Source organism: Ostrinia nubilalis, chromosome 3 (genome assembly GCF_963855985.1).
Source record: "Ostrinia nubilalis chromosome 3, ilOstNubi1.1, whole genome shotgun sequence".
Classification (NCBI taxonomy): Eukaryota; Metazoa; Arthropoda; class Insecta; order Lepidoptera; family Crambidae; genus Ostrinia; species Ostrinia nubilalis.
The window spans coordinates 8,981,335-9,125,513 of record NC_087090.1 but is presented as its reverse complement, the minus strand read 5'-3'; the positions used below and the strand labels follow the sequence as shown (position 1 = coordinate 9,125,513).

Here is a 144,179-nt window from a genome sequence, read left to right as displayed (position 1 = left end):
ATTTTCATAAGTCCACAATAAACTAACAAGGTGACAAGAAAATTAAAGTAACATTAACCTTGAACTTCGGTAAAAACGTGGCACCGAATGAATGAATTCAGTACCTACCCACTTTTATATTTCGAGAAATCGGCTCTTTTAGGTTCAATTTTATTCATACTTTAAAAGTAGAGCGATAAAAAAGTTGAACAAATTTTTCCCGAGTTATTGAGTTCTAAAATGTTAGTTGGTTCAGTCATTTCAGTTGTTATGAATTAAGATTAAAATCGTGACATTCAAGGAAAAATTTTAGTCGGTATTTAAACAATATCAATTAATACTAATTTTAAATCCCGACTAATCCAAGCACAATTTCTCATAATTGAGGAGGGAAATAAATAGATATTTCGATGTCACATTTGATTTTATTATCATCTAATAGAAGTTTTAAGACAACAAACTTGCAGAAGTGCGCGTATAAACCAGCTTTTTCCTCATTGTGCTAAGTGCTAAGCCCGCGTGTGACCGTTCGCGCGGGAAATAAGAGAAAGGACACAGCCATAATCGGACTCCTTGCAAATGCACTCCATGTAATCTATTTCTATGTCATTTCACTTATCAGGGATTAGTATCCTTGACTTAAAATTTAATGTTTCTTTCAAATTAATTCCAATTCTAATGACTAAAATGAGTTAGCTAAAGATGCTAAAAGTACGCGTAATTAGTTAATGGAGTAACTTAGCGTGAAGTGAAGAAAATTAGGACTTGACGTGTCTACAAAGTATCTTTGATTTGTAAATTTTCACTCAGTTTACTTAGAGTAAAACACGATGAAAATGAAAAAGATAAAAAAGTAGCGAAATATTTCGTTTGCAAGTCCAATTCGCATTTGTACGTTTGTACGTTTGCACAAGTTTTGTAGGTGTTAATTTGCTATCGTGGGAAGCTAGATCGAATTAATAGTCTCAACAGAAATAATCTCTGCATATTATTATTGCGTTAGTCTGGTTATTTTAGTGTAGACTCAGTAGAAATTCGAGGTTGTGGAAAGATACACAACTTTTTCCTATGTATGAACAGAGGAAATTCTGCAATCAAGTCGATGTTTTTATTGTGTTGTTGTTTCATTTACAAAAAATTGTTATTCTTACATATTTTTGTGTTTTCTCGCACAGCGCTTGACAGCTGGCAATCGACTATGCTGAATGATGTTTTTCTCATCTTATCGGTTGTCCTAGAAAAATCTCTCCGAGCGATATGACCGTTTAATTCTTATTTGCTCTTTTGTTATTTACTTACAAAGCTCTCTGCTTTGTTTTGTAAATGTAATGGTGAAACTTTTTATATCTCCTTTTACTTTCGTTCGATTCGATTTTCATGGCCATAGCTGCATGTAATTTTTCATGACAAACTAATTTAATCTGAAAAAAACTATCCTATCCTATAATTCACAAAAGACGTTACCTATCCAGATACTTTCTGGATGAGGCTAAAATCACTTAGATCCATAGTAATTGAACGATCGGCTTTTACAATTTGTATGGGTGGTTTTATGAGATTTCTTTGTTAGTTCCTTTTCATTTTATTATCTGATGGAGCTGGAGGGTGAATAAGAGGATGTCCCTTTTTGTATTGGACAGGTTATTTATTGTAAATCAATTCCCGGAAAATATTAAGGAAAGTTACGAGGTGTTTATGAGTTCTAAATCATTTATCACTAATAGCTTTCTTGACTACCCGTCGTATGGCCGAAAACTGACAGCAGCGGGGTTTTGGTAACAGAAACAATAGCCCAAGTTATAACTTATGGAAATATTTGTTACTACTGTCGCCCGCGGCTCCTGCCACGTGGACTAAGGTACAATCCAATAACTCTATAGTATATTTAAAGGAACATTAGTTTTATGATAATATAACTTACATTTGGCTCATATTTAAACCCTAACCCCTTAATTTTTTTTTGAGACAAACACAAGTAAGTCTTCATATTGGTACCTTAGGTATATCGGTAGGTAATACGTATACGTTCAATGTCAAGCTCCATCTGTGATTTTTGATTAATATTCTGCAAGCCCCATGTCGTAACTCAAATTAACATTACTTCAGCAAGGAACACGTTTACATGTATCTTCCAATAACGTTCTTCTTTCTGTCATTGCATTTATTTCAGTATAAGCGGGTATATTGGAAGTTCCAATAAGCTGCTCTGCAGGGCAATAAGCAATAATAAACGGTATTGGCACGTACGTGAAGCAATATGTATTCTTACGCGAGGGCCCTGTAAATTTTTTTATTGGACCAGCGCTCTTGCTCATTTCGTTTCATGGGCTAACGAAGGTCATGAAGGTCATGTTTATAACGGCACACTTAGGATTGCTCGTTGTCCTCTATATTCGCCAATGTCACGCCGCTACTTATTTATTTTGTTTGTCACATAAACTTTTTTGGACAGGTGGGATCTTGTTGTTACAGTCCGTTGTTACACTCGAACTCGAGTCCTGAAAAACGGTTATGTAGGTAACTATTGTTGAGCACAAACCTATTTTTTTTGTAACTATTGAATAAGTAGGAGTTAACTTTTTCAATTTGAAATAATTTGCTGAATTATTATTTTGATGATTTTGGGTAAATTAGCATTTATCTTGGTGAATCATAACTAAAAAAAACCTTTGTAGGTTTGCTCTTTGCCTAATCTCATCTTTAAATATTAAATCCACAACTGCAGAAATGACAAATCGATCTACACGAAATCATTTCGCCTACGTAAACTATTTTTCAATACTTTTTATTCTAGTATTTATGCGTGGATAGTCCAAATATTTACGTCTGCTGCGAACACACTACTTTGTTCCAACATTGTAAAGAAGCTAGTTTATGATTTCGGCTCAGCTCCAATTGGAGTGAAGCACCCACTTTGAGTGGCCTTTTGTTTAACCAACAGTAATGGGACTCCCATTATGTGGCAATCTTCTTTGTATTCCATATTTCATACGTCAGAATTCCGCTGGTAAAAAGCTCTGGGTGAATTTTTAGAGACAAATATCTATTGTTAATGACAACATTATTACATTATTTCACATTAAATATGTCTGCTCGTTAATATAGGGATTAGTAGATTAGATTAGATTAATTATTACTTACTAAAACCGCTGGACATACCTAGACTTTTTTCTTCTTATCAACAAAGTAATCTTTGGAATTTGAAATGACTTTCAAACTTCTTCAAATTCATTAGTACATTCTTCTTTAGGCTATATCTCTTAGGTGATCCGTCTGCTCGTTTGCCTCCTGTCACATAAAAAAAGGTATTTGAAATTTAATGAAAAAGTTAGTATTTTATTAGAGTACTTATAATTTTTTATTTTATTTGGCTTACAAAGCTGGGTACACCAAATATCATGCAAAAGTAAGTAATGAATGTAAAATCAATTCACACTGATTTACCCTACTTGACGTAAGCACAGCATGCATATAAAAAGAATTAGTTTAACCACCTTAAATTAAGAATATTACACAGTTAGATAAACCAAATCTTACATTTACACAAAACTAAACAAAATTGAGACTAATTTTAGACTATTTTAAATCGAAATTTAAAAAATAATCTAAAACGATATTTTTAGATAGTCTAGTTAGCGTCAGTCAAACTCTACGGAACTAAAGACAGGATAAGCCTAGGCGCAGACCACCGACTTTTAGTTGGCGGATAGTTGAGTCGGGCTGTTAATCAGTATGGATATGTATGAAAGTGCGCACATTACACCGATTTGGTATCGGCCGATTCTTCATACAAATTAAAATCGGGCCCAACTATCGGCCAACTAAAAGTCGGTGGTCTGCGCCTAGGCTTATACTTACTTTCGAGTTACTGTGCGTGACCCGACACATTATATGGTATCGTGATGAATCCGTCAATTCGTAATGGTAGCCCATAAAATATTTGCTTGCCCAAGCGGCTTTTTCATTTTAACATCATAGAGGTTTGACCTTTATGATTTGCTACGAATTATTCAAGAGCTTAGCAAATTGCTTATGCCATGGACAAATTACACTTGAGGGCCTAGTGTGAGTTTACATCAAACGCGCTCACTAGTGAGCGTGTAAAAAAATGACATTAAAATGTATGACGGATACGGATTGTAGGTACAGCTCCTAGCGGAAACGTTCAAGAACTATAATTTTCATACATTTTTTTTAACGCGCTCACTAGTGAGGACTTTTGATGAAAACTCATACTCAGCCCACTGTATTGTAATACAGAGGGTATTACAATATTTCTGTTGGACTTTCTATGCCACAACCTATACCTAATGCTGGCAGAGTGACTTTTATCTTTTCAACGATGATAAAAAGTCACCTGTAATAATATCAGTGGCTTCTTATGCCGTTGTAATACAAGCTTTGTTTTTTGCAACAAAAATATGTATATAGATTGAAGTGCTGTCGAATGTACTTTGTAGCAAAATGCTAGCTTATTTACATACGTGACCATAGCAATTTATCACTGTCTCTCAGGTCCAATAAATCTAGTCTGGCTCGCATCCTTTGAATTCTTAAATTGATTTTAAACTATTCCCTCGTATTTGAATAATATTTTACATATTTGTCTGCTGCACACTACCTACTCGTATAGTGGGTACTTTTAGTACTTTTACTGGTTGATGTAGTGTCTCTCGTTTTTGGGACTCTAGAGTTCGTTAAACGACTTCCAGCAGTCATTTTCTTCGATTTGTATTGATAATGAAATATTTTATAAAATATCAGTTCACTGGCTTTTATTAATAGCTAAGAATGATAAAACTAACATACCAAAAAACTTGATAACAACTTCAGGTTCAAATGTTTTAAATTTTCTCTTTTTCAATTTGATTTTTACATTAATCATACTGTTCTAAAACGACAGCTGATAATAAATTCAGGGGTTTTTCATACGTTCACTTTTTAATGATTTGGCTGTTTCATTTATCTACCTACAGCGATGCTTTATTTTTAGAAGTAATAGCATTTTATTCAAAAGCATTAATAATTCTTGTGCATGGTTTAGGCCAGCGTAAAATAAAATGAAACCTCTGTTTACATTTATTTCAATTTATCGGAGTTTTGGTTATATGTATACTTACTTTGAGTAGCTACTTTAATAACTTTCAGCATTTAGTTTTATGGCTTCATCTCATTCGTTTAATCGCATTTGGAAAATACAGTTAGCATTTAAGCTTCAAAGGTTAGAAGATGGTCCCGAACTCGGAACAGCTGTTACAGGGTCCAAAGTTTAAGAAAACCTACGACGCGCTGACACCCACACTAATATTAAATTATAAATTATCATATTTATAACACAATGAAAATTTGTATTATGTATATCAGTATCTCACGGAGCCTCGTGTCGTATTGGGGGTTTCGTTTGTTTGCTGACGGTACCCCAAAACTACAGAAAAAGCAGATCTAATACAAAAACACACAAAGGTCTATAGTTTGTTTAGGTGAGGTAGCTGTTAAAACTGTGTAGTCCCTGTGCCATTAAAATTATCGTTATTGACTATAAGGCCGTTTGTGGACATTCGTTTTTTCTCCGGACGACTGATCGTCAAAAAAACCGGCCAAGTGCGTGTCGGACTCACGCACAAAGGGTTCCGTACCATTGATTAATGAAATTTAAATTATTTTTTTGTTTTAGTTTCTAAGTATGGGGAGTCCCCAATATTTTTTTTGCATCAAAATTTTAATGCGGTTCACAGAATTCATCTACCTACCAAGTTTCAACAGTATAGATCTTATAGTTTCGGATAAAAATGACTGTGACATACGGACGGACAGACGGACAGACAGACATGACGAATCTATAAGGGTTCCGTTTTTTTCCATTTGGCTACGGAACCCTAAAAACGTATTATCCTTTGTTTGCTGGTAATTTTCTCACCGGACCTAGTATTTCCGATGCATATGTACGTCATTATAAACCATACACCGTGCCATACACCACCGCTAAATCAGGCGAAAAAATCGGGCCGTAGTCCGGTCTAGAAATGGATGTTTAGAAGCGGCCTCATACACCGAAATGACAAATAACATTAATTATTATCAAGAGAGGAATCGTGTGAATGTGACGTGTTCAAAAGTTTTGTTTGTGAAATTTTCATCCAGAGGGTGTTAAAACTTGTAAACAATTAAATAATTATGCAACATGTTCCATTCCATACATGCAACTCTGTCCGATTTTGTTGTACTTATCATTCTATTTTATTTTTTTGTTTTTTGAGAAAAGTCGGAAAGGAAAGGGAAACACGACAACGATTGTTGGGTTTCGCTTAGCAGCTTTAGATTAGGTAGTTCTTTCAGGAGTAGGAGTTTTTTCTCAAACTTTTTCTATACTTTGTTCTATCTTCGCGAATAATTATTATCCTTGAAAGTCTGAAAGTCAAACATTTTCATTTATAACTTTACAGAGATGAAATTTAAAGAATGATTCTAACTTTTTAAAATGAGAGTTGTTTTTCCAACTTTAGACCGAACCCTAGATAAGAAAGAGTTAATTTTTAAAGTAAAAGCGTCATTCCACTTCAGATTCCCAATGTTTCACAAAAGGATACATCCTTTCCACCGATTATGTTACGTTCTTACCTACTTTCTCTTTACACTGCAGTTAAATTGCATGGCTCTTCCAGGCTAGGTACGTACATAACCGATATGCAATCCGCTTGAAAGAATTTGACTCCACCAGCGGCGAATGACAAAAAAATCGAGAATGTCGTCCAACTGCGCCGAAAACATTTCGCGTTAATGGTTCGTCCGCCCATAAAGCGCCGGTTATTTTCGCTCACAATTAAAACCGTTCTAACGCTCAGCGGCGTACGAAGGTCAGTAGATCAAACTGCAGCGTTACCAGAATTCAGAGGTTATGACGTAATTTTCAGATAAGGAAAAAGGTCAAAATACAGCGGAAAAATTCCTCATTTTGTGATTGACCTGCGATAAGACTAGTAGGTACTCCTAAGAAAAATGTGGTCAAAATACAGTGGAAAAATTCCTCGTTTTGTAATTGACCTGCGATAAGACTAGTAATCCTAAGAAAAATGTTATTTAATTAATCAATAAGGAGCTTTCAAATAACAGGTGGTGTATGGTTTGTAGGGCCATACATTTATCTAAGTAGAGTTGAAGTTAGTTGAAGTAGAGTTGAAGAGCACGTCGAGAAGAAAAGATCTCCAATGTGTAAAGTTTATATTGTAGTGAAATACTGACAGAGTTATCGTGGCAAATCTTTTCTTGAGTAGTAGTGTTACGTGGGATGGTTGTTGACGTACTGAGTTATAATAATGAAAAATACTTAGGGTGGAGTTGCTCAAATTGTACCGGTTCGTAAATTGTACCACTTCAAAATCTACCAAACCGTAATGTTTAGTTTTAAATTGACAACACTAAAATCTAAGGCTACCAATATGACGCAATCGCTGCCAATTTGGATTCGATGTCACAACAGAGTGAAGTGTAGTAAATAAAAATAATTATTACGGCGACCTGATCTTATTTTATGGTTGTTTACCTAAGGATTTCTTGTGGCAACGATAAGTACATTTCAACTGTTATATATGTTTTTGGAAAGTAGTCATATTAGTGTACTTTTCAGAGAATATAGTTTTGATATTTAGCATTTTGAAGTTATGGCACCTGCTCACATAAAAATAAAACTTAGGGTTGCCTTATTTGTACCAGGTAGGGTACGCCTAATATGTACCGGTACAATTTAGGTGTATAGTGGTTCTTCAACTCGATTGTTAACTATATTGAAATGTTTTCAGATGTCTGGAAGGGATAAAAAATATTATAAATGGACGCAAGATGACTTAGAAAAAGCCTTAGATTGTTTCGAAAAGAAATCCATGGCAATTAACGAGTGTTCACGTATTTTCAACGTACCGAAACCCACCTCAATGAGACATTTATAGAATTCAAACAAATATGCAAAAAACCTAACCATTTCCAAGGGCAGGCCAACTGTTAAGATTTTATTAAGACTGATTAAGATTCAAGTAGAATAAGAGAACACTTTAATAGTTTTATATAAAAGTTCTATTACATTGTGTTTTGTTGTTGATTAGATTATTTTAATTAGTTACATTATTAATATTTAACCCGTTAAAAATAATTATTTACAAAGATATATTAGTAAGACTGATTTCAGTGTATAAAGGGCACTTGAACCTCATTTCGGTCATGAAGTACAATTTAGGATACCTATGGTACAATTAAGGAAACCGGTTTCCTAAATTGTACTTTTTCAGACTTTTTAAAAAACTTTAATTATCGTTTTTAATATTACGTTTTCTCATTTTCTTGTAATAAAAAATGAACACCAATAGAACAACCTTTTGATTTCTAGTTAATGCTCTTATGTTACATAGTTTTTGTGACAGCTTGTAAAGTTCGTTAACTGCTACAATATAGGCAACTTTACTTTACCCTAAAATAGTAACTAACGCGCGTCCAAAAAGTGGGACGCAATCGTAAGCGTAAAAGTAAGTGCAATGTACGATGGCTTGCCCGTACAGGTAGCGTGTAGAGCGATCAAGCTTTAAAGAACTTTTAGAACTTTTTTTTTTGATATGGGTTTTTTTAATTAAATATATGTAATAATTAAAAATATATTATTTTATTACGCACACACATCTTTAAAAAATCTTAACTGCAAATACATTGTTATCATGGCAATCCTCATAGGTTCCATGAATTATCATTAGGTGTAGTAAGTTGGATGTGTACTACACACACAACTGACACAACCTCCTAATTAGAAAGTTTTAAATTGTTGAACAAAACCGAGGGTAGAGTTGAAGGCCTACGTGTACGCATAGTAAATGAAAGTACGAGTTATGTTATGTATATGTTACAGGAAATGTATGAAATCCATCATTGTATACAATTCCTAGGAATTGTGTATAATTCCTAAAATCACCCGGAAATGTGTGATGTAAATTATATTAGACACATTTCCTAGGAAATTTACACATTTCCTAAACAGCAATCGGAAATGTAATATAGGATTTCAATTAATACACGTGGACATGCGGTGCGAAGGGAGGGTATTGCATCATCCGATTACGCGGGGTCTCTATCGAATCGCCAAATTTTTGTACGCCTAATGGTCTATGGCACACAAATTTTAAGCCTAACATTTTTTTACACAAAATTAATTTTATTACGCCACTTTTTTTTCACCGAAACTTAAATAGCGCTCGGCGGCCGCTACCGCGGCAGCTGTGTATGTGTGTAAGGTCGCAAGTCTAACCAAACCTAACCGAGACTTTGTTATCCAGCTAGTACAGGAGTGCTAAAACCTTCATGCCAATAATAGTTTAATAAAAGAAATGTTAAAATTAGGGGTTTCCAATACTTCAGCGTAATATGCGTGATGCCGAAAGAAAGGTATGCCAATAAATTTTAAGCAAATAATTTTAGAACTTTTTTTTTTGATATGGGTTTAAGAACTTTTAGAACTTTTTTTTTTGATATGGGTTTAAGAACTTTTAGAACTTTTTTTTTTGATATGGGTTTTTTTAATTAAATATATGTAATAATTAAAAATATATTATTTTATTACGCACACACATCTTTAAAAAATCTTAACTGCAAATACATTGTTATCATGGCAATCCTCATAGGTTCCATGAATTATCATTAGGTGTAGTAAGTTGGATGTGTACTACACACACAACTGACACAACCTCCTAATTAGAAAGTTTTAAATTGTTGAACAAAACCGAGGGTAGAGTTGAAGGCCTACGTGTACGCATAGTAAATGAAAGTACGAGTTATGTTATGTATATGTTACAGGAAATGTATGAAATCCATCATTGTATACAATTCCTAGGAATTGTGTATAATTCCTAAAATCACCCGGAAATGTGTGATGTAAATTATATTAGACACATTTCCTAGGAAATTTACACATTTCCTAAACAGCAATCGGAAATGTAATATAGGATTTCAATTAATACACGTGGACATGCGGTGCGAAGGGAGGGTATTGCATCATCCGATTACGCGGGGTCTCTATCGAATCGCCAAATTTTTGTACGCCTAATGGTCTATGGCACACAAATTTTAAGCCTAACATTTTTTTACACAAAATTAATTTTATTACGCCACTTTTTTTTCACCGAAACTTAAATAGCGCTCGGCGGCCGCTACCGCGGCAGCTGTGTATGTGTGTAAGGTCGCAAGTCTAACCAAACCTAACCGAGACTTTGTTATCCAGCTAGTACAGGAGTGCTAAAACCTTCATGCCAATAATAGTTTAATAAAAGAAATGTTAAAATTAGGGGTTTCCAATACTTCAGCGTAATATGCGTGATGCCGAAAGAAAGGTATGCCAATAAATTTTAAGCAAATAATTTTTTCGGCCAAAGTATAATAGTGCGAAAACAACTGTCAGGCTAAACAATAATAATAATTGTGAGTTAAAAGTAGGTACCTACCTATCGGCCAATTTGGTTTGGCTAAATGAAATTTTAGGCGTACTTACCGAGGGGCACCCGATCACGCGACTGCGCCTGTGCCGCCTAATTTTAAACATTTCCTAATACAATATTGGTATTCTATATAATATGTGCGTACTAAAAAATCTTTGAAGCAATATATACATTTCCTAAATAGCTTCGGAATTGTATACATTTCCTAGGAATAGTATACAATTCCTAGAATTCATACATTTCCTGTAACATATATAAATTAATTAACCACCTGCAAATGGGTTTGAAAATCACTCGTAATGTGATTTAAATCGATCGAATCGATTGCTCTATTTGTAACAGCATAGATTTTTTGAGGTCGCAGTTCCGCCCGTTTGGATTTATGGAAGCAAAAACTGAAATAGCTACAAAAATATAAAGGACTTTTTTCGATGTCATGTTTTAGTGTTGGATTAAAATCGACAGCAAAATAAACTACATTTTTTGCAAAATTGTTCCTTAAATATGTATACTAACCATTGTTTTTAGATTGATGTACCGTGTACATCGATGTGATGATTGTTAGAGACATGTATAAAGGCTTTCTGTCTTTTAACACGCATCCAGCGAACCGTAGTAGGTATATCGATATTAACAGTATTGAGCTTCAGCTTTGATAGGATTAACTTTAGAAAGTATTATGCCTGTTTACACACCATCAGTCCCTAATTTTTAAGTGACCCCTATTACCTATGCAGCTATGGTAATACAGGTAACACATAACAGGAATTTTGTTTTCATAGGGGTCACTTTAAAAACGGGCATTAGACTCGTAGGTACCTAATGTCCTATTTAAAAGCTCACTTTCGTAAACAAGCCTCTCTATATTTCTTTCGTATTTGTTGTACTTTTTTATGTCATCACACCGCCAAAAGAGGCTTTGTCTTCAATAAAAAATAACAGGGCACTGTATGTTTACACCTTTGCCAATTTAATTTACTGAATAACTCTCTTTGAAATTATGTTTGTTTATGGATAGTAGATATTTCATGCTCTTTTCCCCGGTCTCCAGAGGTTAACTGAATATGTTTTCCCTTCCGCATCACAAGCGTTTGAGGTTTGAAAGCATCTTTCAGAATGTTATTAGAAAACAAACAAAAAAGTTGTTTAAGTAATTTCTGACTGCAAATCCTACTAATATTATAAATGCGAAAGTTTATTATGGATGTTTTAGATGTCTGGATGTTAACATGTTTGTAACTCTTTCACAAAAAACTATTGAATGAATTTTGATGAAACTTAACAGCTATTCAGAAGTCACCGTGTAAAACATGAACAACATCACGATATGTTGAGTTATAAATAATAATTAATGAAACCCACATAGTTCAGGATAATTGTAAATTTTAGCCGTCAATCATACAACGGAAGCTTGGCTAAATGCTATAAATAAAATGAATGGGTTTTTGATTTATAATGGTATGCGAACTTCACCTACAGTAACCTCCGGATATTATTAATCATTTCACTCTGAAGAATTTAATCTATGTAATAACTATATGCCCACGCATAGAACAAACTGTAAACTATCCCACGCGTAGGTAGGGGAGACCTAGGAGAGTTGTGACAATTTTTACTTTAAGGGCCATATCTCGCTCAAAAAACATTCCACAGCTATAAATCATACAAATTAATGTAGCGCCGTTCCTTCTGTTTTCAAAACAATCACCAAAGTCAACTAAAGTATTAGGGTTTCTAAGAAAATAGCCAAAATATTAGACCACTCCCTCTGTCACAACTCTCCTAGCACCGAGGTGAGTTGTGACAGGTACCGAGGTGAGTTGTGACAGCATTGTATTTCATGTATTAGATATAAAAATACCATAAAACTCAATCAAATATGATTTTTAGCAAAAAAGTACTTTAATCATCCTTTAGTACCTACCAGTTAAAACAAATAGTTATAGGATGTCGTTACACAGATTGAGCCACATTTCTCCAGCTTTCATTTTTCTCCCATGACCCTGGATTTTTTTTATTATATTTTTTAGCTAATATTATAGTCACTTAATACTCATAGTATTTTCTTTCCCTTCTATAAAAATAAAATAGTCGCGGTGGTATAATCCATAGACGGAGCTTCGCCTTCTGGGTTTACTTGATAAGCCTCTTTCTTCTTAATATATCTTGACAAGTTTAGATTGTAAGAGGTCGCAGCATATCTTGAACTTTAACCCTTTAACCTAATCACTTCATAAGCTAGGTCGTAGATTTTGACTTTAGCAAGCAGTTCCTCTATATGGCTTTCATGTATAGTTATTAGGCATTCTGAATCAAAAAAGTAACAGCATGCAATTAGACAAATTATGAACCTACTAATACACAAAAAAACATCTAAAAACATCGTGGAAAAGGCCCATCAGAAAAATTAAGTAAGTTAGGAGAGTTGTGACAGGCTGTCACAACTCTCCTAGGTGTTTATGCGATAAACACGATGCGCACACAAAAGATCAGTGCTACATTTTGAGACCTGAATAACCATACAACTTGAGAAAAAATAACACAACAGTGCACATATACTAAAACATGATTTAAATTGAAATAAAATTTTGAAGAAAAACTTACTTTTCGCATTTTTTTGTACACAGACGTCATATTTACGTAACCGTGTCTCATGCGCCGCCCGCAGGTACTTAGTCAAGAAGAGCGTCTTAAAAGCGACAAACAAGTGTTTTTACCAGCTTCCTAACTATATTAAGTAAGGAGATATCGCCCTTGTCACAACTCTCCTAGGTCTCCCCTACGATACCTTCCCTTTGGTACGTTTCAATTGTTAAATAATCTTTTCATCGATACATTACATTAAACATACCTGTACAACTTAAATAGAACAGACACTATCGATGATTCCCTCTTTTAGGTTGAATATCGATAAACGGAGCCATTTTCGTCGCCTTCCGACCGCTGCAACCCCTTTGTAGCCAGGATTTAGCACGACCGCCAATAAAACCCCAAACTGTGAAGGCCAAGTTTGTTCCAGGCTAAAGTTGAACTGTAATTGGATCCGCAACGAAATTAATCAGAAGAAAATTGGGAAAGGTCGATGAAAAGGATCGACTTCTTTCCAGAGTAAAGTGGATGACAGATGATAAACAAAGGCATAAATAGCCTTCAAGGAAAAGGTATGCCACAACACGTCACGTTCGTATTTGTTTGGCTAAGGGGATCTGTCACGTACGTTAACAATATTTTCTTTGTCTCGACAAATCGGTACCTACTGCTATAGTCAAAGTAATTATATTTACACCAGTAACTGTAGCCAGTCAATAGCCTTGGTAACAAGTTGCCTATTAAATTAATTTCAGTAATAGCAATAAGTACTTACAAATAATTTCAAAGTGAAAATTCGCGAGCTCGTTAATGCCAAACAAAATAAGCACAAGTTTCTTACACAAGTAACTTTCTGACTTTTATAACGAAACGAAACCGTAACACAAACGATGAAAACTATTATGAAAAGCTAACGAATTACTTAAAATACTTCAACTGTTTATTATTAGTAGGTACTATAGGTACTCTTAAAACTTACTACAAGGTTATTGGAATTTTTAGATTTGTCATTTTTGTAAACGGTCTTTGAATTTAACGAAAACTTATTTCTTAATACACTAAGGCTGAGTTGCACCATCTTACTTTAACTTTGCAAATTCACCGCTATTACAAATAAGAAGATCCCATAGATTTTATACTCTGCGAGATTAATAATATTAATCGAAACCATTGTGATAATGCTTTTCATACCTTCATTCAAATCAGATAATAGAATATGGTAGGAAGGTTTAGTTAGGGATATTTTAAAATATGACAGAAATGACAACTTTTGTTTAATAAACAAATGAAAAAAGAAACATTGCCTTTATTAAACAAAAGTTAATAAAGTAAGAATTAAGTATTTTCGACTCTTTAAATGTTTGTAGTATCTGGATCCGCAGTTATTATTACCATTAGAGCTTTTTTCCACGTGTAAATTAGTGACGAGCATCATGCTGTTTTTCAAAGCATTTTATGGCACATGAAGGTCTTAAAACTTTAAACAACTCCGTCAGGCGCGACGGACTTCGCATAGGACATGAGAATTTTATAAAAGTCTGCTGAGAAACAATCTCAATGAAAACTTAACGACTTCGGGGTTGATTAAAAATAACTCACCTTTATATACCTACTTATAGCAATAACGAGAGACATCGAGACTCAAGAGAGCAAAAATATCTTAACATTTCGTATAACTTTTCTTACATAATCCATTTCCCGTTTCTCAACCCCGTTTCTATTTTCGAGGATTTCAGCTGGTCGGGAAGACTTCGTGGGTCCTGCCTTACATAAATTCCACGTCAGCGTATAAATAAGGTATTACAATAAGGCAGATTTTACATAAATTCTTGAGGGATCATCATTCTTTAGGGATATATATTAACTGGAATGAATAACGTGTCTATAGTCAATTAGTCATAGTCAACAATACTTTAAAAACAAAGTTTACTTTAATAAATAGGTAGGGTCTTACTTTTGCTTACCTACTTAAACAAGTTCCGTGACAGCTTGATTGGTTAGCATGATCGCCAGAATCTATTTATTGGTGCGAACTTCATAGCTCTCGGGACCTAACTTCGACTTTAATAAGTTCTCCCAAGAAGGTTCTAAAGTTTCCTTGTATTAGGTATATTTGCGTCAAAATAGTTCTTTAATCTCTCTCATGTGAAATATTATTCTGTTAAATCACGCGAGATGGTAATTTTATCTATTGTATTGTAGTTTAGAATCCAATTTTTGCCTTGTATTGACAGTTCAGCCGACTTCTTGTATAATTGTCCTATTCTGCCAGATGTGCCCGAACCACCTTGAACAAATTATTTGATATTTTTAGTTTCAAGTATTGATTATTAACTTACGGATCTTTTGGTTGCACATTATGTCTTCAAGCTCTACTAAATATCTCAAAATTAAAAAACGTTTTAGGATAAATTAAATATTTAATACAACACAGGAAGTTTGGTTAAAACTTTTCTGTAAACATTGTCTTGGTTCACGTTCACATAATTAAGATATTTTTTCTGCATGTTTGTGCAATAATATTATTCGCAAGAAACAGACGTTGTATAAATAGCAGAAGTCGAACTTTTATTAGCAGAGTTACCGCTTTTGTAAGAAGCCACAACACAGACGATTTAATTAAATTGCTTCTTTTCAAAACAAACTTGTATTAATAGCAATTTCGTGGTTTAACTTGAAGCTAAGGTACAATTTGTTGTACGTAACTTTTGAATTCATTTACTATTTTGGCAAAGAAGGTACGTAGGAAAACGGCTGTAGAGTTATTTCATTACGTTATACTTAAAGTCAACGTACTTGCTTATTGTAGGTCTCCACGCAGAAATTTACTTTTAGTGCGTCAAAAAGTTATCGGCGGGAGACCGCTACTTTGTTGGGCTCAGATGGGAATCGTCCTCAAGAAAAATAGCCTACGATTGCGGTAGAAGAGCAGTATCAATGATTAATTTCCGACGGTTACTCTGACAGATAGAAATGTACAGGCAATCTAGTCAATGTAGGGCCAAGTATTTTTGGTAATATTTATCTAAAAGGTAAATCTAACATACTAGATGTGATTCTTTTTTCTCGTTACTTCATTTATCATGGGGAGATTTATATTAGTATAATCAAACAAAAATGCGACACGACAAAAGAACGTAAATACGGAATATTTTTTTCGAACTTGCAGCAACATTTTAAATGGGACTTAATTTCATTAACATACTATTTTTAACTTTGACCATGACAATAATTTAAATTAATTAAGTATTATGAAATTACAATGGATGTTTAAAGTAATTAAGTTCATAGAATTAAGATTAAATTAATTCTAAGATAAAAGTAACGAGTTTTTGAAACTAAGTACAACTACACTCGACATCAAATAAATCGCACCTCCCGCGACAAGCATTTTCAAACGTATGCTTCCCCACTTCCCACCAATATTGGTACCATTTGAAAGCCTAGTTCTAACCTTCATTTCATTAAAGGAAAGGTTTTTACCCCAAAAATGTGTCTTTAGAAGGATCCAGAGTCACTTCTTCAAAAAATAGGTAGTTACGCTAGAGCCAAATTTTATGGCTATAAAACTGTTAAGTTGGGATTAATCGCTATCCATCTGTTAAAGAGGACACGTGAGATCATTATTTGGTTTTATAACCAGAAAAAATGGTCTAATTGATCCCATAGGTGGGCCCAAAGTGAGGTATTTTTTCAAGTCACATTTATGGTATATGTTAATCATTTATTAAGAAATTATATGTGTTTTTCTTTAAGGATATTTATTGGGCTTTCAAATAACACCAATATTGTTGGGGCACCATGATTGTGTCAGAAGAAAATCGTTAAAGTTCGCGTCGCAGAAGGTGCGGTTTATTTGATGTTGAGTATAGATCACACCGCGTTTGAAACTTCATAGAATTGGTATAACATTAATCATTCTTATTTGAAAGGAGATTTAATAATTTATTCCAAAATATAATTTATCAAAAAGATAGTCAATCTAGACATTTTGAAAGTTGTAATAACTGACTAGTTTCATAGTAAAGTTATTTCGAGAATTTATTCATGTCTAACTTCCAATCTCAATATTGAGATTGAAAGTTTATCTACTATGAGTTTAAAATTGACGTGTGGCATGCAGACACGATTGCTTCAAAAGTTTTCAGACTGTTGAAGCATGATTAAAAACAACTACCTACAAGTGTTTGCAAACATATTGTGTGAGATGAAAACCGGTGAGGTGTTGCTAACGAGATCCGTCTGAAGCGGGATTACTATACTGATTAATGGCTATAATGTATAACATAAATATGAAAGACTCGAAGATGATGGATTTTATCCATTTATCCTTTGAAGAAGGCGACTCGCCTCGCGATAAATTTGTACTAATACCTACTGGCTGAAGTGGTAGAAGCAGAAGTCGTCAGCCTTATAATTAAGCTAAGTTTCGCCCTAATTTTCTACGTCTGTTACGGGTTAGTGATTGTCGAGACGTTAAAGTTCTCAAGTCTCTCGTGATCGCGAATAGCAGGAAAAAGAAGACGCTCTTCTTCTTTTTGAATTCAGTCTGTAACCACTTGGACACCATAACCTCGACGTCGCGCCGTTATGTTTCAAGAACTGGTGGGCGTAAGTATTAGCTCACACATAACCATACATAACGGAAATAAGAGATTAAAAAATAAGTAGACTAGGTAGCTAGGTATATTACGAGCTAAAGTCAGTAAGTAACATATAAACATCACGCCACTGATTTTCATCGATGGAACATGAGGCAAGCACTGACTAATTTTATTGACAGTAGCACCCACGCTTCTGGATCATCATCATCAAATCATTTATTCTTCACTTCAAGAGCGCGACCCTCTCATGCAGAATTTACCTAAATTCTGGGTAGACGTCCCTGGATAATCCTAGTTTCTGTCATTTTTCTTTGTTCAATTCTTCCTATCTGAATTCCACGCCTTTAGCTCCCGGTATTTGAGTAAAGGGACAGAAATAACGGCTATTATTAAATATTGGGAGGTATTGTGAACATCAATGATTGATTGACAGCAGTCTAAACAACTGATCATGTGAGCTAAAATTAAAATGAAATCGTCGTTATCTAATCGTTGATATCACGCCTACGAGTATACACATTCTATTTACTTAGCTTTGAGATAAATATTCATTGAGATAATTAATGTTTGATTGTATTATTTGTTGTTAAAATGATATACTCGTAGTATAAGATCCCGCTATACAACGACCTTCACCGAGATGCTTATTTGATGAAACATATTTTATATTCAATTTAACATGTCAATAATTATATTGCTTAAGGGTTGCCTAATAAATTTCAGTCCAGGATATGATTAATTAATCATTAAAAAAAGATTTTTTTTAAATATTTCATCGGTTTGACTATTAAACAAACTCCATACCAATCGAAAGTATGAAGCCCATAGAATATGCAAACGTTAGGTTGCCTATTCTTTTCCAGTCATAACTCTCGGGTTGCCAGGTATAAACAGGTAAATTGATAGAGCATTTTGCACCGGTCTGATAATTTAATCAAATTTAAATGAAAATAAAGATTATTTCATTATGAACACGGTGGTATAGGGTTGCCTGCGAAAAATCAGTCCTGAATGACGGTTGTCGAATTTTGTAAAGTGAAATTAAAACTGAAAGGTGACATTTTTCGAGTAGTTGGCAACATTTGGGAAAGACGAGTTGTATGAGGCGTTTGTGTGTCTTGTCAAGAGGTGTCGCTTGGGTGAATAAATTTCTCCAATGTTGCCATGCTTTGGGAGATTTGGTCCAAAAATGTCGAAAGTGGAAATAACGACTTCCTTCCTCCCTAACTTTCACTGGAAAATGTTGTTTTTCCAAACGATACTCCTCAGCAAACTACGTAATCGCTCTATATAACTCGACTTTCCCAAATGTTGCCAACTGCCCAAAAAATGCATTTGAAAAATCAGAAATCTGAAACTTTTTACAAAATGACCACTCACTCGGTCGCCATCTTGATTTTCTGGATTTTCGGATTTTTCCCATAATCTGGGTCGTATAACCGACCAAACCCCATTTTAGATTTTTTCTGCCATATCTCCTTCTGTCCATCCTTAACTTTAAAGACACCCATGTCGAAAGAAAAAACTTTTCCCCGTAGCTGCCAGTGTTGCCAGGTGATCGAGATGAAAATGGTCAAATGTCATTTGTACGACCCTTTTGCAGGAGGCATCATCCAAATTTTTGACCGGAAGTCGTTATTTCCACTTTCGACATTTTTGGACCAAATCTCCCAAAGCATGGCAACATTGGAGAAATTTCTTCACCCAAGCGACACCTCTTGACAAGACACACGAACGCCTCATACAACTCGTCTTTCCCAAATGTTGCCAACTACTCGAAAAATGTCACCTTTCAGTTTTAATTTCACTTTACAAAATTCGACAACCGTCATTCAGGACTGATTTTTCGCAGGCAACCCTATACCACCGTGTTCATAATGAAATAATCTTTATTTTCATTTAAATTTGATTAAATTATCAGACCGGTGCAAAATGCTCTATCAATTTACCTGTTTATACCTGGCAACCCGAGAGTTATGACTGGAAAAGAATAGGCAACCTAACGTTTGCATATTCTATGGGCTTCATACTTTCGATTGGTATGGAGTTTGTTTAATAGTCAAACCGATGAAATATTAAAAAAAAAATCTTTTTTTAATGATTAATTAATCATATCCTGGACTGAAATTTATTAGGCAACCCTTAAGCAATATAATTATTGATATGTTAAATTGAATATAAAATATGTTTCATCAAATAAGCATCTCGGTGAAGGTCGTTGTATAGCGGGATCTTAGACTAATAGTCTCTTATATAATAGGTCCTGCTACAGCTTAGATCATTTTCTAATTTGCAATTTTATTATAATTGTAATTTGCATAAAATACAACAAAGATTTTCAATTTCAATAACATGGAACGGTGCTTGAACAATAGAAAGATATTTTAAACTGTAAATGACATCTCTATCAAATTAGGACTGATAAAATGTACATCTAAAATTGTATCTAAGATATTAAGTAAGATTATTTGAGAAACTGAGCGAATATTGAACTAAGGGTCTATTAAGTTACTCGAGGACTTTATCACTTAAAAGATCTGCATAAGCACTATCAGAGGCTAGGAGGGCATTCGAACGTCGCGGTTGCTTAAATCCTTCGAGAGCCGCCTCAGTACTCTCAATAGCACTTAATGCCTCCCGCACTATTTGTCCACCCATAAATCTGCTCTTTGTGAACTGAATTCCTAGTTTCCAGCACTTTGAAGATTGATAACCAAAAGGTCAAGCAGGGTTTACCAACAGGCCAACAGGGCCAACAGGGCAATTGCAATCAGTATCAAATTTCTTTTAATAAGCTCTATAGAACAATTTAACAATACAACTTTATTTTAATTATTTTTAATCGTGGTATTTTTCGCGAAAAAAATTATTGAAAATCTAATTCGCGAGTGTCCATATCTTATTTTTTAAAGGTGAAGGCTTATTTTCACGCACCATTACGTCTATTATGCTTTGCAGTTAACTGTGTGTACGTATTTTTCTAGGAATGAAGCAAATTATCCACGTGTGCCAATTTTGAAACCGCGCGCTGCGGATAAAAATAATTAAATATGAAAAAAAATCTTTGTCGCTTTGTTACTGATTCTGAGTCGCTCCTAAAAATATGAACACAGATTACAAAATCACCCTGTATAGATTAGGTAGGTACCTACTGTGTACCGTGAGGGCGATTAATAAACAAATAGAGTTTGAGAGCAGTCTATTTGAGTGCATGATCCTCTTTGGATGCAACGCCCGTATAGATTGGACATCGTTTGATTGGCTTTATTTGCATAAAACTCTTATACAGCGATTTTTGAAGCGTAATTTTACAGTTCAGTACGGACAGCATGTCAAGCACGGCAAATTGAACATGGTGGAGTCTTATCTCCTTTTAGTACAGACTATTTTGCAAAAATAATAAGGATAATTCTGTCGACTGAAGATGACTGAATGCGGGCAGCGCAGGACCATAAGGAAAGCTGCGGGGGAGGCCTTTGTCCAGCAGTTGACGTCATTTCGCTGAAAGCTGAAGGTACATAAAAAAATTCATTTTCATTTGCCTGCTGAACATCAAGTTTCAAATTTATATCTTGCCTTAGGTTGATATCTCCCCAATATCACGTTTTATGTGTAAGTATTTTCGGTAGCTTGATTCCCTCATCCAACCTACACTGCGAATGGTACTCGATCGAATCGAACTTAGGTATCTGTATTCCTACATTTCAGAAGAAAAAATAAAACACACGAATGTCTATCTAAAAACATACCTATAGATTTACATACTGTGATGAGTGGATTTAGATCTGAGCCGCAGTCTATCTGGTGTTGAACTATCTCAAAAAATAAATCGAATCTTCGGTAAGCTTTTTGTGAAGGAGATAAGCTTATCCCCAAAGCTTATCCCACTCGATTGTCTGTGATCGTGTTCGTGAACATTCGGGTTAATTGTTTCGCTAGTGGTCTCGCATCTTTATTAACCCCCGGGTCGCGGGATCTGAAGTGAAACAAATGATAGGTAATATCTAGGTATTTGTATAGGGTATCTGTCGCCTATAGTTGTCAGAGAATTAATGAAAAATTACATAAAAGGATTTCCAATTAAATACCTTTCCTCGACAAATAGCAAGGACCTGTTCAATGGGCTGACAACCCTAAAAAAGCTGACAGCGGCTGGATGAAAAAACCTCATTTGTCATGCTCGGAGTGGACTGCAATGATAAGTATTCGTAGCTAAATATTAAAAATGGCTGCTTATTCTCATTTATTTTCTATTATGATGAACCATGTTTTACTGTACAGTCAGCGTTTTACTTAGTTCGTGACATTTTATTTAATACTTTAGGTGGTTCCTCTATTCACACTCCGTATTATTGGGTCCATTATTGTCAGTCATTTCCAGCCTCAATTTGAAAGAGAGCGATGATTAGATCCAAAAATAAAGCAACAGAGTTCATCTTTATCATTAGTACTTTCAGTAAACCTTCTCATTTAAAGTGAACATTGACAGATAATTGGTAATTGGAAACCTACCGCGTACAGAATACGCACTCGTGTTTGGCACATTAATTAGTTCAGAGCATTTTCAATTATCATCATCGAGCCGGATTCGATTTTGAATCCACATGGACAGTCTGTATCCGAGACCGAAAATGCTTCAATGCTGTCGCGAGTCGTGATTATTTTTGTTGCAGTGATACAAAATGTTACTTTGTTTTTTTCTCTCTTGATGCGCTGCTGCAGGATAAAGATCAAGTAACGAGACGATACCCCTTTGATGAACTTTGTGCTCGCAATTTAAGTATTGTCATTGGTTAATATTAAGTATTGGGAGTGGCTGATAGGTGATATTGTATTGTACGGCACTGGCACTTCAGTAAGCTTATCTTTGAAGCTTTAACCATAACTTTTGTTTTTCTTGGATTTTTTTGATTCCATCCTAAAAATATCGTCTCCTAATATACACTAGAGGCAGATGTTACGATATCTCTCTGAGATAAGTAGGTAGATACTTATTTTTGTTGTTATTTCAGTCACATCAAAAGCTTTTAACGGAATGAAAACGAAAAGTACCAATTTATAGTACGTAAGTAGGTACTTATTCGTATTATCATTAGGGGATGGTATTCAAACTGCCGTATTTTATAGTTTGCATTAGAAAATAAAGTACAGCAATTTATCACAGTAAGTTCTTGCGATCATTTTGTTGTTGGATTTCAAGCGTTTTTTACCCTTCATTCCCCATCTCAAGAAAATATCTTTCGTCCATTTGCGATGACAGTGTGACATCTCGAACTTTCTCGAACTATAAATATCTATTAATACTTAGTTCGAGATAAAATAAAACATTGTCGATATTAAACCGCTTTGTGAATAATAATGTGGGAGCTTTAAATAGAGAGTAGGTAGCTCTTTTCAAACTGTTGTATTTATTAGAATTCAACTAATTAACGTGCTTGTTTGCCAACAGATGCGAACAATTTCCTTTCTCTTGTCCAAAATGAAACACATGTTTACACACCATTGAATTTATTAACCTTCTCTGAATAAATACTCCCATGTTTGTATTTAATTCCTTCTGCTGCTTATTAGGCAAGTCGGAGTTAATGCACGAGTTATTTCAAGCAGTAACTTCTGCATTTGTTTGAGTTCATCTAAATTGTAAATATCTTAATTAATGGAGTGAGTAATGGACCATTTCAAGTGATTTACTTTCAGAAGTCAAGAACCCCGATGGACTCGAAAACCCTTGATACAATTACATTGATATTCTTAGAAGAAGGTACAATAACATGTTTGTGTCTGCATAAATTTATTTAAATACTGCCACAGAATACGAGTAGAATAATAGTAGCAAATATGTTAAAAAATAATAGCGATGATTTTTTTTTTAAAGTCAGACTCAAATTTTTAATAATATTAAGTAAGTACTAGCTGTGCCCGCGACTTCGTCCGCGTGGAATAATGACTTTGGGTAGGCACTTTTAATAATTTAGTCTAATTATTTTACAAATAGCTTTTGCCCGCGACTTCGTCCGCGGAGAAGTCGAAAACGTTCTCATACGATTTTTAAATGTTTTTAACGTTATTATCTAAATGTTTGAATACTTATAAAATATAAAAATCTTAAAGGTTAAATAAACATGAAAATAAAATTTTCTTATATTTTATGAATATGCAGCTCGGCCTTTGATCGGTGGTATTATCTTTTTACAACGAAATCGAAAACTACACCTACCGCAGTATTATTGGTAAACTTTTTTTTTATTTTCCTACGGGTGCTAGAATCACCAAGCTTCTAGCATGCCACTGGCCGTGTGAGAAGGAGCTCTTCCTCAAGACTACTCCCACTACCTCAAGGGCCTCCGCCAAAACTCTCGCGCGAAAATGAGTTATGTACACAGCGCAAGCAGGTGCCCGCGGCATGAATTGACCGTCATGCATTACTATGCATTGTTAGGCGAGCGCACGCAGCGGGCACCCACTCCGAGGTTAAGCCCCTAGAGTATGATAGTCTTTAACATGACATGATTGTAAAAAAAATGCACTAATGAGTAATTAATATCAACTTTGAAGCAAATCACCACTAAAATAACTTTCTACCCCTTTTTAACATAGTTAGGGGGTGCATTTCACTAAAATACGAAACACATCTTCCATTAATTCTGTTATAGAATGCTTATGAATTGAACGAAGGAATCTCGTTATCCCATACAAACTTTGCCCCCCCTTTTTACCTCCTTAGGGGTAGAATTTTGGAAAATCCTTTCTTATCAGATGCTTACGTCTTACAAAGAACACACCGTCCAAGTTTCAGGTCTCTACGATCAGCGGTTTAGGCTGTGCATTGATCCATCAGTGGCGCGCGCAGTACTTGATCATTATTTTGCTGCGATGATATTTTAAAACTGCGATATCTCCTGAGTTATTTATTGAAATCGAATGGTGTAAAGGGCAAGTATGTTTAAAATTAAATACTTGTGATGAATAACTAATTTATTTGGATAAGGATTAATATCATGTTTATGAAAAAACCTCCGCAAATAATGCATTAATATAAAACAGATTTCTTTTTGCATAAAAAGGGTTACTATGAGCCAACCTTAAAAGATAGACATATACTATCGCGGACTTTTTTTTAGAACTTTTAAAGGGGAACAATCCTGTCATACATGATTTTAGCGAAACTTTTACCGTTTACGCATCAGCTCTCAAAAGGAAAAAAATCACTGATTTGAAACATTATTCATTGGTGCTCCGCTCCTATTGGTCTTAGCGTGATGATATATAGCCTAAAGCCTTCAGGAACTAACGGGCTATCCAACACAAAAAGAATTTTTCAAATCGGTCCAGTAGTTCCTGAGATTAGCGCGTTCAACCAAACAAACAAACAAACAAACAAACAAACAAACAAACTCTTCAGCTTTATAATATTAGTTTAAATAGTTTAAATTAACTTGGTAAATAGTAACTACAGCCTGCTAAAATATTTACGACGATACATGAAACTGTTGTTGTTTTCCTAATAGAATAATTATTGCAAAATCAGTCGATTTTTTATCTGAAAATTCAGAACTACTCTGCTTATTTAAAAAAAACTATGATAATATGCTGATTTATGGCTGCGTTCGTTACGGGCTTTTACGAGTAATATTTTATATTGAGTATCACACATGGTTTAATGGATGTCATCAGTCTGCTAAGGGTCGCGTTTCAGATTGTCCTCATATAAATACAGTCGTCAGCAGCTGAATAATAAATATACTAAGATAATAATACTATGGTTTTGTTGCAAAATTACATCTATTAAATAACAGATAAGTGTTAACATAATGTGCAGTCATTCGTAAACATATACTCCACTATCATTTTGGACGAAAATAGTATCGCATTAGCGAACCCGAGTTTTATAGACTATTTTCTTTTACTGCTTGCCCGTAGTTATAGTTTTATGACATTCCATCCCTAGATTCCTTCCTTATGTCATTGTTATGTCACAAAATATTCTGAAACTAGACCAAACAAATCATGCTTTTCGTGATTGATATAAACATCTTCATGAGAGAGAGAGAAAGAGAGTATTGAAGAATTGTATACCTACAAACATGAAACTTTTAACTATATCATTGCTTCGTCTAATACTTAATCATGTTTATAGTCACCTCCTTGATAAGATACACAATATTCCACCAAACTTGATAAACACAAAAGATATACGTAGATTCCGTAAAGTTAGTTACATAGGTAGTTCTCGATTAGGTTATGTAAGGAGTCCACCTCCTTACATAGTTTGTGTGTATAGCAATACCTAAATAATTATGTACACTGAATCTTCACTCAACAAAATTAAATGTGTATTCTATCTTAGGGTATCTTTACACTTTATTTGATAGTTCCCGGCTTTATTCCCGGGTTTCATTACGGTTTAATGATGTCGCGTATTTCGCAGCTTCTCTTTTTTGCATAGCAAGTTGTTAACTCGACTTCGACATGAAAGAGATATCACTTTACTACGGAACTGGGGCCGTACGTTGAATATTTTAAAATTGTGCTTATTTACACAATTTATTTTCAAAGTGCAGCAGTCAAAATTATTACTGACATTTAATACGCGTCTAGTTTTTGTAAACTTACACTCAAGACAATAAAACCAGTGATACTATTAGCAGTTCGTTGCACGTGTAACTTTGGGAATCATTTTATTTTCTAGATCTTAATCAACACCTCATGGTCTTTTAAAATTATTTTATATTAGATACTTAGTTTATGATTGATACTTTGCCTTATTTTTCAACAGTTCTCTAAGTATGACTAATGGTTCTCATTAATATTAAAAAATCTATCGAAAATTGTTGTCTAAAAATATTGTACTTGCATAAATAGACATATTACTAACTGTGTACCGATCTGTGTACTTAGAATAAATATGCTACATAAATAAGATTTGCATTGAACTTGATTTACTTTCTTTTAAGTAAGCTTATCGTGAGCTAAGTCAAATCTCATTGTAGTCATACTCTGTAACTCTACCTAATCTGTGATAGGGCACGGAGTGGTTTGCCTAAAAATCTGCAAAAATTATCTTCTATCGCGTGACCTATAACAACTGAGATCATGAACCTCGATATCAGACTTTGAGTTGCTACAGGCGAAATTAATTTGTGATCATGATATTACTATGTTTGAGTTTTTTTCGAAAGTTTGTTGGAAAAGGACGTAGCAGACTAGTGCTTTGAACTGTGGTTACGGATTCGAACAGAACCTACAAACATTTGTGTGCATATGAAAATAGTCTGGGAGTTTTCTATGGTAATGAAAATAACAAGTAGTTTTAAGTCCATAATCCAAGCATTAATTTCTTAGTTCGGGACTAAATGAAAGTGATAGGTAAATTAACAGTGAATTGATTAGTTATAAAATGTCTGTAATCTAACTATCTCCTAGTTAGGTACTTAGCTACAACAAATTCTGTTTAGTTTGGAGATAGGTTTAACCAATTTATTGTTATTGAATGGATTATTTACTAAAATTGCGGCGAATTTCCATAGGATAAAGTTGTTCAAATTATCTTTTGATTGCTCTTTTGTTTTAGCAGGTATTATTTTGTAAATGGTCGTTGTTTATGACGTATAAAAATAATTGCTGATACAATCTCACTGATTTGTTTTTCAGCTTTCGTATTTTTAACAGAGGTGTGTTGAGGTTGACACATGTATTACTGGTAGGTAGCTGTGTGATTTAGCTACGATTTTTTTGGTATCTTCTCGCACAAATGTAATGGACTGTGTGAAGGGATAAAAGATTCTTTATCGTTGACGTAAAAAGGGTGACCTGACTAGTAAATCTCTCACTTTAACAAGAAATAATTTTTTTTTTTTTTTTTTATGCTAGACAAGGCAGGTATTTGACCGCAATCGCACCTGGTGTTAAGTGAGATGCAGTCTAGGATGGTACATATCTGCCCTGTAAGTGCCTATTCACTCTCGCCTTGAAAACGCCCGGATTATAGTGTTCAGGAAATACAGCAGCAGGCAGCGAATTCCAGTCCCTAGCTGTTAATTGCCTTGCCATTTAACACGTTAACTGCGAGGCCTAGGTAAGGAAATTTCAGCTATTATTTAAAGCTGCGACAGCGCAACCCTCTCTTCCTTAAGGATGCGGTTGAGATCTCATCAGTCTCTCTTAAGAGTTTACTGATAATAATATTTAAAGCTATACTGTTTAAAGTAAAATGCTTTACTTATTTTAAACATAGCTTTGCCTGCGGTTTTGTTTTATGGTCGCTGAAATATTTTGGGGTCTTTTTGGCAGATCAAAAAGACCGCAAAGTTTAGAAAAGTGCAGAATCCCATTACTTTATGAGCTTTAGCTGTTAAGTTTAACTCGTAAAATTGTTAAATATTTTCTTTTCAAATTACCTAAATTGACTTAAGTTCAACAATTTTTTGTGTAAGTAATTCTAGTTTGGTTCTAGTGATCAGAATAATGTGTTTCGGTAATCACGTCAAGTTAGACGCCTGGCGACTTCTGATGTCTGGCACCAGGGTTGTGAGCACATTAAAAGAACAACCCGCTCGATCGAAGTAGAAAATTATCATAAGTAATTATGATAGCAGAACCAGCTAGGGTCATTGATATCTTGACTATATTTAGTATCACTCGGCCGCACAAAGGACAGTTTAAACTGAGCACGTTTACGTAATCTTCGCTTAGGTAAGGGTTGGTCTGCATTGTTAAACTGAGCGCTTACTAGGCTTATCTGCTAATTACTTTCAGCTAAAGTAAGTGTTAGATAAGAAGTTACTTAAACGTCGCAGAAAAATTGTAATTTAGATAATGGCACACTAACAACAAGATAAGTATTTCTTTCTTTTAAAAACTAAATCTATGTGTTGATCTTAAAAAACTTCATGTGGAGCTTGATTGCTAGATTGAAACTTTCTCTTTTGTATTGGAAAAAAATACTAACTTATTCGTACAGCCGTACTTAACTAACCTGTATTAGAATTTATAATCTTTTAGTTAGTTGCCTCTCAATAGACAGATATTTCGGAGTGAATGTATTGGATTAATTTGTTTGCGAGATTGCTAATTTCCACTCTGGCGCGAACTGTAAACTGAAGGTGGCTCCACTTTATTAGCACTATACATATTCAAATTTTGAACCTATTTACACAGACACGACAGCAGAAATGGTCCGTTAAAAGATGGGTAGGGCGAATATATCAAAATAATATTGCCGAAGGACACCTGCCTAATGTATCGTACATAGAGGTAATCGAAAAATCAGAAATAATACTATGGTCTATTTGGCAGCTCTCGACGATTAAAAAACTAATAGGTACTCATTTATTTATTTATGCAAGTAGGCTTTTAAAAAGCACTTTTACATATTCCAATATTAACCCTACCACTGCCTCAGGACAGTAAATGGGCCAGTGCCACAGAATAAGTAATAGTACAGGTACAGAAGGATTACTCCGCAAGACGATTTCAATAAATGCGAGTCTTGCTACGACGCGATACAGTGGAATTCAGCTCGCACAGCACTACGTACCTACAATTTTATTCACCTACAAGTTTTGTCTCTTTCTATCGCGTGCCTCTGAACTCTTCTTACGCTGTTAGGGTTGCTGTCTAGTGAAAAAATAATTAATCTAGGTACTTATTTGTAATGAGGTACGTATGTAGGTAAGTATGCATTCATTATGGAAAACCTTGGGAGAGGCCTTTGTCCAGCAGTGGACGTCATTTGGCTGAAACGAACGAACGAATTCTGAGCAGTAGTCATGGTAGGTTAGGTTCCTATACTATCCTAAGAATTATTGATTACCTACATGGCCAACATACCTTTCAGCATCTTTGGGAAGCGAAAAAAAAAGATAAATCCGGTAGATTTCTTTTCGAATTTTAACACCCGAACGCCGCACAATATTTCTTTCTCTTTATGTCCATTTTTAAATAATACTTCGATCATAGAATTATAATCATACTACAACGCACGCCAGCGTCCTGAGGGGCGCGCGCGTGACACTCGACTGATATAATACCCGCCGGCGGGGCGCTTCGCTGTAGGTAATTATCGGATGTACCGCGCGGAGTGAGCCAGGCCTGCCAGTGCTGAGAAGAAGCAGCGCAAGAAACTCAGTCACTATTGTCAACTCAGTCACTATTTTTCAAGGGTTTACAGACTTTAAAATATACATAGTTATTAAGTACCTATCTATAATTTTACTGTTACTTGTTGTTCATCGACCATGTTCTCATAGACTTAGACATGACAGATTTAATACAAATCGAATCTTCAGGCGAATATTTAAGAATACCCCATCCCTACACGCGCAAGATTAGAATAGGTACCCACGTAACACAGACACAATCTAATATTAGATATCTTACTTCCTTATTACACGTAATATCCAAAACCACAACCTCCCCAAATCCTCTCTAGATTTAGGCTAACCCCTTTGAAAAGTTGCTAATGTCTTCCAGGTTGGTAATAACTAAATATTAAGTAGGTACGTCAAGCGCGAAGACTCCGTTAAAGCGAGATGAATGTACAGATGGTGGCACATCCATCAAGAACTGGCATCTTACGTAGTCAAAATAAGAGCGATTTTGCTATAAACATTAACACGCTCTACAAAAGTCTGACGGCGTCAGATTTACTGTCAAATTTCACAGGAGGTAAATCCACCTACAAACCTCTAAGACGGTCTTCAAACATTTATTAAAGTAATGTTGTGCCTACGAATAAGTATTTAGAGAATACTTATGTAGTACCTACCTACCTAGTACTACATAAGGGAAGAAAATGAAAATTGAATTTCTCATACGTTTCCGGTATTATAACAATACCGCAGACATGACAAACATTCAAAGTATTTAAATACGTAAAAGGTAAATGTACCCAAATGTGTGTACCTACCACAAGCGCTTTACTGAACGTACGTACCTACATTTCTAATTAAAGTGAGATTCTTCGTAAGTAATAATTGCTTGAAATCTACTGGAATCAGGCGTAGGTGAGTTCCTTTTTGAATAACGTGCTGAAATGTTGATACGAAAGGTATGTAAGATGCTGAACACTACTTAAATGGCACATAAAGTAAGCTAAATTTCACGTGAATCTAAATTAATTACTTACCTAATTACTTACACTCAGTAGTCTGTATAAAATAATTAGATTTTAGCTACAAGTATTAATTAATGAACTTCTTCTATACTTAGAATTAAACTACAATTATTTTTGGAATAGGTATTTAAAATGTGCATTTAGACACTGCTAACGGGACTATTCCCACCTCTCGTTCCCACCACTGCAACTCCTGTGTAGCCAGGATCTACAGCTTGACCGCCACAAAAACCCAACCAATGAAGGTCAAGTTTGTCCCAGGGGAAAGTTAAACTGTCATTGGACCCGCAACGAAATTACTCAGAAGAACATAGGAGGAGTTCGAAATTAAGGTTCGACTTCCCTCAATGCTCCATTGCAAAGCCACTTAGACACTGCTAATGAATTTATAATCGAAAAGAGTCACAACAGGTAAATTGTAAGGGCTCCTGCACACGACGCCGCCACCGCGCCGCCGCCGCGCCGTCGCCGCGCCGCTACACTGTTCATACGCACCGAGTAAAAGCACCGCCGCGCCGCCGCCACGCCGCCACCGCTTCGTCATAGCATAATTTCGCCAGCGGCGTATACACAGTGTAGCGGCACGGTGACGGCGCGGTGGCGGCGTCGTGTGCAGGAGCGCTAAGGCATTAGTTGAGCAATTCGTTTTTCACAGTCTACGTCAATAGCACGAGGCAACCGTGTAAATAAGATACTTAGGATGAAAATCCACCGAAATAGACATCGATCTGTGAACTCACTTTGTAATCAAAGAAAGGTTTATTCATATCACCTCGGGACTTGGACGATCCGGTGTCAATGTTACCCGGATTTATTTGTTTTACAATATAGCCTGATTCTATTGGGGATTTGGGGTCGACTTTACCAATTTCGATTGTAAGTAGGCTACAGCCTAAACTTAAGATTTCATTTATACGACACAACACTACGGCAACGGGTAATGTAAACACAACCTAAGATAAAAAAACAATTCATGGCCTTCATTTACTAAATATTTTTTGTAAAATTATCACGGGTAACGTCTTTTTTATACATGACAAGGCAGGTACCTATTTGACCGCAATAGTCTTTTTGAGTTTTAAAAGTTTTTGTATTCGAAAGGCCTACCTAATTCATAATTATACTCGCACCTCGTCCTCGAGATAAGTATCCTGAAATTAATATATTATTATTCACAACATGTAGTAACGCATATTAGTTACCGATCTTGCACTATGGTTGAGAGATAATTTAAAAAAAAAAAAAGAACTAATTTTCCGCTATGGTCACCCCGGCCTCACCAATCCGCCATCTTATATTGTCATTCGCATTTTAGTGCTTAACCGTTCTGCACTTTTTTCTTTACATTCAAAATTAAGCAGTTAAAATGCCGAAACGTAAGCGTGAAAAGGATTTTGACTACATCAGTGATCAAATCAAGAAGTTAAAAAAGAAATTAAAGCGAGCACGGAAACAAAACACAATTTCTTCGGATAGTGATTCTGAATCTAAAAATAGCTATAACGGTACGTACCCACTGTTACCTTTTATTAAGTGTTAACAAATTATATGAAAAGCATCCGTTAATATTCACATTAGGTGCAATCGGGCTGATCTTTGGACTGTCCCACAGCACATAATAAATGTTCAGTTACCCTCAATTAGAAATTGTACGGGCTTACTTGGTGATTTAAATTATTATACGACACAATGCATTCGAGCTGATCATCGGACTGTCTCAACGCATTTACTGATCGTATTTTTACGAAAAAAGCAAAAAATGCAACTCGAACTGTACTGTGGTCTGTTTCACTGCAATTATGCTTAAATCTCTTTTACATAAGAATGTAACCGGACTGATCTTTGGACTGCTCCACTACATTCTGCAAATATTGTGTAAACAATATTCTAATAATTTTACTACGATAAAAATCAAGTTACATAATGATTACAAATCAGAATGTAAATAATTACTCATCACAGGTATTGTTTACAATTATAAACCATTATTTTCAGATAATGGGCTAACAGAAGAACCAACCCAGATAACAATTTAAACTTGAATCTGACTTGCAGTAAGTTTGATGTATCAAAAATGAAGCTTTGTTTCAAATTTGCCATGGCAAGTATATAAACTTGAGGCAAGTTTAAATCAAACTTTCTAGTTTCCGAGCGACAAACTTGCATTAATGTGTTTCTATAAAGTATATGCAAGTTTGCCTTAACAAACTTGCATTATGTCTGCTTCTATAAATTATATGTAAGTTTGCCTTAACAAACTTGCATTATGTCTGCTTCTATAAATAATATGTAAGTTTGCCTTAACAAACTTGCAATGAATATGCATGTTTGACATTAAATAAAACAACAAACATAACATATATTTTTTTATTATTTATACTTTTATCTTATCTTACTTTAAATGAGAAAAAATCGGTTTCATGGTCGCCGCTATTGGTTTTTTTCTTTATTTTGTGTTTCTGCTCTGAAACAAAAAGAAACAAGTATATTTACCACAGGTTAAGACATTATTTTACATTTAATTGTATAAGTTTCTGTACTACTAACAAAATTATGAACTATGTCTGAAATAAATATATTTATAGTAATCCTTAAAAACTACTATAAGGGTAAGGGGTTATTAGTTAAAATTCTGAAAAGAGCACATCTAAAATTTGTAAATCACTAGGTACATAGTATAAAAGAAAGTCGCTGTCTGTCTGTCCCTTGTGTAATAATAATGTAATATATGTATAACTAGCGACCCGCCCCGGATTCGTATGGGGTTCTATTATATAACCTTTCTCATAAATCCCTCTAACTATTGTTGAAAACCGCATCAAAATCCGTTGCATAGTTTTAAAGATTTAAGCATATGTATATAGGAACAGACAGCGACAGCAACTTTGTTTTATACATATTATGTATAATACATGTACCCGTGTGAAGCCGGGGCGGGTCGCTAGTGTAAAATAAAATACATCTAATGTAAATAAATTAAATCTTACCTTCTTGAAAGTCTAACTTTAGCTTGATTTAGCCAATCACTTATAATTTCTTTTAGACTGTCTTCAGTTACATCTTCGTTGATTTTTTTACATATTTCTGAAAAATAAAATAGAAATAATTAACACTAACAAACACGAATGATTCAGAAAATAATAGTAGTAGGTATATTGAGAGATATACAGGTGTATCTAAATGAATTCATTGGCAACCTTGCAGGGGGAAGCTCAGACCATCATTATGAACAACTTTATTTTCGTGATCAGTTTTTGTATGAAAACAGGAAAAATTGGTCATAGGAAAAGTTCATAATGATGGTCTGAGCCACCCCCTGCAAGGTTGCCTATGAATTCATTTACACCCTGTATAAGTTTGTAATAAAATAAAGGTACTTACGAAAGATTAATTTATAGGTTTCTGTACTCATAAATGACTTTTTATTCGAATTTTTTCATCTGTTTCCCAGTTAACGAATACAACTCGGCTACATCATCTAGAATTATTCGTCTCAACATATTAGTCGTAAGGCTTCTTACATTTCTGCCGCCAATACCAGACAAAAATGACATCTGAAATTTAATTAAAGTAGCATTAGAATGTTTTCATAGAATAATAAAATTTGCCCTGTGTTTAAGTATTTAATTTATACATACTATTGCCTGTATTCTTGTTTATTTTTAAATGGTCATCGAAATTATTAAAACTTGCAATATCTTTACTGGTAGACTTGCCAAAAGTTCTGAAAGACCTGCATTGTCATCTGTTGGTGAAAATGTTTCTTCGGACCTAGCTAACGGTAAATCCAATTTTCTATTGATTTCAGCCATTTGGTTAGCTAGGTCTGACACAATCTGAATCATATGACTCTGCTGTATAGCATATTGCTTGTTTGTAATGCACTCTGTAACAAATAAAAAAACATGGAAAAGTCATAACTAAAACAAGTGAAAATATGAAATTTTGTCGCATTGCATCTTTGACGAGAGAAGCTCATTGCATGTTATAAAAACCTGTTACCTGATTGGCAGTTAACAGCTTTGAGTTGTGTTTGCTTGGCCTCTTTAGAACCGGAGGTGACTGGGTAATTTACAGCAGACATTATGTCCACTGTCACTTCATTTGTAACATCATTTTCTGCTTCGTCTGAGTCCAAATTTCAGGTTTCTTCCGCTTTTTTTAAATGTAATCGTGCTTCGCCATAAGTTTCTGAAATAAATAAAAAAGTCACAATAGTAAAATCTAGTTATAACTTAGCAATACAAAAATAAAGAAAATTATTTTACCATAACTTTTAAGTATTTTTATTTGATATTGTGACCATGTTGCTTCAGGTGCAGGCATCTTCTTCAAGTTTGTTTTTGATTTCTTCAGTGCATACATTAGGGTAATAACAAGTGTTGGTATCTTAACCACTTTGATGAAACTATGCCAGGAGCATCATCTTCATCTAAAAATGTAACCAAAAAAAATTTTTTTGATTCCATTATGCAAAGTCTGAAACCAAATAACACTATTAATTATAATTATATTATATATATAATAATAGATAGGTATGTAGGAGGAAATTTATGTTACCTTTGCTAAGACATAACTAACAATTTTAAGAATTAAACGAGGTAGGATAAAAGTACATGATAAGGTGGATAGGATGTTTAGGGGGTATTTTATATTTACATTTACAATTTTGAAGTGCTATGAGTGTAGCATTTTCATAGCAACATGATAATTATTGAAAGGAAAAACTATGACTTTTCCATCAATGTCAGTCACTGTACAGCAATTAATTTATTTTATTTGAGGATATTTGTTAATTTTAGACGTTCTATTTATGTATTATTTTCCAATTGCAGTGCAAGACAGGGTCCACGATGTACATTTACAACTTACAATAACACCTTTCTGTTACACATAGATAATTAGAAATAGATATTGAGTAATATGCATAACTAAACAGGATCGAACATGCAGGAACTATTTAGGGTTAGGAACACTTGGAACACGTTGCCTGGGTTTGAAAGTAGGTAAATAAGGTTTAAGGGATAGTTATGAACTACATATTATCATTAATTCTGTTTGTAAAAGTAAAAATAAATGAACTAACCTATAATCTTCAGCACGTCACGCGTCCAATTCGCACAACAGAAGCGTTTATTAAATAAAACACCTTGCAAAACAAAAAAACTTGTAGGTTCTACGTTCTACCACTGATTTTGTGCACTGCAAAACACAGATTAGAGAGTAATTGAGAGTATGCTGCAAAAGTGCAAAACACTTGGCTGTTTTTTCTTCCGGAACCGGAAGTTTTTGTTTTCTTTTTTATGGCTTCGGGCGAGTTACGTTGGCGTATGATTATTTGCAGTGTTGCCAGTCGGGTCTTGTCAGAAATTACCAGAAATATAAAAAAATGTAACCTTTTTGAATAAAAAGTAACCTTCATAAGGGTGCGGAGCGATTGTGTAAGGTTGTTCATGGATGGTTCATGTTTACCTAAATTCGAAATTTTGACCATTCCATGAAGACCGAAAAGTGACCGGTCGTATAAAACCGTTTCATGGATTTGCGTTTTATTATCAAAAAAACATTTGCTAAAACTCATTGTCTTTAACAAATAATAAATCAAATTCATGTTTAAATGCAGTTTATGACATAATTTTTAAATTGTCACTATTAATATTCTACAATTTCTGAAAAATCACCTAAAAGTAACCTTTTCATTAGTGTAACCAATGCAGTTCAAAAGTAACCTAAAAGGTTACAAAAGTAACCTTCTGGCAACACTGATTATTTGCTCCATGCGTATGACAGTTTAACGCAAGTTTGTAACAAACAAAAAACAAACTTGATACTTCATCTTTGAAACATAGCGCAAAATGCAAACTTGCTTCAAAATTAAAAAAGCCTTGAAACATCATACCTAAATCAAAAAGCTTACAGCAATATTGCCACAAACTTGATTTGTCATATTTGACGTGACAATCTAATTTCAAATAAAAATCATGTTTGCAGCAAGTTCGCTTGCTATCTGGGAATCATCGATCTCGAAAATAGTACTAACGTTTCTCAATCCAACCAAAACTTGGCCGAAATCACGAATACAACCCCAGTTTTGCCCAACGCAGAAATAGACCCCGAAAGTGACCTAGTCAACCTAGAACATATCTCGGGGGAGACTGCCAATAAAGAATGTGAAAACACACAGTTGGACAAAGACATTTTAGAGGTCCTTGGAGACGACCCTTACACTACTGTACAGTACGGAGAAGAAATCCATAAGGAACTCGCAACCCGGTTACAACATATTACAGCCTCTGGCTTAACCAAAGAAGCTAGAAAAGAATTGCAACAAAAATACCTGCTTCCGGTATTCCGGCATTGAATCCGGAGATTAAAGCAGCTTTGCCTGAAACGTTAGCCAATCGCGACAAAGCCATAGAATCTAAACAAAAACTCTTGGCATCGGCCATCTCCTGCGTAGCATCAGCTACTTCATATTTGCTGGAACCCCAAAATCAAAACAAGGAGTTATTGAAGAAACTTATGGACGCAAATAGACTTTTGTGCGACATACAGCATTCCGATTCAGTGACCAGGCGAATGTTTAGTACGTCAGTACTTAAAAAAGACGTCAAATCCCAAATAATGAACTCCAAAATTGACAAATTTCTATTTAGTGAAAATCTTGCTGATACACTAAAAACAGCTAAAGCCGTGTCTAAGTCCGGTGCTGAAATAAAATACACGAATACTAGAAAGGACGTCAAAAAACCCCAACCCTCAACATCCAAAGCCGGTACTTTAAACGTGAAAGCCCAGGTGGCTCAGCCTCAGAGACCACCTGCGACCACGAGGAAGACCCAACCACCTGTCTATCACCAGAATCGGCCCGCCGGATCATCCAAGACGTCATCGCAACGGCAGAAGACGACCAACTATCGACGTTAGAAGAGGTAAACTACGCGGGACGCTTATCTAAATATTACTCCCAATGGTTACGGATCACAGACAATCAGACCGTCCTGTCTTGGATCCAGGGCTACAAAATTGAGTTTAATAGCACTGTAAAACAATGTTCTATTCCAAAACCACCTGTACCCTCTCCTAAAGAGTTTACACAATTTGAGGAAGCTATATCAGAACTTTACAATATTGGAGCTATTTCTAAATGTAAACCTTGTCCCAACCAATTTATATCAAGTATTTTTCTAAGGCCTAAACCAAATGGTAAGATGCGGTTAATACTAAACCTAAAAAACTTAAATAAACACATTGACACTTATCATTTCAAGTTAGAAGACATACGTACAGTCCTAAAAATCATAGAAAAAGATTCGCTAATGGCTACTTTAGACTTAAAAGACGCGTACCTTTTATTAAAAATAGACGAAACTTCCAGAAAATATTTGAGATTTACATTTAATAATATCCTTTACGAATTCAACGCCTTACCATTTGGTCTTAACACGGCACCTTACATCTTTACCAAAGTGATGAAACCGGTAGTCAAATTGCTACGATCAGCAGGTTTTTTATCATCTATATATCTAGATGATTTATGTTTACTGTCCGACTCGTATCACGGCTGCCTGAATAACGTAGAAACAACGCAAAAACTGCTCACTAGTCTCGGGTTCATAATAAATTTGAAAAAGAGCGTTTTGACTCCCTCAACAACATGCAAATATTTGGGGTTTGTAATTGACACAAATGAAATGAATATTCAACTACCTTCCGATAAACGAATTCGAATAGTCAATGAAACCAAAAAAGTTATAGAACTAAACCAATGCAAAATCAGATATTTCGCACAATTTGTTGGACTGTTAGTTTCGGCCTGCCCTGCGATAGAATATGGCTGGCTCTACACAAAACAACTAGAACGTTGTAAATATTTGAATCTTCAAGGGCATGGTGATTACAACAAAACCATGATACTTCCGCCTTCCCTACATGAGGACTTGGAATGGTGGTTACAGGCTGTCCCTCATTCCGTAAAACGAATAAGAGACGACCACCATGAACTAGAGATCTTCTCTGACGCCTCAACAACGGGGTGGGGGGCTGCCTGCGGATCTGATACTGCCAGTGGTCCGTGGTCCAACAAAGAGCGCCAATATCACATTAACCAATTAGAACTTTTAGCCGCGTTTATAGCTCTTAAAATATTTGCTAAAAACTGCACCAATTGTCAAATACTAATGCGTCTAGACAATTCCACTGCGATTAGTTACATTAATCGCATGGGGGGCATACAATTCCCCCACTTAACGGCCATAACAAAATCTATATGGCAATGGTGTGAACAACGTAGTATTTTTGTAGTTGCTTCATACATAAAATCTAGTGACAATGACATCGCCGATGGGGAGTCACGACGAACTCACCCAGACATTGAGTGGGAATTAAAAAACTCCGCCTTTAAAGCTATTACAGACAAATTTGGATTCCCTGAAATCGATTTATTTTCTAGTCGCATTAATAAAAAATGTGACGTTTATGTGTCATGGAAAAAGGATCCTGTGCCTCTACCATGAGTTTACCTACCGAGCATCTCGCTATCGAGGGCGTAAAAAAATGTATGGCAAATTGTACAGCGCCTCTAGCGGTTAGTAGCTGAACCACAGCAAAACTAAAAACACTACCATGAGTTCATCTCAAATCGTTAGGTAAAAAACCTATCTAAATGAATACGATAGCGACTAAAGTTTTTATTAAGTTTCATACAAATAACATACCATGAGTTGCAATTTTCAAAGATGTCATCGAAAAATACCTTAGCTGTCACAGTAACGTAACTCACTGGCTTATTGACGTGTGAAAAGCAAAATAAAATTGTGGTTTTAGGTCATTTTAGGTGTTTTCTTTATTAAATTATGTCGGAAAGAAGTTTATTACGATGGAACATGTTATCAGCATGTGGGCAGACCTCCCACTAGGTGGACCGACGATCTGGTGAAGGTCGCGGGAAGAACCTGGATGCGGGCACATTGTGGAGATCCTTGGGGGAGGGAGAGGATGCTGCGTTTCCCAGAGATATGCGAGGGAATTGTGTCGTGCGAAGATGTCTAGCTGTGCTGTGAAAATGTGTGCGGGTTTCCACCAAAGCTGTGCGAGGAAAATGTATCGTACGAGGATGTGTAGCAGAGATTTGAAAATGCTCATTAGTGTTGTACAGCCTGAGCCTTTTCTACCAGAGATGTGCTGACCGAGGCGAGGTAAATGAAGCGATTCTATTGGTTCTTTACAAACACATCCTTCGCTACGCATCCTCGCACATCTCTGGTGGAAACGCAGCCTTACGAGATCATGATAGAAAGCTAATCCGACAATGAATATGTATTTTCATAAGTTGAAATTTACTTTTGTTTTTAATCAGTCTGTGTATTATGTATTAGGTTTTGTGAAATAAATAGTCAATAAAAATTAATCATTTTATTTTCAACTAGCTTTTGCCCGCGGCTTCGTCCGCGTGAAATTTAGTTTGTCACAGATCATCATAATTATAGCCTATATGTTAATGGTTATAAACAATAATACTGTAAAGTTTCATCAAAATCCGTTCAGTAGTTTTTGCGTGAAGAGTAACAAGCATCCGGACATCCAAACATTCGCATTTTTAATATTAAGTAGGATATTAGTAGGATATGTATTTACTTAATTATTATTACTGACGAGATTGCTACCATGTATGTTTAGTGACCATGAAAGATTAAAACAATATAATGTATTTAATTAATTATAATATCTTAAGTTTTACAATAATAAGGTAGGTAAATAGGTTTTACAATATCCAGTTACCCTAGGTCTTTATTATGGATTTAATTTACAAGTAGTTATTTACAAGCACTCTGCTCTAAATCCTTTGGCTTCAGGGAAGAACCTGGACCGCCACCAGTCCAGTGTTCCCTTGGCAGCTCTGTGTATGCGAGTTGCCTTCTTCTTGCTGTTTAAAGTCACTCCACACCTTAACAAATAAACATTACAAATAATAATGACGAAATAAGATAAAAGCAATTAAAAATAATAAAGTAGTAGGTATTTATACACACTTTTCTCAATTTCTCAGTAGTTTTGGTGTCGCCGGTGGCATCAGCATTTCACGTTCGCGTGTCCGTTAGTTCCACCCACCATTGACTATTGTTGGCTCTTTCTTGGGGCCCTTCAGTGGGCATACTCAGATCGCCATATCTATAGAAAAACAACTTTATTGTATCTAGAAAATATAAATCTAGCACTCATATTACTGAATTTTAGCTAGGCACGTGGAAGTTATGCTGGAAAGGTTGTATTTCTCCAAAAAAACCAGCTCAAAACTATTCGTTTAATTTTGAAATTCCTCCACTACATAGTGTGTTTATTTTTACTTAACTTACCTTTCCAAGAATTCTACAATCGGTTTAAACGGATAGGCGCAGGTTCTCATTTTCCTATCGTGGTTAAAATCCAATTTTTTGTGGAAAATTATTCATCAATAATCCTTCAACAAAACATGTTTTGTTATCTGTTGTCATGACAACAGCTGCGTCAAAGTCGCAATGACAAGAAATAAACAATACAAATTTAAAATCATCATGTTAATTCAGCTTTAAGCACTATTCTAGGACACTTAAATTTTGCAGTGTTATTTTTGACATTTTTGTTATTTCCTACTCTATCTTTTCTATATAGTTAGAAAGGAGCGGCATTCGTTCTTTCATTCATCCATTCATAGAGTGTGAAGTTGGATACGTTAACATGTTCACCAACATGACATCACAAAACCATCGAATTATCGCTAGCGATTAAAGTATACGGTAATTGAACTCATGGTATGATTTTAATGCAAACTTCATCGATCCACGTTTAAACTCTATCGACTGTAGTATACGAATACAAGTTTTCGATGGCAACTCATGGTAGAGGCACTGATGCACTCGCTATTGATGCGTTTACTATCAATTGGGCCAATTTTTTCTTCTATGCCTTTCCTCCGTTTTCAATTATATTGAAAACCCTCCGAAAAGTAATATCAGATCAAGCTAAAGGCATCGTGGTGGTCCCAATGTGGCCTACACAAGCTTGGTACCCAATATTCACGAGTCTTTTGATATCTGACTTAATAATTTTTAAACCGAATGACAATGTGGTTATCTCCCATTCCAGAAAAGGCAAGATTCACTCCAACCTTACCCTGGCTGCCGGAATCTTGTGCGGACGGCGTTGCTGAGACGTAGTGTACCACCTTCATCTATAGATATCATGCTGGCGTCATTAAGCGACAACTCCATCAAGCAGTACAACGTTTGTCTTAGAAGATGGCACGAATTTTGTGTTCACAATAACCGGAATATCTTTCAAGCTTCAATTCCAACAATCATCTATTTTTTTACCCAACTTTATCAGTCTGGCGTGCAATATGGCACATTAAATAGTTACAGAGGTGCTCTTTCTCTTATAGTAGGTTCACACATATCCACAGATGATAGAATCAAAAGGTTCTTTAAATGGGTTTTTAGACTCAGACCCCCAGCCCCTAAATACAATGTCACGTGGGACACCTCTAAAGTGCTAGATGCTTTAAGTAAGTGGTACCCTAATGAAGCTCTCTCTCTGCAGAAACTCACCAAAAAATGCGTTACCTTACTGGCCATAACAACGGCGCATAGATCACAAACATTTCATAAAATAAACATAAGTAATATAGAATCTTCTACAGCCCATATTAGCATTAAAATACCAGACTTAATTAAAACGTCGAAGCCAGGTACCAATCAACCTATTCTTTGCATACCATTCTTCACTGAAAAACTTAGCATATGCCCAGCTACCACGCTACTATGCTACATTAAAAAGACAGCTTCACTTCGCCAAACAGAAAACTTATTAATAACTTTTAAAAAACCCCATAAAGCAGTCACTACTCAAACCATCAGTCGATGGATCAAGAGCACTCTCAAAGATTGTGGAATTGATATCTCCATATTCACGGCACACAGTACCCGGCACGCTGCCACTTCTAAAGCTTACCAAAAGGGTGTCAGTATAGATGTCATCCGAAAGACTGCGGGATGGAGTGGTACTTCCACTACATTCGGTAAATTCTATCAAAGAATAATAAGAAACGAGGATCAGACTCCTTTAGCCAGAGCTGTCCTTAATCAGGATTAAATAGAGGCGATGATTTTGATTTAACATAAGTTACAATGTACTGATTCTAGTAATATACAAGATAAACCTATTATTTACATATTTACATATCTGTAATGAGATTTTCTACTGATTATATAAAAATATAATTATGAGATAAGTCCATTCTTTGTTATTTTTGGTAAATAAAACAACAATATTGATTAAATCAATTAACTTTTATTTACAACAACTACTTTTTGTGATATTACCGAAACACAAATACTCTCAACCTCTACATGTTGTGAATAATAATATATTAATTTCAGGATACTTATCTCGAGGACGAGGTGCGAGTATAATTAATGATTAAACGAACTTACCAAGTGAAGTTCTATCATAATTATACGAAGCACCTCGTCCGAAGAGATAAGTATCCATCACCCTCCCGAAACCCGACCCAAAAATACGGGCTTCGGTAATATCACAACATCTCTAAACTAAATGACAATATAAGATGGCGGATTGGTGAGGCCGGGGTGACCATAGCGGAAAATTAGTTCTTTTTTTTTTTAATTATCTCTCAACCATAGTGCAAGATCGGTAACTAATATGCGTTACTACATGTTGTGAATAATAATATATTAATTTCAGGATACTTATCTCTTCGGACGAGGTGCTTCGTATAATTATGATAGAACTTCACTTGGTAAGTTCGTTTAATCATTAATTATGATAGTTAAATGTACACAGCTTAATTAGAATTTTAAATTAAGAAGTTATTTATAGCTAAGTATTTAAAAAATAGGTTAAGTACTGGTAATACTCGATTACAAAAAAGTACGTTATCCCGCGGATACGATTACGCTCCTAACTCCTGACAAAGCAAAAATAAATCGACAAAAGATAAAATAAATGTAACACTTACCGACAGATGTTTGTAATCCGTTTTGTCCCGGTAATCTCTTTTCCACGATCTGCCGATCGCTTTTTAGTGTTGGGTCAACCCTAATCGGCTCTATTATTTTTGTTGGTGATCGACAACTGTAACTACTTGGATAAGTACGCTTGTTATCGAGTGTTCAATGTTCATATTTGATTAATTAAAAGGGAATTAGTATTTTTTTAATTTACTTGGTAAGTACGCAGATAGTTTAAGAACACGATGTACCTTCTTATACCAATAATGTACCAAATACACAATCGAAGGTCATGTGATGGTTCGAAGTTAAGGAACAACTTATTGGTATTAAGAGGTTATCAGACCACGGGTTTTGCCGGAGGCATCTCCGCAATAATAGGTTAATCATAGACGGGATATTAATTTTCTTACTTTGTTGTTGTTATTGATAGAGTTATTATCTACCTTAAAACATCAAAAGGTACATTTAATAAACATTTCAAAATATTACTGTATTGTTATTGACATCCCGTCTATTTTCTAAAAAACATGTTTCTGGCCTGTTCAAATAGTCGCTACTAAAATACTTCAGGGTTGAATTTATTACCACTCAAGAAACATTAAATGAGTTTTTAATTTGAATATTCTGTAATGGTAATGTTTATTTAGGCTGACTTAAAGCCTCATCAAGAGTCCTAGCCTATTTCGTGGTTACTTGTTTACATTAAAATATCCCACTGACAAGACCAATATCAATTAGAATTAAACAGTCCATTTTCTGTACCTCTAGCATGAACAACTTTCGTCTTCGAATCGTTTGCGTATTCGACAAAATTCGATACTCAACCTTCGAATTAAACGATAACGTTACAATTTTGATTCTCAAAATAAGTTTCGTGCAACCATTTCACTTTATGACACATTCACAACTGTTGTAGTTTTCGTACTAAATCTTTTGATGGCGATTCGAATACGCAAACGATACGAACTCGAAAGTTTTTCGTGCTAGCCATACTGGATTTTAAGTTTTTCACTCACACGAGTCATCAAATAGGTCGTTGTGTAGATTACCCGGAGACCAAGCTACAGCTGCAAAGTAAATGGCCTGAAGGACTACGACCATCGTTAAACTTAAGTGGAGTCAGTTTGTGGTAGAAAATTGACTGTGCCGTAAAATTTTGCTTAACTAAGGCTGGGTTGCACCATTTTACTTTAACTTTGACAAACGTCAAAAATCTGTCAAAATCCATACAAAATACACCGGTTATCGTTTTAGTTACGGTCAAAGTTAGGTGGTGCAACTCACTCTAAGATTATGGGCAGTAAAGCGATCACTAGAACAATTAATCTACTGAGCTAATGGTTTTTAGGGCACAGTCTTATCTGGGTTAGGCACCTCGTAAAGATCTGGATAAAGCGGAGGCGACACTAAATTATGAGAGCTCATAACTAAGATGAATGAGTGCCTACTGAAATACTTATCAAGATAATGAACCGTTTGACTTTTCTTTCCAGGAAAAAACAACCCATAAATCTTTCTTAGAATGTAGACAAGGATAATAACTAGTATTTTGAAAAACAACTTGTCCAAGACCATTGCTACTTTGTGCTTATTAACTTATGAAGTGCATATATGCAAGCCATACAACGAAGCTAAAACTGGGTAATTATTCTGCTCGTAGCTCTAAGCTCTACTATGTAGTCAAAGAAGCTTAGCGCGTTAAAACAATTTGATGTACAACAGCGACTGTGAGAACCCATAAGTGGTTTACCTGTTGCTTAACTTGTTATTATTATATATTATAAAACCATGGTTGTCCAAAATAAATAAAAGAGTATGTATGACGTATAATATAAAAAAATATGTTAAAAAATACGAAATTGTTTTTGGATTTTGAGCAGGTTGTAATTACAAAGGGCACACACTGTTTCAGATGCAACTTTTGGTTTTAATTAGTTATAAGTTTACTTACTAAAACCTCGTTTATCAAACCCAAACTAACAATTTTATTTCTTAACTCAATTAAAAGTTTTAGTCCCACAGAATCAGGGTAAATGTTTATCTTCATTTTAATGATGTTTTCTGAAAACATTGTTTTGATTCTAAATAGTAAGATTAAACCTTTCGTTTATTTTATCTGCCAAGGTCGCTGTTGGTTTATTTTAAAGTAATATTTCTCGGTACCAATTTCATATTAATAAGTAAGCAGCGTCATGATTGACTAAAGTTATGTACAATTGTACATAAGTGAATATTGTATCTATTCTTTTTTCAGGAAGTAATCTTTGAAAATGCTAATTATTCGTTCTAACAATTCAGGAGGTACCCAATAAATCCAAAATACAGTTTAATGGTGAAATCACGTTAGCGAAAATGTAATAATTACTCGAGAACAAAGTGTTCATTAAGTTAAGCCTCGCGAAATATGAATTAAGGGCCAAGGAGTTTCCATCGCGATTTTCTTAATTATCACACCTTAGTTTCAATTCCTCCCAGGCTTATTACACAATTAACATTCTCATGATCTATTTGGATAATTAATTAACGATGTATTTCATTATTCATATAATACATTGTATTATGTAAATGCCGGTTACGTAAAGGTCATCTTATGTTCTTGAATATTGTGTTTAATTTATCATAGTCCTTAAAAAACACACGTATCTGTTTAATTAATTAAATTAGTTAACAAATCACTTTTTGAAAACATTCTAAAACATATTGACTTATTAGTAAACAGTGCTAGTTGAAAACTCAATCCTATCATATAAATAAAACTTGCCCGGAAGAGCAGTCAAACTATGTTCTAGCTAGAGCCGAATAATACATGCTCGAAATAAAATTCACTATAGCTTTGATGTTCGGAAATGTGCTTTAAATAAAAATTAAATACAGTTGTTTAGGAAAACATAGCTAGGAAACATAGCCCGTTTCAAGTTAAGAACGTTCGATCTTCCATAAGTACTTTCTTGTAATTTTTGTACACTTTCAGTGACGTGTATGTAACGGTAATTGCGTAAGGTAAAAACCATACTCCTAACACGTTAGGATGTTAGTTAACTTTAAAATGTGACATTAAGATCTAAAAATATGTTTACATAACCTATTTCTTTTTTGCTCTAAATTGTTGAAGTACTAATGGGGTAATTGCGGATTTTTTTTTTTGGGTTAAATGCGGACGTCTGTATTTACCCATGTTGGGTTCCAAGGTTGTATTCCACTTAAGATGCTTCAAAATTCTAAGTTTAAAATTCTGATAAAGTATGTGTGACAATTCACTGCTTCGGATAAAATTCAAGTTATTGACCGTATCATAAATGCAGATGAATCTAATAACAACACAAATGTTTTTATATTACATTCATCTGCATTTATTACATGGTTCTGATGTATTACTACAGAACATTATTAATATACCGACTTTTAAATATTTAAGGAAGAAAAGAAACCAAAAAGAGAAACACTGTTTTACCAATACTTCAGAAAAAATAGAATTAGTGAAGAAGTAATTATAGAAAAAAGAATTCGTCAAGAAACTGCAGCTAATAAAGGAAAAACTGTCAAAAAACCGAAAGCAAAGAAAAATTGGCAAAAGGTGTGGAAAAACTTGAAGATTTTGATAATTATGCGAATGTAAAAGATTATTTCTGTATTTTTTAATGAAAAAAATGTCGTTTACCCCAGTAAAGATTGGGTAATGTGTTTGGTGTACGAGAATTGGGCACATCATAATGGGAGCATAAACTGTGGCTTTGTTTGTGATATTTGTTAGGAGAAGTAGAGTGCCGCAATTACCCCACCAAGGGTTTTGTTTTTTTGATAAAAATATATTAGTTGATTTGATACTCAAAGTTTTATTAGTTGATTTTTAAATTAAGGACCAAAATTTAAAAGTAAATAAAAACTGACTGATTACCTTTAATACTTTAGGATTTATTAAAGGGTTTCCTTAAGTGTCCGCAATATCCCCACTCTCCCCTACAATGACAAAATGCTCAACATAAAACCCATATTTTTGGAACAAACAGACCTAATGTTTAGGCATTATCCCCTTTTGTCACTCGAGACCTATTAAACTAGAATGATAATGTGCGAAGATTCCTTGACAACAAGTAGATTTATCCTTTACTTTCCCGGGACTCAAACTATCTCTATGCCAAATTTCATCAAAATCGGTTGCGAGGTTTAAGCGGGAAAGCGTAACAGACAGACAGACAGACAGAGTTACTTTCGCATTTATAATATTAGTCGGGATTACAAAACATGAATTATCATGAGAAAACAACCAAAGTAAATGTAAATAAGAAAATCACCTAAAATAGACAATTATTCTTCCAAAAAACCTAAGTTAATTCTCTCTTCCATTTAATATTGTTGACTTCTTTAAGGTTTTATTAACATTGCTTGGCTTTAATGGTAAGCGATTTATTTACAGTGGGATCAGAGCCTACCTAGAACTAGAATGAGTACTTTAGTACACCTAATTTGTTTTTTGTTTTGTTTTCCCTATAACTTAATTAGATTGAATTTAAAGGATCGTTTCACACAAAACTTTCTAGATACTCATTAGTGAATGAGCAATCTAAGGTATACTCAGTAATACACTGGACCGTAAAGAAAAAGGGTCGGTTAGAAAATCTTCTATAGCTTCAAAAGTACCTCATCATCATTATCTCAGCCATAGGACGTCCACTGCTGATAGGCCTCACCCAATGCTTTCCATGTTGCCCAGTTGGTAGCGGCCTCCTTCCAGCGCCTTCCTGCTACCTTTATGATGTCGTCGTTCCACCTTGTGGGTGGACGTCCCACGCCGCCCAAAAGTACCTGGTCAAGCTTTATGATACAAAACATACTAGAAAAACTAGAACTAAAAAGCTTGAATTTATTTTGTCGTTACATCATAAAGCTAAGTCAGGTAGGGCTTAGGACTTTTGAAGATATTGAAGATTTTAATCTAACCGACTCTTTTTATTGCGGCCCAGTGTATTTAGAGCTAGACATAATCGTGTTCCGTTCATGCTATAAGTATTACAATTTCCTAATAAATGTTTCATATATCGTTATCGAAGCCATACATCAAGCCTTGACAGTTCATGGTGCTTCATTCAGATGCAATAACCGGTAATTGGTGCATATGGATAGTCGTTTAATCGTTACTGAGTCTAATTTTAGCCGTATCGATGTGATTACGCTGATCGTTGTTGCGGGAAATATGGCTTAATGAAAATGTATATAACACGATGTTCCAATTAGTTCTGAATTATGAAACGAACTAATTAATTGCGTAATTTAGAACACTGTTTCAGCGTCATATGGGTTATTCCGTATTCATCCTATGACGTCGAGTTTCTGAAAAAATTGGAAGTAAACGTTGTTTTGCTATCTTGTTTTTGGAATATTCACCTCAATAGGTTGAAGAACTAAAATAATGTAATAGGTTTAGGATGAGCAATGAAATGGGATGAGACGTCATAAGATGAATACGGAACCCAAATTAAATTCACTAAGATAATTTCGCGGTGGACGCTGTTCGAGATTTTGTTAGGTCCGACTTAAAATCATTTTTTTCCAGATTAGTTTTCTTATGATGTTCTGGAAGACGACCATATTTTTATGTTTCCCTGAAAGTTAATAAAAAGACGAGGAAGATTCTTTCTTTTTCATTTATAATAACACTGAAAGTTTCCAGAATGAAAAAATTCGTTAGTAACTTGACCCAAAACTTTTCCCGAATTGGTCTTTGTCTTTTATTATCTTTAATATAACATTACCTTAATTTATCATGAAGGTCGTTGTCTTTGGAAATCTTGTAGGTACTTATTACACACTCGAATTAGAAGCTTCTCAGGAAGATTAAGCAAGTTATAATCCTTAGGGTGTAACTTAAACTCCTGCCTTGTTTCTGGTCTGAGTTTAAGCCATTATACCGAATATTACTGTATTACAGTCGCATATATTATTTACTTAGCAAACAACATTGTGTGTTCATCATTTTAAAATGAGCAAACATTTGCATAACAGGCATTAAACATTTACTGGTTTAACGTTAATTGATTAGAATAATACATTTATGTGAAAAGCAACACTTACATAGTTGTGCTAATATGTAGATCAGCATAAGTAGTGCCCAAATCAAAATAGTTAAAACAAAACGTCATGGAACATAATAATGCTAAAATGTTTGGTTTTTCCAAAAACAGACTTCAGTTCCTACTTTATATTAAATATGGCAAAAATCCTTACGATCTAGGACATCCTACAAAGTTTTGCTTGTTAATATTTCTTATAAAAAGGCATTCTAGTTTCGTAGTTTGGTAGTCGGGATGGGAAGCAGAATAGCTATCGTAAATTTAATCTTGTGACGTTAATGGGACAGTAGCAGAAGGCGTGAAGCTACTTGACGCCCTGCAGCTTAAAACTAAGCGTTTCCTCGTCAGCTGGCAACTTTAATAGCTTGCAGAATCTCGAACTTGGATCAAAGCGACGAGTTTTCATGAACTGAGGATGGCATCTGTACAGTTCAGCACTAATGAGACTTGATATTATATTAGATGCAAAGGACAATGTGTAATGGCTGACCGTTATACCCAACTTCCAAGGATAAATATGACTTGTAAATTAGTACACTGATCTATCGCGTGAGTTACAACTGATGTTATAAGCCTGCGGTGTTTCAAAACAACTCGTATAAAGTACCTGCTCGTAGGACGCACAATTTCGATATCCGGTCTATTCCAGTGAAAATGAAGTTAGCGTAAACATATTTTCCTTGAATACAAATCATTGTGCACCTTTGGTGAAAATCGATATTTTCTAACAAAAACATTTAGATAGGTACACTTTATCCCATTGAATACAGTACAAGGGCCACCGTTCAAGGAATTCTGAGAATTTCCAAATTCAGTATTCCCGTAGATGTTAATTTCCAAATTCACGTTTATTTACTTCTCCTAACTTAAGAAACGTTGTTGATACTTAAGTGTAGTTAGATACCTATTACAAAACAGGTACCTATTATGCAGCATATAAATGTTATATGTATACAGTAGGATACGAATATAGTATGTAATCATTGACATCATTGATTCATTTGAAACCTGCCCCCACTCAACGAAAAAAGACAGATTCCGCAGTTTAGGGAATTAATTCGAATAATAAATGAGCTGTAATTTTAGATTGTTCATTAACTGTGACCCTGGCTGGAAAATTTAAAAACTTTTTTCTTCAAAGCTTCAAAGCTAAAATAGGGCAAAAAATGGGGAGATATCGTTACAGTTTCACTCTTTGAAAAACTTATCAAATTGGGTAAATTGATAGTTAAATCTTGCCTCTCAGAAAAACTTTACTTTGTCGAGCATTTAACAAATTGCTAAAAAGGCTATAGGAAACTTTTATGCCCCAACTCATTTCAACTCTGACGTGGGGTTTAACATTCAAAATAGAATACGTGTAAGGTAGGGTTTGGGCTGAAAAGCTTGTCAGCCAAGTGTTGGAAACCACTCAAAGTAAACTCCTTTCGTATGCTTATTTTTTTGTTCATAGCCTAGGAATATCATTTTGAGTGAGCATAGGCATACCAGAATACCAACTTCTTGTTACCTATTTTATCAGACATTTTCTGATAAGTAACAGAAAGTTCTATCAATCTATATAATTATTTGTGAATTCTATACCACATGGGAAATCTACGAGCAAGCTACGCCTCGTTTAATCGTGTAAAAGTCAAAATGTCTTGATGTTTTCGTTACTTTAACAAATAAATAACCAGATTAACTTATGAAATATTTTGTCTTGTTACAGAATCGGAGAGCACAGAAGATGATTACTACGACATGTCCAGACTAGCCCGTTGAAAACATGTACGCTATGAAGTTGTTCATCGCTTCCAATTTTAGACCAAACCTCGAGTTCGACGCGGCCAACAGAACAGAGTCCGTGAATCAAGTATCGAGTGTCAACAATGTCACTGGCACCCACGAAAGCTTCAACGATGACGAATATATCTTCGACAGAACTGATATTAGAGCTATATTTATCACTCTTTATACGCTCGTGTTTTGCTGCTGTTTTTTTGGTAAGTAAATCAACTATTTTATTGCTTCTCTGTAAGTATGATTTCCACAGAAAATAAAAGACATGTCTGGATCAGACGCCTTTATGTCCGTCATGTCCTTAATCGACGTAATGGATGCGATCTTCAAAATTGGGCACGATGCGGACGTTAGGTTTTTATGATAGACTGAACCGAGCCTGAGACAACGGATGCGAGACTGATCAATAAGATGTTCCTTCGTATGTAGTAAGATCTTTTTCGTCCTTTTATATAGATAAATTAGAGTTAAAATAAATAAAAAACGCCATTATTGTGGTGACACGCACGACAAGACAAGAAGAAGAGTGCAAATCGTTAAATAGTTATTGTAGAGACGTGAAAAATGTGAAAATGTATCCTACATTTACCACCAAAGTTTTAAATAACATAAATTACATGCGCTTTTTATCTTTTAGGTGGTACCATTAAAACTTTTTTTTAAATTATTACTCTTAAAGTTTTAATTCTGTTTATTTATCTTTTCCCAGAATGTTACAAACTATTTTACATCTCGCTTGAATCTTTAAACTTTAAAGCGACTGCACTGCTCGAGTTGAGATAGTCGGAAAAATTCTCAAATCTGTCCTACTTTATAAAATGGATTATTAATTTGAGTACAAAAATGTGTGAAATTTGTTTTGTGAAGATAATATTAATATACTACTACATATTTTTACTACCTACTTTCAGTTCTTTAAAGTAGGTAAATATGTAAAACTAGCTGTCCTCGCTAGCTGTGTGTTACCTTACATTTTTCTCATTATTATGGTGGCACAAATTGTACCGCTCATTCCTAAATTTAGCTTTTACGGGCCTGTCTATTTATTTACCTACCATACGCAAATACATCGTAATTTTATGATTTTTCCGCGTATCTTAGAAGCTATTTTATCGTACAAACCTCTGCCAAGTCTTCCAGCGAGTAGATATTTGTAGATGTTTTTTTGTCAACTTTTGCATTTTTGTCCAAAACTAATATAGTTTTTTAAATCAGTCAAGAAAAGCCTTTTAAGGCTGAAATAATAAAATTATCAAAACCCTTTCGGCAATTTTATCTACATTGCGAATACAGTAATTTTACTTATAACTTCAACACTAAGGCTGGGTTGCACCATCATACTTTAACTTTGTAAAACCTCAAAAATCTGTCAAACTCCATACAAAAAGCACCGGTTATCGTCATAGTTACGGTCAAAGTTAGGTGGTTCAACTCAGCCTAAATATGTCTTGCACCAAATTTGAAATAGTTATGTATACTTTGTAATCTTACACTCCACAAGAAAACGTCTGGTGAGTCTTCGAACAACTTTTACCTCGTATAACTGCTACTTTGGGACTGTAATAATTTCCCGAGATAATTAATGGCCGCTTTGAACAATCCTGTGGCACAAATGCAATTTAACACCGCTTGTCAACGTGGACTTTAACAGAAGTTAAAGCGCACAAACATAATCTGTCACTCAGTATTACTTGTACTAATAACAACTAGTTCTAAGAGAAATGTATGTAAACTCTTTGTTTACTTTGTGATCTAGCCTAATGCTAGTATTATATTATCTGTGCTACATACGTACTTTTTTAAATACATACATACCTACATAGTAACACGTGGTAACACCAAGACCCGTCACAGAAATTATTTTAATTTCTGCCCGACCGGGAATCGAACCCGGGACCTCTGGGCATAGTAGTCCGTTCTGAACCACGGCTGACTAAAATATAACATTTATAGTTCCTTGAAAACAGCGATAAGGGTGCGTGAAAGCTGAAGCAAATTAAGGTTAGCATGCCTTTTTCATGATGCTTATTTTATTCGATAAGCCTTGTCGAAATTTTCAAATGAATACCTACTATTTTTGTTTACTAAAATTCAAAAAGTAAGCCGTCCTAACTGACAGAATAGTTTAACAGACTAGGGTCTGAGCACCAGTCTTATTCGGTCTTGATTAACCACCTTGTTTTTTATAGGTCTGACTGAATTGTTAGGGTGACAGTTTCACAGTGACTGTAGCCCCCATAATCTCCGAAAAAAATAATGTAAGACTGTGACGTGTCCCTCCGAAACACAAAGTGAAATATTCCAATTCAATTTGGAAGAAACTTAAATCCGCTATGGGACATTTAAGGCTTACTTTTAAAAAATTGCATCTCATTTATTTACATAACTGCTGAACTGCTCGGCAACTAACGGCAATAACATTCAGAACTCCGACGTAAAATATTTATAGCCAATTCCAATTCAATTGAACGAAAAAAATACCATTGGGAAATTTAATCTCTTCCTTTATGTGTTCCCGGAAAGTTGGAAGATTTATTGTTACATATTTCACACGTTTTCTTGGAATTTTGAAATTATTGAAGCCCGGTAAGATTATTAAATACTCTACATATTTAACCGTTCCTCGAAACGTATTAGCTACCGTTTAAAATCGTATAATTTTATTATCATTCTCGTATTTATTTACCTTTGAAAAGGATTCACTCTGATAAAGATTTTCCCCCATATTTCAGGTCGTCCGACAATAGGGTCGAAAATAATGTTTTGTTTGCTAACACAAGGTCTATTCTCTATACCAATCGATTTTCTATCCTTTGCTTTATTATATTACGAGTATATCCAGCATATCGAGAAATCCTCAAAAAATGCGAAAACAAAAAATATATTCCAAACTGAAATATGTATGTGTCTACTTACGGCTTTGTAGGTTGGAATAGAATTGAATATGTCATGTTATTATCAGTTACTGTGTGTCGTAGAGGTAATTTAACGTTCAAAGAGAGCTTCTGAGTGAGTAACTTACGTTTAGCTGGTACATTTGCATCGAAAGTTTTCCAGATGACGGGCGGGAATGTTTTAAGGGTATAATATGACATTGTGTGTTCTCGTGGAAAATCACAAGGGGCTTTCACAGCGGAGTTGCTAATAAAACTTTAACAATCAAGGGTGATAAACTGCTTAGTGGCAAGAAGTTTGCAAAGAATGTAAACCTCTGCAGTATGGCGCCTACGTGGTTTGGTAACGTGATAAGCAAAGTGGGCTTAAGACTCAATGGTTCTAGGTTCGATGGGAAATGCATAATATGAAATAATTTAATACAGTACCTACCTACTTGTTCTTAGTTTGGTAAAGATATTGTAAGTGCAAGCAAGCTTATTACTAGCACTTATCTGTTTATTGAGTGTTGTGATGTTGTAAAATAAAGCGTGCCGCAAATATGGTTCAATTTCCTTCATTTTAATTAAGACTCGTACTTTTTCAGTTCAGTTTACGGGAAAAGAAACTGAAAAGAAGAACAGTTTACAAGTGTAGGTACCTACTTTAAAAGTTGAAGGGCAAAAATATTTTTAAGATGAAAAAACAAACATTCAGGAAGAGCTCGGGGCATTATCCCTAATATTATATTTTGCAAAGCCGGATTATTTTATCGATTAGGTGCCGTCTTTTTAACGATCAGACGAGAGTAATTACTTCGGAAGTTCGGACACAAAGGAGATTTGGTCCTCTTCTGAGTTTCGAACGAACCCGAAACCTGTGCCGAAACTTACTTAGTTGACCGACATCAGGAGATGACATTCTCAATTATAAGGTACAGTTGCGGCCTCGGTACATTGTGTTTGTGGTATTCTAGGCAGTTGTGATAAGCGCGAATTTACATTAAATCTAGTGAGATTTGCTGGCCATTGTACAAAAGCTTGTCGCAAGATTTAACGATTCTATAACTGGATAAACCACTTTAATAAATTATAATAATAGATGATTGGAATTTTATTGGTAAATAATCAAAGCTTAAGAATCAAATAAATATTTTATTGGAGTGTGTCTGGCAGTTTCAAGACTAGCTCGTAAAATAATATGGCACTCATTGTATTTTGTACTTTATCATTGACAGTAACGTCATTTGGTAAGAACTTTGTAAAATCAAACAGTATCGATAGGAAATGAGTTTGGTAAGGAAGCTCATATGGCCGCCAATAAAGCTCAAGCGCGGACACCGCCCGGCAACTTCCATCAGTTCGACGCATTTTATCGGAAATAGCTTAACTGTGCAAAACACAAGTAAAAAATTAATAACCTTAAAATGTTGATGAGTTTCGAAGGCCCACTTTTACTTTCAGTCTTTATAATAAAGCCATTATGCTGATATTTTTAAAGCCTAGTGAGAGTAATGATACGTAGATACCTTATTTCGAATACGACTGCAATAAGAACTTTTCAGAAATAAATTCAATGTACGACGAGACACAATTAAGCCTTGTTAAATTTAATACAAAGACTTTTGTTAAAAGGTTAGCAGTCGTCTGGATATTATTAAATTTAGGGGCAGGTAGGGTTACAAGTTTGAAAAATGCATGTCAGACCCTCTCAGCGATCTCATTCAAACAGCCCGTGCAAGTCACGTAGATAAATTTATGCTTTTATTTGTCCTCGCTCACGCCATATTTCGTTTTCTTTCTATGCTTCAAAACACCTTTTCTAACTGCTCTGTTCGACCGTTTTTTCTGGAAGAAATATTAGTGTTTTAGATTACTTCCCTTAGGGCATAAAACAGCCAATCCTAATACATATTTTTCCAGATAGAAAACGTAGGTATCAGCATAGGTATTAGAGACATAAAGCCACAGGGGTGAACTGACACGAGCGCAAGCATAAATAAAAAAATCGATTAAAAATTTCCTTTCAAATTATAATTTTGATAATAATTACTTAGGAAAGTTCATTAACTTACAGATTTCATAGATTGTTTAAGTAACCTTTAAACACTTCTAAAGAACTCAAACAATATGAAAAAAGCTCTTGATAAATTATGTCTATTAACGTTCATAATAAAATCGTCTTATTTAATCGTTTGTTTGTCAACGAAAATGTCGTATTCATTTGCAACTCTCATTGTTACAATATTCTATTTTCGGGGTCGGCTCCCGAAAATTGTAAAACTGTCCCATTAAATAAATAACCAACAAGCAGAAAATATTAATCTACTCGTATTTTAGTAATCATTGTTTAAAATTACACATAATTATTTAGGTAAGGAAACATTTAAAGCACCGGTGCTTTAAATGTTTTTCGTGACCTAGGTATTTATTTATTTATTTATTTTATTTTGTTCGGAAAACATACAGTGAAACAATAACAGATAAATAACCACTGCTTAAGAAACTATACACCATTTATATGTTTTCGCATATGTTTAGCAATACAATTAAACAACAAAAGCCAATTCGCTTACATGAGAGAGTTATTTTTAAATTAAGATACCTACATTAAACAGCTGATGAACCGTCGAACCAAGATTTAGTCATGTGTCCCTAAAGAGATTTGGTTTCGAGTTAAACATATCGAGTTCAGGAATGGTAACCAATTTGTTCACTTCATATGCCGATCGCAAAAAGTATGAATTCTGTCTGTAGTTGGTATTGCAGCGGGGGATATTTAAATAAATAGGCAGCCTAACAGTTCTGCTTGAAACTTTGAGACAGATTTTCGAGGTATGTCACACTCTAGCTTAGGAATTCAATTCACGCATTGTACCTTTCTTGCCTTTATGACCAATCCGTTAGTATGAATATAAATGTTGGCGTTTCCGACAGTAAAATATTGACGTACCTTTTGCTCCACTCGTTGTATTTGGATTAGACGCGAATCACTATTCCCGTATTCCGTGGGGAATCGTTATAATTTTTATTTGGATTTTTATGCTATGCTGGAGATTTGATAAGTAGTACCTACATTTATCATTACCCGACCTGTTTCAGGATTGGTAAAAGCTCCCAACTTTTATCCGGGTAAAGGTTTTTTTGATCGTTATTGATTGGTAACTATTGCAATAAATTCAATTCTAAATTGTATGAATTCAAGAAAGTTTATTATAACCTTAAGCTGTCCGCATTCGTTAGTTTTAATCCGGCAAAAGGAGACATTGATTTTGTACAAATGGGAATTATACTTCGTATCTCTCCCGAAGATGATTACGTTTTACATGCAGCAGTACCTGGGATGATGCCGTCCTTATCACACTTTTAGAGAATATTTATTTAAAAATATGAGTTTTAAATATAATAAAGTACGTGTTTTGACTCCTCAGCACCGTAGTACATTCCGCGGTCCGCCATATTTCTTGTCATTACTTGTGTTGGTGTTCGTCCGACTCACACGTACTTTTTCAATAAAAATAACTTAGCGTAAAAATGGGTAAAAGGAAACGATCAAGTAATGGTGATAATAGTGATATGGTGAAAAGTTTGTTAAGAAACCTCGTATGTACATAGACAACGACAAATTATAGTTTTATCTGATGATAATGAACCAGAAAAAACATCGTTGTCTCCATCGTGCAGTCACTGCAGATTTGCAGACATACATACATACATACATATTTAAAACATTCTGGTAAGTTGTGAATCGTGTATTTTGAAATTGTTATGAAATAATGTGAATAATTTCTATTTTTTGTATTAAAAATGAATATATTTTCAACTACCTTCCGTGGTAATACTTTGTGTCCCGACTTAATCGTGTGTGGATACTAAACTACACGTACAAAAATCGTGTTATACAAAATACATAAACATCCCGACGTAAATCGTGTGTGGATGATTTATTGCTTATCCCGGCGTATATCGTGTGTGGATACTAAACTACACGTACAAAAATCGTGTTATACAAAATACATAAACATCCCGACGTAAATCGTGGGTGGATGCTTTATTGCTTATCCCGGCGTATATCGTGTGTGGATACTAAACTACACGTACAAAAATCGTGTTATACAAAATACATAAACATCCCGACGTAAATCGTGTGTGGATGATTTATTGCTTATCCCGGCGTATATCGTGTGTGGATACTAAACTACACGTACAAAAATCGTGTTTTACAAAATACATAAACATCTCGACGTATATCGTGTGTGGATGCTTTATTGCCTTTGAGCGTATTAATTATCCCGGCATATATCGTGTGTGGATAAGACATTTTTAAACTGATTGCATTTTGCTTTGATTATTTTCCTATCGTATTATCATATAACGTGGGTAGACGTATCAACACGTCGTAAAATAGTATAACATAATTATAAATATAATAATATACAATATACATGGGGTATTTATAATTTGTTACCCTATCAAATACAAAAATCTTTATTGTGAACTATTACTAAAATAGCATACAATAATTACCTACATCAGACGAAAATACCGGGTATTTTTCAAGACAAAGCCTTTCAAAGACTTTCACAAGGATCTAGCAACAGGTTGGAAAATATTGATTAATGGATTACCTACCTACAAATAAAAAAGACTTGATGAAATATTATTTACTTGCTAAAAATTGCGCATAATAATTACTTCAACAAAGGCAGCAATACAACTGAACATCTGATTCTGCTTCTGTTTGCTGTACGCATCCTTATTGCAACTGATTTCACCGAGCCTTCAATATGATTTGAAGACCTAGCTATGTCACAAATGGAATAATATTCCGTAAGGAATTATAAAAACCTTGAGCGATGCTGGCGGTTACTTTGTGACACTCATTAGAGAATCACTGTCAAGAAGATACGCTATCACAAATTCCATTAGCAAGCAAAAAAAAGAGATATCATAAAAGATTTATCAAAACGAATCTCTTGTTTGGTTCAGATTTATCAGACCACTCGAAATCACCTATGACTAATATAATTCAGTAATACCAGCCCAGCACGTCTACAACTCATCAGACTTTAAACGCAAGGGGGGCATTGTGAGCGGCAGCCGCTGAGCAGTGAGTGAACCCCGGCCAGCCCAGCAGCCGCCGGCTCCGCCGCCGCCGCCTGCGCCGCGGGGCCCTCTCTGGTTAACCCGAGACCCAACTATCATCAACCGAATCGGAGATGATAATTTTATTCAGCAGATAGGCACCAAGGTGCTAGTAACTGGTAGACTTAAATACTACTAAAATAAATGGCTTACCTAACATAACAAAATTAAATGATACTACTATTTTGTCCTGGATCAGGGTTATGAAATTCCATTTTAAACTTAACCATGCCAAGTTGGAGTACCCCAATGTAGGTCACATACTACACCTGAGGGGAATAGTAGGTATATTCGACAACTGTACAAAAGCAAAATTGTAGACATAGATTTATTCTAAATTTAAAGGAATTAAATAAATTCATTAATATGAACTATTTTAAAATGCAATACTACCACTGACTTTACATAATTAATTATATAACAATACATTTTATTATGTGAAAACCTTAGATTTGAAAGACTCCTATCTTTTATTACCAATTGCTGAAAATGGATGAATTTGGCTTCGCTTGTCATGGAACTCCAAGCACTTTAATATTCAGTTGTTTGAATTTCTTCGTGATCGATCGTTTTTGTCTTACATCCGCATGGTGCCTTTTGTATTTACAAAATTATTAAAAGCAGTTTTACACTTTTTGCAATCACTCGGCCATCTATCTGTACCAATACCTGTTACCAATTTTTGTGTATTGGAACGGTCAGAATGCTGGAATAATATTCAAACAACGGGAGATTTATAAGAGCAACTAGGGTAGGAGGACAAAAGATTTTTTATCTAATCAAAATAATAATGTTACCTACATTTCTAAAATTTACATTTAATACGATAGAAATTAATTTAACTTAACAAAAGTGCAAGACACTAGTAATGCTAAAAACTACGAAAAATATCATTCCAGTAATTTGCTTCATTCTTGGGGTTATTGACCTCAGCGTGCCCCGCCGTTAAAATTACGGCTGGATGTGCACGAAGTTACCGGGAAAAACATCTTGGCACTCAATTACTCAAATAACTACAATAAACATTATAATGCATCTGCCAAGTATTTAAAACATAATTTAGCATAGTGGAGACTGGAGAGATTACATTGACACAGCACATCATGTACCTACCCTGCAATCAAATGATTTGTTTCGATGCCTCAACCACTGGTCAATCTCAACCGCAATCGCGCATCGTGTAACAGCCATCGGAAATTGGTCCCAGTTACAGTTACTTTTACATTTAAATACCCTGGAATTGCTCGCTGCACTCTATGATCTTGAAACATTTGCATCTCACCTACTTATTAAGAATAGACAATACAACGGTTATTGCCAAATAAAAAAGGGGTAGTATACAGCACACTTTAAATAATACTGTTCGAGAGTTATGGAATTGGTGTGGTTGGGTGTGAAAACGCGGTCACAGATTTCGAATCTCGTCAATCAAATATAGACACGTACTATGAATTTAGCAGACTACGCATTTACAGAAATTACATTACCTTTTGGTATTCCAGAATTCGTCTTATTTGCAAGTACATTTACTATTCAAAATCACCAATGTTCTACGAATGCATCTTGGGAGTTAGACCCTATTTCCGAAGTTATTGATACTTTCACATTTAATGTAACTTTCTAAAGTTTTATACAAAAAAAAAAAAAAAAAAAAAAAAAAAAAAAAAAGAATGGCGCTAAGGGCATAGTAGTAGTACCATTCTGACCTACTACCGTGGTACCTATTGTGGTCAAAGCTCCTCGTTTCAAAAGTCATACGTTTCGAACCTAACAAAAATCTGTTGTGTTCGCCCTTCAGAGTTGATCATCCTCTCCATGCGGATTTAACCCTGATGGTCGGCAACTTATCAGGCAATCGCAGTTGAGGCGAGGCGCACCTACTAATTCTCTGGATATGTTAATGACATCTTTCTCACATAGTACATACTAATATTATACAATATACTTCAGGTCTACAATCATGGTTGTAATTCCAATTCAGCTCATTTATTGGAATACTCAACGGACAAATTAAATTATTCGTGTTAGTTACAGTACAGTACTCTCAATGGTTACCGTTTGACTTTATCTATACTGTTATATCAGGATATTACTACTAATGACTGTATTAAACGTTTTCTCAAAAGCGTGTTTCGCCTCAGACCGCCTAAATATGACACTACTTGGTATTAAATTATCATTTCCCTGAAAAAAATTACAGTTAAGTGTATACCTCTTCTAGTTCTGGTTTCTGCACAGATAATGAATACTCCGAGTTTATCTAATAATATTACTAATAATATTTTATTGTGTCCAGACTAAATATAAATTAAAGTAGGTAGATGAAATTGATGAAAACATTAAAACCGGACTCGATTAATTTTATCAACCATTTATTATTGTACCTATATATTACCGTACATTATGGACAACCTTGTACTATGCCCAGCCTCAACACTTAAATCTTACATTGACAGGACTATTGGTATACGCAAAGATGATAATCTTTTTGTCAGTTACCAAAAACCACTTAAAAAGTGGTAACTCAGTGGAACTTCAAATTTGATAATATCGATTTTTATAGCGCTCATAATACCCGCCATACGGGCTACGTCTGCGTCCACCGGGCTGGCGTTAATTTATTAATAATAATTTAAAATTTGTAAGTCATTCGTAAGGCTTGCAAGCTGGTGGACCGAATCTTGTCAAGTAGGCATTTCTTAAATATTAGACTAGAAACTTACTTAATTTAACTTTTTGTGTGATTGTGATTTTGTTAACTGTTCGTTTCAAAACCATCATTAATTATTACGAAAGTAAACAATGTTTTGTTTATTTACTAAAATACCTTGAACAAGTTAATAGTTTCTACGGTTGTAATTTTTTCGATGCTCTAAACATCTGCATGTAAAACGTAATCATCTTCGGGAGAGATACGAAGTATAATTAAGAATCAAACGAACTTACCTGTGATGTTTGATATCTAATTATACGAGTGTCTTGACCGAAGATGATTACAGTCCCACCTCACCCGAGAATAATTACCCTTAACCGATCGAAAAAATTTGCTCTAAAATAATGACAAGAAATATGGCGGACCGCGGAATGTACTACGGTGCTGAGGAGTCAAAACACGTACTTTATTATATTTAAAACTCATATTTTTAAATAAATATTCTCTAAAAGTGTGATAAGGACGGCATCATCCCAGGTACTGCTGCATGTAAAACGTAATCATCTTCGGTCAAGACACTCGTATAATTAGATATCAAACATCACAGGTAAGTTCGTTTGATTCTTAATTATAATTTTAGAACACCAAAGGCAAAATGTAAATAGAATTGTAATAATAGGTTGTTACGAAAATACCGTAGAAAAGGTGCTTTGAGATATAGTAACTTACTCCTAAAATTGAGGATCGCAAATTAATTTAATTGATCGTAATCAATGGTATCTACTGAGAAGTACTAATAATAAAGATTTATATTAATCGTTTAATCAAATGATGTCTGCGTGGATAGATAGTAGGTACCTACCTATAAATTTATTTCGTAAAATACCCATACTTAATGCTATATCGGACCCTTACTGATGATTAGGTAGATACTCAATACTCAATACTCAATATTTTATTGCATCCATTATGTACTTAAAATTAGAACATTATGGGCCCTGTAGGGCACGGCAAACATACATATTACATATACAGTGTGTCCGGGCTTGTAGTGATCAAACTTTAAGGGCGTAATCTATGGACAATTTTATCGATGAAAATACTTCAAATTTGGGGCTTGACCCATTTCTCGCAAAATTACGAGGATTTAAGTTTTTAATTTTTAGTTTTCACCTCTTCCGTCAAAAACAAGTGAAAGCGTGGGTAGCTTAACACTAATAAGCAAAAATTTTATATCATGCGATAGCCAATAAAATTATCTATTAGCAGAAGTAGAAAACAGATACAAGTTTCATACATTTTAAGGGAGTAAGAATGGATTTAATTAGAAAAAAACATGACTTTTTTCACTTCTTTTTCAGTTATTTTCCAACACAAGAAAAACCAGGTCGTTAAGGTATATTTTATTTGCATTGTAATATTAGTATTTGAGCTATTCTACAAAACGAATGTAAATTTATTAGTCTACGTCTATTAGTTTTGACGTAATTGTTGAACAAAGATACCCCTTCCCAGCGGTTTCCATAGTAATCGGAATAGGTTGTGTGATTCTTTCAGGCAGTGCATTTTCGCATGTCGCGTGCGCTATGGAAACCGCTGGGAAGGGGTATCTTTATTCAACAATTACGTCGGAACTAATAGACGTAGACTAATAAATTTACATTCGTTTTGTAGAATAGCTCAAATACTAATAATACAATGCAAATAAAACATACCTTAACGACATGGTGTTTCTTGGAAAATAACTGAAAAAGAAGTAAAAAAAGTCATGTTTTGTTCTAATTAAATCCATTCTTACTCCCATAAAATGTATGACACTTGTATCTGTTTTCTACTTCTGTTAATAGATAATTTTATTGGCTATCGCATGATATAAAATTTTTGCTTATTAGTGTTAAGCTACCCACGCTTTCACTTGTTTTTGAAGGAAGAGGTGAAAACTAAAAATTAAAAACTTAAATCCTCGTAATTTTGCGAGAAATGGGTCAAGCCCCAAATTTGAAGTATTTTCATCGATAAAATTGTCCATAGATTACGCCCTTAAAGTTTGATCACTACAAGCCCGGACACACTGTATAAACATACATACATTTAATCTTATTGTTTACCTGCTAAGAAATTAATCCTACATTAGGAGTGACAGATCCATTAGCAAGGATAATTCCCAGAAAATGGGTTACAAATATACCTTAATTTTAAGTAACTTTGCGTTAACGAAGTAATTGTTAAACCGCTGTAATTAATATAAAAAAATAGCAGTGAATGTACAGTAGCTAACAGACTAAACATTTTGCTGTAAAATGGTATTATTATGCTGCATATGGTACCACAATGTGTACCTTTATGTGTCGTCTGTACCACAATCGATACTGCGCTGCGTGATACCGCGGTAATTCACGTCGCACGTTGTCACGCTGGCTGAACACGGGAATGACGTTGCAGCTTATACACGCCACTAAAAACGAGCTTAATGTTTTATGTATGCAATACGTATCTATTTAGTAAACGCTGTCTGCAATAAGCGTGGAAATCGCTTACCAGTTAGAAGTAAGTCCAGTCAATCAGACTTTTAATTAAACTGAATTAAGTCAAGCAATATCTCAAAGTCAGAATAACTAATGAATCGAAATATGCATTTAGTTAAACAAATAGTTACCTACACAAGAAGTATTGCATTGTTGCATTGTATGTAGTTCATAATAACTATGTGCAATTGTATTCATCTGTTGTGCCTCGCAATATAAGCAAGGCTTATTCGTGACTCCCATATGGAAAATTCCATGAAAACCTCATGTGGCATGCAGTGGCGTTTAACCGCGCTTTATGAGGGACAACGGAATTTCTAAAAGGTAAAATTGGCTCATCCCGAAAGTTATGCCGATTAGCGACAAGCTGAAAGCCGTGGGCACATAGTTTGTAGGTAAATAAATACAAAATTTCTTCTTATGCGTCGGGACCAAAAATTTAAACTAAGTTATCGAATGTTCCATAATATAAAATGACGCTTGAAACTCAATTTCATCTCAAGCATAGATTGAGGCTTTTGTTTCGTTTGAATTTAAAATTTTGACTAATCACATGACTATTATTATTTGATATTGGTTCGAGTGTTTGTTGTTGTTTCGTAATACGGGCCTGGCCCGTATTTGGAGGCGACGTTCAAAACAGATGCTAACTCGAGCATGCTAGCACCCTCCTAGAAGCCTGTGACTGATTGAATTTCAATACCACCAAATCTATTGTCAAGATTTGAACTTGAATATTCTTACGTAACACGTGCCTGAATCACCGAAGACTAGGAGAGACCGAGGAGAATTATAACAGAGGCGAGCTGTGACAATTTGTCGATTTTTAGGGTTCCGTACCTCAAAAGGAAAAAACGGAACCCTTATAGGATCACTTTGTTGTCCGTCCGTCCTTCTGTCAAGACCCTTTATCTCAAGAACGCGTGAACGTATCAAGCTGAAATTCACATGAAATACTCAGGTCTATTGTCCCTTTAAGCTGTGAAAATATCAAACTTCTAAGCCAAGCCAATCAAAAGATACAGCCGATTATGTCGATATTTTCAACAAATTTTCGACACTCGCAAAGGAATCAAAACCTACAGGATACTTCCCGTAAACTCAGAATCTTGAAATTTGGCATAAAGCATTGTCATATAATGCAAATATAGGAAAAATTGCGAAAATTACATTTTTTTAGTTATATAATATAATAAAAATATTTTAATAAAATGAAACTTACTACCTTATTTCTCACGAACGAATAAAGGTATCAAATTGAAATTTATACCAAATACCTAGATCTATTGTCCCTTTAAGAAGTAAAAAAATCAAACTTCTAAGTTAACGCGATCAAAAGATACAGCAGTTTATACCGACACCTTAGACGAATTTCCGTCACACGCTAGGGAATCAAAACCTACAAGGTACTTCCTGTGAACTCAGAATCTTGAAATTCGGCACGAAGCAACGTTATATAGTACAGATAAAGGAAAAATTGCGAAAATGATAAATTTGAAGTTATATAAAATTTAAAATATTATTTTTGCTTACATGACATAAAATATTTTTTTAATAATTATAAACTTACTACCTACCCTTTTTCACATGAACGCGTAGAGATATTAAAGTTGAAATTCATATCAAACACTTCTTAAATCTAATTGCCTCTAAACTGTGAGAAATTCTAAATCAACGCAAAAATTCAAAACGCTGAGGTAGGTACGTACCTATAATGCAAATATAGGAAAAATAAATAAATAAAAAATAATCATACCGCATATTTTTTTTTTATAAAACTCCGGACTTTGACGTAATTTTGGTTTAAGTGAAATGAATGGTGTCCATTGGCATAGCTACAGGTTTTACCTTAGAATACTTGTTTTATATTTGTAGGTAGTTACCCTGCCTAAAAAAAACCCTAGCTACGCCAAAGCTAGCGTTATTTGATAAGGATCAGATATAAACACAAAATAATCTTGCGTGCATACCAATGTTATTTATACCATTTTGCAAGGGGAAAGGGATTTGTGGTTAGCCCTGACTACTTAAGGACAGGAAAAAATCAAATGATACCGCGAGCTAACTACGAACAGCGCCATCTATTGACAACCGTGCGAACTACGTAGTGTCGTTGCTCGGTGATAGGTGTTGCTGATTGCAGCTCATTGTTACAATACTTTTTATTAAAATCGGATTTTATTCCGGAGGTTTTACAATTTCTTACTACTTTCGCAAATCATTACAAATGAAGAAAGGAATTTAGGGTGTGGTACCCTCAATGTACAATTAGATTTCGAGCGATACCACTTTTGGGCATTCTCCTTTTAAGTAGTTACTTTCCCCATTGTAATGTTATGAATTTCATTTTGCAATAAAAATACCATAGTTATGACTCGATTGTCGTAATGAACGAACTTTGTAAACCTTGCAGGTTTGTACGGAACCCTCGGTGCGCGAGTCCGACTCGCACTTGGCCGGTTTTTGGAAACCTATTTCTATCAGCGAGCTCGCAACAGCACATATTTGATAGCTCGAGATTTCAACTAAAAACGCGGACTGTTACGAGCTTGCTAGTCTATATCTATAAAAGCAAAAGGTCACTGATTGACAGACTGACTGACTCACTCACTCATCATGAAATCTCAGAAACTACAAGTGCTAGGAGTCTCAAATTTTACATGGGGGTTCCTTTCAGAACCTAGGTGCTAAGAACGTATTTTACACAACTCCACCCCCAAGGGGGTCAAATGGGATCCACGCGTACGAAGGAAGTCGCGGGCGGCCGCTAGTAGTTTATAAGTTTCAAAAAATCGTCTATGTCACAAATCTACTCTTTTACAACTCACCTTGGTCTCCCCTAACCTGGTTGTAGATAGTTCCATAAATAAGGATGTTTTCTCAATCGCCGAAGAAACGATGCTCATTGAATATTTTCATTACGCACCTGTGGCACGTGCTCGGATTGCGTAACGGAGCCTCTGTACCTAAACGCAATTTTGAACAACATTCGCTAGCTTTCGCACCAATCTGTTAGCCACTTCCAATATAGTGTACAAAGGAATGTCTTAGGTTAGACAAGGACAGCGAAAGAATTCTGGGAAGCTTTGTTTTACTCATGTAACAGTCGCTTTTTTCTAAGCGTGATGTAGTTTGATAAAGACACAATATAATTAATTAAGTTTAAACTATTAACTAGTTAGTTCCCCTAGCTAAAATATCATGTTAAAATAAATATACCTACATAGATAACAAACAAAGTTATGATGTTTTAACTCAACATAAGCACGGGTTAAATAGACATAACCTTATCAACATATTGTAACATATCTATGTACATATCGCTCACCTAGCAGTATAATGGCACATTTACAAAAAAAAGCGAAATTGAGTTTTTACGGCCTAAGTGTTTAAGAGTGTATAATTTATAAAGTGGTAAAACGGCACGGTGTTAGTTTTACTATTTGTCGAGAGAGGGCGTTCAGTGTCATTGTAGCACTTGCTACGTTTCCCCCGCTTCCGCGCATAACAACGGCTTATTTGTCAGTTGTGCGGGGCGCTCCGCGAGATGCAATCGCTTCTAAATCTGTGTTGGCGTAAGTGACAAATGTGACATTTTATTAACTTAGTAAGTTAGTAGAAAAACGGTACATTTGACAAGAGAAGATACGTCATGATTAAACTTTATTTTATTTGTTATAGTTTGATGTTGACTATTCCTTAACGAATCACGATCCGAAGTGTAGCCTGTAGAAAACCGATAGGGATGCTACCTTACGGCCATGGTCAAGTTCCTGGAGCGCCGCTTCAACAAGGGTAGGGCTGTCGATAAGTCTTCTGGCACGCCTTTCCACCGAATCCAAAGCAGCCAAATGTTTCTTGGCAGAGCCGTCCCAGAGGTGGCAGCAGTATTCCATGCAAGGTCGGATCTTTCTGTGCTTTATAAAGCTGCAGCCTTTGCTTCTTGGAGAAGTACTGCTTTGCCCTCGAGAGGATACCAAGTTTTTTGGCAGCAGTTTTCGCTATGGATTCGATGTACTCGCCAAAGTTCAGCTACTATTGGTCAAATACGATTGGTCAAAACAGCTGACGTACGCTGTTGAACAGTGTACGTATCGCAGAATCGAGAAGCGTGTCTGGATTGGAGACGTTAAAATTACCGTAATCGGGGCTCTGGTATAGAAAGAGCCATTCCTGATGGTTATATATATAGGTTATTATAATATTTTAGTTTAACTTTTTATTGTATGTTGATTTCAAATAAAAACTTTTGTTTTCTATCAACCAATTGTCTTTATTTCTAGTTTTCACATCCTATTTAATTATGTCTTTGGGGCATATATGACATTTTTGGAAGTTGTCAAAAAGTATAACGGCACAATTGCATGGTTCTTCTTCTTCTTTGACTGCTATGAAGTAACTCCTGGAAACCTGAAGTGGATTTTTTATCCCTAAGTATCTATTAAGGTCTATACTAGTTGCTAAAACCATAAAATCCATGATAAAATGTAAAATGAACTCATAACTTCGTTTCAAACATTTGTAAAATCTTTGACCCTCATTTCTGTAAAATAAGAAAAAAGTAGATGTGTCATTATACTGCTAGGTGAGCGATATGTAGCTACAAAAACACTTCCCGTTTGTTTTGCTTTCTTCACAAACATGTCAACCCGATACGTCAGCAGATTATCTGGCTGGCCATCAATAAAAATAATATTATTCTAAAAACATATCCCCTCAAAGAGACGAAGGATTATACCAAAGTATGCGAAGGGCAATAGCCCTAAACTTATGTTCAATGAAGTTCACCTGAAACACAAGTAACGCTAAGGAGTTTGAATTAGTTTTAAAGCACCTACTTACTATGGTAGCACTTAATGGTTTCATTAGAGCCATTAATCTTTCTAAGTTTCAGTGTCCTTAACAAACTTGTACTTCCTGTTAAATTCTAAAAATTATTTTAATCATACTACTACATACTAAGTTATAATTTTATGTAGTTCAAATTGCGTATCTCATTCTACTTTGAATTTCGTTTTAACTAATTATTTAGTGGTATTTTAATATTCAAACAAGCCTATAGGCTTATAAGAGTAACTCTGAAAAATAAAAGCAATTTGACAAGGTCGTTAGATTCTAAATGAGCAGAATTTTAAGAAAAATCTAGATCCAAAAAGTTCAACAAAACTCCTATAATGTCAATAAATTCTTGGAAAACTTGATCCAAAGTTTACCTTACAGACTAAGTAGGTACTTTACTTCTTAGAGCACGTTACACCTGATGTTTAAGGCTTACACAAAGCTACGTAACGTTAGGTCACGCTACGCTAAAAAACGTTAGGTCATTCTCTTCTTCTTCTTCTTGTCGTGTCGACAACAAACCTACACAGCGTCAGCTCAAAACTCCGCCACAAGAGTGGCGTTGTCAGTAGCCTTCATTAAATCTTCCTGCGTGCAGTCATTCTCTTAATTTTAATAGAAACTTTTTAACGAAGCTGATATTAATAGTTTCAGAAAATATTCATTGCGACTCTAAGCTGGTTAGCAAGCAATCTGAAATATTAAGACAGGGTTATGTGATAGTGAAAATGAGCACGAAGTTATCTTTGAACCCGCTCAGTACTTAGTTACTCGCTCATCTTTGGTGGAAATGCGGCTTAAAACAAAGATTAGCGAATCCACCTAAAGTTTAGGGATCATGTCTACAAATAATTTAACCTCAGGGCTCGAAAACTAAGTCGTTATTTAAAAGGTTTTTTAAGAGCTAATGACCTGTTTTCGGGGTCTTAAGTTTATTTACCTAATAAGTTAACTGATTTCTGTAACTAGATACTAGATTACTTTAAAAAAAAATTATTGTATTCCTAATGATGCAAAAGCAGACACTTAAAGCGATTTTCATGAAATTACTGATAGGTATCTAAAACTTTATTTTATTTCGCAAAAATATCTAAAAACTAACATTTCTGACATTTTCCCGACTTTTCACACTCGCCATGGGGCCGATATTTATTATTTTTATTTTCATTCTGAAGTAAAATGTTACGAACATTAGGTACCAACACACAACACGTGTCATTTGAGTCTTAACTGGTCTTGTAATAACTGAATTTTATTACCTACTAGAAAGGAACTTGAATCTTCAATCTTCCTAGTCGGAACGTGTTTAAGGCACTCTCAGACGGCCGAAGGTGACGCCGGTCTCCGGCACCATAATATCCCTATTATTTCCTGGGTAAAAAAAAGCAAGAGTTTGAATTAGTCCGCCGGTTAACTTATGAAAAATACTGGACACACGTGTTTTTCACTTTTTCAAACTAATGAAAATTTGCAAGAGATAAAGCGCGCCGAAGTTCAAAAGAAAGGGCCAGTGACGTGCTTAAAAGTTTAGCACTTTGTTACGTCACGCGGAACTTCAACGCATCATAACTTAGTTATTACTTGTTTAATTGACAAATAAAAATATACGTGTCAAATATTTTTTGATAATGTAATTAACGGACTAAAAGTTATTTTTAGGAACGTTACAAATGTTACCAGGATATTATAATGTCTGCCTTTCATAATCTCTGTTAAGAATACTGGGAACACTGGAATACGGAAACCATTATCCGTGAGCTAAGCCCTGTATAACCATTTTCATACGTTTCATTTGTCCGCCCTTAACCCCGTTTCACGCTACGCGTTAAAGTTTGCGCCTAAAACCCGACTGAAACCCATTTCAAAGTGCCCTCCATAAGTTTTATTTACCTGGAAAACTGAACGACTTCTGAAGTGCACATTATTCTACTTGAATAACAATGGCATCGATTTCACCGCAAATGTGGGAAAAGAGATGGTATGATAATAATATGTCATGAGGTGAATAGATAAGTAGGTTTTCGCCAGTGTAATTACTCGTCTTTTGAAGGCAAAAGAAGATTTTAATTGTATTCTGCAATTTAAATATTTCTCTGCACTATCACAACGAGCATAATAATTTGTCAGAATAGAAACTTGGCCCGCATGTTTTAGAAAAATGTGTTTCAGATGAGTTTCGGCAAATATTATTTAAAATATTTTTAAGGCACTTTTTACAAATTTAACGTTAGTAAAGCAATTATTAAATACAATTTGTACAACATCCACGCCCTTGAATTTATCAGGCCGCAATAGCAGTTGGCATCCTTCACATTGTACATCTAATGAACGTTCCATTTGAAATTGACGATCTGTCAGCGACATGCGCAACTAAAAGACTATTATCCTATCACATAAAAAAAAAAAAAAAAAAAATATGTTCTCAGCTGGCAGCGCTGGCGGCTATTACATTACTGTGCCGGTAATGGACCACACGCACGATGCAGGCCTGATTCTGGATTTTATTCGTCCCTAACCTATCAAATCAGCATATCCATTTTGTCCTTAACACATCGGCATATCCATCTTTCTTCTTTACTACTGTGAAAAAGGAAAATCCCATCAAAAACAATACTTGTCAAAAAAACCAAGTCTCGCAACTCAGTTGTTCTACGGTAAAAAGTTGTGAGATCCATGTAATACCAAGTCCAGGCCAGGAAATCTTTAACGTTTTACATAAATTATTGACTTGGCCATCGCACTAAATAATTTAATTTACACGTGTTTTCATGCGATAATTGCTAATTTTACTCGACTTGGCGGTTGCACTACCGTGCCCCCAAATCTCATTTCTTTTTGTATTTTGTAGACAGCAGTTATGTATCTAGAAAACTGGACCGAAATTGAAAAATTTTACTCGACTTGGCGGTTGCACTACCGTGCCCCCAAATATTTTAGTTTTTCCTTGATTCATACACCAAACACTACTTATATTCCAAATTTGAAGCTTCTAGGTCTGCTAGAAGTGCCTTAGAATTTTGATGATCGGTGAGTCAGTCAGTCAGTCAGTCAGTGAGTGACAAAATTAAGTAACTTTGACCCGTTATAATTCTTAAACTACTGGTTCAAATTGAATGAAATTTTAAATATACCGTGTCTTTACAATGCCTGCATAGCTAATGAAAATTCAGCCTTCTAGTTTTATCCACAACGAAGTTACAGGCAGTCGAAAATGGCCTGAATTGCTTCGAGAAAAGGATGGTACGGCCGTGCCGCTTTATAAAGTAGTCAATAAAGAATTTTTATCTCTAACCTAGTAAAGTGTGAAGACAGAAAATGCTGAAAAGCAAAATAATAATTTTACAAAGAATTCCCATTTGTTACCATTACGAAATAGAGTGTGGTAACATGGAAAAGATCTATCTGACCGCACTATTCCAGAGAATCGGACCCAATGTGACTAGGCACACACTAGAGTGTGTACGTACTGGATGAAAAGAATTCAAGTGAAAAGTCAAAGCCTTGGTAAACAAGTATTTACTTGGCATCATTTGATGTAAAAAAATATATAAAATTCTAAGTCCTTTGCGGTCTCTCAGTGCACACACGTCTCATTCCGCGTGTAGCATGGTTTTAACCTAAATTTTGTAAAAGGTTGGCGACATGACACTCATTTACAAAACCCCTTATTTAAGCCTTGTTCCTTTAATGTATCCTCACCTTTATTTGCATACCTTTTAGTAACACAGGGGACAGCTTATGTTTTTATTATGCTACGAAAATCTTTTTGGCATTACTTATTCAACAGACGAGGTTTTACTATATTTTCCTTATTGATTCCGGACATTGCACGGTATGAATACGGTAGAAATAAGTAGCTGAACAAAATGTAAAAGCAGGGTTGGAATGGAAATTCTGAATACTAGCAATATTTTGCATAATTATTAGGGTTTAAACAAACATAATCGATACGGCTCGAATCCTTCGAAATGGATTTCTGTAAAATTTTGCAACATACGAACAGATTTTTGATATACGAGTAGAATAAATAAAATACCACTTTTCTATCGTTTTCAGCTTATTCGCAAAGGATTTGTTATTTATTACAGGGATGCCTAGCCCGTCAAACCCCAAGCGGTCGCAAAAGACCTCGTAACAATTGATTTCTATTGTGTCCCGATTCGCGGGGACTTGAAGGGCTACCCGCTTATTTAGGTATACCTACCTGTAGATTTATAAGGACGAAACACACTCATCAACCCGGAAACGGATTGTAACCGTATTAACTCGAGGCGGTCAGTATTCTTTGAATGAAACTCCGTACTGCAACGCACGCTTATCCACACCGTCGTAAACATCTCGCCTCGGTTGACCGCGCGGCAAAATGCGATATAGTTTTTGATCATTTTCCGGGTTGATACGTATGCTATATTATTATGGCCTTTATTTTTTTCAACCAAGCATATCCTCCAAAAAGTTATAAGTTCATGATATTATTATTATGTTTTGTTGCAGGAAACTTACTCGTGATACTTGTGGTGACGCTGTCCCGGCGCCTGCGGTCCATCACCAACTTCTTCTTGGCGAACTTGGCGGTGGCAGACCTTTGCGTGGGCGTCTTTTGCGTCTTCCAGAATCTTACCATCTATCTCATTCCGAGGTGATTATGATAGATTTATGGGTATGTGTTATGGGTAGTATGATGGAATACATTTTATACATACCAGTAGAATTAAGGTACTCTGTGTACCGACTAATAGGCATCTCCCATTCATATTCTAAGGTCTGAAGATTCTGAATGAATCCTCAATTTCAATTCATTATCTCTTCCTCTTCTTTAACTTATTTTCTAGACTTGATGATACTGGTACGATTATTCTTATCGTGGCATTAGGTACCTACCTAGATTTATTATCGAGCACAATACTCAAACAATATTGTAGCCTAAAAATCAATATCGTACTTTCATTACTTCCATAATGCCATAAATAGAAGGGCTGGTAAACCAGGGCTTCTATTGTTGTAGCATGCCTTACAAATGACAAATGCGATTACGAGATACGCTTCGTTAGATATTATACGTCCCTACGTTAGGACACTGCTACTTAGGACAACAAAAGCACTACCTATATTACTCTTATGACAATACCAACCAATGTAGCGTTCATTACTAGATTTCAATTGATAAAATCATATAAGTAAGGATTTATTTAATATTGTAAGTTTACTACCACTAGTGGTGTAGCTAAGTAAACCAAATCTAACTAAGTATAAGTAGGTAGGTATAATAAATATTTTACTAATCTGGAACTTGGCCATCTCATTCCATTCTCATGGACGAATGACGTAATTTTATTCCACAATGACGCATATAATTATGTGTTCAAAACCAATTATAGGGAAATATGAAAGGCTATGACAAAGTTTTACGCTTGTGTAAACAAGCATAATATACTTGAGAAACCAAACTAAAGTTTACCTTTTCAAACAATAACTTTGGTGTCCTTAATTGAGTCAGGCAGGATATACAATTCCAAGTAGGTATTCCAATTCTGTAATAAGTGGATGTAAAAATAGATATGTAAATTGTCCTCAAGAATGTTTTAGAAGACCATTCCAGTTGGGGCAGAAAAGTTCTTGAGTGGCGACCTATAAATACCTGGAATATTTACTTTGTTGGATTAATACATCCTAGGCACATGATAAATTCTACGCAAACATCAAAGATTGAACAACTTTGAACTTTCTTATTCAAAGACAAGTTTTTCTTTTCACTTAGGTCGTGGAAAATTTCGATCGCCCTTATTTGTTTGCGAGTTTTCCAATTTTTCCAAGCGGACTGTATGGCTAAAATCTAATCTGCATTTAAGATTAAATTGCTTCGGGTAAATATTTATTCGATTCATTTGGCATTTGATACTTTTTACACAAGGCAACCGTTAGCGTTATCCATAACCGTATTTTTCGCCCTTCGTCCGAACGACAAACAGATTAATGATGTTTGTTTAATTAACCCGACCAGTCCGCGTGATTTGAGTAGTCAACCACAGATACCATTTTACTCCTAAAATGTACATTCAACTTTGACGGGCAATTAAAACTGAATTTTCAGTAAAACGAAGTACCACAGTAATAATGGTCTGGTAATTGTATCTCGGATAAATAATTAATGCTTTGTTAGCTAAAATTAATACAGACTGACATAGACGTAATATGTCCCTAACAACTGAAAGTTCAAGAATTAATTGAAACCCGTAATGAACATAGAATAAAGTTTATAAAGTGTTATGATTTTATGAACATTAAAATCGCCCGCCTAACAACAGTACACGTATGCCGGCCGACATTAACCCTCGCTGTACGAGGTGGGGTGTGACACACCCCAGTCCTTTAAAAATCGCCATAATTTTAAAAATTTGCAAGTGCTGAATTTGAAATTCTCAGTAGCTGGAATTATGGCGCTGCTGCTTCTATCAGCGTTTGCAAAATCAGTCCAGCGGTGACTACCAACTGAGTTACATGCCTTTAAAGTGAGTGTGGGTATCACACACCCCACCTGGTACGGGACGTTGTTAAAAAGTTTTAAAAATAATTTAACAGTTTTGGTGTAATTTATATATTTTTAGCTTTGTTAATTGAATAAAATTCAATACAAATAATATTTTTCGTGATTTTTACGGTATCTGAAATTTTCAAGCACTTTTAGTCAAATGAGATGACTTTTAGTGCGAATCTGGAAGTTTAGTACTGAGATCCGAAGATGTATGTGAACATACACTTATGGGCTACAATTCATACTTGGTGATACAATTTATGGGCTACTGAAATGGAATAACATATTTTATAAATAAATAAAATTGTTACGTTCCCATTTTATGCATTGAGCATACTAATTTTCTCTCATCAGAATTGTGGTAAATTAAAAACCGATGATCAAAACAAATTTATACCCTTCCAGTTTTAAATTTACTTTTAAATTTTAAGTAAATATCTTGTACTTTGTTAAATAAAAACGGTTGTCATAATTAAAGGCACTAATTAAAAATTATACATAAGAAACTGATTCCTAAATTACAAGAACAACGGAAATTGTGTCTTTTTGATTTTTTTTATGATGATAATGTTATAATACATATTTTCAGCTCGGAGCTTTTCTTAAACCTAATTAGCATACGTAAATAATCAATATTAAATATTAAATTCCACTTAAAAAAATGTTGATTGAAAATTTTATTACTTTGTATATTTACACTTTGTACGGGACGTAACTTTTAGTCACCTGGTACACGGAGGGTTAAGTATGCTAATCGGCTATTTCCGATTATTATCATTATGTATTCACCTCCTGATTATGTCGTTTGCAAGTACACAAGTATGGTAACCATCATCAATCTATTCAAAATAAGTTTTATTTTTATAGATTGGTGATTTGAATTCGATTTATTTTCGTTGAAACTGAAAAAGTAATGTTTTTATTTTTGAGAATTGTTATTTCTTCAGTGAACTGGTTTAACTTTTTAACCAATAATAACTTTTAAAAAAAATAAAACCGACTTCAAATGCGTGAACACAAAAAAAAACTAAAAATTAAAAATATTGAGTATAAAAAAGTTCATCCCCAATTTTCCACCCTTGGGGGTGAAATATTTTCTTCAAATTCGCATGAAACCACCCTTTTGATAATACCTATTCAACAAAAAAATAATCGTTCAAATTGATTTATAATCGGCGGAGATATTGCGTATAAAAAAGTTCATCCCCAATTTTCCACCCTTGGGGGTTGTTTTTTCTATTATTAAATTTAAATGGGACCACCCTTGAGGTATTACCTATACGCCGAAAAAAGATTTGTTCAAATCGGTTCATAATTGGCGGAGTTATCGCGTAACAAACATAGAAAAAAAAAAAAAAACATACGAGTCGAATTGAGAACCTCCTCCTTTTTTGAAGTCGGTTGAAAATGGAAGGTTTGGTTCATTTTCATCATAACAAATTATTACTTAATCAACGTGTCTGCATCACATGATAACCTGATTCGAAGAAAGTTAATTACTTACTGAACTTAGGCAGAAGAACATTCGCCGTGGTGTTTTCCCGTAAACATTTATATTTATTTCCTTATTTTTTAATTTTCCTTAAAGAGACTCGTAGATGAGAGGAAGAACGGTTTTTTGTAGGGCATTTCTACGGGGACGACCGATCGACCTACTGGGGCGAAAAAAGTACCTTTAAAATTTAAGTACGGACTTGAAAAAAATCACACGTATTTATAGGACTCTTGACTTGATGGAGAGCATATTAAGAAGACCGCCAGGTTTTACATCTCGCCTTGAAAAAATCTAAAAGTTCAAAAACGGGCGAAATTTGGCCTAAAATGGAGTGTCCGGTTTCCAGAATTTACTCGTTTTTGCTTCATAACTTTTGAAATCATAACTTCCCCATTATGAAACCCACATTCACAGAACAAGGGATAGTTAATAAAGCTATATAAATGAGTTTCTCTATTGCAAGTCCTTGGGTTTTAATACAGTAACACATTTAAATTTTGTCCGACGTGTGTGCCTCAATTCCGTGATTTTTACTTTTGTGCTCCTATATCACTAACAACGCACAATACGAACACCCACGCCTGATTCCCATAAACTAGCAGTTGCATTCGAGTGGTCGAGCAGTATAAAAGAGGGATCAGTCGCTTTGAGGAGCATTTTTCAGAGGTTTGAAATCACTCAGAATTTTTGGTCACTGGTCATTTCTCAAACCGGTGTGCGACATTAATAATGTTCATGAAGTATTTAATGAGATTACTGCTGAATTAATTAAGTATTTAACTGATATCTGCCATTACGTTTGGTAGAAATCGTTGTAATTTATAATATTTTCGAGTAATTTGATGAAATGTGATTTTTCCTCAATTCCGTGGATCTCAATTCCGCGTAATATGGGGTATCGAATTGAGAAAACACGTACACCGAATTGATATTAAATGAAAATAGATACTTTTATTGTGCTATAAATTGTTTGTGTAACTTAAAATAATAATGAAATCAATAGAGCATAATAATAGGGTGAACTACTAATCATTGGACCGTACCAGTCATTGGACAGAAGACAATAAAACTAATTTTTTGAGGTTTCATTAAAAAAAATACACTGCTATTGCTATCTTATTAAAATAATTCTTCCAGGTTCTTCCCTCGACCTTCACCAGATTGTCGGTCTACCTAGTGGGGGCCTGCTCACTGATCCGTGGTTTCCACTCGACAACTTTTCAGTCCCAACAGACATTATCTGTACGAGCTATGTGCCCCGCCCACTGCTACTTGATTTATGCAATTTTACGGGCTATGCCGGTCACTTTGGTTCTCTTGCCGATATTCACATTTCTGATTCTTATCAGGCTCATAGTAAGCGACCAAGTTTCACATCCATACACCATCACAGGCAACACACACTGGTAGAAGACTTTTGTTTTAAGACGCTGCGGTATTTCAGACGTAATAGCGAAGCTTCCCGATCGATGCTTAGCTGAGTTGAATTCAGCGATAGACCTCTTTCTCAAAGTTGGACCTAACTATCTGGACTCTTGTCCCAGGTATACACAATTGTCAACAACTTCGAGTGTAGTCTCCAACCTTCAGAGGAGTGGGTGCAACACGGACATTTGACATGATTTTTGTCTTGTCCATGTTCATTTTGAGACCCACTTGTTAAAAGGCTCTACGGAGGCCATGACTCCGATATCATTCCCGATATCGCGACTCCTTGGTCTTCTGTATAATCTGCCGTAGCGTATCTGTATGTGTACCATAATACTAAAGCCTTTTCGGAAACAAGCTTGTTCGGAAGACTGGAAGTCGTCGAGTCTGCGAGCGAGATGATTCGTAAGAACTTTCGAAAACAGCTTGTAAACACGCCTCATAAGTGAGATGACTATAATGCTATCACCACACTTCTGTGCAATGCCGGAGGCTTTTTTTCTTCGAGAATGACGGAATTGAAATGCTTCTATAGAGCCTTTAGTACCGGCGAAGCTCAGCTATAATGCCGTAACACCTGGTGCCTTGTTGTATTTCAGCTATTTGAGTGTCATTTTAATCGCGTACAAACTGACGTCCGATATAATATCTTCGATATTTATAGTATCAGGTCAATCTAGCTCTTCGGTTTTGCAATATTTTTTTAATGTTTAAGGTTAAGAATGTATATACAAAGAGACCCTGTGTTATGTATTTATTTGTTTTATTTAAATAAAATTAAAATAATATATAACAATTAATAATTTATTATAGTTCCTTATTAAAAAATTAAACATATTGATTAGGATTTTTGTTTTATTCCATTGGTATTTCAGACACATAAACCTAAAATGAACCATCTAACTAATAGACCAGCAATCAGATATCAAAACGTTTTAAGTATTTATTATATTAATTCTTGAAATACATTAGGTATTTCTTCATAATGTCATCAATTATAAGTTTGCGGAGCGATTTTTATATTTAGAGATTCATTTCTCAATTCCGTGATTCATTTTCTCAATTCGGTGCTCTCTCAATTCGATGCTTAACATTTCTCATAAACCACTTCACAATATTTAGTGACAATGCTATTTTTACATTCAGAATGGAGTAACATAATTTTTTGAATGTTTCTTAGAAAGTTTTCCACCCAAAATTAACTCTTCTAAAAAAATTTTTTGCCTATTAACTGGTTCAAATGGTTTCTGACTTTCGCGAGTCTATTAATCTTAGTAATCTTATAAGAGTTTTTGCTTAATCTCTATTTTTACGTTCGTTCCTACAAACATAGGGATTATTCAATTGAACGATAGCAACCAACCGCAAAATTAGGCTTCGATGCGTTCAGGCTACGCTTTATCATAGTTTAATGAAACTTAATAAATCTGAATTGACCATATTTAGAGCTTTTCTCGATAACACGCTTGATGAATCGAGTAGCATAAATTTTCATGGCCTACCCTTTTTCCAAATGATCTGGGTTCAAATTTATTAGCAGCACATTAAGGAAGCGCTATTATAAGAAAATTTATGTTCGTACCCTTATTAATACTTTATAATACATCAAGTAAGTTTTAATGTCGGTTTTCTCTTCACAGTTGGGTGTTCGGCGACTTCCTCTGCAAAATGTACCAGTTCATACACTCGTTAAGCTACACGGCGTCCATATTCATTCTGGTGGTGATCTGCACTGAGCGGTACTTCGCAATAATCCACCCTATTACCTGCAAACAGATCCTGACATCCACCAGGCTTAGAGTAAGTAAGACTTTATTCATTGTTTTTTACCTTTAAGGACTACAGCAGACAAGCTACTTTTAGCATCGATGATCAGCGATTTTGCAATGTATCGATGCAGCATCGCGATCGAATATCAGAATCGCGCATTTTAGCAACTGCTTTCGCTGCGTCGAGCTTCCAAAAAGCGCCCAGACCCAATCGCCGAGTTTGGCGTTTTTAAGTGTGCGGTGTAATATGTGTGGTCGCTGCATTCAGCTTCTAAAAGGCGGCTAAATCGCCGATGCTAAAAATAGCGTGTGTGCTGTGGCTCTAAGACCGATTTCACCCAGACCCAACCTAAACGTTGTAACCGAAACCCTCAATTTGTCTTTAAACAGATCTTTATCGCTAGTGAACTTGGCAGCCAACATAATGTTTTAGTAGCATTTAATAAAGCCGAGTCTACCAACTCGGAGGATGCAGAACATTCTATTAATTAACTGATTGCGCAAAGTACGTGTAACATCCCTAATTTATATGGATCGGTGTTAGTTACTCGCTTCACTCGAGCTAAGCTGCACTAGTTGGCTCAACCATTAATCGACTAGTCAGGCGGTTACAACTAAGTTATCTGCGGTACTAAATACCTGTGTCTTTAGGCTATGCCTACATCTAATGGTGAATTTGAACGGATACAATTAATTCACTGGAAACCTACTTACTTATCTACAGTTTCATTAAGCTCTTGTGCCACGATAAACCGATTGTGTAATTAATAGATGAAATTACGGATCCATTTTTTAATTTTTCTATTCGATTGATAAAGTATGGTTTTCGCGGCAATTGAATTGTTTATTTTTATTGAAGCAATCAAAAATCTCTGTAGGATAATAATGGCCCAGGTCTCACTCAAGGGCCTTTGGCCCTGAATTGTCTAAGTGACCTTGCCCTTTGCTGTTCAAAATATTGTTCACTAAGAATCTCGATTTAGCTAGGTTCTCTTACGATAAGTCGCCGGTAATGGCGCTATATGTTACAAGTCACGCACAATATATTCCAAAACGGCTAACGTGGCCACACAGGTGTGTGTAGCAGCGAATAAATAGCGACGCAGCCCGGGTGGAGCCTCGCCAACAACTGTCCCATTTATTTACGTGATATTATTTATCTGTGAATGGCAGTATTTGTACTTTATTTCTCCGTCCTAACAAGTTCTTGTTTATCTTTTAAATTTAATTTCATAGCTTATTAATTTGGAACTTAATGATAATTATTACTGATGGACCATTTAAGGCAGCTGCAAAAATACATAAAAGCTTTGCATTTATCTCAATTACCTTCACGAATAGCCCAGCTGTTCCACGAATAAATTTTGGCATAACAGGAACTTAATGAATTTTCAGCAATTTTCATTACGTGGTCTGTTTAATATGGTCTAAAAGAATGTCTACCTTTTCATCAAAAAGTTGCCAATCTTATTTATTTCTAAGACGTTTGAGGCTGAATAATCATATTTCATCTCGGTGAATCAAGATTGTTTTATTAAATTTCTGCTTTGCCAACGTTAAACGTTACTTTAATTTGTGACTTGTTCACTGCAAAAGCAATTAATAAGACGTGGTATTGAGTTCGTCTTTTGTGTTATATCATAGTATTTAATGAATAAAATAGGCTTTATGTTACAGTTGATTAACTTTGAAATCTGTTCTGCAGTTGGTGATCCTCGGAGTGTGGATAACGAGTGCCGCCTACAGCGCCCCCAAGTTCATTTGGGTGGAGACCATAAACAACAATCTTGGCAACGGCGACACGGAGACCATTTGCATATCTCATCGGAGGAAATACAACTCGGAGCTGTTCGATATGATCAACTTTGGACTGCTGTACGTCACGCCGCTGTGTGTCATGTCTGTGAGTACTATACAATTTATCACCTGTTACGTAGATTTAATTTTACAAAAAGTTATGAAATCTCCATCTGAAGAATTTAAAAAAAGTTTTTAAATTCCTCAGATGGAGATTTCAAAAATCTAGAAGAGTTCATCTGCTATGTACTTAGATTATGAATTATGATAATGAGTGTTGTCTACGAAGTTTCACTACAATTACTTAACACTATTTTAATTAATGTAGGTAGACATACTTACATTCGATTTTCATGGGACCTCATGGGATTAATACCTTTATTTATGTCCTATCGTTACTTTTGCACAACGGTAGTATGGATTTCAATTATACAGGTATAACATAGATAGTAGTCACGGAAATATCCCATGTCTCTCAAAAGAAAATCTAAAACGATTTTTCTCATCTTTCTGTTGTCTGATCAGGCTATCGAAATACAAATTGGATGTTCGTGTACACGAGCTCACTCATCGAAGCCCTCACACACATATAGTCTAAGCCTATTGATAGATTCGACTATCGGAAGTTGATCTCTTTATGATTGGAAATCTTTTCTTTCTTCTCATTTATCGTACAAAAACCAAATAGAAAATATGCTGCCTTCAGTCCTCCCTATAAAAAGGTGTTGTATTTGAGCGGTAGTGTCATCCATTCATACCAAATTACCTGTTAAAGTATGCCATTATACATGGTGTCCCAGAACGCAACGTCAAGGGCGGTTAAGGATAAAATGCGAGTTGAATTATAAATTGTTTTCGTTTCATTTTTATAAAGCTTTATACTGGAATTTTGTACATGGTTACAGATTTCTTTATTGTAAAATTACATAATAATTACATTCTGAAAACATTTTAGCCTTTCTACGTGGTGGTAATATTAAAATATTTTTGTTGTCACAGTATTTCTACCCAAAAATCTGAAATCAAACAATTTGTAACACTGTACTGTGTGGATTTCATATGAAGTTCTAAATAAGTATATGATTAGCAAATACATAAGTACACCCTGTATTTGTATTCGCCAATTAGCAAATACAGGGTGTACTTATGTATTTGCTAATTGGCGTCGAAGAACCCGATGATAAGGGACAAATACACACTCACAAAAAGAGGACAATGTAAGTATTTTCCCTAGTAAATTTCAGAACATTCCATTTGATCCTATAAAAATATTTCACTGGAAATCATTTTAGAATACGGGTTAAAATAACATCATATTATTATACGCTCCCTAACAAGGACAAATTTTGACTTTTAAATAAATGTATCTACTTAGTCCATTAAAATTTGATTGTGTATAGCTAAATGTACACTCTATTGTAGAGAAAGTGAGCAATACAGACAATACAGGTTGAAGAATTCTAACTTATTTTATAACCAAATGGTGAAATTTATAAATGCTGTTCTGAACAATGAAAATCTTACAACCTTTACTATGTTATAAAAGTTGCTATTTCGCATGGTTATAATATTGCCTTATTGTCATAGTTGGCCTCAGAAACACAAAAGCGGAATTTACTTTACACAAATGCAATATTCACAAGTCTTTGCGGTTTTTCTCACGCTGTCACGGACGGTAATTTAATTCGGCCTCCGTTAGCTTTCAGTTTTAGAGCAAGTGTATGCAGAAACATTTTGGTGTTTTAATTTCCTGAGTAACACTAGATTTGAAGCTTTGCAGAAGCAAATTGGGGTAAACTTGTGGTTTGTGTATATTTGTGTTACTTTATTTTATTCATGCAAACTGTCATGTCCACGATTTTTTCGCTCTCAGCCTTGTGGGTACTTAAATTAAAACATGTGGTAAAAGGTACGCAGGTTTTATACATTACCATGCATTCATTTTATTACACATGTCAGGAGTATTGATATTTACAAGAAGACCCTTTTTCTCAATGAGGCTCACTACAGTGTCTATGTGTAATAGATGTCTCATAATGAGACTGAGCCTTTTTTCCTAATGATTCATTACCGGAAATGTATGGATTTTCCGGTCCAGAGACTCCTCTTGTTTCGGTAATACAAAATAATTAATCAACAAATATTACATTAGGTAGGAAGGTTACGGTTAATTACATCAAAATGAACGAAAAAAGAAGAATAATTATAATAATGTATTATCTAATAATATATTACGATATATTCATATAATACCTACAGCAATCAAGCCAGCCTACATAGGTAATTTATGGAACTCCAATAACAACAAACACCACAACGTTGACAGCGGAGTCGTAAAGTGTGTATCTGTTTTGGATTTGTGATGTCTTAATTAAAAGGCCCCATCATAACTCTGCTGCCTCTCAGAGGGCCCTACCAAGGCGGCTTCATAGATTAATATTATAGCAATATGCAGTTACATGATATTAATTAAACCTTAACAAGTACCTAATAAATTACAGTTACTACAAACGTGGCCAAACGTGAAATCCACACAGTACAGTGTTACTACAAATTTTCTGATTTCAGATTTTTTGGGTAGAAATACTGTAACAACTAGGTACAAAATATTTTAATATTACCACCACGTAGAAAGGCTAAAATGTTTTCAGGATGTAATTATTATGTAATTTTACAATAAAGAAATCTGTAACCATGTACAAAAATACAGTATAAAGCCTTATAAAAATAAAACGAAAACAATTTATAATTCAACTCGCATTTTATCCTTAACCGCCCTTGACGTTGTTGCTTTCTTTCGTTGTTGTTTTCACCACGTTACTACAAACGTGGTACAAACGTAGACGTGATGAAATATGTTATTAAACAGTGTCACATAACTGTTTTAATTCGTAGCACAGAACAACTGATAGGTACGTAGCAACTTGTACTTATAAAAAAATTATGGAATTTAGCTAAGGCTGTTGAATGCGTCGTGAAAAAAAAGTAAATAAATCTGGGATCATAAATGTGATGGAAGGAAAAATTTCCCAAAACGAGAAAACTAAAATAGGTCTGCTAGCCACCCCTTCACAGAGGCAAGGGATTAATCTCGAAGGGTCGACTGCCATATTAATGGCCATCGACAGCTATTAACTAACAAGTGGGTCGGCTTCTAAAAAGATTCCGAGATAAGCATCGATATATCGATAAGACGGAATCGATATTCCGTCTTTCATTTCATGCGGAAATTCCGCGGTGAGTTATGAATTATATTGAAATTTTCTAAATCGTTTTGTGAAGATGGGCCAAAGTTACAACTTGGTTCCCAAATTGCGCCTTTTGATCTTTTTTCAGACACATAACCTTCTGCTACACTCTGTGTATAAAATTCATCAATTTTTTTAATTATTATTTTTTTAGGATTAACTTCTTTTTTTATTATCAATTGAAGACTTCAACTTCCTGAATATACATTTATGTAGATAGCTCGTGTATTAGGTATTTTCACAATCTCCACATCAGCATAAAAACGAACAACGAAAGAACAACAACGCAACCCGAATTGTTTTTTTTATTAAAACACTCTTTCCGTAGGCTTCATTGTATTTCCGTATAATCACAATTTTCATCAATATACCAAGTAAACATAGTATTTTTATAGCATAAAATAAATGTTCGGCTCTCTTTTAAAACAGATTAGCATCATAGAAGCGAGATTTGTTAAGCAATTAGCTAGGCGGCTGTGTTCAGCGAAGAAGATGCGTTTGCATAGTAATGACTACACCGAAGGACCTCGACCGCGGTTAAGCAATTTGAGAGCTCGAACCTGAAATGGACACAGAATTTGGTGTAATATCAAGTAAATCATTCGTTGCTTCGTTCTTTGATTAGTATCATTTCAATAAAATAACTCTACTTATTCTGCCTTAAGTTTAAAAATACTCGTAGAACTTATCTCTACGTACATGTTGTTTTGCTTGTGTTATAAAGTCTGTTCTACAAGTACAGGGACATGTCTTTGCTTTGTACGAGTAGTTTATTCCTTTCATATAAAAAATAATTTGAAAGTTTAATTAAGTACCTAACAATAACGTGTAGGTGTATCATTTTAATTTTTTAGATAAAGTTTGTTTTCCTGCCTGTCTTATAATCTCACAAAAAGCTTGAGCTTTACCTCGTTTTTAATTATCTTTCCTTTGTAGATGAAATTTTCGAAAATGTAAACAAGGCAAAATCGAACCTTTTCGTGAAATAATTATACGTTGATCCTGAAAAGTTTGAGACCACACCGGAAGTTTGAATGACTAATTAATTCAGGCCTATTTGAGTTTGGCAACGAACGAGTAATATGAGCAGATGTTTCCGCGACTGCGACGCCTCTTATAGTATTTGACTTTTCTGCGGAAAATAAAGCAAATATTTACAGATTAACTAACATAAAATATTCATTAGCGATTCCGAGAAACTTAAGCCTACTCAAAGGGATACTGGTTTCTATAGAATTAGACACGTGTAAAAATATGTAATAGTTACATAAATGAATATCCTAAAAAATCACTAATGTCTGTTGAAAACCATAGCCCACTGAAGCAGAATATTAAACGGAAATAACAATTGGTATCAGATAGAAAATGAAAAAAAAATTAAATAAAGCTTATTGTTCTCGAGTCGCACGCAAAGAATATTGTTTCAAAACAATGGAATAAAAGCCTTGAAAAGAGTTTTATATTAGGATCACTTAAAGATACATCACTTAATATAACTTATAAGGTCCTACGTCATAAAAATAATTCGCAAAAGATTTTGCTTTCAAAATTAAATATTTCTTGGAAATATTTTATTGCGTCTTATAAAACCTGTTTATACTAAAAGATATTAATTAAACGATATATTGTCAAATAATTTAATTAACTTGTATAGATACCATTCTCCTGGGTTTGTTCAGATGAGTTCAGTACGAGAAAGATATAAGTAAGAGTTCTATCTATGTATCACTAAAATGTTTTAAAATGTCCAAACAGGACAATGTCCTTAATTTATTTTTCAAGTATGTAAGTAGGTCATGTGTAATACAGATAAGCCAATGTCATCAAGCCAAGATTGCAGCTGGTTGCTAATAGCCCGAATGGAGATGGCTGAGCTATTTGGGGTCCCTCCAAGAAATTAATGAGACGTAAATAGGAAGACTCCGAGGGAACATCGACATTTATCCAATTTGAGCCTTACTCATCCAATAGAAAGTAAATTTAATATGGTGTTGACCTTCGCACGCTCTTTGGAGTTTCAGTTCAGCTCGTGAATTTCAACTAAGTATTAGGTAGAAATGTTTTGAAGTGGCTAGCGACACGAATATTTAACAAACTGTAGGTACAGAGTCCAAATATGAAAGATACAATATGGCGCCCTACTTTTACTTTTGGGACCCATTAAGGTGAGAATTTAAGTAGGTTTAGATTTCATTCCATCTTTAAATGCCCACGTGTAACGGATGTTTAATACAATTCATTGTGATAACTTATAAATTAATAATTACTTTTATTCATTACCAACTTGCCCTTATGATGATGATTTTAAAAACGAGTTTTAGGTATTCAGTTAAACAAAACCAAAGCAAAGAACGAACTCTTCAACAATAAAATGTTGAGGATGTGTATAGGGTTAGTCTCGCTGTGTATTTCAAGAGGGTAGTCTGGCTATTTACATCGAAAAAGGTCGAGACTTCGGCACCGGATAAATTAGAAGAAGTGTTTTAGGAGCAAGCCTAGAGAGCTGACCTTTCTTGAGTAACTCTAAGATAAGCCTGATTTTGGTCAACAATCAAGGAATATAAATAGAAATTAGAGGACGATTTGATGTTATTTTCCGTGTCTTATAAATCAATCTTTTAGTTACTTAAATCCCAATGAATAAAAAGTGTAATTAAAGTACTTTATAAGAGAGTGAAACAATCTAAAAAGGGAACTCTAAAAATAATCCAATAGATAGACCGACTCCGATCTCCTTGTCGTTTGATCCACAAACTTTTGGAACATTTATTGATTTGGACAACAAGCGTAATTGAAAAAAAATCACAGTCTTAAGCCGATGTCTTAAAGTTTAATCTTCCGGGATCCAAATAACAAGCCACAAAACAACTCTTGTTTTAACTGAAGTTCGCAGCGGCTGCTACAGTTTGTTGGCGTTGGAAGTTCAGGAGAGTGTTGGCAAAGGAGGTCGTTTTATTTGCTGATGGGTTTTAGAAAAGATAAATAAACGTACATTCTCTTACGTTGGTGTTCTTTGTCTGTTTGGAAAGCTACAGGTTTCAGGGTTGAATAAAAATAACTTATCCCTGTGGAATATTAATCACGGATGAATGTTTGTACAAGGTCGCTCATTAAATACAAGACGGCCACAAAACAAAATAAATACGAAGTCCGTTTTATTGTAAAAATATGACTTAGATTATGTTTTTGGTCATAATATTATTTTTACATAAAAAAGGACTTGTTTGGTTTTCTGACCGTCTTGGTTTAATGACAGCCACAAGATTCTTGATTTTCTCCACTATGACTTACCTATAACTGTAACTAAAGCTACGGTTGGTCGCACATCAGTTGGGGAATAATATTTTTTACATTCGAGAGAATAAATAAAATCCTTTGTTGTTGTCGAACTTTGTATCGTTGAGTCCGAAATTCTAGACTAGACGTCGTACTACAGACGTATCTACGTAATTAAATACAGTTGTTTACTACAAGATCCATCAAAACAGTCTTATTACCCATGTAACTAGTCCCGATAACTAACGAAGAAGTTTTTGCGTAATAAATAAACGTAGGTATTGAGGTAACATTGAAAATAAAGCACATTTTATTGTAGTAGTTTTGCGTAAGCAGTAAAGTTTTACTGACTATTAAATTCGTGGGAATTAATTAAATTACGCAATCCCTTGTTAATGTCCAACTATTACCTGCCTAGTGCCTAACATTTTTCTAGAGTTTTCCAATAAATATGCAAAGTAGAACCATTTGGCCGACTATTATCATCATTCGTTTCAGTCCCACCTGTTTTTTGCCCAATATATTATGCTAACATAGCGTTACATTTGGGATCTTTATTATAATCTTGAATTGGTATAGAGATCCAATTTCGTTGAAAAGCTTTATGCTTTTCAGCGTAAAGCCGGTGTTGTGGTATGTATAAATAACTAGATAATGTATTTCTAAAGTCGGGTTGAGCAGGATTGTAAAAAACAAAACACTGGCGCGGTGTAAATGTGTACCACGCTATCTACGCATCCGGGGCGGCTGTCTGAATAAAGTTAAATATGGACTAAAATAATACGAGGCTTATTTTATTTATGACTACCTTCTGACCACAGCTTTCTATGGCCTTGCCCTCGCGGTTTTCTGCCTGTCACAGAAGATCGGGTAAATTATAATTTTACGCCAAAAACTTTAAATATGAATTGTCATATTCCTAACTTGAAATGATGGGCTTCGAAGTGTCTGTCATCCCTAATTTCACTGCGTTCAAGTTTGGGGCGTCCATCGTCCTCCGGTCCAATCTGTTTTTACGCAATTCATCAAAATTATTTTAAGAGATTTGTACGTGAAAACGTAATAAGAAAATCTGTAGAATTAAGTATTTTGCATTTATGAATCTTACTAAGTAGTATTGATTCACACTTTCTTACTTCAAATGATTTAATATTCGACTCTTCGAAGCGACCAAACAATTTCTGTCATCTCTTACAAGAATAGACTCTCCAAATGATGAAATTTCCTATTTACATACACATACTTCACAGATATTTTCCCCCTGTGACATAGTCAAGTGACGGCTATGAAGGAAATTGCAAATACCATCAACGGGACTACTTCTAACTCAGTTTCCGTATTTTCGTATTTTCGAAGTCGTCTGTCTCTCTCTATCATAGCGACTGCTCGTACCTACCTACAGATACACCCAATAAAATGATATTAGGGAATAGTCCCGAAATTCCCAATATAATATAAGCGTATTTTTAGCTGGAAACATAAGCTAATGGATTAAGTTTGAGTTATTTTAAGAACAGAGATGACAGCGCATCAGCGTACCTATACTCCTATACTCCTACTTTTGTATTATGGACGATTTTGGAACAAAAATGTTATCTGATGTACTACCATAGCTGGGCATTAACTCGTTAATCCGTTAATCGTTAATTAACGAAGTTAACATTTCTATTAACGGATTAACTTTTAAGTTAACTTTAAAAAACGTTAACGGACTCGTTAACTTCCGTTAAATTATCCTAAGTCCGTTAATCGTTAATCCAGTACCTACTATTTACCAAAAAGATAAAGCAGGCACGCTGAAAAACACTAGAAAAACGCGTTCTGACAAGTACGTTCGGGCTTCCAGAACCCAAAACAACAGTTTTTGTAACCAGAACAAAACGAAATAAAAATGCAATTTTTTTATTTATTTACAAGCTTTATATTGACTTGTTAGTATGTGTGGGACAAATCTTGCAACTGAATTTAAGACCAGTTCTCAACCGATTGAGCTGAAAGGATGATGGGCATATTGGGCGTTAAACCAACAGAAACAAAAAGTATACTAAATTAAAGCATAGTATGACAACAATCCTGAAATACGCGGGGATACGGAGATAGAGGTCGTTGAATATGCAAAGTTTCCATAGTATTTCACATCACATTAGGGTAATAAAAATAGTATTAGGTCAATTACATTGCTTTTATCGATCATCTATCTATCGATTTAGTAAGTAATATGTATACAGAATAAATCATAATCGATTATTCGATTGCAATAATCGATTATATTGCTGAAAATAAGGAATTGAATTAACAATCAAATTATAGTAATGATGGTAATAAGTAAAATCGATTAATCGAATTGTTAATCGATAAATCGTTATTTGGCAATATCGATTAATAATCGATCCGTGATCGATTATGCGAAAACACTACAACTTAACTGGTAGAAATCCCATTGAAACATGACTGTGTTCATGTCATTTATCATGACCAAACTAAAGACGAATGAGGCTTCGCTAATAAAGCATGCTCACAGGGATAGGAATATTCACTCAATGTCTATGTATCCAACTGATTTTATTGAAATAGACAAAATAATTTGCAACCTTAAAACTAACTGCGCACCAGGCTTGGATTCTATTCCCACCGTTATACTAAAAAATTCACATTCTATTCTCTGTTCTATGATAGCCCACCTGTGCAATCTCAGCATTTCCTCTGGGATATTCCCAGCTATATTCAAAAGAGCTGTCGTAGTCCCTATTTATAAAGGTGGTGGGGAGGATTCGGTGTCGAACTATAGGCCAATATCTTTGCTTAGCACACTAAGTAAAATTCTTGAGAAGGTCGTAAACATTCGCCTTACTCATTTTTTAGAAAGTACGGGACAACTAGCGGACAACCAATATGGATTCCGTTCTGGTAGAAATACCGAAGATGCGGTAGTGAAACTGTCCGAGTTGGTTACGAAAAGCCTTGATGCAGGTACTAAGTGTGTTGCTATTTTCCTTGACCTCAAAAAAGCCTTCGATACCGTGTCTATCCCCCTACTGTTACTCAAACTGGAAGACCTTGGGATTCGTGGCGTGGCGCTGGATTGGTTTGGGAATTATCTGAAAAATAGAACCCAGGCAGTCAGGGTCGCTGATAATTCCAGCTCTAGCTTGCCTATTAACTACGGCGTGCCGCAGGGAAGCACTCTTGGACCTACACTCTTCTCAGTTTATATAAACAATCTATGTAAACTTAAAATTGACAATGGTCGCACGCTTGCTTTTGCTGATGACACCGCTTTGGTTTTTGGTGGCGACTCTTGGTCTCTGGTTCGTAAATCGGCTGAAAGTGGTCTAAAAAGCGTTTTGACGTGGCTAGATAACAACTTACTGACAATCAATGTTCCAAAAACCAAATACATTTGTTTTAGAATTTCCGAAGCCACAAAACCTCCAAACTCTTTTTCTATTGTAGCTCACTCCTCACACTGTACCCTAGACATCAATTCGACGACCTCTTGTGGCTGCCCCTTCCTAAGCCAGACAGACACCCATAGATATCTTGGAGTTATCATTGACAGGAACTTAAACTGGGGACCACACATTTCAATGGTTAGTACCAGAATTCGCAGATTGCTCCACATTTTCAGAAATCTGAGAGATTCAGCTGACGATGATCTCATAACCAAAATTTACTTTGCCCTCTGCCAATCTCTCCTAACATACTGCATACCGGTCTGGGGTGGTGCTGCTAAATCTTACCTCATAGAACTTGAGCGTGCACAGAGAGCTGTAATTAAGGTCATGCGTCGTAAACCGAGGAGATACCCAACAGAAAATCTTTATAAGGAAGCGAGCCTACTGACTGTAAGACAGTTGTTCTACCTCAACTCGGTTCTACGATACCATAGGACGGTAGATGTTGCAAAACTGCCGCAAAATAAGAGACGTCTGCGTACGCAAGTACCCACTTGCAAAACAAATTTTGGTCGAAGACAAACGTCTTTCTCTGGGCCTTTTCTATATAGACACTTTAATGATTTATATAAAATTCTAAACATGTGTAGGACAAGCTTGAAGTCAACCCTAAAAACTAAACTTAATGAACTAAATTATACCGAAACAGAAAGTATTTTGATATGCTGCGAGTAAAATTAAGAATTAATTAGTAAAATTGCATAGTACCTAAGTACCCTCATTATTTGTAAATGTGTAAAATTATTTGTAAATGTGTTAAGTGTGAATATCTAATGTCTTATATATATTAAGTATAAGATTGGAAGATTTTAATTTAATTTTATTTAATTTAATTTATTGTAAAGATTATTTCATGCTCAGTAAATTAGGTATATAAACTTTATTAGGTACTTCTTGTATGGGGTGGAGGGTTAATATCCTGAGCAACAGGAATATTCCTAATTCAGGTATTAACCTGCCACAATTTCTTAATTGTTAATAATATTCTTATTGTTTTATATGTATTGTATGTGGTGAGAAATAAACAATTTATTATTATTATTATTATTATTATTATTTCTCTAAATGGTACCTAGGTATGGTCCTACGCTTATAATGTAGAACATGGTTTAAATAAACCTTTTGTTGGCCCCACTCCTGAACTGTTGGACATAATAATGGATAAATAACTTAATGTATTTAAAATGTAAGTAGATAAGTATATTAATTAATAATATTTTTGGTTAGCGCAATAAAGCACCTGTTACTATTACACATTACGTCAATTTCCAAGCAAACCCGGGAGTTTTTGGTAGTTATTTATATGAAAATATATTTCTGATATTAAGTCCTAACAAATAATAGTAGTTACATATCTGTTGGTTTTACGCCCAGTTTCCATAGAAAAGTGCCTATCATCCTTTGGTATACTTATGTAAGTACGATGAAAATGTAATTGAATCAAGGCTCTGAGATTGAGATAATATAGACTACCTAAGAGCTGGTGAACGCCAGACCTACGTCATTTTATAAAAGCTGAAAGTTTGTCAGCGTATGCTCCATATCTGTGGTATGCTCCTAATATAGGTTAGAATGTTGGTGGATTATGAAGTTTGGATCATCGTTGCTTTGGCAGCTATCCTGAAAAAACTGTCTGGCAAGGAGTTGGAACTGTCAAAACTGTGTGGCTGATGTCGAAACAACTTCTAATCATTGCCCAAATATTATACATAAAAATCAGATTTTATGGTATAACGTAAGTAGAATTACAGTCTATTGAATATACTTACAGAAAAAGCCACCGTAAAAGTTAGGCTTACGTTATATCATAAACGTCGATTTTTACCATAAACGCTAAAATATTAGGGCAATAATTAGAAGTAGTTTCCTCATCAGCAAGACAGTTTTAACAGTTCCAACTCCTTGCCAGACAGTTTTTTTAGGATAGCTGCTAAAGCCACGATGACCCAATCATTATGATTCACCAACATTCTATCCTATATTAGGAGCATACGCTAAAAAAACTTTCAGCTTTTATAAAATGACGTTGGTCTGGCGTTCACTAGCTCTTAGTCTACTACTAAAAAGTGTAAAATTAAATTATTAAAATACTTTTTTAAAAACAAGCTTTTATTCTGAAATGCAGTTGTTACTAAAACGAAAAAAACCGGCCAAGTGCGTGTCGGACACACGCACAAAGGGTTCCGTACCATTTATTTATGAAATTTTTTTTTTTTTTTTAAGTTATTTGTATGAAGGATTACGCGGTAATAAGCGGTTTACGATACGATACGAGGTATTAAAAAAAACTACTTACTAGATCTCGTTCAAAACAATTTTCGTTGGTAGTTTTTATAGTAATGTACATCATATGTTTTTTTTAGATTTTTAATTTTCTTATTTTAGAAGTTAGTTACTTTTTTCCACTTTGGAAGCGTCTGTCACGCAAACTATTCGGTTTAGAAAAAAAATATTTTAGAAACCTCGATATCATTTTTGATACCCCACACGTATGTATTTGATGAAAAAAAAATTTTTGAGTTTCAGTTCTAAGTATGGGGAGCCCCCAATATTTATTTTTTTTTTTTTTATTTTTGCATCAAAATCTTAATGCGGTTCACAGAATACATCTACTTACCAAGTTTCAACAGTATAGCTCTTATAATATATGTAGTTTCGGAAAAAAATGGCTGTGACATACGGACGGACAGACGGACGGACGGACGGACGGACATGACGAATCTATAAGGGTTCCGTTTTTTGCCATTTGGCTACGGAACCCTAAAAAGAGGAATAAATTCCGTGCGCGATACAAGCTTTCGAAATTTTTTGAACCTTGCATACAATTACTTTTTTTGTTTTATTATTATGTGTTAACGGATTAACGATTAACGTTAACTTGCGTTAAATGTTGCTAAATGTAACGTTTTAACGTTTAACGAAGTTAATTTTTTTATTAACGGTTTAACGATTAACGAAGTTAACTATTTGATTAACGGTGCCCAGCTATGTGTACTACACCCCAATCTAATTTTCCTAAACAAACACAAAAAGTAATATAAATGTAACAGCTCAATACTTTATCTATACATAATAATAAATCTGGTGAGAGGTCAATTCTGTACATGAAATATATTTTCAAAATAACCATCAGGGGGTGATTAGTGATCGATACTGATGCCAAAAATGCAATCAGTAAAATTTTTGTCTGTATGTCTGTATGTTCCTTATACTAAAGGATGATGGGCACAAATGTATGGAAAGTGGTACCCGCTCCAATAGCCATAACCAATATATATTTTAAAAGGCCTTTAGATGTAGGAAAATGTCTGTTATGGGGCCAGTTCTAATTCACGTTTTGAAAGCAGTAATTCCACTAAGTATTATAATGAAAGTATAACACAATCATCCATGTATACGAGTATGTATTATGACTACAATCTATTAATATAACTAAAAGAAGCATTGAAAAGGAAAGGATTATACCTACGACGAACTACCCAAGCTATTAGCCCTTTATTCGCTTTCATCATCATCATCATGATCATTTTAGCTATAGGACGTCCAGTTGAACATAGGCCTCCCCCAATGATTTCCACAATGGCCGGTTGGTGGCGGCCTGCATCCAGCGCCTTCCCGCTACCTTTATGAGGTCGTCGGTCCATCTTGTGGGTGGACTTATTGGGTCTTGTGGGTATATTCGCTTTAGCAACCCATAATAAAACCCTTAAGAAGTAATAAAACTTTAATCCCTTTATTAATAAAAGTTACACCCTAGTTGAACTCTGGCTTAAATTGTCATTTGGTATGGAAATGTCATTTTAATCGAAGGTTCTTCCTAGGTGTAACTTTTTATTAATAAGGGGGCAGTGCCGTAACTAGCCTTTTATGCGCCCGGTGCGAGAAATAATATAAAAAAATGTAACCTTTTTGAATAAAAAGTAACCTTCTACGGGGGGGGGGGGGGGGGGAGCGATTGTGTAAGGTTGTTCATGGATGGAAAATGAATACAATTGATCATCAATCATTTACCTAAATTCGAAATTTTGACCATTCCATGAAGACCGAAAAGTCACCGGTCGTATAAAAACGTTTCATGGATTTGCGTTTCACTATCGAAAAACATTGGCTAAAACTCATTTTTTATAAAAAATAAAAAATCAAATTCATGTTTAAATGCAGTTTATGACATAATTTTTAAAACCTAAAAGGTTACAAAAGTAACCTTCTGGCAACACTGCGGCTATCTGAATGCGTGATTCTCGATGTATCGGGGAATCCCCGAACATTGGGTGGGACGGCGCGGCAGAATGGAACGTTTGTGAATCGTTTAGTTTTGTAAGTCATCCTTTTCACTCTTGTCGAACGATGAATTTTCTATCTATCTCTCGCACGCTAGTGCGTCAGTAACGCCGCACGTAGTTAATGAATAAAATCAAAGATAAAGGGAGGACCAATGAATGTGGCTGACAGCAATGACAGCGTAACGTGAACTATATGTACATCTCCTCAGGTAGATTGACAGATTTGCTTAGAACTTCTAAGTTAGAAGTGGCGCCCTCCAAATGAATATAGACAGAAATTGTCTCATAGTTACGGTATAGGTACTTTTGTTTGTGTATGTAATATTGCGAGCAAGACAAGGTGGATTTATATTTGTCTGATGTGTCGTGACGTGACGCGTCAGAACTGTATCGGTTCCATACATAAGCCATCACAACACAACACGTTACGCACTAGTGTGAACGTTACCATCCTACTAATATTATAAACGCGAAAGTTTGTATGGATGATGGATGGATGTTTGTTACTCTTTCACTCAAAAACTACTGAATGGATTTTAATGAAACTTTACAATAATATAGCTTATCTATACTTATAATAAATCTGTAGAGAGGTCAATTCTGTACATGAAATATATTTTCAAAATAACTATCAGGGGGTGATTAGTGATCGATACTGATGCCAAAAATGCAATCAGTAAAATTTTTGTCTGTCTGTCTGTCTGTCTGTCTGTCTGTCTGTCTGTCTGTCTGTCTGTCTGTCTGTATGTTCCTTATAGAAACAAAAACTACTTGACGGATTTTAACGAAACTTGGTACAATTATTCTTCATACTCCTGGGCAGGTTATAGGATACTTAGGAATTCCCACGGGAACGGGCATTAGCGGTAAAATCCTTTTGTATGAAAAATCTAAACCGCTTAAGTTAGACGCTTGAAATTTGGCAAGCAGGTACCTTAGTAAACTTAAAGCTTAGTTATAACAGGATATTGCAAAATTCCTACGGGAACGGGAATTAGCGAGAAAAAACATTTGTATGAAAAAATCTAAGCCACGTAAGATAGACGCTTGAAATTTGGCATGCAGGTACCTTAGTAAATTTAAAGCTTAGTTACAACAGGATATTGCAAAATTCTCACGGGAACGGGAGTTAGCGGGAAAAAACATTTGTATGAAAAAATCTAAACCGCGTAAGTTAGACGCTTAAAATTTGGCATGCAGGTACCTTAGTAAACTTAAAGCTTAGTTACAACAGGATATTGCAAAATTCCCACGGGAACTGGAATTAGCGGGAAATTCCTTTTGTATGACTGACTCACTGACATACCCACGCACAGCCTAAACGGCTGAACGTAGGCACTTGAAATTTATAAGGGACGTAGCTTAGGTACCGTAGAGGTGCACTAAGAAAGGAATTCCCGAAATTCCCACAGGAACAGGAATTAACGGGAAAATCCTTTTGTATGAAAAATCTAAACCGCTTAAGTTAGACGCTTGAAATTTGGCATGCAGGTCCCTTAGTAAACTTAAAGCTTAGTTACAACAGGATATTGCGAAATGCCAACGGGAACGGGAGTTAGCGGGAAAAAACATTTGTATGAAAAAATCTAAACCGCGTAAGATAGATGAAGGGGGTAAAACGGGATCCACGCGTACGAAGTCGCGGGCGGCCGCTAGTACATCATAATAACACATAGGCTACAATTTATAAACATATTGTTCGAAATACTAATCCTGCGCAGACGAAGTCGCGGGCACCAGCTAGTACTAAATGTATGAAACCGATACCGTTCTGACGCGTCACGTCACGACACATCAGACAAATATAAAACCTCCTTTACAAGTGTTGTTGTTCAAGATCGCTTGAAAAATGCCATAATAGATAGTACAGAGGGCGCGTCTACACCATATTCGCAATAAAACAAAATGTACCTACTAACTACCATGCATGAAACAAAACTAGATACTGGTCTGGTCATTTCTGCGCCCCTCCAGGGTCTGCGCCCTGTGCCTGGGCACCGCTGGCACCGCCCTAGTTACGGCACTGTAAGGGGGTAGTACTTCTTTAAATAAAAACATTTATTTCACAATTATCCCCATCAATAATTATAGAGTTAAGGAAGGATGCTGGAGCAGTAAACCCTTCCTGCCTCGCATAACCTAAGTACCATACGATGGACACGTATGATACTTCTTCTTCTTCTTTCTCGGTCCCTCCCCTCACTGATGAGGATCGCGACCACAGATAGTGTTCCTCCACAGACTGCGATCATAAGCTGTGTGGACCGCACGATGCAAACTCCCGCCCACCGTCTTCCTCACCGCGTCCGACCATCTCGTCGGTGCCCTGCCCCGAGCGCGTCCCCCTTCATCATGTATGATACTTAGGTTACACAAAAAGTATCTTTATCTTCGAACGCAACCAGATCTGAGGCTGGTGGCCATAGTAAATGTTGTTCGTCTTGGTAAGACCTTTCAAATGACACTACAAACATAACTATTGGAGCCGGGTACCATTCTGCAAAAAAGTATGTATATCTTCGTACACAACCAGATCTGAGGCTGGTGGTCATAGTAAAAGTTGTTCATCTTGGTAAGACCTTTCAAACGATACTAGACACATATCTATTGGAGCCGGGTACCATTTTGCCCATTGTCCTTTAAATTCCTTATACAAAAACTACTCGACGGATTTTAACAAAACTTGGTACAATTATTCTTCATACTCCTGGGCAGGTTATAGTATACTTAGGAATTCCCACGGGAATTAGCGGGAAAATCCTTTTGTATGAAAAATCTAAACCGTTTAAGTTAGAAGCTTGAAATTTGGCATGCAGGTACCTTAGTAAACTTAAAGCTTAGTTACAACTTACAACAGGATATTGCAAAATTCCCACGGGAACGGGAGTTAGCGGGAAAAAACAATTGTATGAAAAAATCTAAACCGCGTAAGATAGATGATGGGGCAGATGAAGGGGGTAAAACGGGATCCACGCGAACGAAGTCGCGGGCGGCCGCTAGTTTTATAATAAAAGAACAACACTGCAGGGACCTAGATAGTAAGCCGAAACTACCGCCTCAAAATAAATGTTTACGTTACACTAACCTTTTCAAGCACTACAATTTGGATTCGCATGAAAAATCACAAAAATCGTTTGCATATTTCTATACAATCTGTTCACAGTTTGTGTATGTGAATTGAAAATCGACATGTAAGTTAGACCCAACAATCAGATTTTCAATCGTCAATACTTATTCTTTTGAAGTGTACATGAACATCAACATATTTTATGTAAAGCCTTATGTAACAAGCATTACCTACCTTAATTGTTATGACTCATAAAGTTGATATTTTTTTATGATTTTAAAAATAATTTATTCAAAAATCATAATAAATTATTAGGAAGTCGCATCCGATAATACTTGAGGTATTTTATTCCATTGTGATGATTAATGAGAAAATAAAAAGAAAGTCACTCGAAGCCGAGCCAAGACAGTCGAGCTCAAGACTTGAGTACGCTTTCAAGTTTTCTCTCGGCGTCTTAGCACTTATTAACAATTGACTGTTAATAAGAACCATTCGTTCTTATTAACAGTCAATTGTTAAAGCCTGAAAAAGTATCAGCACGCGACACTGGCCACGAAGAAAACTACATTCTTTTTTCAACGACCAATATCGGTGTTCTTTTGTTTTGTCCTCTCGCCTTCTCGTCTTTCGAATTTTCACGTCTCGATTGTTTTTTTTTATTGTAAAGAATATTATAAATATAATATATTTAATAATTTACGTTTTGACACAAAAAAAAGTATCCAAGTAGGGATTTTATTGTTAATCTGCTGCCATTATAAACAATTGGTCGGGCAATAAATTTCGCACATTTTATGATCAGCCAGTTACTGTATTTCATAATAACGGAGTGCCCTTTGCGAAGGTTTGTTTGCGTAATAGAAAAGCGTGGATCCGCTTATGTAAGATGAGTTTCATGTACCCTTTTCGGGAACATGCAAATTTAAATGGTGCTGGAAATATTTTAATGTTGCACTTTAATATTCCAAATCTCACCACGTTCCTCGGGTGCACATGATATTGAAAATGGTTGGATTAGTATGGGTTGAAATGGTAAAAGATTTTTAAGAAATCCAAGAAAAATGTAAGTGAAAAATAACGTAATTTAGCGCTCGCTCAACCCTACATAGTTCGATAAACATAACGATGAAAGCGTGTAGAGTTCCAAGAAGGCTAATGTATCAACCGGAATCGTTGTACCTACCTTTAGTTAAAGGTAACAAAAACAAATAGTTAACCCTTAAGTAGTCGAATATACCTTTTTAAATTTCAGTTTGCCCAACTTATAGCATAACATAAACAACAACAGGTTAAGTTTTTGCATAATACTTATACAATAATCGGTACGTAATGCGATTTCGGCCTCCGCAAATCAAAACTATGGTTAAATTATTCAAACAATAACATCCAATTAACTATGTAGTCCCGAACTAAGCGAAACTGATAACTTGTAATAGTGTGGTTTGTAACAACTAAGGTGGCTCTGGGGTCAGATAGTCCTCATAAGCTGAATTGCTCAAAATTAGGACTAATGGCGATAACGTGCTCGTACGTTGAACTTTATAGCAACTAGAATAACGGATTATGGACATTTAAATAGAAGATGCAACATACTTAGTCTCTACATTCATAAATATCTATCAAAGTTCGTGCTCGAGCCCCCAACGGAATAAATGTTAATTTCAAAATTTCTAATTTGATTTGAAACTAATCGTTTGATAGAGTGGTTAAGTGAACTAGCGCAGGTATGGTTAGAACGTGCAACGTGCCAAAACTCTTCATTCCAAAACTACAATCAGTTTACAACGTATGTACTTAGTTTTAAATAGAAATTAAAGTAATATTAGTTGATCCAGTCCTGTAGTTCTGTATTTATTTGTTTTCTTTATTTGCTCATTTCTTAAAGACCACACAACCTATTCTATAACAAGCGTTAGTCAAAATAGCGAACGACATTTTTTTAGAAAATAGCGAATTAATTTTGTTGACAAAAACAACTTTAATAAAGGTCATCATAATGCTTTAAGTACTGCATTTATGTGAAGGGAGGTTTTGTTTAAAGAATTTTAAGAACAAATAAAAAACCTTTTATCTATAACGCAATGAAGCTTCATTAGACCTTTAAAATTGGTTTATTACAGTAATGCGCTACTTACAAGATGCAGCAGCTGCTAAGAAAGTTTGGTAACTACGAAAAGCCAAACTTTTCAATAAGGAATGCTGGGAATACAAATGTAACGTAACTTTCTGGAGTTAAACAAACCAAAAGAATCAGAATTGTTCAAATGTCAGGGACTTTAGTTATTGTATTCTATTACAAAGATAGTTAATTGAGTTTGCGAATTTGGTCCTTACGAAGCACTTATTTTTCTCAAACACGTCTTCCTTAATAAATATGCGAAGTTGTACGCAAAATAATGATTTACATAAATACATTTCCATAATTTTCCTCCGCTTTCTCTGTACACCTTCTTTTATTGATCTTCCAATACATTCTATGGAATTCTGTAAAACCTATTTCACTGGAAAGTCTTCGTGAACATTTTAGCCGAAAATCTTGGAATAGGAAACATTACCTACATACAACATACTCGTACATATCCATTTCGATTCGCTAAGACGGCATTACCGATCCCGTGAGAACTGTTTCCGGGAACAAAAACAGATTACCCTCTAATGCACCGCAATTTCAAGCTTACACTGGTGTAACAGACGAATTCGAATTTCAAAATCATTATCCTTTTTCCGGAAACGCAAAGCAAACGGTTTTATTCGCTTTTAACGCTCTTCAATGTACAGTAAGCAACGACTCGCTGATTACGAAGTGTCGTCTTCTATTCAGTGCTGAATGTATGAGTTCAGGAATTCGGGTCTATTTTTTGCAAAATACTGCGAATTTGGCGCTGTGGGCGCAAAAATTGGTACTTAGCTCATGTGCTGTGGGGTCGCGTGGTTGTCTATTACTTATTGAATAGGCACTTGCAGGGCAGTTATGTACTGTCCTATACTGCATCTCACTTAACACCAGGTGCGATTGCGGTCAAATACCTGCCTTGACTTGCATAAAAATAATACTACGTCTACTGTGCAGGTTAGAATCTTGCTAGCTATAAATTTAAAAGTGATACCTACTAAACATATTGACGAGCACAACAGTTTCCATCCGGCATCATGGATTTTTATAGCATGCTCTTATTTATGTAGTAGTAGTAAGGGTTAATGAGATTAGAATAAACTACATGAATATTCCTTTTGGCAATTAATCATAACACGATTCACACATATTGTACGCATTATCCTAATTTACACAAAAAAAACGTAGGCTCCTAACGCCTTTTGTCATAAAACGTTTAATTACAAACTTTTAACCGACGTTTTAGGCTCCAAAATATTCGTAGCAACAGATTTTAGTATACAATTATTGTCACACACACATTTATGTTGCCTATCATTTAGACATGAAAGTTAGGATGTATAAAAAAGCTTTTAAAGGCCATTTTACTGAGTTTTAATGAATGTCAATTTATGAATGTCTGTCTACACTTTCATAAATTGACATTCATTAAAACTCAGTAAAATGTCTGACTTGGATTAGATTAGAGCATAATCTTGTAAGTACGTACAGGTCATTTGCAACATTTTTGTATACCATATTGTAACCATTATTGAAAAATATTAGTGTTTTTTGAGGAAATCTTAGGTGATAACTTAAAAAAAAGAATCAAAGAAAAATCTCAAAAGATACTGATTCTTTTTCTGTATTGTCTCGTATGAAAGGTCTAAAAGGTGATTTTTTTTTTTAATACTGATTCACTTTTGTATATGAGTGTCCATATATACAAAAATGTTGCAAATGACCCTTAACCCTTACAAGAGTATACTCTAATTCCAAATCATCCTGTATATCTATGTCGGCTAATTTATTACCTAAAACGAGTGTTAACGAAACATACCTCCGCATTTAGCTTGATGTGCTGTCATCTGTGTAATGGACATTCATGAAGGCTAACATTAGGGTATTTTCAGCCCCCACGTTTAGGACAGTACTTCAGCATTTTACTGGTGCTATATATCAGTCGACTGGGTAAGTAGATGGGTATTTCTGTCCGTTTTGGTGAAGTTATGATACCAATCAATCATGGATAATGACTTCGACACATCAAGCCAAACATGTTTTTTTACTTAGTTTTAATAAGCTGTGATTTTGTAACAAAAATGTAAAAAACAAAATGTTAGTGCTGTAATTATTATCAGGTCATGAACATGATTCTCTCTATTTTACCAAAGCCAAATAGATGATTTGTCCCACACATATCCCTCCCACCTGGTCTGACTGGTTGAGGAGACCTGTACTACCTAGGTCTAGGATGTGCGCCGCGATAAGTGGTTATCACGCCATTTTATCGATTTTGCCCACATTTTGACGTCGATAAGAGTATATCACGGCGCGCATCCTAGCCCAGCTGATGTTCGCATGTATTTTCCCTTTGTCACCCTCTTACGAAACTCACACTTTTTACCAGGTTCTCTATACAAGGATTGCAGTGGGCCTGTGGCAGAGTTCCCACGGGCTACAGCAACTTGGCCGAGCGCAGTGCTGTGCGACGCAATGCCCACGCGTGGACAAGACACCAGCCATCACGAGCAACTTCGAGCCCCAGCGGACTTTCGTCGGCACCACTGAAACTAAGGTTAGAAACAATTATCTCTTTCATTTATATGTAATTCTCATTTATTGTTATCTGCAAGAACGGTTCGAGATGTTTAAGATTCTTACTAAAGCCCGGTCCGTAAGCACGTAGAATTTTGTCCAATGACCCCTAGCTACCCATTCTTATCGCTCGCGCGTAATTATATTGCTGTCGCGACTGTGCGACTGGCACCCGCAGTGAGTGTGCGAGCGCGATAGCAACATAATTACGCGCGAGCGATAAGGATGGGTAGCTAGGGGTCATTGGACAAAATTCTACGTGCTCACGGACCAGACTATAGGTACGAGTAAGAGTCAGTAGGTACCCATTCAATCGGCACGTCCTACACCTAGAATAATAAGGTGACATTAAAGGAGGTATTATTAAAGTACACTCAGCGTCGAATAAGTTCGTGACACCCAAAGTGGCCAAAAAATTTACAACATAACCTTATTTCAATATTGTAACAGAGACGTGTTGCGAACTTTTTGGCTACTTGCGCTGACGACTGTACCAAATCTGGCAAGTGTGTTTATAGTCCTAAGATTTAAAGTACTAAGGACTGTACGGTCCTGTGCAAGGAACCCTAAAAACAGCTGGAAGCTTGGCATACCGACGCGGGCACATTAGGAACACAAGTGGGCGAATATGTAAGGACTCTGCCAGAAAGAATTCAAAGAAAGAGATTAGTGGCATTTCTGTTAAGTTCATCACAATAAAGTAATAAAAAGGTGTTACTTATTAAAGTATTTAGAGTAAGATTATGGATAATTATTATTAATAAAAACCATTAAATACACGTAATCAGTCTCATCTAATAGTCTTTCGAAAATTATTGACTTACTTTGAAATGGAGAATTAATTCATTGTCAATATGAATTACATTTCGGTTAAGTAATAGATTATTAGTTTTAAGAAGTTATTTTCTTCATAAATATCTACTTTTCTCAAATATCGAGAAAGTTCTGAGACGGCAATTTTGTTTGATTAAAATCCACTTTGTAATAATTTAGCTGTTAATTACAAGTAGAACTTCCAAGAACTTACATACCCTTACCCATTTAAACATTTTATTTACATGAATCTAGTCGTAATATACTTATAATGATTTACTAATGAGATTTTGCGAAGAGATGTACCTAAGAAAATATTTAACCTAGAAAGTTAGTAACTTACCTAGAAGTTAGTATTTAAAGTGTAAATGTATGGCAAATTAGAATTATTATAGAGTTTATAGAGCTATTTTCAGCAGTCTGTCACTGCAAGTTTTACCGTGCGTCCTGTGATGAAAATACCGTCGTAAAATTTTTTCATATCCCCATTTCCCCAACTCGAGAAATGATTGGATCCTTAAAAATACGATACAAGGGTCCAATCTATCTCTATTACCACAAAAATATTCAGCCTAAACCACCGAATCAATTTTGTCTTTTCTGTAAAATGAAACTGTGTGAAATCTGCAAAGATATTTTAAACCAAATGCTACAAGGACATTTTTTAAGAAAACAAAGTTATAGACATTTAAAATTATCTTTTGTTGCAGAAATTCATGAATGCAAAGTCGAACACGCCGAAATGTCGCAACCACGAGTCGCGCGACTGCCACCACCTCAGCCACCTGTCGCGCAACGTGCTGCGCGCGCGACGCGGCGTCGTGCGTATGCTCATCGTGGTCGTGCTCACCTTCGCCATCTGCAACCTGCCCTTCCACGCCCGCAAGATGTGGCAGTACTGGTCCAGTGGCTACGAGGGCACCAGCGATTTCAGCGCCCTCCTCACACCACTCACCTTCCTAATCACTTATTTTAACTCCGGAATCAATCCTCTTTTATACGCATTCCTATCTAAAAACTTCAGGAAAGGCATGAAGGAACTCCTCTTCTGCAAATACCACGGAAAACGAAAAAGCGAGAACCTAATAGTTCTGAATCCAGTAGGTGTGGGCCTGCGCAGGAGTTCGACCAGATCCACCCGGGCCAACTGCAGCACTGTCACCATAGCACCGAATGGAGACTCATGAGATTTGCGTCGCCGCCGCTTCTTGTACAAGGTGGAAAACATAGACATTTCCTGATTAACGGAAAGCACGGACGAGGTGACCGACAGCAGTGGTTTCTACACTATATCAACTATATCTAAAAAAGACTTGTACGATTAGGGACTGAATGAAACCGTTGTTAACTGTTGTGGAACTCGTGCGTTTTCGTGTGGCAATTCAGAGAACTGATCTCATGAGCTTAAACGTTGTGAGTGTGAAGACACTAATGTGATGGTAATGGTTAACGTTCTGTGTATTTACTATAAATATCGTGTTAGTGTTAAAGTTTATTTTGTAAAAAATAAATTGTATAGTGTTTATAAAATTATGTAAGAAATTGAAAGTGAAAACAATCAAAATAATTTAAGAATACAATCTATAGGTAGCTTTAGGGGTTCTTCTGTATAAGCATGTAATACAAAATATACGTATAAAATAACATAGGTATTTAGAATGGTAAGTTAGTTTATAACAGTGTTAGAATAAAACTTTGTCTAGTCTATATAGGTGAACGCGACCAAAGCTGAATTTGCAAGTAAAAAGATAATAATAATTTTATAATCTGTACATAAATGGTCTAATTTAGGTAAATGATTATAAAAATTGTACAAATCATAAGTACGAAATTAGTTTAACGAAAAATGAGTACAATGCCAACAATAGTCATTTAGGTGCTTCAATATATCATGACATGACTCACGTAATTCTCTCGTGGAACATAAAAATCGGAGCTAGCAAATAGAATTCGTTTCTTGGCTTTATCATGAAACATACAGGGTAGCGACGATATACGACCGTAATCTCATACCTATTCTACACGGGTGCTTTTAGCTCCGGCGACTAAAGTCGGCTGTAGAGTAAACTAAAGTGAACTCATCCAATGGCACACTTAACTGAACGAGATTTAGCGATGATTCTTTGAGTTTGAATCGACTTTTAGTTAGTCATTCCGGAATATATTCCGGAATAGCTTATAAGCCATAATAATTGACTTAATCAAAGTTATATTAGCGACTATCGTTCATACGATAGCTACCAATTTCCCATACCTACCTACCAAGGTTAACTTTTCAAACACAACAACAACAACAACAAACAAGGTAAATTTTTCAAATAACCGCTAAACTGCAAAATGGATTTCAGTGCTTAACCATTCTCTAAACGTAGTTATGTTTATGTCCTCAAAAACGAAGCTTCAAGAGAAAAATCGTATCACCTAAGAGAAAGTGATTCTGGATAGGTACAGGCCGCTTTACCAACCGGTACACATGGAAATCATCAATTGCCTACCTTTTATATGTATGTTCAGCAGTGGACGTCCTATGTCTGAAATGATGATGATGAGGATAGCTTACGTGAAATATGTGTGCTGATAACGATAAATCTTTGAAAAAAGAAGCTCGCTTACACCTTCGGCCTGATCATCACTTACCATCAGGTGAGATACAGGCCAAGAGCTTCATCGTTGTGGATAAAAAAAAAACTATAATCGGGTCGTCGCTTCTAAAATTAGTTGCCCTTGTGTAACTAGAGTCTAGACTCGCCTGTACAGGCAAGTCGAGTTTTGGTTGGTGCATTTTTCTTTAGTGTCACAGCCGGCACTTTGTTATCGAGTTGTTCGCCGCATTGCTTACTCAATTCCCCAGCAAATTGAATTTTACTTCTTTGAATAAATTGCTTGCGGCAAAATGGTTCGAAATGTGTGTATTTTATTTTATACTTAATTATCGTGCTTATGAGCGCATTACTTTTTTAAGGGTGAGGCTGAACAAGCGTATTTTCTGCTTGTCACGTTTTGGAGATCCGTAATTAAAGTTGTCATTACTTTTGGGCTCAGAAAGGACGTATTTGTTTAATTATTTTTCTGCGTTCCGTTAAGTTATAGAAATTGAGTCTTGTGATATTTTGAGAAAATTTTATCCTTTACTTATTCAATCGTAATGTAAATTAAGTAACGAAAAGTTTAATCGAGATGAAGATGGAACGTGGTCTTTATAAATACCTACTTACAAGTATATTGTAAATAATTTTATGAGAGATATTATGTAATTTAATAGAGATGTACTTGTTTAGATACTAAATAAATACTTTACGCTCTTTCAGCCTCATCTGCAGTTTTATCGAATGGACCAAAAAGATATCACGATTTCTTTAGGTATCTAAGGTGTATAATACATTTTGTGTGTTGATTTCCTTGGCTTATTGCTTTCAATCAAACAAATTAACGTTACTAGCACTTTCAATAAACAATCAAATTGTGTACATATCACTCATTGTTTTCACTTCAATATAACAGTAAACTAACTCGTAAAACAGAAAGTTTGCTTGTCAAAACTATTTCCAACTACCCACGCCATCTCAAAGATTCGCCAACTTCATCATTTATCTGAAATGACACATTACTTATTCCGTAACAAATTTTGTGCCAAAAGAGACGACAATATTCTGAAATTAGTAACCATATTTTATTTGGTTACATTTTTAACACTTATTATGTAAATTGAAAGCGACGACAATTCACTCGCGTTCTTGACCTAAAATATTTATTTTCAACGGGACAATTTATCACGAAAAGAGAATTCGTATTTTTATCATCATTACTTATCTACCGCTTCAATTTCCCTTTGAATAGAAATGTTTACAAAACGGCGATAAGGTGGTACGATGTGGGGTTGTATGTGGGAATACATAATTATATACAATTTCAAAGGTAACCCCAGTTAGGCCTAAAAAGCGCGCCGTGATAACTTTTATCGATGTTAAAATGTATGGGAAAAGTCGATAAAGTAGCGTGATAACCGCTTATCACGGCGCGCATCCTAGGCCTACAGGAGTTGTCTCTGTGAATGAGTGCTGGGAATGCGAATATCTATAAAACGAGATATGTAACCTAAATCTCAAAACATCAAACTATAAATGTGTTGGCAGTAATTTTAGTGACGCAGTGGGGGCAGTTAAATTTTGCTCTATTAACGAAATAGACTCTATTTAATTACCTGCAAGCATACATTTCAATTTTAATACAGTTGTTCTTTTGTTATCAGTTTTAAATTAAAAAGAGACAACTTTGAAAAAGTTATTTAGATTTAAAATTTAGGGGTCGAAAGTTTTGCCGACGGGCTGGTTGTGCCGCAACATTAATTACATAAATTAAAGAAGCAATCTATGTAAAGATAATTTCGGTGTATCAATTTTAAGTAACATGTAGATACTTACCCCTTTGTGGTTTCTGATTCAATGTTGCCCCTACAAAAAACTTTTTTTTAACTCTCCACGCCCTATAGAAATTGTTTCCAGTATTGTTTTGGTTATCACATACAGCGTCAGTATATCAGGCACAGTTTTATTGGAAAATAGCTCCTATTTACAATTAACTATAAAATAGGTAATTAAATAAGCGGACGACTGCTTATCGTCAACCCGTTCTATAAAAGTTACCTAAATGTAAATTTAATTCTATTAGAACTCCACAAAATAGTTTCAGGAATAATTGTAATGAAATATAAATAATTAGGACCTATTTTTTTCAAAGAACTATTTACTGAATTATTTACATTTTTGTGATTGTGATTATAAGAGATTGGAAGTCGAAGAGTTAGTGGGTTCTAAGCCAAAATAATGCATGAAATGTATTTCTATAGTTTGTGACAGTTTTTGTGACCCTAATGTTTCTATAGATTACGCCAATAAGCCAATACTTAAGGCCGACAAACATTTACCTACGTACATACTAGATGAACTTAGTATTTAATGATGATACCAAATTGATTAATTGATTGATTAATAAATACCAAAGATATAATATATTATAAGATCACTGAGACAGTTTATTTTCATTTTGTTATGTAATTTACCTATAACTAAATGTAGTCTACAAATTGCCAAATTCGATTAGCACGGATTATCTGTTACTGTTTAAACTTTCCTTTGGCTTGAAACCCACGAAATTAAGAATACTGTGTATAAAATTATTGTTGTTCTACGTCTTGTTACATGATGTAAATAAACGTATAATTTTTCATATTTGCATTATTATTTTCATCTAGGTACCTTTTATTAAGTGGTCTTCAGACATTCTAATTCACACGCTCTACTAAAACTAGTAGTATCTTGGCGGTTCTTTTTTCAGATTCAAGAAAAGCAGGTAGGTGCCTACTTACTTAAACCAAACTCTGTTGATTACGTAGGTACTTACTTATACAACAATTAGAATTTCTCAATGCCATAACCTCAATTTAGTTTGATCAACGCCGCTTGTCTGTAGGCTGTAGCTTCCCAAGATCCTACCTAGAGATAATTTGGGATTTTGTCTCAAAGGCATTACGCATATTAATAGGCTAATAACTGATAATAAGCATTCCCAAATTTGTCATACATTATAAGGCCTGGCGCCATACAGGGAGTATTTTGATAAAGTAGGTTCATATTCATTATTACCCATTATTTTATTTTATTTCATGCCATTAAAATTTCACCCACAATATTCTTAGTCACCTACCTCATTAATATTTAATGTCATAATTATTATTATGTTGCATATACACACGTAAGTTACAGCATTCACAGCTTTAGATCTGTGGTATTTACTCGTATGTTATTGGATTGTGCTAGTATATACTTTATGAGTCTTTCTTGTCTAATTTTGTAATTACGATTTGAGTTTTCGCGTGATTACTCAAGCAAGATCACCACAAATCAAACGCTAAATTTTTATGACATCGTTATCGGATTCACCCATTATTGGATTCTTGTGTTCATAAAATGTAATCATAGGCATGGCTGAGCACAATGTCTAAAAGAATGATGCCTCGTCGGTATCCAGTAGCAACAATAGGATTTAAATTGTGCAAAAAAAGCAGTAGTAGAGCATATACCTATACCAAAATCTAATATTTTGTTTCTTTTCGTATACTAAGTTATGCTATTTGCTTTAGACTTAAATAATTTTAGTTATTTATGAACGTTACACTCGAAATATAATTAAATCAGGTCCCATTCTAACAAAACAGACGCACGAAATGAGATTGGAAGTGCGTACTTTCATTAATTGCTTTGTTTTAAGTGCTAACCATGTTTTGTCAGCACTTAGCTCAACGTACTTTGACATAACCGCCAAGTAAGTACAAGGTTTACGTAATTCCCTTTTGGAGTTAGAATAAGAATAGAAATGGAAAATTGAAATAAACATAATTTAGTAGGTAATTTAGTTCTTTATTAGCTTTTGAATTTATAAACATTAATAATGTTTTATTATTCATTTTCTTTTGTCTTCATATAAATATCTCTGCTCTTCTCTTTCAGCTGTAAGTAATTTAGTGCTTTGAATTAGGTACTTACCTTTTTTTTAGATTTCATTAATTTTTAGCTTTATCGCCATAGTTATCCTTTGGAATTTATCTTTTTTAAAGAGGAAAAGATGGCGTTTTTACTTCTGAAACAATCAAAGTTATTTACGCCATTAGTAGGGACAATTTTAGAAAATTATTTTGGTTTTCTTGTATTTCTTAAATCCTACTTTAAAAGTGACTTTGTATCAAACTAGCTCACTCATAATTAAAATGTTTTAACAGTCAATCATTTTTTGTTTTTAAAGCCTTGTTGAAACAACATTCCTAGCGTAAACAAAACACAGAAAAGACAAACAAATAACAACATTTACAAGGTTAATTTCATATTTCGTCGTAAACATGATAATTCAAGCTCACCCCTGTTACATTAAAATGGCATAAATTAACAATTCTTATAGCTTCTATAGATCATTCTAAGATCTAACATTCGACAAAATAAATAAACACTAGACCTACTTATATTTAATTTAAACGTTTAAATTTTACATCCAATATCTTTAGGTATGTACGTTACACATGTTTTCAGGAAAATGTTAGGTACCTACTCGCTAACTTTACAATATTGAATTATAGTTTCCGAGATTTCCTGTAAATGGTAGGATAGCACTCTAAATTATGTGACAAGTTTTAAGTAATACACTGTTTTGGGTAGAAACATACCTAAGTATAATTACAAGACTCATGTTGACAACGACATCAATATTTTATACATAATCTAATTCTTGGATTTGATTTTTTAATTAAATACTAAGTTAAAAATGCGTTATCCAACTCACTATAAAAATATTTTCTTTCACACCATTTGGCGTAATATCGTCATTCAATCGTCCTTAATAGCACCTATTCATAAATACCTATTCGATTTATAGGTAAATATTAAGCGATTCGCGATCATGTAAATAGGCGCGTGCGTGAAACGAGCGTGAATGTATTGTCCCTTGACAAAAACGATTTGTATGTAGGTCAACGAGGTAGGTGCCAAAACAGAAAAATACAGGGTGGAAACGACATGTGATCTCACTCGATTATTACTAAACTATAGGTACAACGGACACTTTCAGGATCACTAAAATCTTGTAAAGCTTAATTAGGTCACTTATCGTTTTCACCCTGTATAAGTTAGATTTTTCTTTAACCCTTAAACCTAAAGTGGTTTTATGTCCTTACACGATTGAAGAAAATGGAGTAAAGAGTCGAATTAAACATTTCACTGAATTAGGTAGCAAGTTATTTCAGCTCTTACAAACTGGTACCCTTACCCAAAGTAATAAAACCAAGGCTTTAAATTCAAAGTCGACAATTTATTTGGCAGCCGTTGTTGGAGTTACGCAACTTTATTTCTAAGATTCTTAAACGGGCTCAAAAATTACTAAGCCATTGATTGAAAAAGTTCTGTAGGCATTATTATTAACAATGTACTCTGCACAATAGAGTTCGGCAATCTAACAATTAATATTATGAACAAATAATATCGGCGGAAACAATTTTTGTGGCATTTTGCTTTACAATTGTAGCAATTTGGTGTGGTGGTAGTAAATTACAAATTAAAATGGCAAAATCTAAGGAACCATAGGTTTTCATATAACTTATTAAAAAAAAGATAGCAAGTCTCCAATCCAAAAGTGTTTCAAGTCTAAAGTTGCCAATTAAGACAGCATAAAACTTTTTCTATTCTTTGACCGAAACTATAACGTTAACCGGTGTATTTGTATGGAGTTTGACAGATTTTTGACGTGTGTCTAAGTTAGGTAAAGTAAAATGGTGCAACCCAGCCTTAGTGGAGTTCGACAAACAAGAGTAGGTAAATAATACAAGTAAACAAGTAGGTACTTGTGTCAATTCCAATCTATTGCGCTCATTACAAGGGTTATTCTCTACGGATGTTGAACTTTGAACCAGAGCATAATATTATGACCAGGTTAGTCGTTTGCTCTCACACTTATTGATATTCTTGCACAAATGAAAGAGGCAGACAGAGTCCAAAATCAAAATAGTTTGCGGTGTAGACCTCAGACTACTCGATTAGGCAAACGCCTGACGGCCCAATCGTTAGCGTGTTTTCGGTCAACGCGCTTTGGGTCGCTTCTATGAATACACTGAGCGATTTAAATGGAAAGCAGCTGTAGGAATAATACCTATAGAGGAATAATAATGGCTTCTTTTCAGGTACACCAAACTGGGACATGTTATCCAGAAAACTACATTAAAGAAGAAAATACCTCATCCCCAGATATTATTTTACTAAAACACAACGCAAAAACACATGTATTGGGAAATTTGTAACTTCAATATTAGTATTCGAAGCAAAATTATCATTTATGTCATTCAATCCCGTAAAAGCATAATTTCTGCTTAACAAATCAACGAAGCTAGAATTTAGATAAGTAGGTATCTTAAATCTTACTCAAGTAAGTACACTTAAGGAATAATGGAAGCTACTGAAAGCTGTATGTCGTTGCTAATTTCTACATTTGTTATAAGCAGAAATTACCGCACATTATCTGTTTATTACACTTAAAGTTGGTCGTTTGGTGCTCTCTTAAGTACACAATTAGGAGGGGACGAATTAGATGGCTAAAGTCAAAAACATTGGTGTTTAAGTAATGCTAAGAAAACACACTCAAATTGAATATTTCACTCGTGGTTTAAGTAAATCCTCTGTTTTGTCGGCCGAATTGTTTCCCAGAATCTGTCTAAATTGAGATACTCCCAAATTCCCTAGAGTGTGAACACAGAAGTGCTCAGATAATTTAAATTAACTGCCAACTTTAGAGTTTGCGAGTGAGATTTATACTTAATCGGTTATTGCTTAGTTAGTTTACCAAAGTTCGCTGGATTGCTAACATTAGAGACACCTACGAGTATAGCTCGCAGTGTAGGTACATAATAAAATTAAAAAATAAGTATTTATTTCAATTTCGAAGTTACTTCAGTTTCCTAATATTATATGAGTTGGAAATATAAAGGCCTTAGTTGTAGTTTCTTGCCATCGTCCTAGTCTTCACCATCATTATCATAACTTCAGCTATTTTCTGCTAAATACCAGCACCCCATTATACAATAGTGAACGCTACCTAGTAGTAAAATTTAATCATTAAAATACATAGGCTGCTAAACACATTACCACTCCCTTGCGTGGCGCAGTCGGGTAATAAAATGTACGTAAGAGTAAGTGTATCTATGTGAGTTAAACAAACTCGTTCAATTATTAAGTATCGGAGTAGGTGTCTTGCAACTGCAAAGTTTGGTTAGTTTATGAATCCAATTTTATTTTCCTGGCAGCAAAATTCAGATAATGTCAAAAGGAAAGTGCGCCAGTCCAACTTGCAGTTAGCCGGGTTTTGGCTGCATCTGACTGCACACTCACATTTTTTTTGCTAGTTTGATGAAGTAGTCTATTGTAGTTTTTACAAAGTTTTGCTGTGGATATGCTTAAAAGTCACCACCATCGTTTCATTGTGTCTCATTGTTTTGTTTCTTTTGACAAATTGATTCAATTTTTGTCTGCCACTTTGTGGATGCCATCAGCCCATCTATTCTTTGCTTAGCTAACATTTGTCTTCTACGAGTATTCGGTCTCAACCTTTTTGTTGTTAAAAAAATTAAATTGTTCTCTCTATCTGCATGTAAATAAATTGAGTTTTTATTAATGTTTTTTTATTTGCTTAGTTTAGTTACTTAAATGCGTTTTCTATAAATTCAAGGGGTTTGACTTTGTTAATGTTAACTATATTTACAAAAGATAGAAGTACGACTGAAAAGTATATTATAGTGTACCGCGAGAGAGATTTTATAAATCCTATTTTTACCCACGACAGAAGATGGAGGTGGTAGATGCGTTTGGGGTGAAAAGTTGTTTGTTTTGTGCACTTTGATATATCCGAATGTTTGTTTTAGGGGTAAAACTTTCACTTATTTGTCTATCTTAGACACAAAGACTTTTATTTACCTACCACTTCGTTTGTTTCTTTGTCCGGGCGAGCCAGACTTTTTAGTTGTTTCTCACAAAGTTTTTTATCCACTAGTAACTATTATATACCTATGGAATAATCGGTACCTATAATCTCGATGTTTACTATTAATAACTGAATAGTTTTGTTACCAAAATTGGATAAAAATAAATGCCTTTGAATTATACCTCTAGTGACAAATTTCGACGCTATTTTTATATCAAGATAAACTATTTTAGTGTGTGGTATGCGAACATTTACTCGTAATAAAGATATTACCACAGAATAATAATAAGTACTACGTACAGAAGTTTTACGTCGCGAAGGTATTTTAAAAAATGTATTCTCAATGTCATTAACAATATGGTGTAATTTAGCCTGTCTCAAGAGTCAAGCACCATTTTGTTGACAAACGTCAGTGATCGGCACTGCGCCGAAGCTATAGGGCTGATTTCGGTAAAATGATGTGACGTGAGGTGCCAAACTGCGGAAAATGGCGGAGGAAATACATGATTTAGCATGAATTATCATGAATAATATTAACTGCTTATTTACCTCTCAGTGTCTTGAGGCAACTTAAAAAAGTACATTCTGTGTTTTTATTATTATTTAGGCAGTTAAATACTGCACAGTATTTAGTACACCATTTTCTTTATTTTCTTCCATCATACACAAGAATACGCGTGCGTGAGTCAATGTTCGCTCGTATGTGAGGCCTTGTCGAATAGTATCCTGTAGGTGGGCCATCGTGCGTGTTTTGTTTTCGATGTAAACTCGCGGAGATGAACAGGCCTGATATTACCAAGAGATACAATTTGAAAAAACCTTCAATCAAAGTATCTTTTAAGTTCTTCTAAGCTTTCAGAAGATAAAAATAACTTTTTTTTTATAAAAAAATAAGTTTAATTCCTTTTTAATGTTACGGGACTATTCCCACCTCTCGTTCCCACCACTGCAACTCCTGTGTAGCCAGGATCTACAGCTTGACCGCCACAAAAACCCAACCAATGAAGGTCAAGTTTGTCCCGGGGGAAAGTTAAACTGTCATTGGACCCGCAACTAAATTAATCAGAAGAACATAGGAGGAGTTCGAAATTAAGGTTCGACTTCCCTCCATTGCAAAGCGGATGACAGGTGACAAACAAAGGTTTATGCACCACGGACAATAAATTAAATTAAGGGGGCTTATCTTATGAGCAATTAGCAACTACCTGCCAATAATATTTTTCACAAAATCGCTTAAAAGCACGGAAATTTTTCTTGTCGCGACAAGATCGGTGTAATAAATTGCGGAAACAGATGTATGTTGTATTGAATTAAGCATTATTCACGTTCATGTTTCCAAAGATCACACTCCCACAAGATATTATGGGCAGACTGCTCATGACTGACATCATCAGTGGAACACTCGCAAAAAGGAGGAGAGAGTTTTTAATGTTAAATTAACTAACGGACTTTTGGATAACAATAACAGTTAATAGGCGTAATTTCGGTATTTCGTAATAGCCAATAAACGGTGCTATTACCCGAATGAATGGATTTAAAGTTCATCCTTTGTAATCTGGTTTTAAAACAAAGGTTACGTTTTTTTAATTAAACCAATCGACCAGTGAGGCTGACCTCAGGCTTACACAATGTTGTTTTATAAAACTAGGCGACGGTGGTCTCTGTTACCCAAAATGTTGATTGGAATACGGTAACGAATCACAAAAATAAATAAAATGCTTTGCTTTTGAATTTCTATTGCTAAATCCAACACAAAAACGTTTTAATCAATGTGAAGGACAAGCTGATATTTCATCTGTCGTTTTCTTGAAAATCATAACGAAACGTCTAAATATTTTCTTTGTATGACTGATTAAAACTTTTTGGTAGGTATTTCTAAATTATTTACAGCCCCCCTAGACAAAACGCACTTTTTGATCGAATCGAAAATCGAATACGTCAAAACTCCATACAAAAAAGGGGCTTTTCGACCACTTTGCGACTGGTTTGCGATTATAATTTGCACTTTGTCTAGACCCACAGGGGTACTATGTTGTTTTTGAGATTATAGGTTTTTGTAGGTTTGGTTCCCACCTTAGCCAGTTAAATTTTATCGTCGTTTAAACATAATAACTTCAAATACTCTTTATTTGCAGGCTTTCATCTAAAAATACACAAGTTCTAGGCAATAAAGTTTGGGGAACAATGGACTAATGCATCTGGCACGTTGCGCTCTCTTAATTTTCTTTGTTCTTTATCCATTGCCACCCATCTCTGTCGACATAATTGAAATATCCATATAAGGTAGGTTACGTGTTTCGTAATATTGCCAAAAAAGTATATATTGCTTCTAAGAATCGCATGTTCATAACATTAAGCGCTTATTTAGGTAATTTGGGCGCTCCGGATATGAATCGTTGAAGTTATTTGAAATAACTTTCCGCCTATTATACCGTACATCATTACGTTTTCGCAGAATCTTAAAATACTTGTCTTTTAAGTGACACTTGACGGTACAATACAGGATGTGATTTCGTTTTGAATATTATCTAGCTTCTATTTTTGTCCTATAAAGTAAAATTATTTTTATTGAAAATTATGATTTCAACTAAAATTGTACAATAGTCAGCAAACTAAACAAGAGATTCAGGAAGAATACATATTACACAACCATTGGTATTCAGTTTTATGATACAGTATTTAGTTAGGCTGGGTTGCACCATCTTACTTTGACTGTAACAAACGTCAAAAATCTGTCAAACTCCATACAAAAGTCACCGGTTATCATTATAGTTACGGTCAAAGCTCGGTGGTGCATCTCAGCCTTAGTATGTAATAGGTAGGATATTAGGAACTGTTTTAACTTTTTGTTTCGCTAATATTTGTTTTGATTTTCTAATGAAAATTATTCTATTGAAAAAAACATCCTTTATGTTAATAATACACTTCATTAGGTTCCCCACCCTTTTGAGAAAATTGTGTGTGATAATAGAGATTTAAGAAAAAATTTCAATATCAGAAGGAACCAAACAAAAATCAGCTCGTGCTCCCATACAACGCCATATTTTATAACCATTTTAATATGATATCGATAAATCAACCGAGTATCAAATTGTTGTCAGAAAGATACATATGATATTACAATGACCATTGTTCTTCATTAAACTTCTGACGTACCTAACGGATTATTCCACTTTGTTCACCTGGGTGATATCACCTCGAAACCATTTCACCAAACTTCATATTCCAGGTGAATGCAGTCGACTATAAAGCGGACTATAAAGGTTTTCGCATCTGTTTAGCTTTAGTCGAATCAATCCACCTGGGTGAAATGGTACCGATGTGAAATGAGGACACTAAAATTTCCACTTTCTCACCCAAGTGATATCACCCAGGTGTACAAAGTGGAATAATCCGACGTGACGTAACAGCTAGGCGCTTGTTTGTCGCAGCTAACGGGCGTTTTCCAGCAATTAAAGTTAAGCGGACTTTCGCCAGCGCTTTGTACTCTTAATCGGTTTATCGGACAGCTTCAAAGTGATAATAAACACAATTTTTGCCTTTCGCTTACTAACGAACCCTAACATTCAGGAGCCATACAAGTTGGGCACTAACTATACCCGCTAGAACTAATTTGTGTAATTTTTTGTGAAGGCAGCAGAGCACAGAAAATACTAGGGTTAATTGACTCCCATTTAGGTTTGGGGGAAACTTTCTTTTTGTAAGGCGTCCTAATGAGCGTATAATTGAGACGTTTTGCCCGACCTAAAAGTGATCAAGTATACTGATTGATATTCCATCATTAGTTCTACCCTGAAAGGCACGTTTTAAAAACCGGCGGCGTCAATAATATTGGTGAGTTTTATTTGTTTTGTTTTTTTCTTAAAAACTTTACTGAATTAAATTGCTATTGCTCTTTACCAAAAACTCATGGTTTTATTTATAAAATTCAAATTATGTGATTATAATGTTAGAGAATTGTTAAATAAGGTCAAAGGGAAAGTTTCTGTATAGATTAAGTATTACATAAAAAAGAAAAAAGCTCAGATATTTCAAAGACTACTCCATTAAAAAAACAAAGCCTGTACGTTAGGTCTTGTGAGAATAGGCTTAATAAAAAATAATACACCTGTAACGGCGTTGAAAGTACTCCCAGAGGTACAAGTGTCTTGCAGAATGTTAGAACGGCTTTTGAAATATTTCCTCCGAATTGCTTCAATAACGGGCGAACTGAGAAACTGCTACTCAGCATGAACTTTGAAAATGTCGATGAGTCAGAACAAAAGTACACAAATTACCTAATATCAAGGGTTACGTATGTTTGATTATTGGCTTGGCAGAACCAATTCTTCTTTAATATTATTTAACTTCTGCCGGCGGCTTTGCCCGCGTGGAATGCAGTCTGTCAAAGAAATTCTAGCGCGCCATACATGTTAATTTTATCCTTTGGCTGGATGGGCTGAAATTTAGAAAATTATACATAAGTACGTTATAAAAGTATAATATGCTTTGAGTAAAATTTCCACTATTTCCCAGTCCTAGTGTCGGTAAAAACCAATTTTCGATAGTCATGTGTTAACTTAATATGGGAAGGCATTTTTCCCTCCTATTTTTTGGTAAATAAGTACTTATTACTTTTTATGATTAGTTTTTGTACTTATACATTTATGTATAAATAGTAATATTCATAATAACCGGTTATTATTAATAATTTTCAATTTATCACATTAACCGTAACATATACAAATAAAACGGTCTACTACCTACTTACTGCAAAATTACAAAGGTCAATGAATTTCGAACTTTAAAAATACATTGGGGAAAGTCATTCAGTCTTAGTCTTTAGTACCTTTCAAAAACAAACAAGCTCTCAGTTGTTTTTAAAATTACTTTATTTTCTTAGTAAGCAATAAAAATGTTTTAGTTGTGACTACCACCAACTGATTTAAGTAACGTAAACATTTATTTATGGTTACGTCTGCGCGAAAGTGGCAGCTGTGGGCTTCTCTTCTAGGCCTAAAATGTCAGTTAAATTTTGCCTTTTCCATAGTATGTAAAAGGGACACCTACAAATTTGGAACTGTCAAACATAATCGTGCGAATTCCCATACGAGAAAACTTTACAATGTAAAGTTTACAAAAGTTTACATTGGCCCTAAACTTTTGGTTTCGGAGAAATTATAGTATCTATCTATTTGTCTAGTCTAGTTAGGTACTAGGAATAGAGGTCAATGTGACCGTAGCTCACGTTTCTCTGAAAGAAACTAAGTTGATGGGTACATTACTAATTTTGCGAACTACAAAGGACGAAATAAGTATTTAAGATCACTTTGATGTGACTGATTTTTGTCATAAAACCTGAATGTATTAGTTTTTAGAAAGCTCTGAATAATGTTTTTTTTTATATTATTCTCAAATGATTAAGAACTTAAGTAAGTAAAATGTAAACTTAATAATCTGAAGAACAGATGTCGCAAGAATTGTTTCTTGCGGTGATTGAATGTTAGGGACATAATGGGCGACGGTAATCACTTACCATCAGGTGATCCGTCTGCTCGATTGCCTCCTGTCACATAAAAAAAAATCGCACTTTACTGGACCTATTGTGAACAACAGGTAAAGTTTTCATTTAAAGTGGCTTAAGTATCAGGTATGATGACGTAGGTACTCGTGTGATTTGTACATTTACTAAGCCACGGTACTAGGCTATGTAATGAAAGAAAGAAATAGCAATTAGTTAAAAATACTTAACCAGAAATAAGCAATAATCTAGTATAATTTGAAATCATTATCTTTCTTTTGTTTTTATTAAAATAATACCTGAAAATACTTTTTCAGGTGAAAACACCGGACTTGTATATAATAATTTAAAATTAAGCACGGCCTTCAGTTTATGGCAGGACGGAACAACGCGTGAGCGTTTATGGCACGCATTTTTTCAGCATTTTCCTACAGTATTACCCGCTAAATTTAACATTACCATAGGAAAACCTTACTGGGTATTTTATAAAAATGTTAGAATTTTAAATTTTTACAGAGTGTCCTTAGGTAACTTCAGCAAACAATAGGTAACACAGACAAAAGGATTCTTCTTTAAACAAAAAAGGATAATGTTTGTGTCCGCCGACATCTACAATTTTTATGTGTTGTGTAATCTATGTAAATGTGTAGTAATTTTTTGTTTTCATGTTGTTTTATGCAAAGTAATAAGATACGGAATTCTTATAACACAGAAAAATTAAATGTGAACACATTTTATTTGGGCAAAAAATATTTCGCATTGAAATGAAAACTGTAGTCTTTATTTTATTTCTGACGAATTCGTAAATAATGAATTGGCACTTTACCGCACATTGTGCAGACAACAGAATCTCTTTTTTTTTAATAGCACGTATTACCACTGTATACGATGTCATATTGTTTGAATTTTTGTGCCATCGTCTGTCGTACTTGCGTGACGTGTTGTATCATTTTACTAGCTCACTCTCCGGGAAAAAGCGCACGTGTGAAACTGTCTCGTAGACATTTTACGGGGCTATTGAGGGACATGTCCCGCAATATGTCACTCCATTTGTCCCCTAGTGTATCCAGGGCTTAACTTCACAAATTGGGTTGACATACGGAAACAGAGATATAATGATACTATTTAACTGTAGTAAGTACCTAGGTGTTATATTGTGAAAACGCTTTCTTAATCTTTAATTCTTATTTTCATTATTTCAATGCGTACCTACCTAACAATTAAATTGCAAGGTTTTGTACAAAATACAAAATATTTTTAATTTGTATGAAAGTACAACCTACATTATTCTGAAATATTTCGTTCGTTAAAATTATGTAAAACTAATAAAGGTAAAAGTTTCCAAATAGGTATTGTGGTCATCTACATCATCAAAAAATGTTTTAAGTTAAAAATATCATTCTTCGTTCAAAATGCCAATTGTATTAAAAAAATATATTTTTTTTCCAAATTCTTTGTACACTTTCCTAAGATAAGTACAAGTGCGAAAATTATAGAGTCTCTTAAGTCTATTCACGTCCTCTCTAGGCGAAGTTTACGCGATCCATCGCGTAAACTTCGATAACTGGATCAATCCACGAACTACTACTGATACATATTTAATTAACATTTAACAATAATAAAGCCACTAACTCCAATTCCTCGATCCGACGACCGCACGCGCAAACTTAACGGCAATAACCGATTTGCGGTCTATCACAGAATACTTAATAGATTAAGTTTCTCGTAAACAGGAATTAGTGTTTCAGAAACAAACAACACACACTTAACTGTTGAGTGCCTGTAAAGTAAGTAACAACAAATTCACAAATATTGGGTGCAGGTTCCTTTCAGGGCTCATGTTACGACTCTAATGAAGGTACTGTTTATTTTCTTTTCGAATATGTATGAAGCCGCTGTTGACTAATAATTGCAAGTATCCTAAACGGCAACTGCCTTTATTAAATAAAGTACAATAATTAAGTAGTAGTAAAGTTAAATAAAGTTTATTAGTAAGAAACCTTGTTCAAACCTATCCTAAAACTTTCAAAACGGCGCCGCCCCGAGAGAGCTAGAGGAATGACCGATAATAATACCTTATTAATTTCCTGATTTCATGGATTTTTCCATGAAAATTTAAAGTTTTTTTTCTGACATCAGTGTCGCACATACCTCCCCCGAGATGGCGTTGTTTTACAAAACCACTTACCACACACACTGTATAGCGTTGAATAAAATTACCTGCTTTTAATATTTGCTATAAATGTAATAATATAGGAAACAAATTACAATAACTGTACTATTATACAGCAGAAAGTAAAAGTAATCATTGTATTACTCATACAGAGCGTAACCCCTACCTTTATGTTTTTGAGTTTGCCTACAATCTATATTTCCCCGAATTTTCCCAGAGCGTGTACTAAGCTGACTTTGAGGAATAGGGAAGGCATCGTATGTATTTTTTGTACGGAAATCCAAGTGCCTTAGGCGGGTTATAACGAGATAGCGTTGGGATATTTTGGCTTATAGCCATCGTGACCAAATTTGTGCATTTTGACATTTAAAAAGAAAAAATGGTCTTTGTTATTTTTTGCGACGGCGCATGTTACCTATTAGGTATTAAAATAATGAATGTACTTTTCTGTAGTTGTACTGTTTAATTCTGTTTTTCTAATATTTTTCCTGTGCTTACTGAAAACTCGACTGTAAACTTTAACTTAACTTAGATTTGCTCGTACTTTTTTAATTCCTGTAAACCAAAAGTCATTATAGAATTAATTCAGGGGATTAGCCGTGGAAACGTGACCGACAGACAAAAAGGTTACTTTCGCATTGATGGTTATACGATAACATTAGTATGGATAGGTCTATTTTTATTTGAAACAGTGGCTCTTTCCACTTACAGTTAGATCCAAAGCGTTTGCAATTGAGAAAACTTTACTGCGATCGGTTTCCATCTACTGTGATCACTAACCATTTTTATTCCTGACGTTTTATTCTGGGGACTTACGTTTTTATAGGACTAGAAACAAACCCCTTTTTCTACCCAAATAATTTTTAGAATTGAATCAGATTAGGCTACCGCCGGGCTTATTCTGGAGGTGATCCTTTGAAATAGAGGCTATTAATATCTTATTATTGTTTTAACTTTTTCTATTATTCATTACATTAATGACAAGAAAGAAAAACACCGAGGTAAAAGATTTTTCATTCAACGATCACATTTCTATTTTTTTGTTAATAATAAAATTTAATGACAATAGGACTAAGAACTATTTAATCTCAGTTCCTTGCGTGTTATAGAAATCTGATAAGTACCTACATAGTAGCAATTCAGAAACGGAAGTCTCGAGTTGTTTCATTGACATTATCTCAATCCCGCTTCTAGCATCTGAGCTACGCTACATGTCCATTCAAGATAAGATCCCGATCAACCCTTCTACTGGACGCAGTCCTAATAGAAGAGCCTTGTTAGTTGATTCGTCCTAAAGTACTTACTTACAAGTAGGTACGTTTTCATGAATAGAGTCCCGATCCTGAAAAACGGTTTCCAATCGTAAGAAGTCTCGGGCACAGCAACAGATGTGTCATGAAAATCAATTAATTTACGCAAAGTAATGTAGGTACTTTCAAGAGCTATTAAGATAATTAATTATTATTTCATATTAGAATATTGCTGCTTAAGTATTCATCTCAAATTAGGGTTCAGTGAACTTGTTTATAAATATGGTCATAGGCTCAGTTGTAATGACCTAAGCATAATATTTCTTTTGTACTTAAAACCAATTGATCTTTCTCTTTTATTATAGTCTCAATTTAAATTTTCATTTGTTAAGGGAAATTGCCATGTCTGGCAACATAAACCTACAAATTTATTAATAGGATTACAAAATTGAAAGAGCAAAAAACTTAAGATATTTTTTGAAGTCAATATTTAATTGCGGGTGAAATTTGACATCGGCGATCATAAAGTCGATGAAATTGAATGTCTTAGATTCCGCCATTCCCCTCAACGTGAATTATTATGCATACCTCCTCCTACATACCTTTATTACACAACAATTCTAAACGTTTTAATTTGCGTTGTTTGTTCATCTATCCTGTGCGTTATACTCATAACAAAAACCTCTGGTCGAGAGATTCTCAGTGGAATTCGGACAACACATACCTACAGATATGATTCTACATACCTAACATGAAATGGGACTATGCATTTTGTTGCAAAGTAGCACCTATTTCATTCACATTAGAGGCTACAATATTAGCTTAATAACTTGAGTGAGTAGGACCTCGTATCCAAAGGTGCGATAAAACATACGCAACGGCAGTAAACATGAAGAAATGACTGTCGCCAATTTTATAGGCCATTACATACAATGGAGGGTGCTACTTCCTGGTCACAGCGTTCAAGTAGGTACATATAAATGTTATATGATGTTTGGATACCTACTAGGTATAGAATTAACCTTCTTGGAGATAAATTACTTATTGTTACAAGAAGCTTTATATCTAATTTTTTTCGTGTGCTCTTGATTTCAGTAGGTACATCAGTTTATCATGTTCTTAACTAGCTCTATACAGGTCGGGACCTGTATAGAGCTAGTTAGACACGGATGTCTACATAAAGTCACACACATGTGTAACATAACGAAACGTCGCAACATTGAAGTACATATCTACGCGTACACAAGATTATTTATATTCTAGATAAAAATAGCTTTTTCTCGTTGATCACAGCAAACAATTATCACAAACAAACCCACACGATAGAAGATAAAGCAAATAAATAAAACTTGTAGACAAAAGTGTTATTTGCTGAATAATTGCAGAATCTTTCATCGACTAACTTAATTCTTTCTGCCTGAGGCCTTTTAGATTTATTACTGTTTCGTTCTTCCAAGGAAAAGATTTATCAAGAGTTATTTAACCAGATTTTGTTTTTCTTTAAGGCTATATTTTACAATAAGATGTTTTATTAGCAATGGTAATTATTACATCGAGTTTTTTTTTTTTAAATGTAATCGAAAACCTCTAATACCAGGTTCAAACTATCACCATAGCCCATATTCATTAGTTCAGCGGTTCAGCACAAAACCTGGTTACTAAGACTTTAACTTTGCACCATCTTACTTTAACTTTTACAACCATCAAAAATCTGTCAAAACGCACCGGTTTTGTATGGAATTTGACGCAACTCTGGTGCAACTCAGCCTTAGACATAGGTACTATCTTATCACAAGTTTTCTGAAAAATAAAAAAAATAAAATAAAAGGTATTTATTTCAGGCATAGCCCATAAAAGTGTTAGTAACAAAGGTCTTATAAACTATGGTTAGTAAATCACACAGTAACCTAAACACAATTAACGAACGACAATTTGGTGTCTTTAGTAAGATGGACGCGTGTCCAGTGCTGCATGATGGCACTGTCCACGTCCAACCTCGCCGCGACACTCTGTGGTGTATCAGGGTCGCCGTGCGCTTTCTTAAAATGGCAGCAAAGCTATCTACTCGAGCTTCTGCCAGCATCCCTGATACACTGCAGTATCGTCGCAGCCCCATCAGCATCCTGAATGCGTCATTATACTGAGTGCGCAGGGCCCTGTATGCTCCTTGGGTGTAGTTTGTCCACAGGCTGCACGTGTACAGAGAGTTACAGTAGGCTTTAAAAAGTGTGATCTTAACCTGTTTAGTACATCGCGCAAACCTGCGAGCAATCATATTAGCCCTAACACACAACGCCCTGCGCTCCCGTTCTAGGTCTAAGTCATCCTTGAGCGACTCAGTGACCCAATGCCCCAGGTACTTAAAGCTCTGCACTTGTTTCAGAGGAGTGCCATTGAGCCTGACAGATGGAACCCTGTATGACTTGTTTTTAGCCTTAAAAACCAGCAACTCACTCTTGACCGTGTTGTACCTAAGACCGTGGCCCACCGCATATCGCTCACAAATGCTCATCAGTTTATTGAGAGCATTGATCGATGGGCACAGCAGCACCATGTCATCGGCATAACTTATATTGTTGATAAAACTCCCATCAATAGAACAGCCAACGCCGGCACCGCTGAGATCAACAATCAACTCGTTCCTGTACAGGTTGAAAAGCGCTGGTGAGCTTATTCCACCCTGCCTCACTCCACATTCCAAACTGTACACGCTCGAGTGCTCCCCAGACCATTTAACATAATTCTGTTGGTGTGAGTACCAGTACTTAAGAATTGCAATGTACACCTGAGGCAGATCAGTTTCAAGAGCAAGCTTATTCCACAAGATATCATATTGAACCAGGTCAAATGCTTTTGACAGGTCCAAAAACACTGCATAAACCGGCGTGTCCCTCGCCGTGTAATACTGGACAGTCTGCTTGAGGCATAAAACAGCAGCTTCGGTAGACAGACCTGGCCTGAACCCAAACTGGGCATCATGTAGTTTCACACAGGTACCCATCTCCAGGTCAAGCAGTCTGTCCAGTACTTTAGCTATAATGGTCGCCAATGATATTGGCCTGTAATTGGACCTGTCACTAGCATTCCCAGTTTTATTTTTGGCAATAGGTACAACTATAGTTTTCAACATGTTGTCTGGTAAGTAGCTGTGGTTCAGGCAAAGTGAGAAGAACATTGCCAGAATACGTGGTAGATGCACACCTGCATATTGCAGGTGCTCGACACTTAGGTTATCGTGTCCAGGTGATTTACCTCTGCTCATCCCTCTCAATACAAATCGAATGTCCTTTGCCCCAATCACAACTGACTTTATTAAAGTACTATAGCCTGACCAGGAACATAAAAACCCTGGCATAGAGGCGCATCAATTGCATTTGATAGTGCAACACTGAGTACAGTCGTACCTGTGTTAAATTAATAGGCTAAATTTATGTCTCAGGATTCAGGATTACGGGCTAATTTGATATTTTCATAAATTAACGAAAAAATATTAATAAAGGTAACCTGGTTTAAATAAATTAAATGAAACCATCAATCGAGCTAGTAGGATTTATTTTATTATTCATCAATAATCAAATTCAGAACTTGAATATTCAACTGCAATGTCTGCTCATGAACGCTTCAAACTCGGTACTTCTTTCCCAATTCCATAAAATTCAAAACTGAGAAAGTGACAAAAAACTTTAAAATAGGTAGTTGAAACAAACTACAGCTAATTTTCATAGTGGACTGTACTATACGATAAACATGTCAGTCAATTTGACAACCTTTGTCGGAAACATTATTCAATGAAAATATTGTCCGAACCCTTGGTATTTCTCTTCGACAAATACATTAACACATTCTGAACCACTTTTCTCTCACGACTATAAAAATATTTTAGCAATTTAATTCACAAAATCAATTGCACACATTTAAAATAAAGTTTGTTTACACTTTGACAGCAATAGACTGACATGCAAGGTGACATGATAATGAAGTTTTCAGTAACTGTTGCCATTAAAAGAAATTAGTACCATTAGTTTTCCGCAACATGGCGAGGGTTTTTATGTTCCTGGTCAGGCTATATCATTTTTATTTTTATAAATAGAAGAGGCAGTTGTTGTCCCAGACAACCCCACCACCGGCTTAACTCTAAAATGGTCTTTAAACATTTCGGCTATATGTGAGGGTTTATTTATCCCCTCTACACATACTGGAGGACTTGGTTTGGGTGCCAGTCTCTTTGTGTGTTTCCAGAAACTTGTGAACTTTTTATGCGCATGACTTATACTCAAAATATCCATTTTTATTTGCAGCTCATTATTTTGACACCATTTTAGTTTGGCTTTAAAAACATTTCTAGAAACACGCATCCTCTCATAAACATACCCATCTCGAGGCTTGTTGTATAGGTTCCAGTAATGGAACCATAACCGAGCTTCATCATGTGCGGGCTTTACATGTCTATTCCAGCCACATACATATTTCTTTTTACAAGTATGCTTCATCTTACAGCTATAAATTGAGGCTTCCTTTAGAACGTCTATTATTTGGTCATATAAATTTTGCAGTACAGTGCTATGGTTAGGGTCTGTACACATTGAACCTGCACACTCTGTTAATACTGCCGGAAAATCAATTTGTTTGAGCCTCTCGTGACAAAATTTTGTGTATTCTGATATTTGCGAATCATCCCGCTCTCCCCAAAGAATGTGATTGATTACATGATCGCAAGATTCTTTTTTCGGTATTAAGGTATTAAGATTACACTTTATTTCAAGGGGAAAGTGGTCTGACCAGAACACGCCATGATTAATTGATACCCTATTCACTGTATGCCTAGCTGCCTGGGTCACTACACAATGATCAAGCCAACTACAAGTACCATGACTGTCACTTACATAAGTGTAGGATCCCGAGTCTAATCCGAGTAACTCCATATCCACACAGGCCCATTTCTGGTCTGCGCAGAAACCCTGTAGTTCAGTACCGAAACGCCTACCTGGGTGAGCATTTAAATCACCAAGAATAAAACTATACTCTGTGTCACAACTGTCAATAATGGCACTTATCTCACTCAGGCAGTGTGTAAACTCCACTAGGTTCGCAGTCTCGTCCGTAGGCATGTACACTGAGAACACTAAAAACGAGCACTCTGCAACAAAGATTTTCACGGCTACAATGCGATTACTACTACACGGCACAACCGAAACTGCGTTAAACACATTCCTACGACACAGGATCGCTACCCCTCCATAGGGCCGCCCGCGCAGGACGCCCTCAGAGGTATCAACTGCTGACTTGCCAGTGTATTCAAAGTCCCGGTCCACGGTGCCCAACAGTGGGATGTCGTGCGGCAGAAGGCACGTCTCCTGTAGTGCAATAAGATGCGACGATCGACACAAAGTTCTAATACAGTCGATAGATCTTGTTAAAGACCTACAGTTAAAAGTGGTAAACTTTGTTTTGTCATTGTCAACCATTGATGTTGTTTTTATTTTCAAAATCAGCGATCGGTTGTCTAGAATTCCTCTTGAAATCAATAAACCGTCTAAAGAAAACTCCTTCAGGCCACAAGCTGTCAGTCAGAAAAAGCGACAACTTATTCTTTGGCACATAAACTATGTAGGCACTGTATTGTTTTGGTTCCTTGGAGTTCACTTTTCTTAAGTTCACTGTAACTTGCGTTTTGCCACTTATATAATCCACAATATCCGACTCCTTTGTACTCTTGTCAACATTATTTACAAACAAAGGAATTTTTATTTCCGCTGCCTTGAACTTCTCCTGGGGATTCGTAGATGCTTTACCCTGGACTGTCTCAAAACAATTTCTATGTTTTCTCCTTTGAATACGTATCCACTGATCCCCACAATCCTTTTTTCCATCTTTCAACTCACGACTTTCATTTACAATATCCGCCATTGTTTTACGTTTAGTTGTAGTCGCCGGCCGCGGCGTAGAAAAGCGCACCTTATTACCAGCGCTTAACGACTTCTCACTCAACGGGTTATCAGTGACGATGTTTATTCCCATCGGTCCCGCTGGCGGTAGTGGCGACTGTGGGGACAGTTGCGGCGCGGGGGGTGGTGAGCGCAATGCATCACATGCGTGTGAGCGAGTAGGAGAACACTGCTTGTTCAGGCAGTCAGCTGACTCATTGTCTCGATTTGATACTACCGGTATATGCGGTAGGCCAAACGGTCCGCTATCAAAACAAATGCTATTTTGACAACCACCTCCTCTTTTTATATTTACAAAATGATTAGGTGTATCAATGATTGATGCATTTTTAGCATTTAAGAGATCCGTTTTGATCTCCTGCAGTTGATCTTGCGTAGCATATTTGTGTTCTTGATTAATTGCAGTTCACTTTTAAGAACAATTATATCTTTTAACAATCTTGATGCATCAATATGGTCGAAAGTTAACGGTGGTAATTTCTGTAATTCTTTCGCCACAAATACGGGCAAATCATCTGGGTTTGTTTCCTTAAAGACAGCTATGACATCATGTAAATCCTTATATGATTTCTTTGCCTTTTTTCTTTGTATTTTTCGTTGAGATACCGCAGAAAACAACAAAGTTTTGGCGGTATCAATGTCCTCTTCCGAAAAACTAGATATGCACAGGGTCACTAGTGACTTTTCGTCCATAACATCTTGCTTATTTTGTATAAAAGCAAGAAGTTCACAAATAACTATGTTACACGATAAACACTTTAGCGTGGATGACATCGTGACTCATATATTTACAGCGCGTGCACCGCGTACGACCGCTCGCTAGCGCCCAAGGACGCGACTTTCTGAACGTGTGCCATGGAGCTTATCTTAGTATCAAGTGACGTAGGGTATCTTACGATCCCTTCTTGTACTATAACAGCATTATATGTAGAGAAGGGATTTACCGACTCGTATGAGAAAGTATAGCTTCTTGTACTAAGTATTACAACAAGATATTAAGCTATCTGTTCTATCTTATATCTTTTGTACCTAATATTATAAAACTTCGTACTTGTGTAAGAAATAAAATTGGTTCAGCCACTGAATTAATTTGGCGGATCGATTGAATAATGCTACAGTTTAGACTCAGCAAACACTGAAAAATAGCTGAGCCGACCTTTTTTGCAAGCAAAATGGAAAGGGAATGAGTAAGAAAGACTAAGTTCAAAATTCCATTTCCACATTTTGAATCTATTTAAATAATAATAATGTTTGTGGTAACAAGACAAAACAAATTAATTTGAAAGTGAAAATTATTGCAATTCCACCCAATTTTGTTTCGTTAATAATTTTGTTAATAATTAATAACCACAAACAAGTCAACATCTGTGAAATTGGGAAGTGTTGAATGCGACTTTAAAGGTACTTTACTTAATTTAGGAAGTTCGGCTCCATACGTGTACAAGTTACTCAATACCGACAAGTAACCTGCCACTTCTATTGAAATCTACTAATTAATTCTGTTCTAAAGAGACAATTTTGAAATGCGAGATAGCTTTTTGCACAGTTCGCTGGTTATAATAACTTCCTTTGTGTTTTTAATATAGAAATATTATTATAATTTAATGGAGAGATTTGTTGATGAGACTAACTTCTTTCTGCCCGAGGCTGAGTGTTTTATTTTATTACCTACCCAACTTTGAAGCTTTTAGTCTCTTATTACCTATTCGTATCAGTTATAGGACTTTCTGGAACTATATTTTAATGCATATTTAGATTCATTGAATTAAAACAAAATTATGAAGCGTAAAAATAAATGAACTTACCACACTAGTTTTTTTCAAAAGCGTATTATGCTTTAATGTAAATCATAATCAGTTTTTAATGTAGAGTTTCTAAGTTTCCTTTAATACAATAATATGGCATAAAATATGTATTTCAAGAAGTCCCTTTTGTTTAAGTTATATTCCATTACTTTTATCTAATTAATTAATTAGTTAACATCATTTAATTAGTTCAGGGCGTAAAAACAAAGGGCAGAGTTACTTTTGCGTTTATAGCACCCATTAATATAGTATAAGACCGTACCGAGTCGCACACAAGTGGCTTTAGTTAGTGTACTTACTCGGAGCTAATAACATAAGGTGCTTAGCAATAATGTGCATAATAACGCGGGCACTAAAGTGGTATTCCAATATGAGGCTTTCTTGGCAGCCGCGCCTAAAGGCCTATAGCACAAATAGCCTGCTATAGGCATCTCATACCACCAGTATCAAATTGTCCACAATGCATTTGGTTTGTATTAACTGATTCCAACTTTGAAAATACCATTCACCTCTTTCATAATAAAAGGTACGGTTTTTTCCGTATTTTATGGATTTCGTACTTTACGTTTTCCCAATAACTTCCGCAAAAAGGGCCCTACATACTAATAAGGAATTTTATTGGATTGAACAGTTCGCAGGGCGATTCTAAACTTCGAACTTTGTGAATAATTTTCCGTCTTCCAAGTTTTAAGCTAAGCCGTGGAAGATTTCCCACGATATGAAACATAATTAACCTTTGAGATAGATATTAGTCCTCATGAAACATAATTTGCAGTAGTGGGAGGTAAATGGTATTAATTTCCGCAATATGTAGATAACATGTCACAGAGGGATTCACAATTAAATTTAATATTCGACGAAGCTGAATAATAGAAATGGGTCATTCCACAAAAATCTGTCAACTCTTAGTCCGCGCCACATTTCACATGGAATATTTGTTAATATTTTATTCCAAAATTGTTAAATAACAGCTCGCAATGTGTTTTATTCATCACCCATTTATATTTTTTAAAACTATTTTTAAAACATCTTAAATTCCTTTTAAATGACCCAAAACGTCATTCCCTAGGTATGTCCGTACTCCAAAAGTTTGTGTTTTGGAACCCATATTTATAGAAACATCAACTTGATCCTTTGTTTTAATTAACGAATAATCTATTTAAACGTATATTACACCCAATTCTTTTAATATCTTGCGGTTTCAATAAACAATAATTTGATTTTCTTAAGTTGAAAAAGAGTCCACAGCTTTTAGCGTCATTCCCTCGCCACGCACTGATTTTATAAGTTTGCGCTTTAATATGTATTTAGAGTAAATGACATTTAGTTGAATTTAAACTACGATACAAAGTTATCCTCAGACCATACTGGCTTTGCGGCAGCCGTTTTTTGAATTAGTGCAAACGTGCCAGTTGTTGCGGAAACATGGTGTTGATACAGTCACTTCGTCAGTCCCTAGTTGAGTTGTTTTATTGATTACAATAGGAAATTGTATATAATTTAATAGTATTTACGTGTGGTTTTTTGGCTATTTTCGGCACATCGTATTAAGCATCTTATAATTAAAAGTTAATCTGCACTTGTGTTAAGTTTTACTCCAAATCGTCAGTCCCTAGACCGTCAGGCCCTAGCTTAAAACGGCGCTAGGGACTAGGTTACTAGTTAGGGAACGACGTTTTTTATATAGTGATAATAACAAAACAACTACATTAAGTATATTAACTTATCTATAAATGTTAAGGTCATAAGTTTTATACTTTATTAAAAGTCCTATAGGAGTAATGTAGTATGAAAAAATTGAAAATTATAATTTCTCCTAAAATAAAGCATAAAGTGACTGGCCCTTTTAGACATAACATAATTAATAAATAAACTATAATTTACACTAATAAAGTATTCAAAAGCATCTTAAAAAAGTTAAGGACAAAATGACGTCGAAAATATACAGATTTTTATGGAATGACCCAAATAGAAGAATAGAAACTGAAAGAAAAAACTATTTTATCAAGATCCTTTCATGTTTTCAAATTTCAGCCTACTTAGGTATTTGAAAGAGAAACAAAACAATCATCCATTTTAATAAATTATTCACGCAACTTTAAACGTGATGTTTGTAGGAAATATAATTCATCTTCGTCTCTGGAGTGTCATAACACCTAGTACTTACTCAACAAAAGCTATTAAAAGTGTCCTAATTACAATCAATGCTTAATAGCCACGGCGTAATAACAGCCTTATCCGAAGGCGAGGCTGAAATGGAGCCGAGAGTTATAAAACAAACGCGCTAAGCATTATAAATGACGATACATTTTACTTGTAAAAATGCGCGCGAAATTATCGCGCGCCGTCACAAAACCACAGATTATAAAAGAGGAGAGCACCTATGGTTGTGATTGGCGCGCAAACATCTTGTTAAATATTATAAAATTAAAATTAACTTACGTAATTGAGTGAACTGAAACATAAAAGTTAATTTGTTATCAAAATAAATAATTTAACTTATCTAACTCATTTTATTTATTCGCTCAAAAATATGATTTTAATAGACATAAAAGCTCTTTAGTGGATCTCTTCAAAAATTACCTACAGCACATCACTTGGTACAACGCACTCGTGCGTACTAAAGCTGAATAACGTGCCTAAAACGGTGTATTAAGAGCCACTTCGAATGTGTTGAAAACAAACACTTCTAAGAAACTAGACAAGCTTTTCAGACAAAACATTAGGTACGTCAAAACATAACGCACGTGCGTTGGTTCTTTAAATAACTTTAAATTGTACGGTGCAAACTTGTAAACAAAATTTGCACCGTACCTAAGTAAATTATACAACTTACGAGTATTATCAATCCTGTGACAGTTTGTCGATTATAATCTTTGCATACCTATCTAGCAGCACATCTGTGCCTGCTAGACAAAACAAATCAATAGGTACTGACAGGTTTAAATCCGAAATGGTATTGGACAAAAAGACGGTTTTGTATGTAGCTAAATCTAAACGAACGCAAAATTGAATCTGTCACGAATGTTACTTTTTCTAAGGGGGGCGCTTTTCCGCGTTCGCTCGCAATCGGCCAAATGAGGTCATGATGGGAAACATTCATAACTTAAGAGGGCAATATCTCAATTCAGCCGGGCTGGGATGCATCTTATCGATGATTCTAGGCGACAAATGTCGCGCAAATTCGACAAAATGCGTCGATAAAAGTTTCTCTTGGTGCTATCCTAGGTCATGTCTACACACATCTAAGTCTTTGGATGAAAAATAAACTTTTTCGTTTGTTTCAAATTACTATAAGGGCATGTGAATACGCACCGACCGTAGACACGGCTGGCTGTAATCTTAATTAGACGTTATCCCGCCTTGGGGTGCAGTTCCCAAGGCTCCACTTATCACGTTTCAGTGTCTTACAACATAGATTTTCATTTAAGATTACACATTTTCGTAGATTACGCAAGGCAAAATGTGTTTTACCCGTTTAGATACACCGTTGAAGTACTGATAAACTGGGGTAAATTATTTTTTCTCTGTGTTTAACACAGCGAAATTTTGTATTAAAACGATCCCCCATATTAAAATTACATTGCCTGAAAGTGGGAAAGAAGCTTCCAAATTAACTTTTCCATAGAAATCTGAAAAAATATCTACACCTTTACCTACGTAATTTAAAAAAACATTTAATTAGATAATGAAAATTTGTATACCTTTTCCTTGTAATGTACTTTTCAACTGTACTCAATGTGCGAGGGGGTTTGCCACGAAGATCGGCTACGTAAGTCATCTTCGGGCACACCAGCGCCGCTAAGATAGCAAGGAGCCGGAGTGGTCGCCATGGCCGAAATCGGTCGGATGGATCATCATCATCATCATACCTACGTAGTTATTAAAGATACGTAGGTATGTTGTTTTTTGGAATCCGTGCACGTTGCTCTACATAAACCTTTATGAAATACCACATCAAAACCATGCCGCGTAATTTGCCAGTGAATAAATTACGAAGAAAGATACAGGGCACATCAGGAACACTGTGGTTTCTTATAAATTGGTGTCTTGTAAATTGGTGACCCCGACGACGAACCCGACGAAGAAGATGAACCTGACGAAGATGCCACAAATTGGTGACCGAAGAAGACCACAAAGAAGCCGATAACGCTTATGAAATGTGCAAGGACACAAGGCATGAACGCTGTGACTACAGCGCACCCATCGCGTAAAGCCGAGCTTGCGCGAGGGCAACCCACGACTGTGAAAACGCCAGATAAGGAAGAAGCCAGTGGTTATGTTTTGTTATAATTTCATCTTTATGAACATTTCACAATTTTTCACCACATGATTTGTATAACGTAGATAGTTATTGTAATTTGTATTATGTAATTAGCACATTATTCTTATTTTTTGTATGTAAGTATGTAGAGATTGAACATTGAACCATGTATTAACGTAGATAATTTATGTATGTTATTTTAATTAGCGCATTATTTTTTATTTCTTATTTAAAGGGGGGGAGTACTGTGCCGGTATGCACAATACTAAATCTCTTATCTTATCTTGATCACGTTCACAGTGTCAGCACATTTATCACGTATAGTGATGATGCTGTGACGTCATTCACCTTTGATCTATATCGTATAAATAGTCACGCAGTTCACATTAATAAACAGATTAATATCAGAGACTAACTACAACCCGTGTCTCATTCATACGGTCCCCTACCATGGCACAGTTGTAAATGCTATTTTGCAACTAAAATGGACAGTTAATAGGTATGTGTGAACACAGCGAATGAAAATGAAATAGAAGCGTTTGATACCAAATAATTTATTGTCATAGTATTTGTTATTGGGATTTTTACGTTTATCTAACCATAAACGGCATGATTGTAGAACAGTCGGTGATTCGAATATTCACCGCGGAAGATCTAGAACAAGACATAACTAAAGTAATTTGTTATAGACTAAACTATTTTAATAACGTAACATCGTAATTACATTTTCAAACAAATTATAATCTATTTATACATTGGACTACTATTACTATGTACCAAACCCTTTAACACCTTTGCTGCGGCAGTAACTTTCTAATACTTTCCATTCCTTCGGTACAAGGTCGGTAAACCTGGTATTAAAACTTACATTGTGGCGGCACAAGGCTTAAAGACCTTGTAATATTTAAGATATATTAATTTTATTTTTGGCTTCATGTTAATAGATATTGTGTTTTTTTTCTTTGAATATTAATAATAATGCATTTATTGACATACACCTGAAGGCGTTCGTGAATAACTTGTTTAGTATAAAAATTATAGCTATATTCAAAATACAAGGCTTATGCACCCTGTGCCGCACTGAAGTAGGGAAGTCTGGTGGGTATTCTAGGGATGTGAAATACAAATATCGATAGTTTAAATTAAGTTTTAATAAAAATTTTAAAAAGTAACAAACAAAGATGTTTTAATAATTTAGTCTAAATATTTTACAAATAAGACATACGTGGCTACGTGCATAAATACTTAAATAAGCTATATTTAAAGAAAACATATTATTTAATAACATTTAGTTAAAACTTCAAAAACATTACTTAAATTAGCAATAAATCGTGTAGCAAATTAAATTATAATCAATTTGTGGTTTTGATTTTGTTTGTTTCTCTTGACGCCATGTCGACATGTGCGTTTCTTACGAATGCGAGGCAACACTGGCTGCACGAAGCTAGCGTGGGGTGCGGTACCAGGTGCGCAGGGTACAAGGTGCTTCGACCTGGTTTCGCATTGTGAAGACATTTTATTACTTCCGTGCGGTACCAGGTCTAAAAACCTGGTATTAAGGTAGGTACATCATTGGATTCTATTTTAAGAATACATCATAGATATATATTCATCACTTTCCTACACCGGACCCAATTGAAGTTATGCCTTTCGCACGACAAGGAAGACTATAATTTTCTTAGCCGCACGGTAAGCGAGACGTACACAAGGTCTATAGACCTGGTTTCGCACTCAACGTGTTAAATATTTATCTCGGATTTCAACAATGAGCCCTAATTTACATACGTGTTGCTGTTACTATGTTTTTCATTCACTAGAGTAGAGACACCGGCAGCCTGAAATTTGTCGTTGGAGCCACATCAAAGGGAGCTCGTGTGGCTCACCCGATCCCTCAAGCGAAGGTGAACTGCCTTGCCATAAGGGATCCCAACAAAACAACTTGTTAACTTGGACTTAATAAGTTATCCAAACATAAGTTTTAATTGAAGATACCACTTCACTTTGAACTTCAAACGTTTGCACAATATCCTTGTAAATACTGATCGGATTAGTGAACTATGCCAGTAACTCTATTTTTAACTTAAGTATAATAATAAGTCCATTCAAATTTTTACCTATGCTGTTGTCTTAACATAGAATTATCTCCTCATTACTAAATTGGACTTTACAAAACATTCAAACAAAAAGGATATTTTAGCGCAGCATCGCCCTGAGTTGTATAGACTATACCATAATAATAATAATATGAGTTTATTCAAAAAACTTAAGATTTATTGTCTCTATAGAATGATTGGTTAGGCGAATCCTGTAAAAAGATTAGATCTGGGAGAGTCTCAAAACGGGGCAACTTGTTGATTACGTGGCAATAAACCACCTTCGGAATGATTTGTGAATTTATTACGAATACACCAGGTATTTGGTGGTTGGTAGTGATTAACGTCAGTTATCAGTGCCTCTACCATGAGTTGCCATCGAAAACTTGCATTCGTATACTACAGTCGATAGAGTTTAAACGTGGATCGATGAAGTTTGCCTTAAAATCATACCATGAGTTCAATTACCGTATACTTTACTCGCCAGCGATAATTCGATGGTTTTGTGATGTAATGTTGGTGAGCATGTAAACGTATCCAACTTCACACTCTATGAATGGATGAATGAAAGAACGAATGCCGCTCCTTTCTAACTATATAGAAAAGATAGAGTAGGAAATAACGAAAATGTCAAAAATAACACTGCAAAATTTAAGTGTCCTAGAACAGTGCTTAAAGCTGAATTAACATGATGATTTTAAATTTGTATTGTTTATTTCTTGTCATTGCGACTTTGACGCAGCTGTTGTCATGACAACAGACAACAAAACATGTTTTGTTGAAGGATTATTGATGAATAATTTTCCACAAAAAATTGGATTTTAACCAGGATAGGAAAATATGAACCTGCGCCTATCCGTTTAAACCGATTGTAGAATTTATGGAAAGGTAAGTTAAGTAAAAATAAACATACTATGTGGTGGAGGAATTTCGAAATTAAACGAATAATTTTGAGCTGTTTTTTTTGGAGAAATATAACCTTTCCAGCATAACTTCCACGTGCCTAGCTAAGTAACGTGCCTAGATTCAGTAATATGAGTGTTAGATTTATATTTTCTAGATACAATAAAGTTGTTTTTCTATAGATATGGCGATCTGAGTATGCCCACTGAAGGGCCCCAAGAAAGAGCCAACAATAGTCAACGGTGGGTGGAAGTAACGGACACGCGAACGTGAAATGCTGATGCCACCGGCGACACGAAAACTACTGAGAAATTGAGAAAAGTGTGTATAAATACCTACTACTAGGTATATTCATTTTGATTGCTTTTATCTTATTTCGTCATTATTATTTGTAATGTTTATTTGTTAAGGTGTGGAGTGACTTTAAACAGCAAGAAGAAGGCAACTCGCATACACAGAGCTGCCAAGGGAACACTGGACTGGTGGCGGTCCAGGTTCTTCCCTGAAGCCAAAGGATTTAGAGCAGAGTGCTTGTAAATAACTACTTGTAAATTAAATCCCTAATAAAGACCTAGGGTAACTGGATGAATATACCTACCTTATTATTGTAAAACTTAAAGATATTATAAATAATAAAATACATTATATTGTTTTAATCTTTCATGGTCACTAAACATACATGGTAGCAATCTCGTCAGTAATAATAATTAAGTAAATACATATCCTACTAATATCCTACTTATTATTAAAAATGCGAAAGTTTGGATGTCTGGATGTTTGTTACTCTTTCACGCAAAAACTACTGAACGGATTTTGATGAAACTTTACAGTATTATTGTTTATAACCCAGATTAACATATAGGCTATAATTATGACGATCTAAATTTCACGCGGACGAAGCCGCGGGCAAAAGCTAGTTGAAAATAAAATGATTAATTTTTATTGACTATTTATTTCACAAAACCTAATACATAATACACAGACTGATTAAAAACAAAAGTAAATTTCAACTTATGAAAATACATATTCATTGTCGGATTAGCTTTCTATCATGATCTCGTAAGGCTGCGTTTCCACCAGAGATGTGCGAGGATGCGTAGCGAAGGATGTGTTTGTAAAGAACCAATAGAATCGCTTCATTTACCTCGCCTCGGTCAGCACATCTCTGGTAGAAAAGGCTCAGGCTGTACAACACTAATGAGCATTTTCAAATCTCTGCTACACATCCTCGTACGATACATTTTCCTCGCACAGCTTTGGTGGAAACCCGCACACATTTTCACAGCACAGCTAGACATCTTCGCACGACACAATTCCCTCGCATATCTCTGGGAAACGCAGCATCCTCTCCCTCCCCCAAGGATCTCCACAATGTGCCCGCATCCAGGTTCTTCCCGCGACCTTCACCAGATCGTCGGTCCACCTAGTGGGAGGTCTGCCCACATGCTGATAACATGTTCCATCGTAATAAACTTCTTTCCGACATAATTTAATAAAGAAAACACCTAAAATGACCTAAAACCACAATTTTATTTTGCTTTTCACACGTCAATAAGCCAGTGAGTTACGTTACTGTGACAGCTAAGGTATTTTTCGATGACATCTTTGAAAATTGCAACTCATGGTATGTTATTTGTATGAAACTTAATAAAAACTTTAGTCGCTATCGTATTCATTTAGATAGGTTTTTTACCTAACGATTTGAGATGAACTCATGGTAGTGTTTTTAGTTTTGCTGTGGTTCAGCTACTAACCGCTAGAGGCGCTGTACAATTTGCCATACATTTTTTTACGCCCTCGATAGCGAGATGCTCGGTAGGTAAACTCATGGTAGAGGCACAGGTCACTGGATGGCTCATAACACTAGTTTACAAAAAAAAAGTTTTTCTTTTACCCAAAGATAAATTCATATGGGATGTGTTTTCTACCAGCCCCCTTATTACAAAAATACATGTCTCATATTTTTATCACGTCAAGTTTTTGAGATATCCACATTAACCTAAGTAAACCTGTCTTGTTAGCCGTGTCGGAGTTTCTACTTTATTTTAATTGCGTTTAAGTATTATTTTAACATTTTCACTTGTTTTAAAATGTCACCAAGGCAGTGTAAATTAAGACCAAATAACTTTTGCTAAGTTTGTGGTCTAATTATATTGTCAAAAATGAAGAGACCAATCACTGAGGCCGTAAAACGGGCCTATTTCTATTACTTTCAAATCTCGGTAACAAACCTGATAAAAAATGGGTTCCTGGTGTAGTGTGCGAAAATTTGAGAAGTATATTATTACACTAGGCTCCAGGAAGAACAAAACATATACGATTCGGCACCCCAATGTTATGGAGAGAACCAACAAATCACATTAATGACTGTTACTTCTGCCTCACGGAAACTACAGGTCTTAGCAACAAAAACCAAGAACATACTACAATATCCTGATGTTGCATCAGTCACAAAACCTGTGCTACAGTCTGAAGGAGTTCTTTATCCATCATTGCCCAGCAATTCCAGTAAGGGAAAGATGCTTGGTATTAATTTAAAGCAGTAGTGAAAAGTTTCCAGGGAAACTATAAATTAATCTGAGAATTATGCAGAAATTGTTTCCAAATTATTGAGGAATTACCAAGGAATGGGTGTGAATAAGTCGTTAAAAATTCCATTTTTACATTCTCACCTGGATTTTTTTCCTGAGAACCTGGGAAGCGTGAGTGTTGAGCATGGCGAAAGTTTTCACCAGGATTTGAAGGTTTTTGAGGAAAGATACCAAGGAATTTGGGATAAAAATATATTATCAGATTGCTGCTGGTCTATAATAAGGGAAACTGATACTAATCAGTATAAAAGAAGGAGTAAAACGACTCATTTTTTATTGTTTTTTAGAGATAAATGTATAAAAATGATAAAAATTAATACAGTGTGAGTCACGTTAAAGTGTACATATGAAAATATATGAAACTAGACCTATTTTTATCGATAAAAAAGAGGTCAAAAAATTTTTGAGATTTTTTTTTATTTTTTATAGAATTTTTTTTCTTCCAATTACTTATTGTAAAGAAAACGTAATAACTTTTAAACTAAGCGGTATATCCTGATAAAATAAAAACAGTCATAATGCTAAATAACAGGCGATACTAAAAAAATACATGAAACACCTAGAAAATGCCAACAAATAATAAAAAATGATACTTTTAGAAAAAAATCTGCTTAAAAATTCGTATTTTTTTGGTTATTTGATAAATTTCTCCATAAAATGCCCCTATAACAGGTGGTTTTTATTAGTTTTTATTATTCTCTATCGTATTACTTTTGTAAAACCAAAAATTGCATGTCTCTATCCCTATCACAATGTTTGCAATGATCGTTTGAACTAAGCCTCTCCGGGCGCGCCATTCAACGCTTCGTTAACAACGAAACTGAAAGTGACTCTAGATTTGTAATTTTGATAAAGACAAGTTAGATTTTTTTTTTTTTTTTTTATGTGATAGGAGGCAAACGAGCAAACGGATCACCTGATGGTAAGTGATTACCGTCGCCCATAGACACCCGCAGACCCAGGGGCGTTACAGGTGCGTTGCCGGCCTTTAAGGTAAAGATACGCTCTCCTCTTGAAAGCTTGCAGGTCGTATCCGTCCGGAAACACCGCAGACGACAGTCCATTCCACAGTTTGGTTGTACGGGGCAGAAAGTTTCTAGAGAAACGTACTGTTGTGGACTGCCAACCATCTAAGTGATGGGGGTGGAAGTGCTGTCGGGTAGATCGGTGGCGAAAAGTGGCGGCAGGAATAAGTCCGGATAATTCTTCGGAGCACTCCCCGTGATACATGCGATAGAATATGCACAGTGAGGATACATCTCTACGCAGCGCCAAGGGGTCAAGCCGATCCGAAATGTCCTGGCAGTCAACGATTCGAGCTGCTCTCCGTTCAATGCGGTCCAGAGGGAGAAGCTGGTACTGGGGCGCACCTGCCCAAAGATGAGAACAGTATTCCATATGAGGCCGAACCTGCGCCTTGTAAAGTTGCAGACGATGGGCTGGAGTGAAATACCGTCTCGATCTATTGAGCACACCAAGCTTCTTCGAGGCTAATTTAGCCTTACCCTCTAAATGACCACGGAACTGGACTTCGCTCGATATGTCGACACCAAGGATTCCGATATTGGCTGAGGCAGTTAGGGGAGTGCTCTCGAAACAGCGGGATACGACAAACGGCAACTTTTTGGCGGTGAACGCGCAAACTT

At 35.2% G+C, this 144,179-nt stretch overlaps 1 protein-coding gene and 3 long non-coding RNA genes across 5 annotated transcripts; 2 read left to right on the top strand and 2 right to left on the bottom strand.

The window, feature by feature from the left end:
- Positions 1 to 33,105: 33,105 nt before the first annotated feature.
- LOC135087841 (uncharacterized) lies at positions 33,106 to 36,036 on the bottom strand. Of its 2 annotated transcripts, none has more exons than XR_010260921.1 (7): positions 35,839 to 36,036; positions 35,021 to 35,231; positions 34,755 to 34,943; positions 34,391 to 34,638; positions 34,134 to 34,306; positions 33,740 to 33,836; positions 33,106 to 33,216 (listed from the first exon to the last, which is right to left on the bottom strand). It is a non-coding gene; the product is annotated as an uncharacterized LOC135087841 (long non-coding RNA). The 2 variants fall into 2 exon arrangements; XR_010260922.1 differs by lacking the exon at positions 35,839 to 36,036 and adding an exon at positions 35,313 to 35,768.
- Positions 36,037 to 40,323: 4,287 nt separating this feature from the next.
- LOC135088305 (uncharacterized) lies at positions 40,324 to 41,638 on the bottom strand. The gene is made up of 3 exons (XR_010261002.1): positions 41,108 to 41,638; positions 40,784 to 40,922; positions 40,324 to 40,698 (listed from the first exon to the last, which is right to left on the bottom strand). It is a non-coding gene; the product is annotated as an uncharacterized LOC135088305 (long non-coding RNA).
- Positions 41,639 to 51,545: 9,907 nt separating this feature from the next.
- On the top strand, positions 51,546 to 110,726 carry LOC135087862 (trissin receptor). The gene is made up of 6 exons (XM_063982695.1): positions 51,546 to 51,815; positions 74,142 to 74,286; positions 80,743 to 80,902; positions 82,577 to 82,774; positions 104,500 to 104,667; positions 106,211 to 110,726. The coding sequence occupies exons 1-6, from the start codon at positions 51,599 to 51,601 to the stop codon at positions 106,685 to 106,687; spliced, it is 1,365 nt and encodes a 454-aa protein (XP_063838765.1). The 5' UTR covers positions 51,546 to 51,598; the 3' UTR covers positions 106,688 to 110,726.
- Positions 110,727 to 139,878: 29,152 nt separating this feature from the next.
- Positions 139,879 to 140,501, top strand: LOC135088304 (uncharacterized). The gene is made up of 3 exons (XR_010261001.1): positions 139,879 to 139,927; positions 140,125 to 140,263; positions 140,353 to 140,501. It is a non-coding gene; the product is annotated as an uncharacterized LOC135088304 (long non-coding RNA).
- Positions 140,502 to 144,179: the final 3,678 nt, after the last annotated feature.

What these genes read in the sequence shown, in the direction of transcription:
- LOC135087862 (XM_063982695.1), top strand. Translation starts at nt 51,599, where the DNA reads ATGTACGCTATGAAGTTGTTCATCGCTTCCAATTTTAGACCAAACCTC. An exon ending in GTTTTGCTGCTGTTTTTTTG is followed by an intron (nt 51,816 to 74,141) that starts GTAAGTAAATCA and finishes GTTTTGTTGCAG; the next exon opens with GAAACTTACTCGTGATACTT. An exon ending in CGCCGCTGTGTGTCATGTCT is followed by an intron (nt 82,775 to 104,499) that starts GTGAGTACTATA and finishes ACTTTTTACCAG; the next exon opens with GTTCTCTATACAAGGATTGC.